This window comes from Delphinapterus leucas, chromosome 17 (assembly GCF_059928025.1).
Source record: "Delphinapterus leucas isolate spDelLeu-1000000601 "Yukka" chromosome 17, BTC_Dleu_Yukka2, whole genome shotgun sequence".
NCBI lineage: Eukaryota > Metazoa > Chordata > Mammalia > Artiodactyla > Monodontidae > Delphinapterus > Delphinapterus leucas.
Window position 1 is genome coordinate 47,514,232 of NC_143145.1, and position 144,179 is coordinate 47,658,410.

General features: G+C 38.3%; 2 protein-coding genes and 2 long non-coding RNA genes across 19 annotated transcripts; 2 read left to right on the forward strand and 2 right to left on the reverse strand.

Annotated features, from left to right (window-relative positions):
* Window positions 1–10,411: 10,411 nt before the first annotated feature.
* On the reverse strand, window positions 10,412–56,803 carry LOC111180441 (receptor-interacting serine/threonine-protein kinase 2). 10 transcript variants are annotated; one of them, XR_016388229.1, is made up of 12 exons: window positions 56,232–56,803; window positions 51,371–51,524; window positions 48,592–48,747; window positions 40,599–40,756; window positions 39,467–39,516; window positions 38,475–38,636; window positions 33,777–33,862; window positions 30,268–30,351; window positions 29,062–29,155; window positions 27,359–27,514; window positions 25,287–26,561; window positions 10,412–24,438 (listed from the first exon to the last, which is right to left on the reverse strand). XR_016388229.1 is itself a non-coding variant. In XM_089898538.1 (12 exons), the coding sequence occupies exons 1-11, from the start codon at window positions 56,402–56,404 to the stop codon at window positions 26,224–26,226; spliced, it is 1,611 nt and encodes a 536-aa protein (XP_089754664.1). In that variant the 5' UTR covers window positions 56,405–56,803; the 3' UTR covers window positions 10,412–25,749; window positions 26,185–26,223. The 10 variants fall into 10 exon arrangements, 7 of the variants coding, with proteins under 7 accessions (XP_089754664.1, XP_089754667.1, XP_089754668.1 ...); XR_016388227.1 differs by having other exon boundaries at window positions 10,412–17,109; window positions 24,221–26,561; XR_016388228.1 differs by having other exon boundaries at window positions 10,412–23,795; window positions 24,221–26,561.
* On the forward strand, window positions 56,474–88,748 carry LOC149746954 (uncharacterized). Of its 5 annotated transcripts, none has more exons than XR_016388244.1 (9): window positions 56,474–58,562; window positions 60,869–61,034; window positions 65,552–66,423; window positions 83,513–83,800; window positions 84,583–84,753; window positions 85,030–85,933; window positions 86,180–86,272; window positions 87,259–87,354; window positions 88,516–88,748. It is a non-coding gene; the product is annotated as an uncharacterized LOC149746954 (long non-coding RNA). The 5 variants fall into 5 exon arrangements; XR_016388243.1 differs by having other exon boundaries at window positions 56,865–58,562; window positions 60,869–65,257; XR_016388242.1 differs by having other exon boundaries at window positions 56,865–58,562; window positions 60,869–66,423.
* A 13,343-nt stretch (window positions 88,749–102,091) lies between these two features.
* Window positions 102,092–106,261, reverse strand: LOC149746955 (uncharacterized). Of its 3 annotated transcripts, XM_089898552.1 has the most exons (3): window positions 104,963–106,261; window positions 104,705–104,751; window positions 102,092–103,769 (listed from the first exon to the last, which is right to left on the reverse strand). In XM_089898552.1, exon 1 carries the CDS (start codon window positions 105,773–105,775, stop codon window positions 105,203–105,205), a length of 573 nt encoding a protein of 190 aa, XP_089754678.1. In that variant the 5' UTR covers window positions 105,776–106,261; the 3' UTR covers window positions 102,092–103,769; window positions 104,705–104,751; window positions 104,963–105,202. The 3 variants fall into 3 exon arrangements, with proteins under 3 accessions (XP_089754678.1, XP_089754676.1, XP_089754677.1); XM_089898550.1 differs by having other exon boundaries at window positions 102,092–104,751; XM_089898551.1 differs by having other exon boundaries at window positions 104,705–106,261.
* Window positions 105,083–116,286, forward strand: LOC149746956 (uncharacterized). The gene is made up of 3 exons (XR_016388248.1): window positions 105,083–105,910; window positions 107,675–107,756; window positions 116,018–116,286. It is a non-coding gene; the product is annotated as an uncharacterized LOC149746956 (long non-coding RNA).
* The last annotated feature ends 27,893 nt before the right edge of the window (window positions 116,287–144,179 follow it).

The following is a 144,179-nucleotide window of genomic DNA, read 5'->3' on the forward strand; positions in this document are numbered from 1 at the left end:
TACATTGCATAATGGAATATCATACAGTGGTTTAAAATAATGATGTAAATTTATAAGTACTGATATAAAAATGTTTAAGAAGTAAGTTTCAGAACAGGATACGTAAGCGGTTTATGGAAAAACAAAATCTGGAAATCTAATACTAGACTGTGAATTGTGGTTATTTTGGTGGGGGTTAGTGATCATGTGTACTTTCACTTTGTATACTGTATATAACTGTAATTTTTAATTTTTATGTTATTACTTTAGAAAACAGAGGGGGAAAAAAAGAAATCTGGCTGTAATGGAAAGAGGAAGGAGAAAGAGAGAGGTAGATGGAAAGAGGTAGATTAAAAAAATATGAGAAAGTCCTGAGCCGGTTTAATTACTACTGAAAGGAGCCTGAAGAGGTGAGTGGTTGGAGTGGCATGAGAGGAAAAACAGCACTCCAACAAGCTGGAGGAGAAATGGAGAAACAAAAAAATTAGTCTTAGAAGGAGGAAGTGCCTCTGTTAGCATAATAAGAGAGTAAGAAGACAAAAAAAAAAAAAAAAAAGAGAACAAAAATTGTGGTTTCCATTCAACAAAGAATTGTGTGGTTCTTACCTAGTAGCATAGAGGATCATTTAATGATATCCTCTATTATTTGATATTTTTATGTTTCACACTTTTTGTTGTTTTAGGCCAGCATTTCTCAAAGTATGACAATGAGACTCCCTGTGACCCTTTCAGGGGGTCAGACATATTTTCATTATAATTCTAAGATGTTATTGCATTTCTTACTCTCACAGAGGAGATTTCCAGAAGCTACATGATATGTGATTTTGCAACTGATTGAATACATATATGGGAACCCAGCACTCTTCTATTTATCTTCTTTAAACATTAAAACATTTGCAAAAATGTAAAACAATGTCGCTCTTCTCATCAATTATTTTTCATTTTGGAAAATATAATTATTTTTCATTAAGAAGTAATGGGCATATTATTGTTATTTTAAAATGATTTTATTCCTCAGTTTTAATTTCCACTATAGCAAATACTATGGATAGTTATAATGCCATATAAGCAAAAGGTCTTTGACTCCTCAATAATTTTTAGACAATGCCTCAGTGAACGTCATTGTGGCTTAATCTTCACACACCTATGATTATTACCTTAGAGTGATTCTTGGATGTTGAATTACTGGGTCAAAAAATGCGCAAAAGCCTAAGGAGACAGGATTAAGTGTAATGTGTTATTCTGGATGAGATCATGGAGCAGTAAATGGACATTAGGTAAAAACTAAAGGAATCTGAATCAACTGTAGACTTTAGTTAATAATAATATATCAATGTAGGTTCATTAATTGTAACAAATGTATCATACTAATATCAGATGTTAATAATAGGGAAAACTGAGTACAGGATATTTGGGATTCTATGTACTATTTTCTCATATTTTCTAGAAATCATAAACTATAGTAAAAAATAAAGCCTATTTTTTAAAATGGAGTATATTAGGGCCATAGGGCTGGCACTAACACATTGCCAAAAACTTGGTGGTTTAGGAACAAAACAGAAATTTATTCTTTCATAGGTCTAGAGCCCAGAAGTCCAAAATTATATTGTCCACAAGACCACATTTCCTCCAAAGGCTATTGGGGAGAATCCTTCTTTGCTTCTCCCAGGTTTTGGTGGCTCCTGGCATCCTTGGCTTATGCGTACATCACTCCAGTTTCTGCTTCTGTCTTCATATAGCCTTCTCCTCTTCCATCTGTGTCTTCTCTTACCTTTTATAAGGACACCTTGTCATTGGATTTAGGGCCCATCGAGTCAATCTAGGATGGCCTTATCTCAACTTTCTTAATTTAATGACATCTTCAAAGATCTTTTTTCCAAAAAAGGTCACTTGAACAGATTCCAGGGGTTAGGTCTTCAACATATCTTTTTTTTTAAGTCCACCATTTGGCAAAATTCATGAAGCAATAATAATAATAAAAAAGAGCATTCTAGTCAAAAGCTGGGGAATAATGCAAAAATAATAATTTTGGTTTTAAAAGGTACAGTCTGGGTCCTTCTTTCTGAATGTACTTTGCCAGCTGGGCTCTTTGCCTCTGAAGACCACTCTGAAATTGTGATCACACAGTGTGTGATATGCATGTAAAAGATCTAGGAAGGGTGAGTGGGCTGTCAGGGATTAAAAAGACTAAAGAGACTTGTGCATGCGTCTGTCTTGTTTCCTGATGTACCTATATGCTAAGTCCTTGAACAGTGACTGGCACACAGAGGATTTCAGTAAATTTTGTTTAATGACTCAATGATGTGTCTGCCACCCTTTGGCATATATATCCCTACATTTATCTATCTATCTATCTATCTATCATCATCATCATTTTTTACTGTCCTGTATGTTTGTATTTTCCTCTACAACTAGAATATAGGTAACTTGAGAACACAGGTCCACACTGTAATTCTTTCTAGGCTGCATAGTCCCAACACATAAATTTCTACACAAGGGGCCCAATAAAGATGAATTAATTCTGATACCACCAATGACTGATTTATCTGTGAGTCTTGCTCATAGTTGGTATTCCCCCTTTTGGTTGGGATGACATTTATTTTAGTGTAAAATAATACAATGTTGGGTTACTTTATAGCAGCTGCTCAAATGTGTCATCAAGGATTTTGCAAATGAAAGAAGAAGAATCTATTTAGTAACAGAAAGGGTTCAAGAGCTGATTAAGTAGGTCAGGTGGTTCTGCTGTTTGATTCAGCAGAATTCTTCCTAGAATCTGCAAATTAATATCTGGGTGACCTAGGGAAAATCACTTACACCTCCATAACCTCTCCTAATCTCAGTTTCCTCATCTATATTGTAGGGATAATCGTAGTACTACGTTCCTGGTGTTTTCAAAATTAACGATATTTGCTGAAACATTTGATAATGTAAGCTTTGTACAGAGTAAGCAGTCAAAAAAAATTAGCTGCTATGTTATTCTTAACCATTCCAGTTGAAAAGACCATCTCTCTGCTAATTATCTCTCTCACATTTAAATCTCTGGTCTGGTGCTCTTTCATGCTTTCTAGACAACGGCTTACTTGATATCTCCAAGTGGCTGTCCAAAGTCTTCTCAAATTTATTATATCTGAAACAGATCTCTTTATTCCATTCCCCCAAACCAAGCATTAACCAAAACCAAATCAAATCAAAACAAAATTTCTTCCTATTCTCTTTCCTATCTACTAAACTACTTAGGTTCAAAACCTAGTAGTAATCCTTAATTCTTCCCTTCCCTCATATATAATCCATCACTAAATTGTATTGGTTCTAACTCTAAAATGCATATTGAATCTATTCATCTCTCTGTCTAAACTGTCCCACTCTAGTCAAGGCTTTCTGAGGGGAGTCTCACTCTTGCCTCTCCCCTCCTCCACAATCCACTCTTCACCGAGCCATCAGTGGGCATAAATTTTTCCTTAAAACTCTTCAGCCGTTTTCCATCATGTTTAGAATAAAATTAAACTCCTAAATACACTTCACGTTCTGGACTGTATTTATCCTCCGACTATCTCATACCACCCTTCTCCATATTGCCCCCAGCTCTTCTTTTTGCCTGGAAAGCTCTTCCTCCACTCATCAGCATGGCTGGCTCATTCTCCTCCATAGTATTTCATTGTGAAGTGCCACTTGCTAAGAGATGTGTTTCCTACCACCCTGAGCAAATTAATTTTTTCCACCTCACACTCAAATTCTTTCCCACGAGACCTTGTTCATTTAATTTTTCACTCTGTTTGTAATCTGTAATTGTCTTTTGTTTGTTTGTTTGTTTACTAGATCATTGTTTCACTCAGCCAGGAAAAAGTAATTTTTTTGAGGTAAGGTCTTCCTCAAAATGACATTATTTGTACATCGTGAAATAAGTAGCCCAGTTTCCTTGCTTTCAAAAATGTCTAATTTTGTTTAATTAGTGTCAGGACAAATACAGATATTTTTAAAAGGCTTAATTCTCCCTGTTGAAGATATTTTCCTCCCCTCATTTTTTTTTTTTGACTCAGAACATTTACTTTAGAAAACAGTATTGTAAACATTTTCTCGTCTCTTTCAAATGTACATAAATCCTTTTGGAGACTAAATAGGCCTTTGGTAACTATATAACCCAGAAATGTTTTTCTGAAGACCAGGGGGGCCATCTCTTAGAAATGTAATCATCAAAGAAGACTGTGCCCCATTTCTTAGTTTCTGTGAAAGGGTCAGCGCATAACTTGGGGGAGGGGGGACACAGGGCTCCAAGTTGCAAAACTATCTTGTATCATAAGATATGAAAAGTTTATTGTTCCTTTGGAAATTAGCTAACACAGCTAACAGAGAATTAGCTAACACAGAAGTTCACCCCAATTTGACCAGGTGAGTCTAGGATGAAACATGTATGACAAACAGTGCTGGCAAGTTCTCTTACTTGAGAACTAGTTATTGTTTATCTTGAGGAGGTACATGAATAGGCTGTATCTGCTTGGCTACATAGAAGGGTAACATTTATTTTTATCTTTTAGAGAGCTGACTGTGATGCCTATCACATTGTAATTTAATGCTTATTCAATAACTAAACTTTTATTTCTCTATTTCCTTTGTGGAAGAGAACTTCTGGGCAGGGAAAATATTTTGTTTTTAATTGTATTTTCCCAACATCAGTAGTAAATATACTTCAAGTTTAAAGAAAAATTTAATTGTTAAGTGCTTAATAAAGTAATATCACTATGGCAAATAAAATTTCTAGTTAACTGATTTTTTAAAATTCTAATTGTCTTTAGTGGTCATACAATACACTCAGGGCAATTTTCAGTGTTCCAACCAATTTTCTTTCTTTTTGCATTCTTTGATGGAAAATGCCTGTGAAGGTCTAGCTCCTTGATTTCATTTGTGAATCATTAAAATAAACAAAAATGATTCATAATATCATTAGCAAAAGTTGCTTTTGAATTAATGACAAAATAAGCCTTCTAAGGTAGTTCTCTTTAAAGAGCATATTTACTAGTAAATAGATTAATACAGATATAGCTGACATTCTCCACATTTGCTTTCATCACAGAAATATGTTAGACAGTTGGTTTTCTTCATTTAACCCAGTGTAATTCTCTTTACACAATAACTGTGGCAAGAATGATAATATGACTTCTAATGGAGAAAAGAGAAGTAATCTAAAAGAAGTTTCATGTTGATCAATGCTCAGGAAATAGCATACTTCAGATAGACATTACTTTAGGAATAAAGTAACTGGGTTATCTCATAGTACTTTGAAATACCTTGTAGGGAGGAAGGAAAAACTTTTCCTCGATCTTCTTAGGGTCCCTGGCTGGGTCTGAACATTAAACTGACAAGACAGTTTAACAGGAGAAAAGTATATAAATTCTACTAACTTTTTACATATACATGTGAACCTTCACAAGAGAATGAGGAAGTGAGCAAAACAGGGAGGTTTCATACCTTTTAGACAAAAAATAAATTTGTGAAGAAGTGACAATACAAAGGGGTTTGGGTTAGGGGTAGTAAATGATGAAGAGAGATAAGGGTTAGTTTAACAATATGTGTTTGTACAGATTTCTTGGCCCTAAATTCCCTGTCTCTGGTGAGAAGCTCTTCCTTCCTCCTGATACAGAGAGGGTACATTTCACATGGGAGTTTTATGACCTGTTTTAGCAAAGAAGGGTGAGGAGGCCTTCAGAGTGACCTTCTGCTGTTTTCTCAAACTCCTTCAGCTTAAGATATTTTATATGCCAAGATGCTATATTTTAGAGTAATGTGTCCTGTACCCCATCAGCCTAAATACAGAAGGCTTTGAAGTCTCCATCTCCTGCAGGTTCAGAATCACAAACCTGGTTTTTTCCTCCAAGTACAATATTTCTGGAGGGGAAAATACTCCCTGGAATTATGCTGTCAAAGACTGAGAAGAACCTGTAATAGAGGACATTTCTTCCCTGGCAATTCTATTTACTCCTAAAACTGTTATCGATATGAAAGATGAAACATTTCTTTCTTCAAAAAGCCTTTGCCCCAATAAGCTTGTGTATCAGGAGTGAATTTGTCTATTACACTTAGGAACAAGATACATCTATTTATGTTTCTAAATTAATTAAACTGACTCAGGCCCTTACCTGATAGGGTTGGTGGGAATTCTGAATCTTACTCTTTCTTCAGGATCCTAAAATTTATGCCCAACCTGGCAGGCAGAATAGGGAGAATGCTCATGCTCCAAAGACCATACCTTTAACCCATGGTACTCACTGTCCTTCCACTTGCTCTTTCTGCTATATGCTGGTGCTATTGGGTACTGGTCCTGCCTGACCTGGGCAAGCCCAACTATCCATTGCTATCCACTCTCCTGCCTCAAACCCCCATCCTGGTTCCTCTGGAGTACTGTGCTTGCAAGGGTCCAGTCTTTTCAACCCAAGAAAACTTCCCAAACCACCATCTACCCTCAGAGCATCAGGAAAGCTGCTGCTCAATTAGAGCTGCTTTAGGACTTTCATAGGCTTCTCCATACATAAAAACTATTTTAAAATGTATATTTTACAACTGCTTGTATTAGTTTTTGTTATAGTCATTTTTTTCCTCCTAATTTTAAAAGAAATTAAATTTAAAACATTTTCATGGGCCTTAGGCTCTGAGCCTTTTGCGCTTAACAGATAAGTGGGCCAGGCTCCCAGGACTAGTTTCCACCTTCCTCCCTTAGGGTAGATTCAGCTCCATTGCTCATAATAAGCCTAAAATTCTAAACTGTTAATGCACTTCTGGGAATAGAAGAAATTTAGAATTTTGAGTCATTTAACCTTTGTAGGGGGCCTGGGTGAAATATCTCTCCTTTGTTTGTGATAAGGCTATCCCCTCAATAATACAGAAAATTTTTCAACCTTTTATTCCCCTTACCCCTTTAAACTTTGTGCCATTCTACTAAGGGGCAGAGGTGGAAACAAGGGTGGTGGTCATCCTGCCAGTTAGAGCCTTTCTTAGTGAGTGCATCCTTTTTTTCAACACTTTGAGTGTTGTAAACTACTTGGAGAATGCCTCAGAAACAAATATGAGGGAGGGAGGGTAAGGTGAGAGAGCTCAGTGATCTTAGTGAGGGGAAGAGACTTCAAACAGGAAATGAAAAGTACTTGCAGCTATTCTGTTCATAAGTTCCCTCAGGATTTCTGAATATCTGCAAAAAGGAATCAACCAAAGGTGATGGAAGTTGGAACTTTGGACTGGTTATCTACCATAACAAACTACCTAGGTCAGTAGTTGAATAAGAAGTGGTACAGGGCTTCCCTGGTGGCGCAGTGGTTGAGAGTCCGCCTGCCGATGCAGGGGACACGGGTTCGTGCCCTGGTCCGGGAAGATCCCACATGCCGCGGAGTGGCTGGGCGCGTGAGCCATGGCCACTGAGCCTGCGCGTCCGGAGCCTGTGCTCCTCAACGGGAGAGGCCACAGCAGTGAGAGGCCCGTGTACCGCAAAAAAAATAAAATAAAAATAAGTGGTACAGTTTTCATGAATGAACAGTTTCTGGATTATTATTTTGAGGATCCTAGTTTAAAAAGTTTCTAGCTGTTTCTATTTCATAGTAAATTCTAGTTTTAAAGATATATCCACTCAACTCTCTCTACGAGTATTATTTATACTTATTTTAAAATTGTCTTCTGTTTAGCCTTTAATTTTTTTTAGATAAATTAAACTTGGGGATTCTTTATACAGTTGGTATCCTTAAATTGTGAGATTTTGGTGGCCATAATGTCTTGCACCTAGATTTTATAAGCAGGGCCTGAGCAATACCATATTGTTTCTATGAAAGGAGAGGAGACATGTCTCTTTTAATATTTTAATGTACTCCTTGCCAATAAAAAAAAAGTGTGCTTACATTGAAATACACATTTATTTATTTAGTTTTGGCTGCTTTGGGTCTTCATTGCTGTGCACGGGCTTTCTCTAGTTGCGGCGAGTGGGGGCTACTCTTCTTTGCAGTGTGCAGGCTTCTCACTGCGGTGGCTTCTCTTGTTGCGGAGCACGGGCTCTAGCTGTGCGGGCTTCAGTAGTTGTGGTGATCTTGGAGAGGCAGCAATAAGTGGTGGCATGAAGTGACATCTTAGTTCCCTGCCCAGGAACTGAACCTGGATAGCCTGGATGAAAACCAGGAATCCTAGCCACCACACCCCCTGGCTTTTGCCCCCAGTGAAAAATGCATTACTCACGGAGGCAAAGCTGTAGAAACAGGTACAAAGTTTATTATTAGAGACATAGCACAACAACAAGTGGGAGAGCACACAAAGAAACTGTTTGTTTAGTTAAGATAGAAGCAAGGCAGAGATGCACACCCAGAGAGAAAGTGTGTGGGCATCCTCCCTAATGAGGAGGAGTGCAGCAAACAGGCAGTTAAGTCATTTATATAGGACAGTTCTTCCCGGTCTTTGTTTACCTTTGGCCAATTATCTGGTTTCTTTTTCCACACCTGACCTACCTTAGGACCCTCCCCAACATGTGTGCGCAACATTTTTCCAAGATGGATTACAACCCAGAGGCGTATGGGATGGCCTTAGCATCACATATTACGGGGTGGTGCCCCCTCCTTTTTGGCCCCCAAGGAACCTTTCTGCACATGTGCAGTGTTTCCCTTGCCCCAAGGATGGGAAATGTATGACCTCTTGATCTTTGAACAGCGTTTACCCCCTCTCTGTCCCTGCCATAAAAGTGTCCAATGTCCGGTTATCTACCCTATTCCTGTTGTTGTTTCTTATATCGAAGTGCAAATCTCGAAATATAGACAGGAGTCTGGTCATAAATATGTAGTCTGGAGCCCGTTTGTCTCTTTCTTCAGGAAATGTAAACAGGGAGCTGGTAATGAATGTCCAGCCTGGAGCTCATCTTCTTCTCACCCCAGGAGGTGTGAACAGGAGGCCAGTTGTAAATGCCTAGCCTGGAGCCCATCTGTCTCTTGCCTCAGCGGCACGCAGGCTCAGTAGTTGTGGCTTGTGGGCTCTAGAGCACAGGCTCAGTAGTTGTGGCGCATGGGCTTAGTTGCTCCGTGGCATGTGGGATCTTCCTGGACCAGGGCTTGAACCCGTGTCCCCTCCATTGGCAGGTGGATTCTTAACCACTGCACCACCAGGGAAGTCCCTAAATACACATTTTAGATTGAAAAAACAAGCCAATACTTTTTAAAAACTGACCTGGACATAGAAATTATTTTGATTAAACTTGTAGATTTCATATTCTTTATGATAAATAATATGTAAACACTAAAAGTATTTCAATTATGTTCATTAGTGACTATATGAATGGGTGTACCTAAATAGTGATGATTAATTGAGCTTTGTCAAATTAATGGGAGGAAGCCTGTGGCATTTTCCAGACTTTGGCCCAGAATCACTCAACATTTTAGTTAGTAAAATGAAAAGTTGATGGATAAAATTACCAAGAGCAACTTTGTGAAATTTGTGGATGAAAAGCTGGGAGATTCCAGATTTAGGAATCAAAACTATATTGAATGACTGGAACTAGGGATGAAGTTAGAAAAATTAATTTAAGAGAGATAAAGGCAAATTGTTATATATGGGCCTAAAAACCCAAATAGAAATAAGGCAAAATAGCATAGATATAAAAAGACAAAGGATTTTTAGGTAATAGTTAAATATCAATTCAGCAATGAAATGTGACTGCTAAAAATAGGTTTTTAGTATATTAGCTATAAGGGAAGAGATATCCCAACCGTGCCGGTAAGACCTAACTAGATTAGGAGCACTGTGTGCAGTTATGGGTACCATACTTTAAGAGGAATAGAGATCATGCCTCTTCTTAAATAGCCATTGAAGGAAAGAGGGATTATGTTGAAGCAGGAAAAAAAAAAAGTCATCAGGAACAGAAGTTGCTTGAAAACATATAAAGGGCTGTCATATGGAAGAGAGATTAGATTTATTCCATAATCTTAAATAACAAAATTCAACTGAGTAAATTTTAAAGATCTAATTGGTTTTATTAAATGATTCATAAGCCAGGCAGCATCTCATCTAGTGACTAGAGAGGGGCTCCAAGGGGCTACAGAAAGGGAAAGGTTTTTAAAGGTAGGACAAGGAAGTCATAAACAAACAAACAAAAGGATTGTTTTGGGTGAGGTCATTTTCCTTTTGGGAACAAAAAGGGTCTATGTGGCAGATTACCTCACTGGTGCTGACCAGATAATTCCATATTGACCAGTTAAGATTACATTCCTAGAGAAGGCTGAAACTGCAATTAGTTTAGGTATTAAGCCCCAGTTTGTTGATGTGAGCCTGGGTCAAGTGGCTCCATTTTGGGCCTGTGGTTTTCTTTTTAACAATACTGTTCCAAGGTTTGGACCAATAGATACATACAACAGGGAAATAGATTTTTTAAATCAGTGTAAATGTTGGTGTCATCGAAAAAAAAATTAATCAACAGTCAATCTAAGAAAGAAATGGATAACTTTATTCTAGTCAAGCTGAAGATTATAACCTGGGAGACAGTCTTTCAGAAAGCTCTGAGGATTGTTCTGTCCATTAGAGGTGAAAGCACAGTTATATAAGCTTTTGAGACAATAAAGTAACATACTGACAGTTTACATAGGCCAACAAGGCAAATAGTGGCTCATCATGACCCCTTACAGGATTGAGAAAGGAATGTTATCTTCTAAGGAGTTACCTTGCTGGCCCCAGGAAGATATTGCTTGTTTTTGGCAAGCAGGCATTCCTGTGTCTTCTAAGGAGATCTAGTTAATGTATAATGCAGGTGTACAATGCACACTGCAGAGGAGGGAGTAGTGGCTTAAAAAAGGCAGAGAGAGAATTTTATGTCAAAATTTTCTTGTCCTGCCTTAACAACAATTTTATTTCATATAGGAAAGAACTATCTGATAGAATGGTCTGGAGATGAAATACATTGCCTCGATAGGTAATAAGGTCCCCCATCATCAATGAAAGTTTTTATTCATGATACATCTTAACATCTTCACTGTAGAGGAATTTGAGGAATATCTGAGGCATAATTTTTCCTTTCAACCTTAGAAAATCGTTAATTCTGACACCAAACTTAAAATGATTAAGGACAAAATTTGTAACAAGAGTAGAGGCACTGTAGAATAATTTTTCAGGAAAAGGATTAGAAGGGAAGAACAGATCAAGTAAAGGAATTTTATTTTTAAGGAAAATCCGGGTTTTGGGAAAAAAAAAAAAGGTCCAGTGGAGAGTGAGAGAAATGGCAGGAGGTAGTGTGGGAAGTAGGCTCTATGAAAGATGGGAAGTGCAATTTTAGAGAAGAAACACATTTCTGAAACCAATGAGTTGCTTGTGAGAATGGATAAACATGGAAATTTTCTGATTCTCCTGTTCTCCCAATTGGTCCTAATTTTTCTTCATAAATTAGGAAATTAAGTATTTGACTGAGGAGGCTGAGGGTGGGCAGAGGATTAATGACAAAGGAGGGAAATATAAACCACCTCTTACTGCTTGGTACTGCTGATTCAACACCCTAATCTTTCATAATTATGCCAATTTCTTTAGTATAACTTTCAGCATAATTTAGTCTTGCATTTTGTGTTGTCCCACATCAGCTCTGCTTTTCTGCTGTCATAATTTGTTTGTCCCTTCTGAAGTTCTTCCTTAAAGGGCTGAGTTGTAGATTCTAATCCACTGATCTGATTATCATGTTTAACGTGAAGTGATCTTTCCAAAATGCAAAATATAACTAAAATTGTTTTAGGAATTCAAGTTGGATGAAAAAGAAAGTAAAAATTTTAAGTTAAACCTCAGTTCTGAGATTACATTCTGAAGACAAGTGTGGCAATCAGACATAAGGAAAACAGATCTGTGATCCAAAGAGAAATTAGTTTATGCACAATTCTATCCTGTTTCTTTTTAAAAATTTCTTTTTATTGAAGTATAGTTGATCTACAATATTGTGTTACTTTCAGGTTTACAGCAAAGTGATTCAGATATATATATATATATTTATATATAAATATATATATACGTTTTTGATTATTTTCCATTATAGGTTATTACAAGATATTGAATATAGTTCCCTGTGCTATACAGTAAATCCTTGTTGTTTATTTTATATATGGTATTGTGTGTCTGTTAATCCCATACTCCTAATTTATCTCTCCTCCGCTTCCCCTTTGGTAACCATAAATTTGTTTTCTATGCCTGTGAGTCTGTTTCTGTTTTGTAAATAAGCTCATTTGCATTATTTTTTAGATTCCACTTATAAGTGATATCATATACTATTATTTATCTTCTTCTGTCTGGTTTACTTCACTTAGTATGATAATCTCTAGGTCCATCCATGTTGCTGCAAATGGCATTATTTCATTCTTTTTATAAGTAATATTTCACCATATATATGCCACATCTTCTTTATCCACTCATCTGTTGATGGACACTTAAGTTGTTTCCATGTCTTGGCTATTGTAAATAGTGCTGCTATGAACATTGGGGTGCATGTATCTTTTTGATTTAGAGTTCTTGTCTTTTCCAGATATATGCCCAGGAGTGGGATTGCTGGATCATATGTAACTCTATTTTTAGTTTTTTAAGGAACCTCCATACTGTTTTCCATAGTGGCTACACCAATTTACATTCCCACCAACAGTGTAGGAGGGTTCTCTTTTTTTCCACATCCCCTCCAGCATTTATTATTTGTAGACTTTTTGATGATGGCCATTCTGACCTGTGTGAGGTGGTACCTCATTGTAGTCTTGATTTGCATTTCTTTAGTAATTAGTGATGTTGTGCTTCTTTTCATGTGCCTGATGGACCTCTGTACATCTTCTTTGGCGAAATGTCTATTTAGGTCTTCTGCCCCTGTTTTGATTGGGTTGTTTGTTTTTTTATTGAGTCGTATGAGCTGTTTGCATATATTGGAAATTAAGCCCTTGTCGGTCACACAATTTGCAAATATTTTCTCCCAATCCATAGGCTTTCTCTTCGTTTTGTTTATGGTTTCCTTTGCTGTGCAAAAGCTTGTAAGTTTGATTAGGTCCCATTTGTTTCTTTTTGCTTTTATTTCTTTTGCTTTGGGAGACTGACCTAAGAAAATATTGCTACAATTTATGTCAGAGAATGTTTTGCCTATGTTCTCTTCTAGTAGTTTTACAGTGTCATGTCTTATATTTAAGTCTTTAAGCCATTTTGAGTTTATTTTTGTATATGGTTTGAGGGAGTGCTCTTACTTCATTGATTTGCATGTGGCTGTCCAGCTTTCCCAACACCACTTGCTGCAGAGACTGTCTTTTCTTCATTGTGTATTCCTGCCTCCTTTGTCAAATATTAACTGACTGTAGGCGTGTGTGTTTATTTCTGGGCTCTCTATTCTGTTCCATTGACCCATATGTCTGTTTTTGTGCCAACACCATGCTGTTTTGATTACTGTAGTTTTGTAGTATTGTTTGAAGTGTGGAAAGGTTATGCTTTCAGCTTTGTTCTTTTTCCTCAAAATTACTTTTGCAATTCTGGGTTTTTTGTGGTTCCATATAAGTTCTAGTATAATTTGTTCTAGTTCTGTGAAAAATATCATGGGTAATTTGATAGGGATCACATTAAATCTGTATATTGCTTTGGGTAGTATGGCCATTTAAACTATATTAATTCTTCCAATCCAAGAACATGGTATATCTTTCCATTTGCTTGAATCATCTTTAATTTCCTTTATCAATGTTTTGTAGTTCTCAGTGTATAAGCCTTTCACCTCCTTGGTTAGGTTTATTCTTAGGTATTTTATTTTTTGATGAATTGTTGAGATTTTCCCCTTTCCTATAGATTCTTGCTTTTTTCTATTTAGAGAAGACCATTCAATATTTCCTTTAGGATAGGTATAGTATTGCTTTATTCTTTGAGTTTTTGCCTCTCTGAGAAACTCTTTATGTCTCCTTCTATCCTAAATGATAATCTTGCTGGATAGAGCTTGCTGGTATTCTAGGTTGCAGATTTTTCCCTTTCAAGACTTTGAATATATTTTGCCACTTCCTTCTGGCCCACCAAGTTTCTGTAGAGAAATCAGCTGATAACCTTATGGGGGCTCCCTTGTAACTGACTCTTTGTTTTTCCCTTGCTGCTTTCAGAATCCTCTTTTTCATCTTTAACTTTTGACATTTTAATTATGATATGTCTTAGAGTAGGTCTGTTTGGGTTCATCTTGTTTGGGACCCTCTGTGCTTTCTGTATCTGAATATCTGTTTCCTTTTTTAGGTTTGAGAAGTTTTCAGCCATAATTTCTTCAAATACAGTTTCGATCCTCTTTTCTCTCTGTTCTCCTTCTGGAATTCCTATCATGTATAGATTGACATGCTTTACTTATCCCATGGATCTCATATGTTGCTTTCATTTTTAAAATGTCTTTCTGCCTGCTGTTCTGATTGGGTGATTTCCCTTATCCTATCTTCCAGATCACTTACTCATTCTTCTGCATTATCTAGTTTGCTATTTATTGCCTTCAGCTCAGTTTTCATCTCAGCAATTTAGTTGTTTAATTTTGATTAACTCCTCTTTAAAGTTTCTAATTCCTTGTTACAGTGATCTGCATTTCTATTGATAGTCTTTCTTAATTCCTTCAGCATTTTTATTACCTCCTATTTGAACTTGGGATCTGGTAGACTGGAGAGGTCTATTTCACGGTTCTTTCAGAGTACTTCTCTTGTTCCTTTAATTGGGTGTAGTTCCTCTGCTTTTTCATTTTACTTATATTGCTCTGACTCTATGAATTTAAGAGAAACAGTTATCTACTGTGGTCTTGAAGGGCTGTTTTTATGTGGGAGCAACCTCTGTAGACTGTATGAGTCCAATATTTTGGTGTGAGGGCTGTTTTTAGTGTGGATGCTTGCCACATCTTTCCTCAGGGTGTGCTGGCCCTTGTCCCCTTGATAGAGGGTGTGACTGGTGTCATGGTGACAAGTGCCTGCAATGGATGTTGCGCAGGGCCTCCTCTTTTCTTTGTGGTTGTCACAAACCTGTTGGGGGCAGTGTCTGCTCCCCAGTTGTTGGAGTAGAAGCCTCCAGATACAGTTCTAGGCTATGGTGTGATGTAGACAGGACTGGAGGGCTCCCTCTGGGAAAGGAGCTGCTGTGTGTTCTCTCCAGGAGCTGTTTGCTAGTAAGTGTGACACTGTGAGGCCACCTGCCACCTGGTGTGCATGCCAACAAAGATCATTGCTGGCACTGTCGTCCATGGCCACCTCCACTGGGGGAGTGTCAGTAATTGGCTTGGAGGTTCTTTAGGCAGGTATGTGCACTCACAGAGCCACTGGCATGAAAACCTGCAGAAGCAGGTCCCTGTGCCCACTGTGGGAGTGCCAGTAATCAGCTCAGATTTCAGCCTGCCTCCATGTGTTCACACCCACAAAGTTGGCAAAACCTGCTGTGACTGGCACCCTGCTTCACTGTGAGCAAGCTAATGAGGCTGCTATGGTGAACCCACGCCCCACCCCTCCCTTCCTATGTTGACAATGGGGCTCCTATAGCAGACCTATGCTCTGTCTTGTGCACAACCCAGGTTGCAGCTGGGCCACACTCCAGGCCCTTAGGCTGTTTCTGTGCAGCCAAACTGAGTGCCCTCCCTGGGTCTGTCTGAAGCCTGAATATCAGCATTGAGTAGCTGTGCACGTCAGCAGGCGTGCCTCTGAGGCAGGGAAGTGTGGCAATGTGTCATGGACTGTCTGTGCTGGTCTCTCTTTATCTTGCGGGGCTGTAAGCCAGCTTCTGCACTCTCCTCCTGAGCTTCTGAAGCTCCCTATCTGTCCTACCAGACTTCCCAGCCAGTGAAGGAAGTTCCCAGGGTGAGGGAATCTTTCTTCTTTCACAGTTCCCTCCCAGGTCTCATCCTGATTCCTCTTCCTCTCCCTTTTTCCTTCATTCTGCCTGGTTATGTGGCAGTCTTACTTGTAGCTTAGGTTGTATGAGATTTTCTGCAAGCTTTCAGTAGGTATTCTGCGAGAATTGTTCCACATGTAGATGTATTTTTGATGTATTTGTGGGAGGAGGCAAGTTCCATATCACTCTACTCTGCCATCTTGATCCCCTCCTCTATGTGTTTCTTAAAACAAACTATAGCATGCATAATGGTTTGGAGAGTTTGTTAAAACAGATTCCTGGACTCACCACCAGAGATTGATTCAAAAGGTCTGGTAGGGGCCATGAGTTTGCATTTCTAACAAGCTCCAGGTGATGCTAATGCAGCTGCTCTGTGGACTACTCATCTGGGTAGCATTGCCTTAACATACAGTGCAGAGAATGCATTAGCATTAGCTATTACTATCTAGTTAAAAAGTAGATAATTACAAAAGTTTAGGCCCCTTCTTAGAGTGATTGAATCTTAGTCATTTTCTTATTAATTCTACTGTTCGCATTCATGTATACCACCTATAATTTAGTACTTCATATTGTCTTTTTATTTGAATATTATAAAATGAAAATTTTATATATTATAAGTAGAAAACCAGTGCCACTTGTTATATGTAATTTTCAAATGAAATATTATTTTAAAAATTATAAAAATTCCTACTATTTTTCCTGAAGCCTAGTCTTTTTCTTAACAATAAAGGATGATAGCACAACTGTAACATTCTGCTTTACTTAACTAGATGACTCAATAAAGAATTACAAAGAACTTCCTTTGTGACTCAAATGTTAATTTAGTGCTGTTTGTCTGGATACTACCTAAAACAATCCCATCTACTACCAGCTGTATTCACATTACATCCTGGGAAATGTGATTTCAAGGAAACATCTTCCTCCTCCCTTCTCCAGCTTTCATTCCAATGAACAATTCATTAAAGAGATATTTAGAAACTGTCTACGCCAGGCCCTGTTCTATACTGACAGGTCATACTCAGAATACCTTGTGGCACCTTCCCCTAAACATCACTGTATCAATTACTGGTATAATGAACATTAGTTGCTGAGACTGTAACAGTTCTACTAATGGCTGAGAGCTCATCGTAGATTCATCTTGATCCTTGTCATCATCTTCTTCATTGTACATTGTTATTTGTGCAGAAAAATTTGCAGAGCTGCAATGATGGATGACTGCATCTGTGCCTCCCTAAGTTATGGAAGAAAGTGGCTGGTATGCACGGAGCCATAAGCATACAGACTGGAAATCTTGAGTTTTTAGATCTATGCAGAAAATGAAAAAATAAGGGCAAAGTTCACTGTATCTATCCAGATACCACATCATCAAATGATAAAAGTCTATTTGAAACCATCAAGATTCAAAATTCTTAAAAAATTGTATACAGAAATGGGTAAAGCCTCCAAAAGATTTTTCCTCCCATTTCCCAAATTAAATCTTTATCCAAACACTTAAAAAAATAAGATATAATAAAAGATAACTCACAAGCTTAGTTTCCAACTTTCCCTAGTAATTTCCATATTTCTCAAAGACACAGTAATGAGGCACCACAGGTCCAGCTCCAAAATGGAGATTAAAATACTTATTTTAATAAAATATTTAATTGCCTCAATGCCATCTAGTCATTTTACTCATTTTTTTCTTTTTTCAAACTGTGGGTCATACTGTATATCCCAACTTGAAAACTTGTACTTTCAAATTTATCTTGTATCACACTTTTTGCTGACACTGCTAATAAACATTTTCAGAAAGGGGCTATTATTACTTGTAAGTTTTCACATTAGTGACATAACACACTAAACAAAAAAAGAACTCACACTGTATATTATTGGTGTGAAAGAGTTAAGAAAATGAAAAGAGCATCCCTGATAATATTATGTGGCAATTACAATGAATGAGTTAAGCTTATATGTGATCTGGAAGGCTGCACATGATGTACTATTAAGCGCAAAAATCAGGTTGCAGTATGATGTGTTATAAGGATGATAATATTAAGAAAAGATCCACCCCCAAATGGGCATATATTTATTTATTTTTTAACCTTAATTTTTTAAAATTGAAGTATAGTTGATTTACGATTTTTTGTTCATTTCTGCTGCACAGCAAAGTGACTCAGTCATACATATATATATATATATATATTCTCTTTTTTAAATATTCTTTTCCATTATGGTTTATCATAGGATATGTTTTTTTCTTTTTAACATCTTTATTGGAGTATAATTGTTTTACAGTGGTGTGTTAGTTTCTGCTTTATAACAAAGTGAATCATCTATATATACAATTATCCGGATTTCTCCTCCCACTTGCATCTCCTTCCCACTCTCTCTATCCCACCCTTCTAGGTGGACACAAAGCACCGAGCTGATCTCCCTCTGCCATGTGGCTGCTTCTCACTACCTATTTATTTTACATTTCTGAGTATATATAAGTCTATGCCACTCTCTCACTTTGTCCCAGCTTACCCTTCACCCTCCTGTGTTCTCAAGTCCATTCTCTACATCTGTCTCTTTATTCCTGTCTTTCCCTAGGTTTTTTAGAACCCCCCCCCGTTTTTTTTAAATTTCATATATATGTGTTAGCATATGGTATTTGTTTTTCACTTTCTGATTTACTTCACTCTGTATGACAGTCTCTAGGTCCACCCACCACACTGCAAATAACTCAATTTCGTTTCTTTTTATGGCTGAGTAATATTCCATTGTATATATGTGCCACATCTTCTTTATCCATTCAACTGTTGATGGACACTTAGATTGCTTCCATGTCCTGGCTATTGTATATAGTGATGCAATAAACATTGTGGTACATGACTCTTTTTGAATTATGGTTTTCTCAGGGCTTAGAACCAGTAGTGGGATTGCTGGGTCATATGGTAGTTCTATTTTTAGTTTTTAAAGGAACCTCCATACTATTCTCCATCATGGCTGTATGAATATACATTTCCACCAACAGTACAAGAGGGTTCCCATTTCTCCACACCCTCTCCAGCAGTTACGGTTTGTAGATTTTTTGATGATGGCCATTCTGATTGGTGTGAGGTGATACCTCATTATAGTTTTGATTTGCATGTCTCTAATGATTAGTGATGTTGAGCATCCTTTCATGTGTTTGTTGGCAATCTGTATATCTTCTTTGGAGAAATGTCTATTCAGGTCTTCTGACTATTTTGGGATTGGGTTGTTTGTTTTTTTGATATTGAGCTGCATGAGCTGCGTGTATATTTTGGAGATTAACCCTTTGTCAGTTGCTTCGTTTGCAAATATTTTTTCCCATTCTAAGGGTTGCCTTTTTGTCTTGTTTATGGTTTTATTTGCTGTGCTAAACCTTTCAAGTTTCATTAGGTTCCGTTTATTTTTGTTTTTATTTCCATTACTCTAGGACGTGGGTCAAAAAGGATCTTGCTGTGATTTATGTCATAGAGTGTTCTGCCTATGTTTTCCTCTAAGAGTTTTTTAGTGTCTGGCCTTACATTTACATCTTTATTCCATTTTGAGTTTATATTTATGTATGGTGTTAGGAAGTGTTCTAATTTCATTCTTTTACATGTAGCTGTTCAGTTTTCCCAGCACCACTTACTGAAGAGGCTGTCTTTTCTCCATTGTATATTCTTGCCTCCTTAATCAAAGATAAGGTGACCATATGTGTGTGGGTTTATCTCTGGGCTTTCTATCCTGTTCCATTGATCTTTCTGTTTTTGTGCCAGTACCATATTGTCTTGATTACTGTAGCTTTGTAATATAGTCTGAAGTCAGGGAGTCTGATTCCTCCAGCTCCATTTTTCTTTCTCAAGATTGCTTTGGCTGTTCGGGATCTTTAGTGTTTCCATACAAATTGTGAATTTTTTTGTTCTGTTTCTGTGAAAAATGCCATTGGTAGTTTGATAGTGATTGCACTGAATCGGTAGATTGCTTTAGGTAGTATAGTCATTTTCACAATGTTGGTTCCTCCAATCCAAGAACATGGTATATCTCTGCATCTGTCTGTATCTTTAATTTCTTTCATCAGTGTATTATAGTTTTCTGCATGCAGGTCTTTTGTCTCCCTAGGTAGGTTTATTCCTAGGTATTTTTTTTATTGTTGTTGTTGCAATGGTAAAAGGGAGTGTTTCATTAATTCCTCTTTGAGATTTTTCACTATTAGTGAATAGGAATGCAAGAGATTTCTGTGCATTAATTTTGTATCCTGCTACTTTATCAAATTCAGTGATTAGCTCTAGTAGTTTTCTGGTAGCATCTTTAGGATTCTCTATGTATAGTATCATGTCATCTGCAAACAGTGACAGTTTTACTTCTTCTTTTCCGATTTGGATTCCTTTTATCTCTTTTTCTTCTCTGATTGCTGTGGCTAAAACTTCCAAAACTATGTGGAATAATAGTGTTGAGAGTGGGCCACCTTGTCTTGCTCCTGATCATATAGGAAATGGTTTCAGTTTTTCACCAGTGAGAACAATGCTGGCTGTGGGTTTGTCATATATGGCCTTTATTATATTAAGGTGGATTCCCTCTATGCATACATTCTGGAGGGTTTTTATCATAAACGGGTGTCAAATTTTGTTGAAAACTTTTTCTGCATTGATTGATATCATCATATGGTTTTTATCCTTCAGTTTGTTAACATGCTGTATGACATAGATTGATTTGCATATATTGAAGATTCCTTGCTTTTCTGGGATAAACCCCACTTGATCATGGTTTATGATCCCTGTAATGTGCTGTTGGATTCTGTTTGCTAGTATTAGGTTGAGGATTTTTGCATCTATGTTCATCAGTTATATTGGCCTGTAGTTTTCTTCTGATGTGACATGTTTGTCTGGTTTTGGTATCAGGCTGATGCTGGCCTTGTAGAATGAGTTTGGGACTGTTCCTCTCTCTGCTATATTTTGGAAGAGTTTGAGAAGGATACATGCTAGCTCTTCTGTAAATCTTTGATAGAATTTGCCTGTGAATCCATCTGGTCCTGGGCTTTTGCATGTTGGAAGATTTTTAATCACAGTCTCAATTTTAGTGCTTGTGATTGCTCTGTTTATATTTCCTATTTCTTCCTGGCTTAGTCTCAGAAGGTTGTGCTTTTCTAAGAATTTGTCCATTTCTTCCAGGCTGCCCATTTTATTGGCAGGTAGTTGCCTGTAGTAATCTCTCACGATTATTTGTATTTCTGCAGTGTCAGTTGTCACTTCTCCTTTTTCATTTCTAATTCTATTGAATTGAGTATTCTCCCTGAGTCTGGCTAATGGTTTATCAATTTTGTTTTTCTTCTCAAAGAACCAGCTTTTAGTTTTCATGGTCTCTGCTATCGCTTCCTACATTTCCTATTCATTTATTTATTTATTGGGTTCCTCTTTCTCTACTTGCTTTAAGTGTAAGGTTAGGTTGTTTATTTTAGATTTTTCGTGTTTCTTGAGGTAGGATTGTATTGCTATAAACTCCCCTCTTAGAACTGCTTTGGCTGCATACCATAGATTTTGGGTCACCATGTGTTCATTATCATTTGTTTCTAGGTATTTTTTGATTTCCTCTTTGATTTCTTCAGTGACCTCTTGGTTATTTAGTAGTGTATTGTTTTGCCTCCATGTGTTTGTATTTTTTTTTTTTTTTTTGGCGGTACACGGGTCTCTCACTGCTGTGGCCTTTCCCGCTGCGGAGCACAGGCTCCGGACGCACAGGCCCAGCGGCCATGGATCACTGGCGCAGCCGCTCCGTGGCACGTGGGATCCTCCCGGGCTGGGGCACGAACCCGCATCCCCTGCATCAGCAAGCGGACTCCCAACCACTGCGCCACCAGGGAAGCCCATTTGTATTTTTTACAGATTTTCTCCTGTAGTTGATATCTAGTCTCATAGCATTGTGGTCGGAAAAGATACTTGATATGAGTTCAATTTTCTTATATTTACCAAGGCTTGATTTGTGACCTAAGATATGATCTATCCTGGAGAATGTTCCATGAGCACTTGAGAAGAAAGTGTATTCTGTTGTTTATGGATAGAATGTCCTATAAAAGTCAATTAAGTCCATCTTGTTTAATGTATCATTTAAAGCTTGTGTTTCCTTATTTATTTTCATTTTGGATGATCTATTGGTGCAAGTGGGGTGTTAAAGTCCCCTACTCCGATTGTGTTTCTGTCGATTTCCCCTTTTATGGTTAGCATTTGCCTTATGTATTGAGGTGCTCCTATGTTGGGTGCATAAATATTCACAATTGTTATATCTTCTTCTTGGGTTGATCCCTTTTTCATTATGTAGGGTCCTTCTTTGTCTCTTGTGATACTCTATTTTGAAGCCTATTTTGCCTGATGTGAGAATTGCTACTCCAGCTTTCTTTTATTTCCATTTGCATGGAATACCTTTTTCCATCTCCTCACGTTCACTCTGTATATGTCCCTAGGTCTGAAGTGGGTCTCTTGTAGATAGCCTATATACGGGTCTTCTTTTTGTATACATTCAGCCAGTCTATGTCTTTTGGTGGGAGCATTTAATTCATTTATATTTAAGGTAGTTATTGATATGTATATTCCTATAACCATTTTCTTAATTGTCTTGGGTTTGTTATTGTAGGTCTTTTCCTTCTCTTGCGTTTACTGCCTAGAGAAGTTCCTTTAGCATTTGTTGTAAAGCTGGTTCGGTGGTGCTGAATTCTCTTAGCTTTTGCTTCTCTGTAAAGGTGTTAATATCTCTGTTGAATCTGAATGAGATCCTTGCTGGGTAATCTTGGTTGTAGGTTTTTCCCTTTCATCACTTTAATTATGTCCTGCTACTCCCTTCAAGCTTGCAGAGATTCTGCTGAAAAATAAGCTGTTAACCTTATGGGGATTCTCTTGTATGTTATTTGTTGGTTTTCCCTTGCTGCTTTTAATATTTGTCCTTTGTATTTAATTTTTGACAGTTTGATTATTATGTGTCTTGGAGTGTTTCTCCTTGGATTTATCCTGTATGGGACTCACTGTGCATTCTGGACTTAAGATTGACTATTTCCTTTCCCACATTAGGGAAGTTTTCAACTATAATCTCTTCAAATAATTTCTAAATCCCTTTTTTTAATCTCTTTTTCTTCTTCTGGGATCCCTATAATTCGAATGTTAGTGCATCTAATGTTGTCCCGGAGGTCTCTGAGACTGTCCTCAATTCTTTTTATTCTTTTTTCTTTATTCTGCTCTGCAGTAGTTATTTCCACTATTTTATCTTCCAGGTCACTTATCTGTTCTCCTGCCTCAGTTATTCTGCTATTGATTCCTTCTAGAGAATTGTTAATTTTATTTTTGTTCATCAGTGTTTGTCTGCTCTTTAGTTCTTCTAGGTCCTTGTTAAATGTTTCTTGTATTTTTTCCATTCTATTTCCAAGATTTTGGATCACCTTTACTATCATTACTCTGAATTCTTTTTTCAGTAGGCTGCCTGTTTCCTCTTCAGTTGTTTGGTGTGGTGTGTTTTTACCTTGCTCCTTCTTCTGCTGTTTATTTCTCTGTCTTCTTATTTTGCTTAACTTACTGTGTTTGGGGTCTCCTTTTCACAGGCTGCAGGTTCATAGTTCTCGTTGCTTCTGTTTCTTCTCCCAGTAGCTAAGGTTGGTTCAGTGGGTTGTGTAGGCTTCCTGCTGGAGGGGACTAGTGCCTGTGTTCTGGTGGATGAGACTGGATCTTTGGTGGGCAGGACTGCATCCGGAGGTGTGTTTTGGGGTGTCTGTGAACTATGATTTTAGGCAGCCTCTCTACTAATGGGTGGGCTTGTGTTCTTGTCTTGGTAGTTGTTTGGTATAGGGTGTGCACCACTGTAGCTTGCTGGTTGTTGAGTGGAGCTGGGTCTTAGCATTGCGATGGAGATCTCTGTGAGAGCTTTTGCCATTTGATATGACGCGGGGCTGGGAGGCCTCTGGTGGGCCAATGTCCTGAACTCAGCTCTCCCACCTCAGAGGCTCAGGCCTGACACCTGGGCAGAGACCAAGACCCTGTCAGCCACTTGACTCAGAAGAAAAGGGAGAACAAAAAATAAATAAATAAAATAAAATAAAATAATTAGAAAAAAATTTTTTAAGAAAAAAGTAATAAAAAAGGGGGACAACCAAACCAAAAAACAAATCCACCAATGATAAAAGCTCTAAAAACTATTCAAAAAAAACTAAAACAAAAAAAACCCCCCAAAAATGGACAGACAGAACCCTAGGACAAATGGTAAAAGTAAAGGTATACAGACAAAAATCACACAAAGAAGCATACACATACACACTCACAAAAAGAGAAAAAGGAAAAAAAAATATATATATATAAAAAGGAAGAGAGCAACCAAGTCAATAAACAAATCTACCAATGATAATAAGCTCTAACTACTAACCTAAAATAAACATAAAACCAGAAACAAATTAGATGCAGAAAGCAAACACCACCTCTACAGTTGCTCCCAAAGTCCACCGTCTCAATTTTGGGATGATTTGTTGTCTGTTGAGGTATTCCACAGATGCAGGGTACATCAAGTTGATTGTGGAGATTTAATCCACTGCTCCTGAGGCTGCTGGGACAGATTTCCCTTTCTCTTCTTTGCACAGCTCCTGAGGTTCAGCTTTGGATTTGGCCCCACCTCTGCGTGTAGGTCACCTGAGGGCGTCTGTTCCCCGCCCAGACAGGGAGGGGTTAAAGGAGCAGCTGATTAGGGGGCTGTGGCTCACTCAGGCCAGGAGGGAGGGATGGGTACGGAAAGCGGGGCGAGCCTGACTGGCAGAGGCTGGTGTGATGTTGCAACAGCCTGAGGCGTGCCGTGTGTTCTCCCGGGGAATTTGTCCCTGGATCATGGGACCCTGTCAGTGGCGGGCTGCATAGGCTCCAGGAGGGGAGGTGTGGATAGTGACCTGTGCTTGCACACAGGCTTCTTGGTGGCTGCAGCAGCAACCTTAGTGTCTCATGGCTGCCTTTGGTGTCCGCACTGGTAGCCATGGTTCGCGCCTGTCTCTGGAGCTCGTTTAGACGGTGCTCTGAATCCTCTCTCCTTGCGCACCCTGAAACAATGGTCTCTTGCCTCTTAGGCAGGTCCAGACATTTTCCCAGACTCCCTCCCAGATAGTTGTGGATCGCTAGCCCCCTTCAGGCTGTGCTCACACAAGCAACCCCAGTCCTCTCCCTGGGATCTGACCTCCGAAGCCTGAGCCTCAGCTCCCAGCCCCCACCCGCCCTGGCAGGTGAGCAGACAAGCATCTCTGGCTGGTGAGTGCTGGTAGGCACTGATCCTCTGTGTGGGAATATCTCCACTTTGCCCTCTACACTCCCGCTGCTGTGCTCTCTTCCATGGCCCTGAAGCTTCCCCACTGCCCACCCCCCATCTCCACCAGTGAAGGAGCTTCCTAGTGTGTGGAAACGTTTCCTCCTTCTCAGCTCCCTCCCGGAGGGGCAGGTCCTGTCCCTATTCTTTTGTCTCTGTTTTTCCTTTTTCCCTACCCAGGTACGTGGGGAGTTTCTTGCCTTTTGGGAAGTCTGAGGTCTTCCGCCAGTGTTCAGTAGGTGTTCTGCAGGAGTTGTTCCACATGTAGATGTATTTTTTTTTTTTTGCTTTTTTTTTGCAGTACACGGGCCTCTCACTGTTGTGGCCTCTCCCGTTGCAGAGCACAGGCTCCGGACGCACAGGCTCAGCGGCCATGGCTCATGGGCCCAGCCACTCCGCGGCATGTGAGATCTTCCCAGACCGGGGCACAAACCCATGTCCCCTGCATCGGCAGGCAGACTCTCAACCACTGCGCCACCAGGGAAGTCCTGTAGATGTATTTTTGATGTATTTGTGGGGAGGAAGGTGATCTCCATGTCTTACTCCTCCGCCATCTTGAAAGTCCCCCCCGGGCATATACTTTAAGTATGAGCAGGAAGAAAGGGATAGAACGATACACATCATGCTGTTAACTTTGGTTGTTACCTTGATTGTTACTTGAGGCTAGGAATAGAAGTAGAAACACATGTTGAAGGATTAATTTTTTCTTTATACACTTTGTATTGTTTATCTTTGAAACAATTTTCTAAAGAACTCAATAAATAACATTTAAAAGTTTCTTTGATTTAAGTCTTCAGAAAGTCAAGCATCTTAAACAAGTAATAAATAATCCACAAAGTATATGTGAAAATGGGACACTGTTTTGTACAATAAAAATGTAATTATTACATTGAAAAAATAGTTTCAATTAACCAAAGAGACAAAAAGAATTGAACTATGCAGCAAAAATCAAACTTTCTACTGTATTAATTTAAAAAATACTATAATGTCATGGAAGGAGACTAATATTTATCTGAAGAAGAAACTTCATTAAAGTTTCTAATATTCATATGAATCTCATAAAAACAACATTATCAAGGCAAAAGAAATATAAAATACCCTTTTATGCACTGACTTTTCTTCTTGAAAAAGAGTTACTTATAGGTTTTTATTGTGAAATAAATTTAAAGATGGAGATTGAGAAACCACAAGTATTTCTGGGTAAGGTTGAAGACCCATTTGCTTGTTATCTTTCAATTTTTGTACTATAACTTTGGCAAATTCTTCTCCTTGGATGTCACTAGTATCCAATAATTGTCTGACTTTTGAGGTCCTTGTAGGTTTGGTACTAATGAGTTCATAGTCCTCCTTCATGATCAAATCCCTGGACAGGAGGGCATCTAGAGATTGGTTAAGGCAGGCTTCAGTCATTTGGTTCACAATATCTTCCCTTTTACTCTGGATCCACTGTTGGGTTATACCAGGCTGAAATTGCTCTGTAGAAAAGCAAGGGATGACAAGTAAGAAGGTGGGGACAGATATATAGCTATGAGTAAAATTAGATGAAAAACAAAATAATAAGGCATAAAACCTAATTTTGCTGTGATTGTTCTCATATGGAACACCAGTATTTTGAGGGATGCTATTTATTTTCAGGAAACATTCAGATATTTGGGTTATCTCTTCCCTTTCCCTCCAAGAAAAAGCACTGCATTTATTTATTTATTTTTTTTTTTTGCAGTACGCAGGCCTCTCACTGTTGTGGCCTCTCCCCTTGCAGAGCACAGGACACGCAGGCTCAGCGGCCATGGCTCATGGGCCCAGCCACTCTGCGGCATGTGGGATCTTCCTGGACCGGGGCACAAACCTGTGTCCTCTGCATTGGCAGGCGGACTCTCAACCACTGCGCCACCAGGGAAGCCCAAAGCACTGCATTTTTATACACTGTAATTCATGGGGGCAAATGTCACTTTTTCTCAGATTTTTTTAAAAAACATAAAGAATACCTGCATATTTGATAAATAAACAAAAATATATTTACCTTTAGTAACATATTGTCACACCTCCTCTTAGCAATCCCTCCCTAGATAGATGTTCATGGAATACTATTTTGGCCTATTATTACATATCAACACTCATGTCTTTGGGGATTGGAAGTGCTTTCCTACTTATGGTATGTATATATCATACTGAAGAAATAGAGACAAATAAAACATTGTATAGCAAATCTACTGAACATATGGTTGTGAGATAAATGGCATCATTTACAAAGTGTCTCATAGTACATATTTACCTGAATTTCCTTCCGCTGAGAGTGGATTTATTATTGCTAAAGAGCATGGAGCAGACCTGTGATCATAGAATGTTGCTCTTTGAGCCACAGAAATGTTACTGTCAAAACTGTGATTTACTGGACATTGACGCATCACAGAAAAGTCTTGAGTTTTTCCTATAAAACACAACATCTTCATTAGGGGTAGAATATTCCTTAGCTATTTCTATTAGCTAAAATATGAACATCCAGGTGATAGGATAGTATTCAGTGTCTCTTAATTTTTCACTGCATAAGCTGGTTCATAAACCTAATTCCACAAGTAAAAAAGGTTAATGCTTAATGTTTTTACCATATTTCCGTCTGTCCTATGTAAATTATAAATCATAGAATTTTACTTCTTCATGTGGTACCATATTTTTTCTTCTGTGTCATCTTCCTCCTTCTGCACTTCAAATGTGTCCTCTAAATTACATATGATGTGTCTTTCTACACTCTCCTTTGGTAAACTTATTCAACCTCAGGGCCTCAATTGTCACCTCCCTTCCCAAATCCATGTAATTAAATTTTCTGTCTTCAGTGAACCCTACATTTTCAACAGCTCAAATTAAAAAAAAAAAAAAATTAAAAACTTAATTATTCATCTTAACTTTAAAACCTGTTTCAACTCCTATTTCTGTTAATAGCACCAATGTTCTTCCAGCTAAACTTGTTCAGCTTTATCTTTTTTTCTCTCTTCCTTCCTGCAAGTGAAAAGTGTGTCCTCTGTAACATCTCTCACACTATTCTCTCCTTCACACTCTGGAGCAGGTATCATAATCTCTCACCTGTAGTACAATAATAGACCAATAGTCTCCTAACTGGTCTCCCCACCTTGAATCTCCTTTTCCCTTCCAAAATATCCTACATATTCCAGCCAGGATAAATATTCCTAAAGCAAAAAATTTTATCATGTCACACCCTTGCTCAAAAATTTGCAGTAATTGTTCCCTACCCAAGCAAAAGAGCCTGAATGGCTTACCCTAGTATTAGAATTCATCATGATATGACTCCACCCTCCTGATCTTTCATTCACCCTCTTCACCAGCTAAACCCAACTACTCACTGTTCTCTGTTTTCTTGCTTCTTTGCCTCTATGCTGTTCCTTTTGCCTGGAATGCCCATCCTTTATAACTATAGGTCCGACCTTCAGCCAGAAATAATTTCTTCATGATGATAACATGGTGTAGTAGTGACATGAAAGTATTTATCAAAAAGACCTGGCTTCGAATCTTGGATTTGCCAGCTACTAACTATGTGATCCAGAAGTCTTGATCTTAAGAATCTGTAAAATGAGGAATATCTCCCTCACAAGGTTGTTGTGACAGTGCTTTGTAAAAAATGTTACTCTTCCACTATACTACCATAGTTCTACATCCCTATATCTTTTATAATACATTGCTCTTTGTCTAATATTATGGTGACTTAGAAACATTTCTCCTCTTTCTTACAAGAGATTTTTAAAAATATCTTTCTGTAGTGTCTAACATAATGCTTTTAATACTTAAATATATTTGTTTAACATCCCACTACTATTTTCACATCTCTAGACTGTCACTTTTAAAAAACGAGTTATAAACGCAAATGAAAGACATGTTCCATACAAACCATGACTGCTTGCAAGAATATGATCTTGAAAGAAAATTGAAAACTTGCAAGTAATACTGACTGAAAAATTTACGTACTAGATAAAAAATCATTGTCTTGAGGAGCTGACAGGGTCCTTGAGGTTCCAGGAGAAACACTAGTTTTATGGAGCTGAGAGGATCCACACGATTCCTAAAATAAATAGAAGATAAATGATTTAGGTTAAAGAAAAATCATTTTAAAAGTTATACAGCTTTAATTTCTAAACAGTTCCTGCTTTTGGCTTATTATAAATAAAGAATCAAAACTAATACAAATTACACTTTACAAAATTAAACACATATGTGAAGTAACAAAACTGTGAACTTGATTTCTTTATCAGGTCAATTGGATGGGTGGGGCAATAGTTAAATATATTAGAAATCATTATTTTTTCAATATTTTGTACATAATCTCAGAGACTCTGTCCAGCTCATGAGAAATTTGAGATCTGCAGCTCTGATTACCTACTGATTTAGAGCACATGCCTATTCTCAATGCCTCAGGTTCCTTCAACATGGAGAAGTGGGAATCCATGGAAAAAGTAATACAGAAGTTGGATCCAATCCTAGCTCTGTCATGGAATTACTACCTAAGCATCGACAAGGCATTTAAATCATTTGGCTCTCAGGTTCTTTTTCTGTGTATTTATCTAAAAATGAGCATGTATGGGCTCAAAGGTCCAATGATGAGATAGTGAATATAAAGGTGATTCAAAGACTACATAGTGTGTTTTAAGATTCATTTTGAAGGTATTATTACTTTTCTGAATCTGTAAAGAGAACATATCTTATATATTCTTAAAAGTAATCATTAATATGAAATAATTCTGAATGAATGCTACTAAAGAAATCCTTCTTTTTGGATAGCCACACAAATGGCATTTTCTTTTTATTAATCATTGTAAGAGGTTAAGAACAAGGCAGGTATTATAGCTCTTTTACATTTGAATAAGAAGGTATAATAAGAAATACAGTGGCAGAACTGTACCAATGATTTGTCTATGTACTACCCTGGAACACCATCCATTACATAAAACAAGGACAGGGACAGAAGTCAATGCCCAAGAAAGAAAGGACTGTGATTTGATGAAATGAACAATGAACTAAGAATCAGAAGAGCTGGATTTCAAATTGGAGATTCGCATTCTAAAATCCTAAAACCTCCCTGGACTTTAGCTTCCCATCTATAAAAGAGTGAGATAGACTAAATGATTGCTCATATTCTTCTCACATTTTGAGTTTAATCAACGTAATTATTTTTACCTCCTGTGGACCATAATTTACAGGTATGTTCAGAGATAACTCCATTTTCTTCTTGTCACATAAGTGAACGGAACTTGAAGCACTCTGTAATAAGAATGAATATATGTACTTGAATTAGAGATAATTAGAAAATTATATGAGTAAAATAAAATCTACTTAACATACTTTATATGTTTATCTTTATATGTTTATACAAAATCAATAGAAAGAAAATCTCAATCAGTTGAGAATATAATATCTAACTTAAAGGTAGAGATAGTGTAGAATAGGGGAAATAATTTTAGAGACACAGGCTTTGAATCCTGCCTCATATTAACTGGTTACCTTGAGCAAATTCATCCTTTAAAATGGAATAATATCTACATGCAGGATCATTCTAGAGATTGAGATAATGAATATAAAGTATCTGGTTCAAACTAGGTACTTAATATATTTCAATTTGTGTGTGTATCTATCTATCCATAATTATTAAGCATTTACTATAATTTAGGCACCATGATTCTAAGTACTATCATTATTTTCATTTTATAGATAAGAAATGGAGGGCTGGACTAAGTAAAGGAGGCAGAGTGCCCTAATGGAACGATGGGGGCCAATGAGATCTGGTTTAGATCCCAGGATACCTGTTTGACTTTGGGCATGAGACATAAACTTAGTTTACTTATCTGTAAACTGGAGACGAGAATACCTATTTTGCAGGATTACTGTAAGAAGGATTAGAAGTAATATATGCAGAGTCCCTAAGATTACTTTGTAAGCATTCAATAAATGGTAGCTATTAAACAGATGATTTATTTAAACACTATGCCTTTGTACTAAAATTGTTTAGTGATTCACTCCTGTCTCTTTTTTTTTTTTTTTTTTTTGCAGTACGCAGGCCTCTCACTGTTGTGGCCTCTCCCGTTGCGGAGCACAGGCTCCAGACGCGCAGGCTCAGTGGTCATGGCTCACGGGCCTAGCCGCTCCGCAGCATGTGGGATCTTCCCGGACCGGGGCACGAACCCGTGTCTCCTGCACCGGCAGGTGGACTCTCAACCACTGTGCCACCAGGGAAGCCCTCACTCCTGTCTCTTTAAGCCAGACTTGGATTAGCTGCCATCACTATTGAGTGATTTAAAAACAAAACCATGGGTCTGCTTTTCTTCCCCAAACCAACATAATGTCAAATGCTCTACAGAACTTTAGAAATTGGTGGGATCCACACCCAGCCCTTCATTATTCATACTTAACAACTGTCTGCTCCATAACATGTCTAAGAAGTTTTAGGAGAAAAAAAACTGCTATTCATCTATGTATATAATCTATGGGGCATAGTACTTTACACACAGCAGTCCAGTGAACATTTGTTAAATACATTTTTATATGAACCTTTAAAATTCATCTTTGGATCCATTTCTGTTATGTAAATTTCTTCTGTTCTTTTAAATTTATTAAAATATTTATTGTTATACAGTATCATTAATTACTAACATCACTTTTCATAACCGATCAGTTAATGATAATTCAAATTATTTATGAATTGGGGCTTCCCTGGTGGCGCAGTGGTTGAGAGTCCGCCTGCCGATGCAGGGGACACGGGTTCGTGCCCCAATCCGGGAGGATCCCACGTGCTGCGGAGAGGCTGGGCCCGTGAGCCATGGCCGCTGAGCCTGCGTGTCCGGAGCCTGTACTCTGAAACGGGAGAGGCCACAACAGTGAGAGGCCCGCATACCGCAAAAAAAAAAAAAAAAAAAAAAAAAAAATTTATGAACTAGTGAGTCAGTCCCTAGAAAGAAGTAAAATGACATATCAAAGAAAAACTTTTTTTGATTCAGTTTTTATTGCTCAAGACATAAGAGATACTATCTGTGAAAACATGAATTATAGGAGCCAGTTCAAAGAACTGAAAAAAATGTAGGAAACTCAAACAAAACAAGTCACCCTAAATTGTGATCTTTGTTTTCAGAAATTTCTTTATGAAAAATCTTATTATCTTAATAAATTTGTATTCTACCCTTGCCCTGACATTAGTTAGCTGTGTAGAGTGTTATGTGACTTACTTCCCTATACCTCAGTTATCTCATCTATAAAATGGAGATGATATTCTTTCCCTAACAGTTTTACAGAATTAATACAAGGATTTTAAAAAAAAAGAAAAAAATAACAACTCTGAGTGAAAACAGTACAGCAATTTAAAAACAGTGACCAAAGAAAGTAATGCTATTTAAATGATACTCAAGTATTTAAAAATATACACTAAATTACTTTATTTAAGAAGCAAAAATTTCTCCCCCAAATTAACAGTTTTAAATATAGATCCTAGTATTTAAGTTGGTTGGGGACAAAAAAGGAACTGAATTGGTTCTCTTCCAGTTCAGTTTCTTAGAACCAAGAAAACAGACCCTTCTATCCACCTTTGCTTGGCAGAAGAGGAGAAAGTTGTGAAGAGAGAAAAGGGAACTGAAAAGACAAGGCAAAAATAAATGTTAACAGAAGTTTGTATCTACTAAGAAGCAGAGAGATTGGAATGTTCTGGAAAAGACTACCTACTCAGAAGCAGAGAAGTCAATGAAAACTTATCAAAAGATTAAAGCACAGCTCCTCCTTAGTTCCTTAAAAAACTCAGGTACTAATACTGCCACCATCAATTTTAAGTTTGGTTAAGGGCAGTTGTTTCCTTTATGCACTTCCCTTTTAAACCAAAGATTATGTTAACAGATCCAGCAAACTGCAAGAGGCAAGCAATGTCATTTAGTGATAAATCAATTGTAGATTATGCCTGTTCACAACCTAAGACATTGGCTAATAAATGATGGTTTTTATTACCATACCTCAAATGCAACTTAATGAAACCCAGAAAGTGTTAAACTAGGCTAACTTTGTCCCTAAAGGATTGTAGTTGCTTTCTAAACAATTTCTGATAGCAGCAAGAAAACCTTGCAGTAATGGGTCCCTTCAATTGTTTTTCTGATCTACAAGAGCAGAATGAGTAAATAAGACAACTGTTCTAGGTAATTCATAACAACTGCTACTTTGGTCTATGCAACATGCAATGTTTGAGTGGGAAAACAAAAAGATACAAACAAGCCATAGAAAATACACATTTGGGCCTCAATTATTAATAAAAATTCTACAGCTTAACTTGGCAATAAAGTGCAATAACCCAGACATCTTTTACTCTTTATATATCAAAACTTTAGAGAAATAAACATAGAATTAAAACAACAACAACAACTGTAGTAATTTAGGGCATTAACTGTATACAACTGGCACACATTACACATTTTAAATTTACATTTGCTATATGAGAGGTCTGAAAATCCCTTTGAAATCTGGAGGAGGCTGTTTAAATGAAATGGAAAAGTTCTTTGGTGACAGATTCAAGGCAGCATTCATACTCTCTGCTAACTACTGCCCCAGTACTGTAGCTTGTATCTGTGGAAGGTATGTAGAAAAAAACTAAATTAAACTAAACTAAAACTCTCCATGATTTAACATCCTAATTTCCAGTATTACATTTAACAATTTACCTTTGTTTTCTTTAGTTGAATAACAGCTTCAAGAAAAGTTATCTCTTCAAATGTTCGCAGAACTGGTTCAAGTTCTATTAAACATTCTAAATAAGAAAAATAAAATGAGTTCAGGTTGCTTATAACCATTAAAATGAAAAACATAAATGCTAATATTTAACTGATAAGGCCCTAAGTAAATTTTTCCCCAAACTGATGACATTCAACTGTCTTAAGAGCATTTAGTACAGTCATAAAGATAGGCATATCTAAAGATAGATCAATAGAACATAATTGAGAGTCTAAAGCCCTTACAAGTATGGGCAATTGTTTTTTGACAAAGTCGCTAAGGCAATTCAATGAGGAAAGGATAGTCTTTTCGACAAATGGTACTAGGGCAGTTGGATATCCACACAAAAACAGAAAAATTTAGATTCTTACCTCACAACATACATAGAATTAACTTGAAATGGACTATGCACCTAAACGTAAATATAGGTGAAAATCTTCATGACCCTGAGTTAGGCAAATAATTCCTAGATATGGCATCAGAAACAGGATCCATAAAAAATTTTTGATAATAGGACTTCAAAAAAATTGAAACCTTTGGCATTTAAAAAGATGCTATTAAGAAAAACAAAAAGACAAGCCCCAGACTAGGAGAACACTTTTACCTATCACGTACCTTTTAAAGAGCTTGTATCTAGAATATAAAAAGAACTCTAACAACTTAAGACAAACAACCCAATTTAAAAATGGGTGAAAGATTGAATTTCACCAAAGGAGACACACAAATAGCTAAAAAGCACATGAAAATATGCTTAAACACCATTAGTCACTAGGAAACGCAAATTAACAGTAAAATGAGGCATCACTCCATACCCACTAAAATAGGTAAAATTAAACAGACAGAAAATAACAAGTATTGACAATGATGTAGAGAAACAGAAAACCTCACACACTGCTGGTGGGAATGTATCATGATGCAGCCACTGTGGAAAACAGCTTCGCACTTTCTTAAAAATGAAAGATAAATTTACCATACAACCAAGCAATTCCACTCAGGTAGTTACCTGAGAGAAAAGAAAACATACATGTTCACACACAGACTTGCACATGAACAGGCATAGCAGCATGATTCATAATAGCCAATGAGTAGAAACAATCATAATTACCACTATTACTACAATAATATATGGACCTGTTGCTTAAGGGAGAGGCCAGGGCTCTAGATACAAAACTGAGCATCACTAACATATAGGTGGTATAAAAGCCATGATCTGGTCTGGATCATCTTACCATACAACCAAGCAATTCCACTCAGGTAGTTACCTGAGAGAAAAGAAAACATACATGTTCACACACAGACTTGCACATGAACAGGCATAGCAGCATGATTCATAATAGCCAATGAGTAGAAACAATCATAATTACCACTATTACTACAATAATATATGGACCTGTTGCTTAAGGGAGAGGCCAGGGCTCTAGATACAAAACTGAGCATCACTAACATATAGGTGGTATAAAAGCCATGATCTGGTCTGGATCATCTAGGGGGAAAGTACAGATGGCAAACAGTAAAGGACCCATATTAGAGCTCTGAGGCATTCCAACAGTTAGAAATTGAGCAGAGGAAGAAAAAAAGAGATAGAGGAAGAGAGGATAATAGGGAGTATGGTCTCTTGTGTCTTGGAAGCTATCAGAGGGAAAGTTTCAAGGAGGGAAGAGTCAGCCATATCTAATCTGCTGCGAGGCCAAGTAAGATAAGCAGTATTTTCCAAAATTGCCATCCTTGGTAACTTGAACAAATGCAGCTTTAGTGGAGATATGAAAACAGAAGACTGATGTAAGTTTGTTAAAAATTGAATTAGAGGTGAAGAAGTAGAGACAATAAGTATGGACAATTCCTACAGGGTGTTTAGATCTAAATGGGAGTAGAAAAATGAGGTGGTAGCTGAAGGATGATATGGGGTCAAGAATTCTTTTCCTATGTAAAGATAGGATATAATAATAGCATAGATCTGTATGACAGATGAACGATCCAGTAGACAGGCAGAGATTGGCAATGCAAGAGCAGAGAGAGAATATAAACAACAGAATGCTGGAGAGAGTAAGGGAATGGCATCCAGACCACAAGTAATACTGTTTACAATTGTATAAGAACACTTTTTTCCCACTGTAAAAGAGATAAAGCAGGAAAGACAGGTCAAGTACAACTAAGTTTATAGATCTGGTAGTGGAACTATGAGGGAGTTCTCTCTCATGGTTTCTACTTTCTCAATGCTCAAAAGAAATACAGAACATAGAGTGTAGGAGGTTTAAGAAGGGAAGATAAGGTACAATATGCATTACCCCTGTCTTCTCTTCCTAAGTTCAGAATCTATTAAGAAAAGCCACACAATAATGATAGATGATGATCAAAACATCACCTTTATTACTCATAAAGCTAATTGGAATATGTCCCTTTTTAGATCTGTAGCATATGGGCTTAGTAACACTTTGTCCCTTCAGTTGACAGTTTTACTCACTCAGCTACAGGCCTCACCTGCTTCCATATGGGGAAGCACAAAATGTGTGCATCCTTTAGACAAGCTTACTTCTAAAAGGAGGAGAAAACTGAGAAGGGACTAGATAAGTACGCTTCCTTTTTCTCTAAAACTAACAAATGAGGAGGAGGAGTGCTGAGGGGCAGATAGGACTAGAAATGTTCCTCCCATGCTTTCCTTCTTAGGGATTGAAATGGAATTTCATCTTCACTTTGGAAACATGAAGTATGGAACTTACGCATCTCCTACAGTAGTACAAGATGATCATCTAAGTCTGTAATTCGCAAACTTTTGGGTCTCAGAACTCGCCAAAATTATTAAGAGCTTTTGTATATGTTGGTCATATCTGTTGATATTTACTACATTAGATTAAAACAGAAAATTTAATACATCAGAGTATATGAAAACACATTCCATTATCCATTGGAGCAATGATATCATCATAATTTAGTCTCTGGAAAGATTTTTCCAGAGGATGAGAGTAAAAAGGGAAAATAATACCTTAATATTTATTATTTTGAAAAGTTTTGATTTTGTGAACCCCTTATAAAAGTCTCAGGAACCAACCCCACCTCCAGAGGTCCCTGCACCACAACTTAAGAACAGGTGATATATGAGAATGGAATAGTAGATGTATTTGAGAAACATAACAGAATTGCTAAGTAGAGTTTAGTGCCTAGTTTTAGCCATTAATTTAAAGAGAAACCAATGAATTCCATTTCTGGCCAAGATGAAGAAACAAGGACCAATTCACCCTCCTGCCTTAAACAACCATTAGCCAGATAAAATGCATGAAACAGTGGTTTTCAAGACACTAGATATCAGGCAACAAAGGACAGTGATCTCTAAGTGATAGGAAACAACTGAGGTCAGCCTTATGACAGCCTGACTACCCAAGCTTACTGCCTTGGGAGAGTTTCCAGCTATACTACAGGGTAGGGAAGTAAGGCGGGGCCCAGAGGAAGCTCAGAGTTGAAGAGACAGGGCTGGGAGTTAGGGTAGACGGAGGCAGATAGAGTTTATAGGACAGAGCACCAAAGAGGAGAAGTACACAGACAGAGAACTCCAGAGATCCGCAGAGCGCTCCTCTCAAATATTCAGCAGCACTGATCAATGCAGGATGTAGAAGTAAGTAAACCAAAAGCCATTGTTCTCCAATGAACAATAGGGAAAAACCAGGAAGTTTGTAGAGAAGTACTGCCTAATGGCATGATCTTCAGAAGAGCTAGAGTCTTTAGGGAATGGAGAAGAAATTACAGTTTGGAAGTGGCACTGGGGACAAAGGAGATATGTATTGGGATGGCCAAAAAGTTCGTACAGGTTTTTGTAAGATCTTATAGAAGAAGCCAAACAAACTTTTTGGCCAAGCCAATACATACATACATATATATACATATACACACACACACACACACACACACACACACACACACACCCTATTACATGGTTCTGGGAGATAAGAGATAAGATGTTAATCCATTATTATAGCAACTTTTGACTTTTTTTAAATACAATGCTGATGAGCACTAGACATAAGTTTTGAATGGAAAATATATTTGGTTTTTTTTTTTAGTTGGAAAGAAGATTCCCAGTCTACAGCTTGTCTTTTCATTTTCTATAGCATCTTCTGAAGTGTAAAATTTTTCAATTTTTTTGAAGTTCAATTATCAAAGAATTTTTTTAATAGGTCTTGTTTCTGATGTCATATATAAGAGCTCTTTGCTTAACCCAAGATCATGAAGATTTTCTTCTATGTTTACATTTAGGTGATGATTCATTCTACTTCTGAAATAAATCTTAATTCTATCTGATTTTTCGATCTCCAGGATTGGTCTGGAAATTCTACTCTTGCCCTTCTCCAATCAAGTTTATACATAGCAGTGAGTGATATCTCCTAAACTTAAATTTAATCATGTTATTTCCCCGAAAAACTCACTTTAATGGCTTTCCATTGTACTTGGAATAAATTTCTAACCTTTTTATGATGATAGTCAACAGCCTCTCCTTACCACTTCAATCTCATCTCATAAAATAAAAACAACTTTGAATTAGAAGAAAAAAAACTTTGAGCTTGTCAGCTAACTTTCGTAGTTGTTCAAGGAATATTTTATTTACAGTGTATTTGTTATTTTTGTAATTCAAAAGGCCCAGATTAAAACTGTACACTAACTTAAGAAAGACGGTCTTTCATCTGGATTTTGTGCCCATCCACTTTCTATTAGAGAGATCATAAGTGCTCGATGAGGTATATCAAATGGCAAACTTTCTTCATTAGTGTCAGGTCGATGTCCTTGTGACACACTATACATAATCTGCAAAGGATTGGTGACTTCTGTCAAAACAAATATGTTTCATTCATTAGAAATATATTATGATTTAATATATTAAATACATTCTAAAGCCAACCAAATGAACATGAGGGAATCTTAAAATCTTAGGAATAATTCATTACTTCCCTTTCTGTCAAAGGAATATTTAGATCCCAGCTATTGCCAGGCTTGCTGCCTCTCGTGGGAGGAGTTTATATCTTCACCTCTTTAATTCTGGGCTTGGCCATGTGATTTGATTTGGCCAATGGAGTATGAAGAGAGCAGAGTAAAACAGAGCTCAGCAGAGCTGAGCAGAACCTAGCAGAGCCAAGAAGGGCCACAGCAACTAATAACCCAATGTGAATGAAAAATAAATGTTTAGTTTGTAAACTACTGAGATTCTGAGGTTGTTACACAGCAAACTGACCTAAATGAACCTCAAAATAAAGAAAGAGACAATATTATCAGAAAATTTTTAAAGTATTCTTCAGTATTTGCTGGTCTTTAGAAGAAGCACTAGTTAAATTTTCATACAAACAATTTTATAGCTGGAATGAATCTTAGAAATAAGAATTCAAAATTCTTTAAAAAAAATGAGGACTTAAGAGATTTAGTGGCTTATAATAGAGTTAATTACTATCAGAACAAGAAGAATCTACACATTTTTCTGATCCTTAATCCAGTACTTTCCAACATACAGTGGATTCACAATGACAAATTGTTGTTTTTCTAGTGTGTTTTCCACAAAATGACTGTTAGGCAGATTTAAAATAAGTGATCTTTATTCAGATAGTTCTGAGTATGACTTACCAATATGATGTCACCTAGAATAAGGAAGTCAAAGTACACTTACCTTCAAAAGGCTGCTTTCTAGATAAGACTTCCCATGTGATAACTGCATAGCTGTTTAAGATAAAAATATACATATAGTACTTTATAAACTATTCATAATAAACTAAAATGGTACTGATTTTAAAAGCTGACTGTGAGATACCATTTTTTAAAGTAATAATGTAGTGAAATGCTGCTTAAAGAATCACTGTATAGAACCAAGATGATGAATATTCATATACAGTTTTGTTTTGAAAGGGAATTAATTCAATTTGAAAAATTAGGAAATTACTGTAATAAGAACTTGAAGTTATAGGCAAGGATAACTTGTGGATGATTCTTTCACACCTAGATAAGCTATGCCCTTTAATTACATGATTCCATTATTCACACAAAATAAAGAGCAATAAAAAAGGCTGTCTCGTGTAGCCCTATTCTATTGACTCTTTTTCTGGTGTAAGTACTGTCTCTTTTGGTAGTGTTAAATGTTAATTGCACTGTTTCCCTCCCCCTATCAAGGTCACATATGATAAAAACCCTTGAATATTATAAATTGATAGGACAACAAGATATGCTTTAATAATTTTTAAGGATGTAAAAGTAGCTTAAGGCGAGGCATCAGGACTTCCCTGGTGGCGCAGTGGTTAAGACTCCATGCTCCCAATGCAGAGGGTCCGAGTTTGATCCCTGGTCAGAGAACCAGATCCCACATGCATTCTTCAACTAAGGAGCCTGCATGCTGCAACCCAGGAGCCCATGTGCCACAACTAAGGAGCCCACCGCCGCAACCAAATAAATAAGTAAATAAATATTAAAAAAAAAAAAGCAAGGCATCTTTATTTTCATATTTTTAATTTTTAATTTTTTTTTTTTTTGGCTGCACCACACAGCTTGTGGGATCTCAGTTCCCTGACCAGGGACTGAACCTGGGCCACGGCAGTAAAAACCGGAATCTTAACCACTAGGCCACCAGGGAATTCCCAAAGCAAGGCATCTTTAATATGAAAAACATTAACCACTGTCTCTAATTTATTTTCACCACACTTATGAGAGAAGCATAAAAATCATACTTTTAAAATGTAGCTTCAAAATTCGGATTGATTAATCTTGTTTTTTAGACAAGGTTAACTCTGAGCAAAAGTAACATGCTGTACCTGTATATATCATGCTTGATAGTAGCCCTTGATTTTTGTCCAGGTTCATAGTTTTCAGGTGGCATATAGATAATTGTCCCTCCTTCTGGTGCAGATTTACTACTTCGTGATTGTGAGAGGGACATCATGCGCCATTTTGATAAGCCAAAATCTGCAATCTGGAAGGGAAAAGAGCAATTGAATTTTGAAATTTTCTCTTTAAAAAAATTCAAGAATTGTTTTTGTTTATATTTATTATATTTAGACATGAGACCAGAGTAAATGCTATATATATTAATATTTTATTTCTGTAATAGTCTATTAGTTTCTTACCAAATTGGATTCCATAGTGCTGAACCCAACAACTCTAAAAGCAATATAAACTGACTTGAAGTTCAGCAAAATATTACAAATTTTAAAAGAGACTAAGTTTTGAAAAACAGTAGTATTTTTGCCTTTTATTCTGAATGAGTATATACACTTCACTTTTTGTGACAAGTAGCTTTATATCATGTGCTTTCAAAATTTACCTATACCTCACAAAACTGCTAAACTAGTCATATCTAATACGATTGTCACTGGGTATTGTTTACAACTCAGGTTTATATGTTCTTATTTATAATGTGCTAAAAATAGTATCTTTAAATTTTGAAATAAGTAAAATTCCAATATAGTATAACTCATTATTATATGATTTATGCCTACCACTAAAAGAATATCTGTTGACAATAGTATAGTTAGCATATAAAACATATTTATGTCCATGACAAGGAGTGCCTAAGGCATTATCAGTGACAAACATTCTGTACTTTTGATATGTCCTTTACAGTTTTACTTCACTTGTAAATTTTGTGCAGATACTATCAATACACAATATCTTATAACTAAGTATCTAAAACGTTCCAATGTTTTTTTTTTAAAAGGGAGACAAAAATGTAAGAACAGAAACAATATTTAGTGAACAAAACAGTATAGGAAAACTCTGAAGACATTTAATTTAAATCACTTAGACCTTCACACGGCACAATTTAGGAGTCAACACAGTGGAATGAGCTCTATCCAGCACACCATCTGTGGTTCAATCATTTAACTCTTAAAATGTTCACTAGCTTTAAGAGAAGAAATAATTTATTTAGTGTTTAGATGAATTTGAGATTAAAAAAAATTATGGCCCCACTCCAAAAAGGGAGGGGGTAGCCTATATGAATCTTTCATACATTATCATAATCAAAGGGTAAGTCTAAGAAAAAAAATTAGAAAAGACCAAGAGGAAACATGGTGCCACTACATGAAGATAAGCTGGACTGATTTCTAAAGGCAATATAATATGTGTTCTGGAACATGGGTTCTAGAGCCTTGATTACTTAGATTTACATTCCATTTCTACCCCTTAATTAGCTGTACAACCTTGGACAAGTTTTCTAATTTCTCTGTGCCTCAGACTACCCATCTTTAAACTGGGGATAATAACATAACACAGGGTTGTACTGAGGATGTTAAACTAGTTATTCTAAGTGAAGCACTCAGAAGAGTATCTGACACATAGTAAATGACCCCTGTGTGTTAGTATTATTAATGTTTTGTACATGGGAATAAGCCTCTAAAGATTGCTCTTATTCATACAATACTAATAAGCACAGTACATAGTTTCAGGGCCTTTAATACACTTTGAGGTGGTATTAAGACTCTGGGGAACCGTATATCCTACTTACTTCTACTTGCCACTACAAACTCTTATTCCTCCCACTCATTCTCTAAAAGCAAAAACAGTCCTCCAGCTGCACATCTGCTAGGATAATAAGCATTACTATGAGAAGCAAAGTTTATTTCTCTGCCACAGTGAGAAATGTTAAAAAAAAAAAAACTGGGATGTGGTCCATCTTATACCTGACCCACAAATTGCAAACTACTGGGCTAAATACTGGTTTGAATACAGTGCTGGAGATAATGTATTCTGAGCTTGCTTCCTTATGTGCTCCTTTTACTTCACCTAAGGTCTTCATCTATGTTTTTAAATCTCACGTAGAAAACTTAATCAGAATTCCCTTTATCAGCTAATTTAGTTTGGCTTTCACATGGAACCATATTTGTCCCCCTTCTCTATTACAAACACCATATACCAAAGACACGATTCATTAAATCTGGATCTTCCAGGGAAGAAAAAAAAGTGAAGAATATGATGAGAGGAATACAAGTTCCATGATTTCTTGAGGGTCCTGGTATCATTCAGCAATGAAGACAGAGAATAGGAACTTTTCTATTCTATACAAGATCTTAACATGCATTTCAAAGGTAAAGGTTCTTTTTAGCTAAAAAAGATGATAAAAGCAACAAGAATTTACTGTATTAGCACAGGAAACTATATTTAGTATCTCAAAATAACCTATAAAGGAAAATAATCTGAAAAATATATAAAACTGAATCACTTTGCTGTACACCTGAAACTAACATAATATTGTAAATCAACTATACTTCAATTTAAGAAAAGATTAAAAAACTAGAGGAAATTAAAACACACTATTCATAAAAATCATCCATAATCTTATTACCCTACCAGAATAGCTATTTTCATTTATATAATACTATCCATGTCTGTAAATTTATAAAGTTATCAGTAAGAAGCTATGAGGAATAACTTTAAGTATTCTTAGAAGTTCCACACATGATGGACAGAATAGTTGAGAAATCAAACATGGTACATATAAACATTTATTTCAAATAAGCCTACCACAGGTTCATTTGTATTTAAGGTGCACTAATTGATACTGACCAGCAGATAAACAAATTGAATGTATTCTTTTTAAAGTAGAAAAGTCCTGGTTGATCTTAATTGGTAGTATATGTTTTTCTTTTAGATACTATGTCTCTGGTTAGCATTCCAGTATAAAAATTTACTTCAAAAAACTGTAGCAAGGTGTGTTTCCATTTAATTTCATTAAGTATTTTAAAAGATTTTTTGCACTTCATTTAAAGGCCCTTCCAAGAAGATAGGTAGATCAGGTAACTGTTACTTTTTCATGAGTCACTGATAAACTTTGACTTTTAAGGGACATTTATAAAATAAAAAGTAGAGACACACAGGATGCATATAAAAGAGTGTCATAATTTATAAGAATAGTATTAGAAAGGTCACAGTTTTGTATGTGCTAAAGCTAATAAAAGTTAAAAAAAACATACAAAGCCAAACTATTTTAAATTCTATTTATTTCAGAGAAAGACCATGGGTACCCTACTGATCAATGAAAAAGAGAAAGTAGGGTTCATCATCACCTATTACTTTGCTTCTGTTTTCTGTATCAAGAATAGTTTCTGGACTGAGATGAAGAAAATAAAGTCCAAGGAGGTTGAAAAGTTTATAAAGTACAAATCTCAGGTCATTTTACATATATTTCAGGTTTAGTTAGAATACTCGCAAATACCTCCATGGTGATGGAGAGGTATTACAGGATACGAGAAAAGCAAATGTCATTCTGATTTTTAAAAAGGGAAAATAATATTGATTTTGCAAATCTATATATTGGCAGAGACTATCCTTAATCCCAGGTCTAAAAATTTAATGAAAGGGTTACTTTATGAGTAATTGATAAAAGAGCCAGAAAGAACTAATGAAAAATTATATTAGCCCAGTGATCAATTTCAGACCTCATGTGACATATCCCAAGTACTTGGGATGTCTAGCACAACACTGTTGCTCCACAAATACTTAATAAAGGAATGACAGACTTCATTTCCTTTTTTGTCAGTAGTACTACTGTCAAAGAGTAAACGTTAAAACAGTTTGTATATTATAAAACATTCTGAGGTACTTTAATAATATCCTTGACTATTAAATTATCAGGCCTATTGGGTATATATAGAAGATCTGGAATTCATTCATTTGTTCATTCAACAACTACTTATTGAATGCTTCTATACGGCATATGCTAAGCAGGCGGCAGTGAATAAAACAGACTAAATTTTAGTCTTTGTGAAGCTTATTATATTATAATTGGGGAAGATGGTCAATAAACATTAATAAAAAATGTTTTGTAAGATGGTGAAAAATACTATGGAGAAGCATTAATCAAGGTATGAGGATACAGAGGAACTAGGCAGGTTGTCAGGGAAAGCCACTCTGATAATGAGGAAGAAAAGGAAAGGGAGTAAGTCATGAGTATGTAACAAGGAAGAATAAATCTGACTCCATATTGTAGCTTTAACCTTCCTATTCTATTGCTTTTGCTACAAGTTAAGAATGTTGCCTATAGCCTGAAATATACAAGACAGCCCATTCTCAAGGCTCTGACCTTTAAGGGTATAACACTTTTCTATTCATACAGAGATAAAAAGTTACAGAACAGACAATTACATTTGTCTTGTTGGAGGTTTGCAGGAACATCAAGATCTGACCTGCATGGACTGCTGCAAGAACAAAGGATTCCAAGAAATTTGCACCAACCAACCACACCCTCTCCCCTTTTAGTCTGAATTCTAGCTGGGGTAAGGTGGTTCTTTGGGACACGAGTCCACCATCTTCTTGGTCTACTGGCTTTCTGAATAAAGTTGCTATTCCTTGCCCCAACACCTCGTCTGTTGATTTACTGGCCCTGTCCTGCAGTGAGCAGTATGAACTTGGACTTGGTAACAAGGACACCTGGGAAAGCAGTCAAGCAAGGACTTTTGTAATATTCTAATGGAAAAAAATGGAGAAATATGGGCTGTATAACAGCTCTTTTAGGAGTATTCCAAACAAAATGAATGCTTATTCTCCAAAAGCCCTAATTAATAAAAGGATTGATATTGACCTGAAAGGAGGTTTTCAGACCATGTTGTGTAGCTCTGATTTGAGCTCTGTACTGCTTAATAGTTAATCATGATTTGAAGATACAAAAAAGCAGCTAATTAAATTTGAAGATGACACTAAGCTGAAGGACAAAGTTAAAAATCCTTGGACTACAGAAAAAACATTCAAAAAGGTCTTAAGAGCTGAAGTTATCACCCAAATCTAACAAGATAAACTTTGATGATGTCCAGAAAATATTCTGTAAAGTACATGACAAGGAGACATGACTTAAGTAACAATACATTAAAAAAAAAAAGAAAGAAAACCTCTCAGTGTTTTTTGTTGACACTGAGCCCAATTTGAATGTTGTTATAGGACTGCCCCCCAAAAGACGAATTAGTAAGGAACTATGAATACGAAGTAAAGTATTTAAGGACGATTCTACATTTATCACACCACATCAAGGGTGTAACTGAGCAGGACCCTATGAGGCCTTCCTGGGACAGACCTCCCCCCACATATCTACTGCTTTAGCTCCTCTCTAAAGTACCTAGATAATAGTATCTGATGCATATTTCCTGAGTTTTTCAGATGCTAAAACCACCAACAAATGGAAGAAATTAACTACTCGATGATCATGGGCATGTAATCCCCAGACCTTCTAGCACCTAAGGATTGACCACCATCAACCAATCAGAGAATTTGTGCAAGAGCTGACCACATACCCAAGGTGTGCCCCTTCCTCACCTTGCCTTTAAAAATGCTTTGCTGAAACCCTTTGGGTAGTTAGGGTTTTTTCAGCATGAGCTACCTCTTCTCCTTGCTTGGCCCTGCAATAAACCTTTCTCTGCTCCAAACTCTGACATTTTGGTTTGTTTGACCTCACTAATGTGTTGGCCACACAAACTTGTGTTAGGTAATATGGGTATTTTGATTAGTTTTGAGGATAGAAATTTAAGAGAGATTTAAACACAGATGCATCTAGATAGCACCTGGGATTAAAACCTATGTAATAAGGAAATTGGCTGAATAAACTAAAGATGTGTATAAGGGAAAAGTGTATGTGAGAAGTAAGGGGATTAGAGCTAACTTCAAATCTCAGAAGGACTGTCAGGTGGAAATAAAATTGGACTTTGAACTCACTTTATCACTAGGACCGATGAGTGGAAGCAACAGAGAAGGAGTTTTGACTGATCGTATAAAAAAATGTCAGTCATTCAGTTACAGATCTTAAACACTCTCTTGTCACAGGGTAACTGCCTTGGGAGATGAGGGATTGTTGTAGTGAGGATTCAGAGGACCAGCTGATTAGGGGACTAGAATAAGTCACTTCTACCTGTATGGTTCTATAACTGATGTAACAGATTTGTCTCTTTTTTTTAAGTAGTATTGAGGCAGCAGCTTGCTTCTCTCTTCCTTTTCCTTCCATTTTATTCTAGGCAGAGGGAGTGCCTTCAATAAAGGTTTATTTTTTCACTTAACTTTTCTCACACTTTTTATATTTATTTTTCTATTGTTCCAACTTCCTTATTACTTATTTGAACATTTTTGGATACTTATAATAATCTTCAATTATGTACATTATTTGAAGTGTAGCAAAATACTATGTAAAAATAAAGTGAGTTACATTTAGGATTAATTTCTCAGCAACTACTTTTTATTTGCTGTCATCAGTTACATATAGGGTAACTGAAATCACTACTCCTCTGGTGCCTTTAGGCATCTAAATCTTATGTTTTATGCAAAAAATTAATTCAAAACAGATCACAGATTTAAATGTAAAACATAAATCTATGGAACTTTTAGAAGATAACATACAAGTAAATCTGCAATACCTTTGGCTTCGTGAAGAGTGCTTAGACATGCCAGCAAAAGCATGATAATAAAAGAAATAAATTATAACTTTTGCTCTGTGAAAGACCCTGCTAAAAGGATGAAAAGAACAAACTTTGGATTGGCAGAAAATTTTTGCAAACTGCATATCTGATTAAGGACTTATATCTAAAAACTATACAGAACTCTTAAAACCCAATAGTATAAAAGCAAAGAATCCAAGTAGAAAATGGTCTTAAGATATGAAGACATGTTTCACTGAAAAGGATATAGAGATGGCAAATAAATAAATAACAATATTCAACATTATAGGAAAATGAAAATTAAGACCATGGTGCTATATCACTATACATCTATTAGAATGCTAGAATAAAAAACTATGATAATACCAAATGCTGGTGAGGGTGCAGAAAAGCTGGGTCTTTCATACATTGCCGGTGGAATATACAACAGTACAGCCACTGTGGAAAGTAGCTAGGTAGTTTCTTAAAAAGCTAAGCATATGCTTACCATATGACCAAGCAGTTACACTCTTGGGCATTCATCTAGGAGGAATGAAAACTTATGTTTGTTCAAAAAGTTGCACAGGACTGTTCCTAGGAGCTTTATTGTAATTGACAAAGACTAAAAATAACCAAAATATCTCTCAATAGCTGAATGGTTAAACAACTTTTGTACACACATACCATGGAATACTATTCACCAATGAAAATGAAACCAACTGTTGACACAGGCAACAACTTAAATGGATCTCAAAGGCATTATGCTAAGTGAACAAAGCAGTCTCACAATATCACACACTGTATGACTCCATTCATATAGTATTCTCGAAATGACAAAATTATAGCGATGGAAGACAGGTTAGTGGTTGACAGTAGTTAGGTATGATGGAGGGGAGAAGGTATGACTATAAAGGGGTAGCGTAAGTGATATCTTTCTTGTGATAGAGTAGTGCTATATCTTGATTGCTGTGGTGGTTACACAAATTTACACATGATAAAGTGATACAGAACTATATACATGCATTGTACCAATGCCAAATTCCTGGTCTTGAAATAGTACTATAATTATATGTGATGTAACCACTGGCAGAAACTGGGTGAAGGGTACATGGGACTCCTTTGTATTATCTTTGCAACCATCTATGAATCTATAATAATTTCAAAATAAAAAGTTAACAAAGGTATAATCGACAATTTAAATTAAGAACAGAATGACTGTATTTTGAACCATAATTTTACCAATGTCTGTAGTCTAGGAATAACTAACTCACTGCAGCAGGAAGAAGTGGCACTGAATTAGGGGCTATGGAAAAGGCAGAGATATTAAATTGGTAAGATAGAAGAAATAACTAAAAAGTCTTTAAAACTATTAAACACAAGGATGCAGATAAGCTTTTTTTTTAAAAAAAGTAACTACCTTAACGTGAAATTCATTATCCAATAAGATATTCTGAGTCTTCAGGTCATGATGAAGTAGAGGAGGATTCATATTGTGCAGGTAATTTACACCTAGTGCAATTTCATGCAGAATACGAAATCTTAATGGCCAAGGAACATCAGGATATTCATTTTTCTTCATATATATGGAAAGAAACAAAACTAAAATTAGTGGCCAAATTTATTTCCACTTAGAAAATGAAATATTCCATGAGGAAATATAGTATTAAACTAAATATCTGGTATAACTAAATTCAGGGCAAAAAATACTCATTTTGTTATATTATCAATTTGACGTTATTTAACATCCTTGTATCTTACTTTCCTCAATTTTTAGAGAAAATAATGACTTTACAGTACTGATATTTCCTTTTAGTTTATACTGGTAATGCAACTACATGGTATGGGGTCTTTCTTCAGTTGAGACAGTTTTAAATTAGTTTTTATCTGTATAATACCCAGACATAGATTTATACTCATACCCATCTTCCCATTCTATGGCTTCTTATCAAATAACTTGTGCCCATGAATGTGTACACACACACACACACACAATTTGTTTCTATTCAAAATTTATATTTTAAATTTCCTATTAATATAAAACCATACTTGATTACGATGATAACCACTGCATCAATTAAAATTATGACCATAATATATTTACTTACTAAGCATTAATACTTCATATTTTTAAATCATATATTTACTTGCATTTCAGCTTGAAAAATTAGCATTTGGGAGTTTTGCTTTTGTGAAGGAGACAAAAATCATCTTCATTTCTAAGTATATATAACATAGAAACATTAAAAATGTAATGTTTTCTATTTCCTGGTACTTACAAGTGACAGTCATCTGAACTTTCTTAAATGTTTTCTGAACATAAAAGTTAATACAGCTTCCCAGGAGAATGAACATACTCAGAAAAATTAGACAATTTGGGAAAATCCAACAATGAATCATCAGGGACCATGCCACTGGGTACATTTTACTAAATAATATGAAAAAGTATGCTTCTACTGAGCTCAAAACTGTTCTTAAGAATTCTTTTTCTGCAAATGGGTCAGCTTATAGTTCATTGATTAACTAACTTGGCAGGGGAGTGGCTCAAAATACTTGTCTTTACATAGTATTTTGATTTTTTTCAACAATCTTTTGTGAGGTTGGGGGAACGTGCTTCAAGATAAATCCTGACCTAATAATACAGGACACCAAAAGAAACACAAAACACAAATGTTCAACATTACTTCCTCTTGTATACACAGATTCCCATCCCCTTGAGTAACTGGATCTTTTAATCTTTGAAAAGGTAACTTTTTCTGAAAATTATATAGTTTAAAGAAGTAACAAGGCCTCTCTGCAGTATAGTGCTATATGGAAGCTTTTGATCATGGAGAGGAAGGTAGATGAGTGCTCACTATGTATTTTATGATTCCTTCCAGGAGTCAGCAATCCCCCTGTAGGAGGCTCTAGAATTTCTAATGGGCTCCAAATTTGGGTACCAGAGCATCTACTGTGGTGCTGGGGTATGGGAAGACAACATTAGAATTTATGCTTATACTCATGTAACAAAAGGAAACTGTGTTTAATTAGTATTTGTATCTTACTTGCTCTGTTGGTTACACAAATCTTATGCACTGACACTAGTTATTTTACTCTGCCCTTGTTTCAGATGGTCCTGTCACAAACAGAATGTGTTGTATCCTGAAATAAAGAGGAAGTCACTCCATGAGTGGTGACAGTGGCACCCATTCTCTCTTGTTTCCTTATAGAACACTGTGATGTATCAGAATTTAGGAGTGTTCAGTGACTAGATTTGACAGATTATGTTACTACTCAGTTTTAACTAAAGCACCCCTCACAAAAGAGACCGAGTTCTTCAAAAATATTTCTTGACAGAAACTGCAGGCTAGAGATAATCTTAGTAATATGAGATCAAGCAAACAACAATAGATGGATACACATATTTTGAGAATGAGGACACCCCCCACAACCGGGCCATATTTGTTTACTGATGGGATTCACAATTAAAGCCAGATAACTGATACCTTGAGAAAAAGGTACATGGCTCATGCCATTGTCTATTATTGGAAAAGCTCATGTATTTGATACTCAGATTTATTTGGTCTATTAATTCAGAACTTTATGAACTGGTATTATTAACATTTAATTTGAACCCTACATTGTCTTTAACATAAAATGAAATCTGGCTTAAACTAACAATAAATTGTATGGTGTGCAGAGTTTATCTTTTCTCTCTCCTGTTCCTCTCTTACATATATATACATGTGGATATTAGAATTCAGTGTAAACCTCAGGAACAGTAACCTAAGCAAAATAATCTAGGTCACTTAGAATGCAGGGTCTGACTCCACAGTAGTTTTCTTTTTTTTTTTTTTTTTTTTGCGGTACCCGGGCCTTTCACTGTTGCGGCCTCTCCCGTTGCGGAGCACAGGCTCCGGACGCGCAGGCTCAGCGGCCATGGCTCACGGGCCCAGCCGCTCCGTGGCATGTGGGATCCTCCCGGACCGGGGCACGAACCCATGTCCCGGGCATCCGCAGGCGGACTCTCAACCACTGCGCCACCAGGGAAGCCCCACAGTATTTTTAACAACACAAAAGAAGCCATAAATGGTGAAGTTTTTCATTATTCTTATTTTGATTCATCTATATATCCCCAAATAATCTGATCATTTGTAAAACGAAAGTACTATATAGGTTGAATAACAGAATTATAACGACTGAAAATGTATAATACTTACCCTATGTAGGAGTTCATTTAATGACCCATTTGGCATGTATTCAGTAACTATTCCCAAAAATTCAGGCTCATTGCAAATTCCCAAAATTGGAAGAATGTAACTAAATCTAGCTTTGTGTAAAATTTCAGCTTCTCTTAAGACATCATTTCTTTCACTAAAGAAAGAAAATGTATAATTATTTCAAAGTAAGGAAAAATACACAATTATCAAGCCCATAAATATTAATTAATCCTGGATGTTTTCATTCATTAGCTTTTGACCTCATGTAAATTATGCAGCTTCTCTTAGTTTCTTCGTGTTTAAAGTTGGGATAATATCTACCCTATATATTCCATAGGTCTGTTTAGAGACCAAAATACCTGTATAAGCCACTGACAGAAAAAAGTGCTACATACAGATCATTATTGTACTCTTCTCAGGAAAGGGAAAGAATACCATGTTTAAGTTTATAAAGTCTATATTAGACTGATAGGTGCTTGAACTAATTACATTAAGTTTATGTTGTATTAAAATGATCAAATTTGATTAGGCTATTATATTAAATTTTATGGTTGCATACCATGTAAAAATTTTCTAAATATCCTGAATATTAAAACACTTAAATGTTGTAGATTTTAATGACTAGATGATAATAGTTGCATAAGGGTCAATAATGCTTAGAAATTATATACTGGAACACAGGAAAAGGACACTGAGAACAGGTAAATGCTTATAATGGATCCCTGGGCTAACTCTGGATCCCAGGTTCATTTGATTTTTCATTCATAAAACAAATAAATATTGAACATTTATTATGAATAAAGAACTGTGCTCAGCATTATGGAGACTAGTAAGTTTAAGAAAACCAAAAAAAAAAACACATAGTCTGTGACCTCAAACTGTCCAGAAATCTTTTTAAGAAAAATAAGTACTCACTGTGGTCTTGATTTACACTTCTCCAATGATTAGTGATGTTGAGCACCTTTTCATATACCTATTGGTCATTTGTATGTCTTTGGATGTGTTAATTATATTGATATTGGTAATTATTCCATGATGATGTATATGTATAGCAAATAATCATGTTTTGCACTTTAAATATATATGATTATATTTGTCAATTATTCCTCAATAAAGTTAAAAAATAAGAAAAGCAAATTAAAAAAAGAAAACCAAATACTTAAAATATAAGGCAGAATATGATAAGCGCCATCAAAAACAAGTAAATAAGCAAGCAAATAAATAAATAAATAAATATAGGGAGCTCAGAGAACTAGTAAATCTGGGCTAAGGGAGTTGCTACAGCCTTCAGAGAGAGATGTCAACAGTACTTTAAGGATGGATAGAATTTCAACCACTGGAAAAAGGGCATCCAAGATATGTGGTCCCTCTCCAAGATGGAAGAGATTTTGCCTTTCTTTTTCATCTGTGTATCCCCAGGATCTGGAACAGTACCTGGCACACAGAATTTGTCTAATAGATGTGTATCAAATGAACTCAAGGAAGTTAAAGTACAGGCTATATCTGGAAAATGACAAATTGTTTAATATGAATCAGGATGTGTAACAGCGTGTGTAAAGGGAGTGAAGGTGAATAGGGTAGGGTAGGGCCTCATCTCAGAGCCTGAAAGCCAGGTGAGAGCATTTACACTTTATTTGGTAGTCACTGAGTTGTGACTACAGGTTATTGAGCACAGGAGTGACAAGAGTGGAACAAACTTTTAGGATGATTAACTTGGCAGCAAGGTGTAGGATCAGCAGAAGGAGGTAGAGTTTGAAAGCCAGGTATTAGAAGATTATAATACTAGTTAAGATGTGAAGCAATGAGAGTCTGAAACTATAAAGGTTGCATTGTAAATAGAAAGAAAAACACTAGCTGAATAGAATACCCAGGCTCTGGTGGCTGACTGATTGACCCTGATTGACTAAGGGAGGTATATACATATATATATGTGTATATGTGTGTGTATGTATGTGTGTGTGTACGTATGTGTGTGTGTACATATATATGAAGGGAACTGGATTTGTCACCACTTTTTTCCATGGATGATTTGGTATTGGTAGCAGCAGTAATAGAAAGAGAACTGTCTCTAGGAGAAGCTTATTAGGTAAACAATGATGATTAGCTGGTGCTTAAACCACCCAAGCTCTGGATGAATGGCTGCTGAAATAAGAAAAGCAACAGACATTCCAGACCAGACTACGAAGCCTCCTTTAAAAACAAACAATAAGCAAAATAAAGCAAAAAAATCTTAGTCATCTATATTTTGAAGAGGTAGTATACTTACATGTTTCAAAATTCAAGAATTACAAGAATGCATAAAGAGTTTCTCTTCTTCTCCCTGCTCTTCAGCCACTTAATATCCCAACTGTGAGGCAACCAATTATACCAGTTTGTGAGACCTGCTTTAATTAAATTTATATTTCCTAAGCTGAAACAGGTCTGTATTTGCCTCATGAAATGTAGGTCAACAAGACAGTTATTGAGTAGCACCTTTGCCGGGAAGGCTCCTGGATACTCTGAGAAAGAATTATAGAGAGGGCATGCTAGGGGATATCTTAGTGACACTTAATATACTAATTCCCCCTCCCATTAAGAGTATGATGCATTCTTCCTTCTCTTGTGATCCTATGATGTGTTGGCCACTTTACTACAGTTGGTTTCATTATCCCTACTTTATATATGAGAGCATGAAGGCTCACATAAATTAATAATTTCTACTGGTCATGCCAACAATAAGTGGCAGATTTGGAGTCAGATTTGAATTGCAATTGTGGGACTCTAAAGCCTTTGTTTTTTCCACTCACTGCTTAATCAGAGAAGGAAAATTCTTGAAGTCAGATTTCAGGAAGAATAAGTGGGAAAACAGAAAAAGCCAAAACAGTTTAAAAATAGGTTTTTGTATTAAAAAAATTAAAATGTAAAACAGCTTTTATAGACATATTACCAAAATTACCCGTAACAAATTTCAGTTACAATACAGTTACACTATTTACAAAAGGTATTAGAACAAGCTATCACACTCATCTACGCATAAGGAGTTGGGAGATTGTTGGGGAAGGTCCACTCGTTGGGCAGAAGTGAGGTTACAGAGAATAATTCACCAATCACTAAAATAAGAACATGTTACAGCACATAAACTTATTTTTCTTTTGTGATCTCAAAGAACAATGCAAACATTATCCACACCAGAGCCCAAGAAGTACATGTATCTGTTATTCCCACTTCATAAGTGAGGACATAAGACACCCTGTGAGTCAACTGCATAGCCCAGTCCTATGCTCAGACTACATAAATACTGCTAATGTTAACATTCTAGGAAACAAGTGGAAGAAAAAATGTGATGCAGTAATGCCAGAGTGTTGCACTGTTCCTTATGGCGTCTTTGACGGCAGAATTAATTTCCTACCCGATTTAGTGAAGAATTTTAGATGATGAAATTGTTAATGAGCACGAAAGGGAACTCCCTTCATTTCTTGGCCCCAAATGGCACAAAACTTAGATAAATTAAAATCTTGAGAAGCAGCATCCAAAATGGGAGGATCAATCCCCTTTAAAATACCTAAGGAGTCCATTAGTGCTAGATTTCCATATATTTTAATAGTTGATTCTAAAATACATCTACCCTCTCTAATCAACCACCACCCTTCAAAGTTGACTAGATACACATAATTTCCCAGTAATTGCTCCACAGAATTCAAGACCCTCGGTAAATATACCCCGTATATCAGTAAATCAGGATTATGGTACACAAAAAGCGGGAACAATTTCTAGAGGTGTCTCAAAGTTACTGTGAGATCTAGCCCATCCAAGCCTGATCGCAAGAGAACAAGTAAAAGCCACAGGCAGATGAAAGTCAATACCATTAGCAGGGCTGAAGCTGAGGAATTTATCTGCTGTTGGATACTGACAGCCTCTGGCTAATCAGGCATCTAGCATGATGTATTTTCACTTTAGATAGAGGGGGAGGAGAGGAGAATGTTGCAATCATGGATGTTAACTCACTAAGAATTGAATGCAGGGCCTAGTTAAATTCCTATTGGAAGGAAAATACACAAGGCTAGTGACTAGACTCACTGATTAATATATATGGTTGAAAGGTTTTTCTGGAAACAGGAACTAATCTAGCCTTCCCTTGAAATCTGGACATTGCACTAAACTTGTTCCAGGATGGGAGAGACATTCAAAAGTTTTGGTCGTTTAACAGCTTTCTGATTTCAGTTTATTGTTAGCAAAAATAATACAAGTTTCCTCTAGAGACAGGCTTCCTTCCCTGCGACGGTAAGAGGAGAAACTAAATTGAGTTTGATATCTAAACTTTCATGCCTACATGTGTAAACCAAAAACAACAAAAAGCCCAAACCAAAACGTCCCAGACTCTACAGCAGTGCTGTTCAATAAAAATATAATGTGAACCACATATACAATTTGAAATTTTCTAATAGCCACTTAAAAAGAAAAAGTAATAGCCACCTGTGGCTAAGAGCCTACCTATTGGGCACTGCAGCCCTAGAATTCGACTTCAAAAAAAAAAAAAAAAAAGGGAAGAACAAAGCAAACAGAACCCAATTTCAATAAAGAGGACGTTTAGAGTTGGGCTGTGATCGCTGATTTTTGGTGTCTGGAGAAAGGAGGCCCAGGAGTAAGAAAAAAAGGAGAGGGCAGTGAAAAGAAGCGTGATTGCTGCATCTCCAGAGAAGCCTGTTCTCCCCACCATGTTAGCCCAAGCGTTGAACGGCTGCCTAGAGGTGACGAGGTGTGCGGCCGATCCCAAGTGGTCACCGTCGCTTGGGCTTCAGAGCCCGCTTGCCGGGGCTTAGAGCCAGTGGGGTGGGGAACGCAGATTTCGGGGCTCCGCGGTGGAGCCGCCAGGGCGCCCTACCTGTCGAGCAGCGGGGTGTGAATGTGCAGGTGTTTCACGGCCACCTGAACGCGCCAGTCTGCGTGGCGGGCAGAAGACACGGTGCCGGACGCGCCGCGGCTCAGGTAGCGCAAGTCGGCGAGCTTGTGGTACGGGATGGTGAGCAGGGCGCTGCAGATGGCCTCCTCGTTCATGGTAGCGGGTGGCGCGGGCACTCAGGCAGCCGGTCGATTCCGGAAGTGCCCGCCGCTGCCGCGGCTCCACCCCCTGCGCGAGCCGGGTCGGCAGGCCCTACAGCCTGCCGGACATTAGGTCACGAGGCCGTCCATTCTCCGCGCAGCCCACGCCAAGCCGCTGCTTATCCGGAGCCGGAGCGGACTCTTCTCTTCTAGAGACTGGTCAACTCTGCGGCGGCGGGGCGCACAGGGGAGGAGCTTCCTCTCTCCGACCTGGCCCTCCCAGGCGCTGCCAGCCACCCGAGCCCGCCTTTCGGAGCTCCTCCCTCCTCAGACTTCTCAGGCGACGTCAGCGGCGGATGCCGAGGCGGGGATGAGGGCCACTGGCCCGCGATCCTCCCAGCAAGGCTCCGGCTTCGGCCTCAGGCCCGAGATCTCCGCCTTGTGGCGACCAGACGACGTGTGCCACACCGGCGGGGCTCGGGCGGGGGCTTGGGAGTAGGGAAGTGAGCCAGGGGCGCTCAATTTGTCTTCTCTCCACCCAACCCAGTAGGTTGGAAAGGTTTTCTTTTGGGGAAATTGCCTCTCCGCAGCTTCACACCCAGTCAGCGAACCCTCCCACCCAGGAGGAATGTCCTCTGGTCCCATCGGCGCGTCTTCCGGGAGTCCCCAAACACCAGATAGAGGTAGCGTGGTGGGTGTGGCAGCTGCCGTTTCCTGACTCCAAGCCTGCGCGGAGAGCCCTTTGAGGACTTGCGGTGGTGACTTACTAGGGCTCCGCACTTCTCAGCCCGGTGAGTCAGGTAGGGGTGTAGGTTCACTTGCTTATCTGGACTCCAATCTAACCTCACTTCCAACTACTTCAGTCGTGTGGGGGTGGCTGATAAGCCCTGTCAGAGTTTAATCCTGTCTAAACCTTCAGATGTTTAGTTCCTGTTGAGTGCTTCTCTACTAGGGACGTATTTTTCTCTTTTTTTTTTTTTTTTTTTTCTCTCCTGACATGCATAATTACAGACAGAGATTGAAAAGTAACCTTGAGAGAGTCCCTCCCTTGATTCCAGGTAAGCCTGCAAACATTACTTTCTTATAGATCTGGGAAGAATGCTGTGTTTAATGTCAACCAAAAAAGACTGCAAAGATCTTTTTACCTTAAACAAACACTTTTCTACACCAGAAATGACTATTTTGCAAAGTGTGGTGCAAATATTATACACAATACCAAGTCCATGCTAGGCATTTAATGAATTCTAAAGCAAAAGTAATAGGGAATGCCTGACTTCAGTCAGGGATTTCTGCCTACAGAAAATCAGTGCATCCTGTATTTTTGTATTGCCTGAAATGAGAGTAGCAGTGTTACATTTTACAATAAATGGAAGCTGTAATGAAAGAGTATGTTTTAAAATTTGATAATTTAAAATAAAATACTTAGCTTTAAAGATATGGTCTGATAATCTGTGGTTCATTCCTTAATAAGCTTTTTGCTACAAAAAGTGCTCAGAAAACTTTTCCCATTCATTCATTCATCCAGTCAGTTTACAAACAGAATTCTAGAGAAGGAGAACAAACATTAAGAAGGGAGGAAATGATCAAAATAATAATTCAAGAATTTTTTCCAGGACCAAAAGACAAAGATCTTCATAGTTAAAGGACCCACCAGCTACCACAGTGAATGAAAAAGGACCTATGTTAAAGCACACCATTAAAAAGATCAGAACACTAAGAATAAAGAGAAGATTCTAAAAGTTTTCAGAGGGAAGCCGCAGGAATAAATGGATGGGAATTAGAATGGCATTGGGTTTCTCAACAATAACACTTTTATGCTAAAACACTACAGTGAAATTTCAGGTTTTGTAAGACAATAATTTCCAACCTAGAATCCTATGGTCAAACTATCCATCAAGTGTAAGAATAGAATAAAAACGTTTTAACATATACAAGGATGAAAACATTTATTTTCCATCCATCTATCCACCTTTTTTTTTTTTAAGGGAAAGTTACTAGAGGATGTGCTCCAACAAAACATGGGAGCAAGACAAGAAAGAGAAAGACATGGGATCCAGAAAAAAGGACCAGGAGAATGTGAAGGGAAATGCCAGGGTGAAAGATATGTGGCAGAATTAGAGAGCAATCGTTTTCACCGGAGAAGGAAGATGGCAGACTCCAAGAAGAAAGACTGGTTAGTGTAATTGAATTTATTTAGATTACTAATTTTGAGTATTTGGGTAGTTATATTGACAGATGTTTGATAGATCTAATGAAATACATGATAAAATTCGAGAGAGAACTTAAAAAGTATAAGCAAGTAAAAAAAGGAAGCAGTTATTAATTCCATGAAAACTAAAAATTAGACAAGAATGGAAACAGCGTTTCTCCAACTGTTGTGTGGTGAAAATTCTAGGACTTTTTAGAGCTTCTGAAATACTCGTGTATTATAAACCTCGAAGGAGAGAACATGCAGCATACAGCACTCTGAAATTTATGTATATTTTTAATCACATTACTTTAAAATTTTTAAAAATTAGTATTCACATGGTTCAAAATTTAAAAGTGTAACAGACAGATAATTCAATAGAAAATTAGGCAAAACACCTAGATACTTCACACAAGGGTATATCTAAATAGCAAAGAGTAAATGAATGTGAAAAGGTGCTCGACATCATCAGTCATTAGAGAGCTGCAAGTTAAAACCACAGTGCAATATCACTACACAAATACAAGAATAACTAAAATTAAAAGGACAGAATATAGCAAGTGTGGGTGAGGTTTTGTAACAATTGGAACTCTTGTACATTGCTGGTGGGAGTGTCAATTGGTACAATCAATTTTGCAAACTGTATGGCAGTACTATTAAAATTGCAGATATGCGGATCCTCAGCAATTCCTTGCCTAGGTATATGGACATGCATATGCATATATTAGAAAGTTCATAGTAGTGCTATTTATAATAGCTTCAAACTGGAAATTACCCAAATATCCATAAATACTAGAATGGATAAGTGATTCGTGGCCCATTTACACAGTGGAATACTAAACAGCAATGATATTGAGCAGTGTAGAATATGATGAATTGCACAAATGCAATACTGGATGAAAAAGCTAGACACAGAAGAGTATACATTTTATGAGTCAATTCCTATTAAGTACAAAAATAAGCAAAACTAGCCTATGCTTTTAGAAATCAGAATAATGTCTACTCTTGTAGAGTGGTCATAGTGACTAGAAGGGACATGATGAGGCCTCTGGGGTGATAGAAATGTTCTGTTTCTTGATCTAGGACCTAGACTCTTGGTGCCAGTTACATGGGTATGTTCAGTTATGAAAATTCTTTGAGGTTACACAATGTGCACTTTTCTGTATATATATATATGTTATACTTCAATAAAAGGTTAATAGGTTTAAATACAAAATAAATAATATATGTGGGTGTATATTATGTCTCTTACTTTTATTTAATTAGTATTACAGTATATACTGTTCACCTTGCTTGTCTTTCACTTAGTAATCTATTTCAGATATCTTTCCGTACAAATGCATAAAAAGCTTTCTCAACTTTTTTTTTTTTTTAAATGACGGATATGCCATAATTTACCCCTCATTGGTGGACACTTAGCTGGTTTCCACATATTTACTATTACAAATTATGCTGCAATAAGTAATCATTACATATGTCATTTCATACATGTGCAAGTGTATCCATATATATGTCCTAGAAGTTGAACTGCTGGACAAAAGAGTTATGTTCATTTGTAATTTTGGTTTGTATTGTTGAATTGACCTTCACTGAGGTTGTTCCAGTTTTCTTTTTCTGGAGACAAATGAGAGTGCTGTTTCTCCACACACCTTCTTTCATTTCTTTTCGAGATAGATAGTATAATGTTGATCTGCTGATTCCTGTATTTTCAGTGCTTCTAAACTCATTTAAACGCTAAGATTCTTTTTATTGCAGACCTTCTAAATATCTGGCTTCAATTTGTTTATCACAACCTCAAACCTTTAGCTTTCATGATAGTTTCACCATTATACAGCTTCAAAATATGTATTCTTAGTGATATGTACATTGTTTAATTAATGCTCATAATGAATGGCTAATGACAGAAAACCTAAAGAATACTAATGCTAAACCACATCAACTGAATGAGAAACAAAGAACATGAGAATAATTATGCAAATTAGGCTAAAAAACAAGCCTCACACCTATATGTTGAATTCATCTATTCAAAATTCTGTAGAGTCATATTAAGTCATATTTTCCATTTACTGAGAATAAAGGTTATTTATATCTGCATGTGCTATTTTAGGGACATGGTAGCTTGAAATGGCATGCTTGAAATCTCTCATAGTCTGTTTTTTTGTTTTGCTTGTTTTTTTAACTTCAATGCCTTTTATTCCTGTAAGTTCTTATTTATTTTTCTAATTTTATTTTTTAAATTAATTTTTATTGGAGTATAGTTGCTTTACAATGTGTTAATTTCTACTGTACAGCAAAGTGAATCAGCTATATATATACATATAATGTCCATGGACAGAGGAATGGATAAAGAAGATGTGGTATATATATAAAATGGAATATTCTTCAGCCATAAAAAGGAATGAAATTGGGTCATTTGTAGAGACGTGGATGGAGCCAGAGACTATCATAAAGAGTGAAGTAAGTCGGAAGGAGAAAAACAAATATCATATATTAACGTTTATACGTGGAATCTAGAAAAATGGTATAGATGATCTTATTTGCAAAGAAGAAATAGAGACACAGATGTAGAGAACAAACATATGGACACCAAGGGAGGAAGTGGGGGGGTGGGATGAATTGGGAGATTGGGATTGACATATATACACTATTGATACTATGTATAAAATAGGTAACTAATGAGAACCTACTGTATATAGCTCAAGGAACTCTACTCAATGCTCTGTGGTGACCTAAATGGGAAGGAAATCCAAAAAAAGAGGGGATATATCTCATAGTCTTTAAAATTAGAAACAAGACAGAAAAGTTGAAAAATAAACCACTTAAAAAAGTACAAATGCAAGAATTAAAAACATCTCATATTCTAATTTTTTCTATTTTTTGGTCTAAAAGCATCTGGTACCCATTGGGGGAAAATGGGTGAAGGATATGTGGGACTGCTCTGTATTATTTTTACAACTTCCTGTGAGTCTATTATTATCTCCAAATAAAAAGTTTTAAACAGTTGTACCTGGGTGTATTAGTTTCCAGGGACTGCCATAACAAAGAACCACAAGAATTATAAAAAGGTATGTAAAGGAGAAGTAAGGCTTCCTGATTCTTCAGATATCCAGTTCACCTCCCCTAAGACAACAAATAAATTTAACAAATATTATGTGCCATAATGCTAGGTGCTGGAAATACAGGGATAACAAAAGACACATGGTCTCTGTCCTTAAAATGCTTTTAGTGTTCTAAGGGAGATAGAACCTAAGCGTACAATTACAGTAGAGTGTGATAAATGTTCTGGTAGGGAAGTCCAGGGCACACTCAGAAATTAGGGGAAAGAAGCCTGCATGGTAATTTAATGAAGAGAGGTAAGGCAAACTGCCCAAAGTCATAGAGTTTTTAAACTACAGAGACATGATTCCTGCACAAATCTATTTGAATTAAAGCTCATATTCTTTCTGGGAACTGCTTGTTGTATCACTAGGGTTTTACATTTTCAGTTTCACTTTATATGATGTCTCAGGAGAGGAATTTAGTAGCAAGAGGGAATTTCCCAGCTACAAAAAGACGGTGATGGACAAAAATTTATTATTAATGGACATTTCATGGGAAATTCCATTTTCTTTTGACATTTTACTTGGCAGATTTCCAAGAGTGTGGAAAGATGTGTTACCAGTAGCTCAGTCTGCATTTAAAAATTTTAGCTCCTGAATTAAGCAGGATGTTTTGCTTTTTCAAATGTCTTCAGAACTCAAAATCATTTTCTCCAGCTGTCACTCCTACCTTGTAGCAAAATATACTAAGATATATTTTTTAGGCAATACACACACACACACACACAGAGACAAAGACACACTTTTTTTTTTTTTTCTGCTTTAGGCAGTGGCTATATGAAAGAGATTATAAGTTCAGTACCCTTTTTAGTATCCTTTTTTGGGCAAGCATAGACAAAGTTGTAGAAGAAGGCAGAGCTTTTCTTATTGTAGTAGCCAATATAGTCTAGTTCAGGAGTCCCCAACCCCCGGGCCGCAGACTGGTACCGGTGCACAGGCCTGTTAGGACCTGGGCCGCGCAGCAGGAGGTGAGCGGCTGGCAAGCGAGCGGAGCTTCATCTGCTGCTCCCCACCGCTCCCCATTGCTCGCCATCCCCCCCACCCAGTCCGGGGAAAAATTGTGTTTCACAAAACCGGTCCCTGGTGCCAAAAAGGTTGCGGACCACTGGTCTAGGTCATAACACCGCCGGCTCGTGCAATTTGGAATCGGAAACATGACTGAAGCAGGGATCCAATGTCAGCAGCTGAACAGGTTGCCAGAGAGAACTCTAAGGTTTATTGGGAACTAAGGAACACTCAGGAAGCTTCTTTGACTTAATTTTTATAATTGTAAAAAGGAATAGAAATGTCTGCCCTGCCAGGGAAACCTTGTTGCACAACTCCTGCCAAGGACACTGTTCACACTGGGGAGGTGCCATTCACGTGGAATACGTTATGAATGGGCCCCCTAGAGTTGTGCGATGTGGAGGCCCTATAGCCTACCTGTCTCCCAGGATTGTTCTGAGAGACTCAAGTTATACAATGAATATAAAAGAACTTTATAAGTTATAAACCTGTCAATCTATGTAAATAATATTAATAGTTATTTTCCTGGCCAGCTCTGCCCTTCAAGCAAAACATTCTTACCTAGTTTAAGAAAGAGAAAAGCAGCCCTTATTAGCTGGGAGCTGGCCTGGTACTCCCAGTGAATCTGTGGCATTCTCCTGTTCAATATAAACACTTGCATAGAACACCAACCTCAGACAGGACTATTTTGTCACTGTAGTGGAGCAAGAAAAAATAAGACCACTTCATTATCATGTTTGAACAGACAGAGGTAAAAACATTGTTCAAACCACAAAAATGAGCAAACATTGCCCTTTCCCGGCTAATAATAAGTGCCTGCTTCTTCTTTACCAATTATAGCTTTATCTCAGTTTCATTATTCTCACTGTCTAGATATAAATTATTGAGATACCTGATCAGAGAATCACTCCTGCTTCCAGACAGCATCCAATGCAGGGAAGATACCCGTTTTCCTTGAATGCTCCTCAGAATCACCTACAAGAAGTCCAAATCCTGTAATAAATTATTTCTAACATCCTCTTACTGAGATGTCCTGATTCCTCATGGTACACATAACTCCTGCTTGCAATGAGTCAGTAAACCCAGATTTATAGAACTGCAGATGTGTCCCTGGTGGTCTTTGGATAGAGGACACTGGCAGATTCATAGAGCAGTTATTACCCAGCCTGGAGCCCTCACTGTCTGCATTTCAGTTAAAGAACTGGCTCCTCTAACTTCTCTAGGGACTTAGCTATGGTGTAGGTTCTTTTTCATAGCCCAGAACTCCTGAGGAAGAGATTCTGGTTGGCCATAATATCCCCCTTCAAGTCCTTTGTGGATTATGGGGATATGGACATGAGGTACTGAATTTCTAAAACAGCAACAACAACAACAATATCGACAACAGCAATAATAACTAAGACTTATAGGTTAAGAATCCGCCTGAGAATGCAGGGGGCACGGGTTCAAGCCCTGGTGCGGGAAGATCCCATATGCTGTGGAGCAACTAAGCTCGTGCACTACAACTACTGAGCCAGCTCTCTAGAGCCTGCAAGCCACAACTACTGAGCCAGCGTGCCACAACTACTGCAGCCCACGTGCCTAGAGCCTGTGCTCCACAGCAAAGAGAAGCCACCGCAATGAGAAGCCCACACACCACAACAAAGTGTAGCTGCCTCTCGCTGCAACTAGAGAAAGACCGCGCACAGCAACGAAGACACAATGCAGCCAATAAATAAATTAATTAATGAATTTAAAAAAACAAACAACAACCTAACACTTATATAATGCTTGCTACGTGTCAGGGACTCTTCTAAGCAATTTCCATAGAGTCACTCACTTAGGACACCAACACTGTGCAATAGATGCTCTTATGACTCTAACTTCGCAGATGTAGAAACTGAGGCACAGAGATGTTAATTACTTGTGTAAGGTCCCACAGCTATTCAGAGGCATAGCCAGCAATTGAACAAAGGAAATTATGTTGCTGTATTCTGAATCAGTTCAGCTGTTCTCATGAAGTAATAGAGTACTGAGAGATGGAGTGTGAATGATTTGGCACCACTCAACACACTTTTATATGAAGAGTTATTTTATACGTGAGCAAGGATATCTTTTAAAGGAGTTCAGTCTAGCAATCTTAAAGTGTTGATGTGTCTCTTTAATAATAGTGTCTGTTAGGAATCATTTAAACTTTATGGGACTAACTCCATTGGCTATAATTTGCTTTTTCTTTTACATATGAACATTTTAATTCAGCATTTATTGACTTGTCTATGATGTGAATGGCTCTTTGGTATGTAGTATGGGACACAAGCTCTACATTGCTATCTACAGAATAAATAAGCTCTACACTGCTATCTACAAAAGTGATGACTAAAGTCTTTATATACATCATGATGATTTAAGTCTTTATATACATCATTTTTGTCGTTTAGAAATCTTCCTTATTATAATAACAACTTGGAATTGGAATATAATTGGCAATAACTGATTTGATTCTAGAAGAAAAATATGGGGCTTTGGCACCCAATGGAGTTAAAAGTCTCCTTCTTCATTAATCTATGTGCATGACCTCTTCGGTATTTTGTAATCTCAGTGAGTCTCATTTTTTTCATCTATTAAATAGTGAAAATAATACTTTTCTTAAGGGTGTTAGGAGAATTAAATAGGATAATGTGCATAAGATTATACCCAATAAGTATTAGTTTTCTTTCTCAAAGTAAAATATTTGGGCCTTGCTAATTTTAGTCTAAGTGAGAATTATCAACTTTATGATTGTCAAAGCTGGGTTATGAATTAGTGAAAAATGACTTAAAAACTGTGTAGCCATGCTGTTGTTTCAAATGTGATCTCTATGCAGACATGGGCCATATCTGTTTTGTTCAACAGTGCCTAGGACAATGAAAGTGACAATAATCCACCTACTATCACCTTAGGCTGTGGAAGGATGTTATGGCCAGTAGAAGACTGCAATTCTTGGGTGAAAAGCATGCAGAATTCTCTAGTGTGCTCATTTCAAGTTTTTGTTTTTTCAAAGTTACACGTTCATGTTTAAAAATCATTATAGTTCACAAAGGTAAATAGTAATAATAATATTATGACAAAAGTACAGGATTTTAAAAAATCTTTGCAGCCAATATTCTGATAACTCTCTGAATCTAAACTTTATCTCTAAACTCTTAGACTGTAGTCTAAGTAGCAGTATTATTTCTTTCACCTACTTAGAAAATTAAAATATTATTAAAGAAACCATGTACAACTGAATATGTTGGATGGAAGATATTTGATTTCAAGCATAATTAGGTATTAACTTAAGTTTATTCCTTTTAGTAGATTTAGTGAAAACTTAGTCATCTGATTGAATGAATATATCAATCTTCTTTAAAAACTTATTATGAAATAAATAGATGAAAGAAGTATTAAAATTGAAATACTAACTTCTCACACATAAAAATGTTTTACATTCTACCAAATACAATATCATTAAGACAAGCTTGTGTTGTAATTATTATCTCTATTGAGATATGATGGGGCTAATAAATGATATTATAAAGACAGGAAGATTCCAAAGAGAAAGGGAAGAAAAAAGATGAGCTACTATGTTACCAAGCCTACAAGTCAGGTAAGATACTTCTCTTCCCCTAGGAAGGAGTACTGGCCTGATGAAGGAAGGGGAATGGATGGTACAGCGAGAGCGTGGGTACGTTATTCCAGTGAAAGAACTCCTCCTGGGAGAAAATACCTGGAATGAGGGGATGGTGGTAAGTGTTCTCCCCAACAATTCCCATTTTAAAGATGGGAAAACTAAGTCTAAGAGTAGATTGACTAGCTTCAAGTGTTACAAGTAAAAGGTGATAGAACTGGGAGTAAACCAGATGGTTTATTTCAGCTTTATCAGAGGGCCCTTATTAATGAGGTACATGATATAGTATCCTAGAATCACAGTAGAACCAGGACCTATACATGTAAAAGTCAGAGCCGAATATCATAAATTTGCAGCTTTCTTTATATTTGCTTTGTGATGAGGTAATGAACTTATTAGAATAAAAGCATTGTATATATTTTTATTTAGTGAGTACTCAAATGGTGCATACATCTGAATTAAATGACTGAAATATCTGTTATTAAGAAGCTATCATTGGAAACATAGCAGAGTGTACATATGTTTATGCACACAAATATTTAACAGAAACACAGTACAGAGGTTCAATTATATTCATGCTGAAGTATGGAGGTTACCAGAGAGTTTTAGTGAATGAGGAATTTAATCACTATTATTTTGTAGAGTGTAAATGATTGAGAAAAACTTACAGAAAGAGGTGATCTGAAGGTCAGTTCAAAGGAGAGAATGATTTTCAGCTGTTTCCAGAGAGTTTTTGTTACATTTTAGAGAGGGCTACAAGATCCAAGAATGAGCACCATGTCCCACCAGGCCAACTGGTGGGTGGGTATGTTGCAAAGAAGCAATAGCATGGTGAATGAAGTCTGTACCTCATTACACTCTGGGCAATAAAATGTTTTAAGAGTCAGGTTCCATAATATGAGTTTGTAACATCTTATCTATAATTTGTGGGTAGATGGGCAAAGGCTTGGCCTTAATCACACGTATAAAAACACGTTACCAAGATTATGTTTGGTTTTAACCCCAGTCTCTATTTTTGTACCTGCATTGCTTATCCTTACTGAAACTTGCTTTCCTCATCCGTAAGGGAAGTACTTTATGAGCTGTGACATACTAATTAATTTTAGTTTTGAATCATGGCTCTTCTTTAAGGTTTTCTTTGGTCTAGTTTAGTGTCATTTGAGGGTGAGCACTGCACAAGGCACATATAGAAAAACACAGGGTATTTCCTGCCTTCCAGGAGTTTTCAGAAAAGAGAGAACAGTTTTTAGAGGCGTAGCACTTATTCCACTCTTGGATGTTTCCCTACTAACACGGTTTCTAAAATTACTCATCTGTGTGGAGCTCAATAAATATTTCTCCACTAACTAACATAAGACAGGCAGATCAAATAATTAGATGTAACACTTTGATTCATACAATATAGCGTGTTATCTTACACATGAAAATTGCAAAAAAATGTTCAAAGAGTAACCAAACTGTCTTTTAGGATCTAGCTGTGTCAGTCAGTTTTGGTTTATTATCTCTCTCCTCTGCCTGCTGTATCTTGTATTTATTTATGTCATCTTCATGTATAACTTCTAAACTATAAGAGCTAGCCACTATGGCTTTGAATGTAATGAAGTCACAGTATGATGAAGGAATTGTTTTCTAATGCAACTCTCCCTAAACCTCAAAACATTAGAATAATTATGTAGTCCTCCATTTGTCTCAGTTACTGCTCAGAGCGCTAACGCAGCAGGTTGTGTGCCTGGGCAGTATGGGGTACTTGCTTTCACTGCTGAGTTTTCTAACACTACAAATAAAACATAGATTATTCAGAAAGTACAAAGGTTCAACATCTTCCCACAAAATCGTTGATGAAGTTATTTCATTAATTAGCTCTTAAAAACAAAACAACTGATAACAACAGGATACCTATTGATTTATGAGGTAAACAATTTCCTTTGAAAAGATAAATATTGATGCCAATACACTGGTGATGAAGTGGAGCCTAGGGGATGAGGGGCTCCTCATGTGGGGATGAGGCCAGCTAGCAGGCGTTGTCTGAGTCAGGACCTTGAGCTGGGTCAGGAGGTATAGACCTTATAACTCTCTTATTGATCATTGATCCTGGGGGTGAATGGCAACATCCTGTGAGATTTCTGAGTCAGTTCTGAAGTAGGTTCTCGTTCGAGTTGGGCAAACATGTAAGAGCAGTATATAATTGCTTGGGCACCAGCCCAACCTGGAGTTGATGCTTAGGATGAGGTAGGTAGACAGAGACTAAAGGATCAATTTTTTAAACCAATGAGAAAATTGCTGAAGTTGCTCTACTCAGGCCAGGCGTTGCGGGGTGCAGAGTACAACTGAGGAGTGGTTTATCCTTAATTCTTAAGTGTGCTAAAAGTAGATGTGTAGTTTTATTATATGGTATTTTGGGTCAGTAATGATAGTCGTACATACATGTCTGCTTCTATATATTACTTATACATTATATATATTACATATGTGTATCTATATATGACATTAGTTCATACATGTACATTGTATAAAATTTAGAAGAATCAAAAGGGGTATAGTGAAAAGTTAGTCTCTACCCCTTTCTATGCCTCCCAGCCACCAATTTCCCTCCTGGAAGGTGAATTACAATTGCCAGTCTCTCACTTCCTCCTTTCATGCTCTTTGTTCTAGCCGATTAATCTCCCCAAGCCCAAGGGCTCCTGCTCAGAAATTTTCCAGCTTCTGCATTTTCCTGTCTGGTTAAATTTAACTTTATTTACCTATCTTTCAAAGCCTCAATGTTTTATTTATTCTTCTTTAATTTCTTTTGTCCAGTTCTCCTAACAAGCTCCCTATGTCTCATTCCTACATGTACTTGTTCTCACTTCTCATTCATGATCTTCTCTCTTCTCTAGTCTATCTGAAATTTGTGCTTCTTTGAGACTGAAGTCAGACCCTATTTCTTCTGACTGCTCCACCCATCCCCATTGATTTCCTTCTTCTCTGAACTCCTAGGCATCTACAAAGTGGGTTATGCTTCAGTATCCCAAAATGATGCCAAAATATGTTAAATAAAATATTAAGTTGCATTATTTGGCTGGAACTATATAAATCCAAAGAGGCAAAGAGGTTAGCTCAAAGCTATCAGCTGTTACAATTATCTTTGGTTAATGAAAAAAATTAACATACAGAATTTTTCAAAATATGGTTCTTGCGGGGAAAGAGAAAAAGGAGTACTTGCTGGGGAGAAGTTGCAAACCACTAACTGTACACACATCTAGTACCTAACTATGTAGTCAACTGGTTGAGAGCATGACCTTTGAAGTCAGGCACACCTAGTTTTGACACTCTCTGATCTTTTGGAGCCTTGGTTTCTCAACAAGGAAATGAGTTAGCAGGTAAAGCACTCAGCACAACGCCTACTGTATGGTAAATGTCCAATAAATGTTATGTGTTATTGTTGTTAAATCTTATTTGCTATTTTGTAAGGTTTGTCTCCTGTGTTGGCCAGAATAGTTGACCCTCTTCCCCCTCCAAATGTCCACATCCTAATCACCAGAGCCTCTGAATGTTACCTTACATGGCAAAAGGGACTCTGCCGATGTGACTAAATCAAAGATATTAAAATAGGGAACTTATTCTGGATTATCAGGTAGACCCAGTGTAATCACAAGGATCCTTTATAGATGGAAGACGAAGGCAGAAGATTCAGGGAAGAAGAATCAGTGTCAGAGTTAGAGTGATTTGATGTGAGAAGGAGTCAACCTGCTGTTGCAGGCTTTGAAGATGGAAGAAGAGCCAAGGAATACTGGCATCTAAAAAGAAGCTGGAAAACATAAAGGGATTGTCTCCCAGAGCCAGCAGAAGGGCTTTTAGCCCAGTAAGGTCTGGTTCAGATTTATGAGCCCTAGAATTGTAAGATAATAAGTGTGTGTTGTTTTAAGCCACTAAGGTAGTGGTAATTACTAAAGCATCAATAGGAAATGAGTGCACCTCCCCAGCTGAAGACCAATTTCGTAAAGCTCATAGTGTCCAGAGTAGTGCGGGATGGGAACATAAATGCAAAAATTGGGTCTACTGAGGGTTCCAGCAGAGAGGCATAGCAACTTGTAAATTGCCCTTTATAGTGAAGAAGAGGAAATCAGAGTTAGCTACAAGCCAGGTCTCTTTCTAAATGTGGATTTCCATTACAATATAAATTGAAAATACTGGGGAAATTCCCTATCTCACTGCCCGGGAAAGATGCCAACAGGCCATAAATTCACCTATACTCCAGTCAGGTTTTCCCCCTAAGTGTCCTTGCCTCCCTTACTTACTGCTAATTTACAAGATCAGTAATAATCACTATCATGCACTGGGTGCACAGTCTGTGTCAGGCATTGTGCTAAAGGTTTGTACACATGATCATATTTAATCCTCACAAAATTCCCATGGTGGTAAAAAGAAATGTAGTACCTTGTTTTGCAAAGTTCAGGTCATGAGTCTCAGTGGAAGTTGAAATCAGTTTGGTGAGGATTGACCAGTAATTTTAAACAAAAAAATACAGTAGAAAAATACCAGTGTACTGCATAAAATGAATAAGTATATTTTCATAAAATTTGGTTTCAATTATACATATAACAAAGACTCTCAAGTTACAGGTGAGTCTTAATTGATAAAATATATATGTATTGGGTTGTGTTGTAGAACATATTTCTTTTTTTGTTTTCTTGCGGTACGCGGGCCTCTCACAGTTGTGGCCTCTCCTGTTGCGGAGCACAGGCTCCGGACGCCCAGGCTCAGCGGCCAATGGCTCACGGGCCTAGCCGGCTCCGCGGCATGTCGGATCTTCCCGGACCAGGGCACGAACCCGTGTGCCCTGTATCGGCAGGCAGACTCTCAACCACTGCGCCACCAGGGAAGCCCTGTAGAACATATTTCTTATAGTGGGTTACATTAAAAAAATTTTAAACCCACCAGTAAAGTGGTTAAGAGTACAGGCTCTGGCAAAAAGGTTACCTTGGTTTAATCCTAGTTCTTTGTCTTACCAGCTCTGTGATCTTGAGTGGGTTACTTGTTCTCTCACACAGTTACTTTGTCTCCTTGGGTCTCATCTCAAAGGGTCTTTTTGAGGATTAAATGGATGAATCTAAGTAAAGCAGTTTGAACGGTGCTTTAGTAGCAAACACTCAGTTACTGTTACTTTCCCAATGTTACCTGGTTAGCAAGTGGCAGAACTGGGCAGATTCCTGTTCTGTCTGATAAAGTTTAGTCTTGAGTTTGAAATCAAAGGTAATTTCAAGCTGACTTAGGTGTCCCGTCAAAACAAACAAAGAACAAAATAAGTCTGCCTTTACAATAATTTACCAGCAAATTAAAACGATGGGAACCCTCATCTTCTCAGGAAGTTGGCCTATGTTGGCAGAGTCTTGTCTCTGAGAGAGTACAGGTTTCCTGTCTTGTTCTGCTCTGAGTTACAGGAGAAGAATATGTGGAAGGCACTAGGTTGTTTGACACATAGAACAAAGTGGTGACTCACATAAAACTTTACCGTAGGATCACCATATAAATGTTTACATCTAAAAGGAATCAGGCAAAGGAGGAAATCATGCAAGAATCTGGAGGGAGGCCTTCAGCTAAAAGTTTGTGAGATGACTGCTTTTGTTATTGGTTGTATTTGTCTTTTGTTTTTTTCTGCTCTGTTTCCTCCCTCTGCTCCAGCAGGCAGCTGAGGCATTTTATCAATTTCTTAAAAAATCTTCTGATGCTACCTGGTGTTACGTGCTTTGAGTGTTGGTTGAAATATATAGCCAGGCTATACTGCTTTCACAGGCTCTGAAAATTTAAGAATTTAAGAAGCTAATGAGTTTCTTAAGTTATGCGTAAGCCTTAGTTGCTGAAAATTATTCTGGGCCTTTAAACTGCTGATTTTTATATTCAGCCAAAAGCCAATTTAAAAATGAATTCCATACTACCTCCAATTTGCTTGATTGTAGAGTAATTTTATATCTAGTTAAGGTTTTGTTGGAATATGTATTTCTAGATTATACGGTTTGGAAAGTGTGTGAATCCAGCCTCTCTACCAGGATGTGGCAGGGAGTTAGCAGTGTTTTGAACCATCAGGGAAAGGAAGTAGATATATTCAGCACACTGCCCCATCTCAACACATTCACTTTCTCATCTTAGTAGTGGTAATCTTTCATTTGTTATTTTGGATTGAACGTTGTTTGTAGCATATGGCCCTAATGCCTTAGAGCCCTAAGTAGAAGGGAAAGTAGTGCTAATAATTCTCTGTCGGAGACGTACCCCTTCTTCCCCCACTTCTTTGTTCTTGAAGTTTATGATTTCTCTTTTATTATTTATTTATACTTTTTAAAAGAGCAGTTTGAGGTTCACAGCAAAATTGTGAGGAAGGTACAGGAATTTCCCTTATACTCACTGCCCCTGCACATGCATAGCCTCCCCTATTCTCAGCATCCCCCGACCAGAGTGGTTCATTTATTACACCTGTTTAACATACACTACCACATCATAATCAATCAGAGTCCATAGTTTACATCTGTTTACATTACATAGTCTACATTGCAGTTAATTCTTGGTATTACACATCTCACACCAGTCAGAATGGCCATCATCAAAAAATCTAGAAACAATAAATGCTGGAGAGGGTGTGGAGAAAAGGGAACACTCTTGCACTGCTGGTGGGAATGTGAATTGGTACAGCCACTGTGGAGAACAGTATGGAGGTTCCTTAACAAACTACGAATAGAACTACCATATGACCCAGCAATCCCACTCCTGGGCATACACCCTGAGAAAACCATAATTCAAAAAGAGTCATGTACCAAAATGTTCATTGCACCTCTATTTACAATAGCCAGGAGATGGAAACAACCTAAGTGTCCATCATCGGATGAATGGATAAAGAAGATGTGTCACATATATACAGTGGAATATTACTCAGCCATAAAAAGAAATGAAATTGAGCTATTTGTAATGAGGTGGATGGACCTAGAGTCTGTCATACAGAGTGAAGTAAGTCAGAAAGAGAAAGACATATACTGTATGCTAACACATATATATGGAATTTAAGAAAAATCATGTCATGAAGAACCTAGGGGTAAGACAGGAATAAAGACACAGACCTACTAGAGAATGAACTTGAGGATATGGGGAGGGGGAAGGGTAAGCCATGACAAAGTGAGTGGCATGGACATATATACACTACCAAACGTAAAATAGATAGCTAGTGGGAAGCAATCGCATAGCACAGGGAGATAAGCTCGGCGCTTTGTGACCACCTAGAGGTGTGGGATAGGGAAGGTGGGAGGGAGGGAGACGCAAGAGGGAAGAGATATGGGAACATATGTATATGTATAACTGATTCACTTTGGTATAAAGTAGAAACTAACACACCATTGTAAAACAATTAAACTGCAATAAAGATGTAAAAAAAAAAGAACACTTGAACAATTGTTTTTTTTGTTTTGGTTTTTGATATTTTAGTTTAAATTTTATTTCCTGCCCCCAAACATCCATTAAGCCCCCAGGAGAAGGAAAAGCGGATGTGACTAGAAAGTGAGAGAACTTTCTTGAGAACAATGGCCATGGCAAGCTTAGACACTTTTGGTGAAATCTCTCTGTGAAGTACTGGCAGAGGAATAAAATTCAAACTGACGCAGAAGTATTGCTTTTTTTTTTTTCTTTTACATCTATATTGCAGTATAATTGCTTTACAATGCTGTGTTAGTTTCTCCTTTATAACCAAGTGAATAAGTTATACATATACATATGTTCCCATATCTCTTCCCTCTTGCGTCTCCGTCCCTCCCACCCTCCCTATCCCACCCCTCGAGGTGGTCACAAAGCACCGAGCTGATCTCCCTGTGCTATGCGGCTGCTTCCCACTAGCTATCTATTTTACGTTTGGTAGTGTATATGTCCATGCCTCTCTCTCGCTTTGTCACAGCTTACCCTTCCCCCTCCCCATATCCTCAAGTTCATTCTCTAGTAGGTCTCTGTCTTTATTCCTGTCTTACCCCCAGGTTCTTCATGACATTATTTTTTCTTAAATTCCATATATATGTGTTAGCATACGGTATTTCTCTTTCTCTTTCTGACTTACTTCACTCTGTATGACAGACTCTACGTCTATGCACCTCATTACAAATAGCTGAATTTCATTTCTTTTTATGGCTGAATAATATTCCATTGTATATATGTGCCACATATTCTTTATCCATTCATCCGATAATGGACACTTAGGTTGTTTCCATCTCCGTGCTATTGTAAATAGAGCTGCAGTGAACATTTTGGTACATGACTCTTTTTGAATTATGGTTTTTCCAGGGTATATGCCCACTACTGGGATTCCTGGGTCATATGGTAGATCTATTCGTCGTTTTTTAAGGAACCTCCATACTGTTCTCCATAGTGGCTGTACCAATTCACATTCCCACCAGCAGTGCAAGAGTGTTCCCTTTTCTCCACACCCTCTCCAGCATTTATTGTTTCTAGATTTTTTGATGATGGCCTTTCTGACTGGTGTGAGATGATATCTCATTGTAGTTTTGATTTGCATTACCCTAGTGATTAATGATGTTGAGCATTGTTTCATGTGTTTGTTGGCAGTCTGTATATCTTCTCTGGAGAATTGTCTATTTAGGTCTTTTGCCCATTTTTGGTTTTCGTTGTTTTTTTTTTCTCATTGAGCTGCATGACCTTCTTATAAATTTTGGACATTAATCCCTTGTCACTGGCTTCATTTGCAAACATTTTCTCCCATTCTGAGGGTTGTCTTTTGGTCTTGTTTATGGTTTCCTTTGCTGTGCGAAAGCTTTGAAGTTTCATTAGGTCCCATTTGTTTATTTTTGTTTTTATTTCCGTTTCTCTAGGAGGTGGGTCAAAAAGTATCTTGCTGTGATTTATGTCATAGAGTGCCCTGCCTATGATTTCCTCTAAGAGTTTGATAGTGTCTGCCCTTACATTTAGGTCTTTAATCCATTTTGAGCTTATTTTTGTGTATGGTGTTAGGGAGTGATCTAATCTCATACTTTGACATGTACCTGTCCAGTTTTCCCAGCACAATTTGTTGAAGCGGCTGTCCTTTCTCCACTGTACATTCCTGCCTACTTTATCAAAGATAAGGTGACCATATGTGTGTGGGTTCATCTCTGGGCTATCCTGTTCCACTCATCTATCTTTCTGTTTTTGTGCCAGTACCATACTGTCTTGATTACTGTAGCTTTGTAGTAGAGTCTGAACTCAGGTAGCCTGATTCCTCCAGCTCCGTGTTTCGTTCTCAAGATAGCTTTGGCTATTTGGGGTCTTTTGTGTTTCCATACAAATTGTGAAATTTTTACTTCTAGCTCTGTGAAAAATGCCAGTGATAGTTTGATAGGGATTGCATTGAACCTGTAGATTGCTTTGGGTAGTAGAGTCATTTTCACAATGTTGATTCTTCCAATCCAAGAACATGGTATATCTCTCCATCTATTTGTATCATCTGTAATTTCTTACATCAGTGTCTTATAATTTTCTTCATATAGGTCTTTTGCCTCCTTAGGTAGGTTTATTCGTAGATATTTTATTCTTTTTGTTGCAATGGTAAATGGGAGTGTTTTCTTCATTTCACTTTCAGATTTTTCATCATTAGTGTATAGGAATGCAAGAGATTTCTGTGCATTAACTTTGTATCCTGCAACTTTACCAAATTCATTGATTACTTCTAGTAGTTTTCTGGTAGCATCTTTAGGATTCTCTATGTATAGTATCATGTCATCTGCAAACAGTGACAGCTTTACTTCTTCTTTTCCGATTTGGATTCCTTTTCTTCTCTGATTGCTGTGGCTAAAACTTCCAAAATTATATTGAATAAGAGTGGTGGGAGTGGGCAACCTTGTCTTTTTCCTGATCTTAGTGGAAATTCTTTCAGTTTTTCACCATTGAGGATGGTGTTGGCTGTGGGTTTGTCATATATGGCCTTTATTATGTTGAGGAAAGTTCCCTCTATGCCTATTTTTTGCAGGGTTTTTATCATAAATGGGTGTTGAATTTTGTCGAAAGCTTTCTCTGCATCTATTGAGATGACCATATGGTTTTTCTCCTTCAATCTGTTAATATGGTGTATCACATTGATTGATTTGCGTATATTGAAGAATCCTTGCATTCCTGGAATAAACCCCACTTGATCATGGTGTATGATCCTTTGAATGTGCTCTTGGATTCTGTTTGCTAGTATTTTGTTCAGGATTTTTGCATCTATGTTCATCAGTTATATTGGCCTGTAGTTTCCTTTCTTTGTGACATCCTTGTCTGGTTTTGGTATCAGGGTGATGGTGGCCTCGTAGAATGAGTTTGGGAGTGTTCCTCCCTCTGCTATATTTTGGAAGGGTTTGAGAAGGATAGCTGTTAGCTCTTCTCTAAACGTTTGATAGAATTCGCCTGTGAAGCCATCTGGTCCTGGGTTTTTGATTGTTGGAAGATTTTTAAGCACAGTTTCAATTTCAGTGCTTGTGATTGTTCTGTTCATATTTTCCGTTTTTTCCTGATTCAGTCTTGGCACCTTGTGCATTTCTAAGAATTTGTCCACTTCTTCCATGTTGTCCATTTTATTGGCATAGAGTTGCTTGTAGTAATCTCTCATGATCTTTTGTATTTCTGCAGTGTCAGTTGTTACTTCTCCTTTTTCATTTCCGATTCTATTGATTTGACTCTTCTCCCTTTTTTTCTTGATGAATCTGGCTAATGGTTTATCAATTTTGTTTAACTTCTCAAAGAACCAGCTTTCAGTTTTATTGATCTTTGCTATCGTTTCCTTCATTTCTTTTTCATTTATTTCTGATCTGATCTTTATGATTTCTGTCCTTCTGCTAACTTTGGGCTTTTTTTCTTCTTCTTTCTCTAATTGCTTTAGATGCAAGTTTAGGTTGTTTATTCGAGATGTTTCCTGTTTCTTAAGGTAGGATTGTATTGCTATAAACTTCCCTCTTAGAAGCGCTTTTGCTGCATCCCATAAGTTTTGGGTCATCGTGTCTCCATTGTCATTTGTTTCTAGGTATTTTTTGATTTCCTCTTTGACTTCTTCAGTGATCACTTCGTTATTAAGTAGTGTATTGTTTAGCCTCCACGTGATTGTAGTTTTTACAGATCTTTTCCTGTAATTGATGTCTAGTCTCATAGCGTTTTGGTCGGAAAAGATACTTGATACAATTTCAATTTCCTTAAATTTACCAAGGCTTGATTTGTGACCCAAGATACGATCTATCCTGGAGAATATTCCACGAGCACTTGAGAAAAATGTGTATTCTGTCGTTTTTGGATTGAATGTGCTATAAATATCAATTAAGTCCATCTTGTTTAATGTATCATTTAAAGCTTTTGTTTCCTTATTTATTTTCATTTTGGATGATCTGTCCATTGGTGAAAGTGGGGTGTTAAAGTCCCCTACTATGAATGTGTTACTGTCGATTTCTCCTTTTATGGCTATTAGTATTTGCCTTGTGTATTGAGGTGCTCCTATGTTGGGTGCATAAATATTTACAATTGTTATATCTTCTTCTTGGATCGATCCCTTGATCATTATGTAGTGTCCTTCTTTGTCTCTTCTAATAGTCTTTATTTTAAAGTCCATTTTGACTGATATGAGAATTGCTACTCCATCTTTCTTTTGGTTTCCATTTGCATGGAATATCTTTTTCCATCCCCTTACTTTTAGTCTGTATGTGTCTCTAGGTCTGAAGCGGGTCTCTTGTAGACAGCATCTATATGGGTCTTGTTTTTGTATCCATTCAGCCAATCTGTGTCTTTTGGTGGGAGCATTTAGTGTATTTACATTTAAGGTAATTTTCTATATGTATGTTTCTATTCCCATTTTCTTAATTGTTTTGGGTTCGTTATTGTAGGTCTTTTCCTTCTGTTGGGTTTCTTGCCTAGAGAAGTTCCTTTAGCCTTTGTTGTAAAGCTGGTTTGGTGGTGCTGAACTCTCTCAGCTTTGGCTTGTCTCTAAAGCTTTTAATTGCTCCATCAAATCTGAATGAGATCCTTGCTGGGTAGAGTAATCTTGGTTGTAGGTTCTTCTCCTTCATCACTTTAAATATGTCCTGCCAGTCCCTTCTGGCTTGCAGAGTTTCTGCTGAAAGATCAGCTTTTAACCTTATGGGGATTCCCTTGTGTGTTATTTGTTGTTTTTCCCTTGCTGCTTTTAATATGTTTTCTTTCAATTTAATTTTTGACAGTTTCATTAATATGTGTCTTGGCGTATTTCTCCTTGGATTTATCCTGTATGAGACTCTGTGCTTCCTGGAGTTGATTAACTATTTCCTTTCCCATATTAGGGAAGTTTTCAACTATCATCTCTTCAAATATTTTCTCAGTCCCTTTGTTTTTCTCTTCTTCTGGAACCCCTATAATTTGAACGTTGGTGCATCTAATGTTGTCCCAGATGTCTCTGAGACTGTCCTCAGTTCTTTTCATTCTTTTTTCTTTATTCTGCTCTGCAGTAGTTATTTCCACTATTTTGTCTTCCAGGTCACTTATCCGTTCTTCTGCCTGTTATTCTGCTATTAATCCCATCTAGAGTATTTTTAATTTTGTTTCTTGTATTGTTCATCGTTGTTGTTTGTTTCATCTTTAGTTCTTTTAGGTCCTTGTTAAATGTTTCTTGCATTTTGTCTATTGTATTTCCAAGATATTGGATCCTCTTTACTATCATTATTCTGAATTCTCTTTCAGGTAGACTGCCTATTTCCTCTTCATTTGTTAGGTCTGGTGTGTTTTTATCTTGCTCCTTCATCTGATGTGTGTTTTTCTGTCTTCTCATTTTGCTTATCTTACTGTGTTTTGGGTCTCCTTTTTGCAGGCTGCACGTTCGTAGTTCCCTTTGTTTTTGGTGTCTGTCCCCAGTGGCTAAAGTTGTTTCCGTGGGTTGTGTAGGCTTCCAGGTGGAGGGCAGTAGTGCCTGTGTTCTGGTGGATGAGGCTGGATCTTGTCTTTCTGGTGGGCAGGTCCACGTCTGTTGGTGTGTTTTGGGGTGTCTGTGGACTTATTATGATTTTCGGCAGCCTCTCTGCTAATGGGTGGGGTTGTGTTCCTGTCTTGCTAGTTGTTTGCCATAGGCTGTCCAGCACTGTAGCTTGCTGGTCGTTGAGTGATTCTGCGTGCTGTTGTTGAGATGGAGATCTCTGGGAGATTTTCGCCATATGATATCATGTGGAGCTGGGAGGTCTCTTGTGGACCAGTGTCCTGCAGTTCGACTCTCCCACCTCAGAGGCACAGCACTGCCTCCTGGCTGCAGCACCAAGAGCCTTTCATCCACACGTCCAGGTACGTGGGGACTTTCTTCCCTTTTGGGAGGTCTGAGGTCTTCTGCCAGCGTTCAGTAGGTGTTATGTAGGAGTTGTTCCACATGTAGATGTATTTCTGGTGTATCTCCGGGCGCCGGGCGCAGGTGGCCGTTTGTGGGCTGCTCTGGGCTCCCGGCTCCCGGCGGCGGGGAGCGGCGAAGGAACCAGGAGGGCTGGCGGCCGGTCTGGGAATGTGGCGGCCGCGCAAGAACGGCGCATGGCCCTCACTCACCGCTCCAGTGCAGCCGTGACACGGGCCCACGCCCACCACCCTCGGGTTCCGCCACAGCCGCTGGACACGCCGCGGACCCGCACGGCTAAGCGGAGCTGGGCTCAGGCGTCAGCCCTCCCGCTCCAACTAACTCCCCAGAAGTATTGCTTGGTGTGCATTTCCAGGCTCTGCCTTCTTTCTCATCTCTTGGTGGCAGGTTGAGGAAGAGGAGAAAAGGTTAAAAGTTTTTCATAAACCGGCAGAATAAGCTTATAACATCCTCTCACTATCTCTGCATAGGTTCTAGTCTCTGGAGCACTACATAAGCTTTGCCCGAAGTAATGAACAGTTAAAAGTCAACTGTAGTACTTCACCAAACAACTTAAAAATGCTTGCGCACTGTAAAGGATTACGTTGCAGAGAGCACACATGGACCCAGAGCAACTTTTGCCAAAAGAGAATATTGTGCTAAATGTACAGCCATAGCTCTTTTCCATATGAAGAAACAGTCAGAAGGATAAAAGAGCTGGGTCAAAATCACACAAGTAAGTAGGACAGAATCTGGTCTGTCTGTCGTAAGGGTTGTGTTCTTTAACCAGCAGGCTAGCTCTTCTCAAATCTGATTCATGCATAGAATAACTAAACACCTCTGTTTGCCTTGAATATTCCCTGTTTATACGTAGGGCTGCTGCGGTTTCTCATATTGCCCACTTTGACTCCCAAAAGCAACCGAGAATACACAATAATTTGGTCATTCTATCCATGGACCACTGTGGTGGGACTGCCCAGGAAGCTTATTAAAAGTGCAGCTTCCTGAGCCCTACTCCACATCTAGATAAGTTTTCTTGGGGTTGGCTCAAGAATCCAGGTACAAGTCTTTTTAAGTGCTTTTGTGGAACCCCCCAGGTGAGTCTCTCGCTCTCGTAGTTAATAAACCATTTATTCTGCCTCCCCCAGATGCCCAGCCAGGTCCTATTAAGGTAGAAGTTCCCCCACCACATCAGAGGGATGCTCCCAGCCAAGTAATCTCTGGAGCCTTGGAGAATCTGAATGGTCTCATGCTGGCCCACCTGCCATGACAAAGCTCCTCCAGAGCATTCCCCTTCACATTTTACATTCTACCATTCCCAAAGGCAATCTGCTCCAAATGGGGCCTGACTTCGTGTGTCCTAACGTGCACCCGCTGATTCAAGCAGTTTAGGAATAGAAGGTGCTGTGGTTTTCAACCAGGGTGGCCCAACCTCTAAAATGGTAGTCGAAGCAGTCTCTACCTCCCGGGCACATCGCCTCTGCAACAGCCCCAGTGAACGAATGTCCCACCTTTGCTTTTTCGAGGTCGGCAACAGGGAGTCCCCTCCTAAAGAAGGTTGTCTCTCATTGCCACACTATCAAAGCCTGCCGCAAATGTTCCTTCCCGTAGGCTTGATCAGGCTAAGGGCAGAGTTGTCTCTTTCCTTCTCTGAGTCGGACCAAATCGTCTTAGAAACACCTCTTCACACTGTTGACCATGTTTTTCATGGGAGCTGCTGCTGAGTCTTTCTCTCATCCTTTCATGGTGGAGAGAAAGAGGATTCTAATGAGTTTTACTTCTAGGGGAGAGGGGAGTGTAATGATTATGTTGTCATTTTCTATTATGTCCTTGTGTCATGAATTTGTTTTCAATTTCATGTTAAAATGGGCCCACCATTTCCACTTTGTGAGGTCATTCAGCACCCTCCTTTTGGTCCTTTAACATCTCTCTCGGTATCACTTGGAAATATTTGAAATGGCATGAGCTTGTCCTCACATTCCTATTAGCTGTAAATCTGGAGCCCCGACATGAACCTAACCATTGTGCAGAACACCTCTCCACTACCTGTGTAACACTGGGTAGGCCCCGTAGCCTCTTGGTTTTTTTAAGTCCTCAGTTGTAAAAATGTGACGGTGCTATGGATTTATATTTGGGGCAAGACAAGGTCGAGAAGAGTGTGTCTTTTCCTTTATTCTTCCAAACTGGAATGTCTTCCCTCTCTTCCGCATGGGTCCAAATCTCACTTGTCCTTCAGGCCGACTGCCAAGGAGACTTCCCTGATTCCCCAGGCCACACAAATCTCTGCCTCTTAGGGTCAGTGCCATACAACCTAGCTGTCTCTTACGTTAATCTTGTCTCTCAAGCCAAACTCAGAATATGGGTGTCTCTTGCCCTCCCGTGGCCCCTGCGGCTGTGCCAGCCCACCGGCACGCCCCACGTGGGGTGTCTACTAGGCTGGGGCGTGGGTGGGGAGGCCCAGGGGTGAGGGGCGAGGCAGAGTACCTTTGCCTCTACCCTGTTCTCCTCCACAAAACTGCCCCTCCTCCTCAAGCCTGCCCCTCAAGTCAAAGGTTCCATATATGACGTCACTGGGTAGTGATGCCCTCACAGGCGTTCTCAGGGTTTCCATGGCAGCATAACTGTGCAAACGGGCTGCGCTCAGAGAAACTTCTCTATCCGTTCTCCACCAGATACCAATCTTTTTGGCTGTCTGTGTGAGAATGTGTGACCGGGTAGTGTATGTGTACTCTAACCTGTGCTCTGTTCCCTGGGTGGGCAGTGCAGCAGGTACACCCAGACAGGGCAACTCTACAGGAGGTGTGATATACACACAACCTCACCCGGCTGGCACATGTTCCTGTGGGGGTTGCCAACTACGTACAGCTGAGCACTTTCCCCCCAAATGTAAGTAATACCAGTGACCTGGGACGCCTTCAGGGACGCACAGTTCTCACTGCTGAGGACAAGTGAAAGCTCATCCCTGGACAAGTGTGCAGGACGGTTCTGAGCTTTATAAATGTAGCCTTACCCTTTGGGCTACAGGATGCTTCCATTCAGACCCTTTCCTGATTGGCCTCTTAACAAAAGACAAGCGCATTTTTGTTGGCAAGTTGCAAATGGAGCGGTTTGAGGAACAGGGCCACTCTTGAACCGCACCTTCAAACCCAGGCACCACTGTGCTATCATGTAGACATCTATATCGGTCCCCTCAGACACATCCCTTACTGAGTTGCTGAGTACTAGGGGAGAGGGTGTTGCCATATTGATGGGAAGACCGTAAGAACGAAGGGGGGGCGGTGATGAAGTGCTAATGAGACTGGAGGGCTGAGGAGATGGTGTCCCAGGAGGCTGGGTTGATGTGAGCCTAGACTTGGTACCCAGAACCCGGTTCTGAGTCTCCTGATCACTCTGCCTCAGTATTTGGCCTTGTTCTAATCGACATAAAAGTATTAGACAGCTAGAGTTCAGTGTGGTTGAAATAGGCAGTATAAATGGGGCCCAAGAGGGGTTGCCAAGGTGGGCGGGGTTCTTAACCAATTTATATTAGATTATTTTTTTCCAAAACTTGAAAGACATTTCCATGAAAGCCTCAGAAGTGACAGACTGCAAGAAATGTTTTCTCTGTTGTGGAAGGGAGAGATGGAGAGGATCATGATTGCAATTACTTTCGGGTTCTACTGTTTCCCCTGGGAATGGTGAAGAGACTTCCTCATGTGCTGCAGCCCTAGGCTCTAGGGATTGCTTTTGCAGCCAGTGTCCCTTCTCTAGGGACTCATAGAGATGATGCGCCAAGGCTGTGTTTTGGACGTCAAGTAGATTAAAAGGTCTTCAGCCAGAAACTGGGAGAGACATGAGAGAGGGAAATTCTGGCAGGAGACTGTGCACAGCAGAAGTGACTGATCAGTTCTGATTTTCTTTGCAGCAGCAGTGGCTCCCGCTTCTCATCCTACACCTGGTCACTACCATGTCCTGTACCGCGGGTGTGGAGAAACGCAGTTGGGCTGGCATGGGGAGACATACTGCCTGGTTGGTGGCTACCGGCTCTACGGGGATGTTCCTTTGGCCACGCCAGCTAAGGTAGAAGCAGAGAAGCCAGTCCCCAGACGTGCTCCGAAGAGAAAGCACTCTCTGGAATGGTCGGACGAAGACCTGGGTTGCCCCAGACCCAAAATCCGGCGATTGGAGCTTTCAAGCAGCACAGGAATACAAGGTGCTTTGATTGTCAAGCAGGGTGGCCCAACCTCTGGGCACATCGCCTCTGCAAGAGCCACAGTAAACGAATGTCCCATATTTGCTTTTTCAAGGTGGCAGCAGGGAGTCCCCTCCTAAAGAAGGTTCTCTCTCATTGCCACACTATCCAAGGTTGCCACACATGTTCCTTCCTGTGGGCCTCATCAGGCTAAGGGCAGAGCTGTCTCTTTGCTTCTCTGAGTCGCACCATATGGTCTTAGTGACACCTCTTCACCCTGTTGACCATGTTTTTCACGGGGGCTGCTGCTGAGACTTTATCTCATCCTTTCATGGTGGAGAGAGAGAGGATTCTAATGAATTTTACTTCCAGGGGAGAGGGGAGTGTTATGATTATGTTGTCATTTTCTATTATGTCCTTTTGTCATGAATTTATTTTCAATTTCATGTTAAAATGGGCCCACCATCCCCACTTTGTGAGGTCATTCAGCACCCTCATTTTGCACCTTCAACATCTCTCTCAGTATCACTTGGAAATGTTTGAAATGGCATGAGCTTGTCCTCACATTCCTATCAGCTGTAAATCCGGAGCCCCACCATGAAACTAACCATTGAGCAGAACACCTCTCCACTACCTGTGTAACACTGGGTAGGCCCCTTAACCCCTTGGTCTTTTTAAGTCCATAGTTATAAAACTGTGAAGGTGCTATGAATTTATATTTGGGGCAGGACAAGGTAGAAAAGAGTGTGTCTTTGCTTTTGTTCTTCCAAACTGGAATGTCTTCCCTCTCTTCCCCATGGAAGATGCTCCTTTGGCCTCGCCAGCCAAGGTGGAAGCAGAGAAGCCAGTCCCCAGACGTGCTCCGAAGAGAAAGCACTCTCTGGAAATGCCGGACGAAGACCTGGGTTGCTCCAGACCCAAAATCCGGCAATTGTAGCATGGTGGCAGGAGGCGGACCCCACAGAATCTTGCAGGTGAGTCATCCTGAAGAGAAGGCAATGGTTTAAATGCCTAAGGCAGCGAATGCCTCTTCCTGCACTGACACCCCCCGCCCCCCACTGCCCACTGCCACAGATTAGAACCTGCATCGTTTTGTCTGAGCCTTCCCCAGCCAGGAGCCTCCTTCTATACTAAATGGCCATAAGCCAGGAGCCTCAGAAACTGAGGTTTGTAATGAGAGTCTGCCCTGAACATCCCAGGGCTGAAGCTGGCCTGGAAGAAACCCTGACGTTCCTCTGCTTAATCCTCAGGGGCCCCTTTGTGAGCTGAAGAAAGAAAAGTCTAGAAAAAACGGATACCTGGGAGGGGAAGATGGCGGAAGAGTAAGACGCGGAGATCACCTTCCTCCCCACAGATACACCAGAAATACATCTACACGTGGAACAACTCCTACAGAACACCTACTGAACGCTGGCAGAAGACCTCAGACCTCCCAAAAGGCAAGAAACTCCCCACATACCTGGGTAGGGCCAAAGAAGAAAAGAAAAAACAGAGACAAAAGAATAGGGACGGGACCTGCACCAGTGGGAGGGAGCTGTGAAGGAGGAAAGGATTCCACACACTAGGAAGCCCCTTCGCGGGAGGAGAGTGCGCGTGGCGGAGGGGGGAAGCTTAGGAGCCGCGGAGGAGAGCACAGCCACAGGGGTGCGGAGGGAAAGCGGAGAGATTCCCGCACAGAGGATAGGTGCCAACTGGCGCTCACCAGCCCGAGAGGTTTGTCTGCTCAGCCGCGGGGGTGGGCGGGGCTGCAAGCTGAGGATCGGGCTTTAGTCTGAGCGCAGGGAGAGGACTGGGGTTGGTGGCGTGAACATAGCCTGAAGGGGTTAGTGCACCACGGCTAGCCGGGAGGGAGTCCGGGAAAAGATCTGGAGCTGCCGAAGAGGCAAGAGACATTTTCTTCCCTCTTCGTTTCCTACTGCGCGAGGAGAGGGGATTAAGAGCGCTGCTTAAAGGAGCTCCAGAGACGGGCGCGAGTCGTGGCTAAAAGCGCGGACCCCAGAGACGGGCATGAGACGCTAAGGCTGCTGCTGCCGCCACCAAGAAGGCTGTGTGCGAGCACAGGTCACTATCCACACCCCGCTTCCGCGGAGCCTGTGCAGCCCGCCACTGCCAGGTTCCCGGGATCCAGGGACAACTTCCCCGGGAGAACGCACGGTGAGCCTCAGGCTGGTGCAAAGTCACGCCGGCCCGTGGCGCCGCAGGCTCGCCCCGCACTCCGTGCCCCTCCCTCCCCCCGGCCTGAGTGAGCCAGAGCCCCCGAATCAGCGGCTCCTTTAACCCCGTCTTGTCTGAGTGAAAAACAGACGCCCTCCAGCGACCTACACGCAGAGGCGGGGCCTAATCCAAAGCTGAGCCCCTGGGAGCTGTGCAAAGAACAGAAAGGGAAATCTCTCCCAGCAGCCTCAGAAGCAGCGGATTAAAGCTCCACAATCAACTTGATGTACCCTGCATCTGTGGAATACATGAATAGACAACGAATCATCCCAAATTGAGGTGGACTTTGAGAGCAAGATTTATCATTTTTTCCCCTTTACCTCTTTTTCTCAGTGTGTATGTGTACGCTTCTCTGTGAGATTTTGCCTGTATAGCTTTGCTTCCACCATTTGTCCTAGGGTTCTGTTTTTTTTTTAATTTTTTTCTTAATAATTATTTTTATTTTAATAACTTTTATATTACTTTATCTTTTTCTTTCTTTCGTTCTTTCTTTCGTTCTTTCTTTCGTTCTTTCTTTCTTTCTTTCCTTCCTTCCTTCCTTCTTTCCTTCCCTCATTGAGACAAAGAATCATCCCAAATTGAGGAGGTGGACTCTGAAAGCAAGATTTATGATTTTTTCCCCCTATTCCTCTTTTTGTGAGTTTGTAAGTGTATGCTTCTGTATGAGATTTTGTCTGTATAGCTTTGCTTCCACCATTTATCCAAAGGTTCTATCCGTTCGTTTTTTTTTCTTAATAAGTAATTTTTAATTTAATAACTTTATTATATTTCACTTTATTTTATTTTACTTTATCTTTTCTTTCTTTCTTTTTTCCTTCCTTCCTTCCTCCCTTCCTTCCTTCCTTCCTCCCACCGTCCCTCACTCCCTCCGCCCTTTCTTTCTTTCTTTCCTTCTTTCCTTCTTTTCTTCTTTCTTCCTTCCTTCCTTCCTTAAATTAAATTCAATATAGATATTTAAATTTAAGGTAAATCTAAATTATAATTTGAAATTATATGTGGAGTTTTATTTCCTAAAGAATATTTTGGAAATTTCAACTCCTATTTTAACTTATATTTTCAGAGAAGGTATTTGGTCCAAATGAAGAATATCTTCAATTATCGTTCTTCTATTGCAAGCAAAAAAAGATTTATACTTCTTTTCATGAAATATGGTTGTTTGACAACAGAAGGATAAATATTTTATATTTTTAGAAACAACAGTCAGGCTACTGATATTCTTAATGAGTTTTAATAAATCTGAATGCTTCTTATCATCTACTCTTTAGCTGGTACCTGAGGAGTTGTATACCTCCGGGAAGATATGTGCTCCAGACCCGTAAATATGCAGTTCACAGAGCCCACCACCAGAGGACAATAATGAAGTAAAATCTTGAAACCATGTAGTGAAAATAGTGGGAGTTTAAATAAAAGCAACATTTCACAGTATGCTTTTCTGACCAACGTTATATCTAATAACCTAATGGATTATATGTACATGGATTCTGAAAAGTCAGCAGCACACTTCGCTGGTCAATTTCTATGATAAGGGGAACGGAATTTGAGTGTAGAAAAACAGTATACTTACATCTTAAAATTCCACCCCTACAGAATCTACTCACTATTGAAAACTGGTAAGAATAATAGCTTTCTGTGTCTCAGTGACCAGTTAACATTTTCAAGAGTAGAATTTATCTTCCTATGATGCTCAAATACACAGGAAAAATGCATATCTAGGACAATGGATAAACTCTATATGACATGAGAAAAGAGTTATTCAAATGGAAAGAGTATAAGATCTACAAGGCACAGTTTTATATGCATTAGTGTGGATATATACATAAAGAAGCTCTAAGAAACATAAAAATCACTTCCAGGAAGTAATTTTAGGTAGAAGAGAATTAACATGGATGAGGAAGAAAAGAGAGTTGGTTTTAAAATAGTTTCATTTACTTGTTTTTTTGTTTGTTTATTTATTTGGTCTTTGGAATATAAGAAAACAGTGGCTTTCAGATCAGTATCCCAGTGGAACAAAGGGACCGAGGTCTATCCTGGAGCCCGGCCATTGTTTGACTATCTTGTAATAATCCTGGTGAAATACAACCAAATCATTTGAACTATAAGCATCCTCTCTGACAATAAACTTAAGACACCAACATTATATATTAAAGAAAGTAAAGAGAGAATACTGTTTTCTTTAGAGAGAAAATACAGATCCTGGCCCAAATCAATAATGTCAGCAAACCTCATGGGTATAGAATATTCTGCCGCCTATCATTTAGAACATGCCTCTAGAAGAGGGAAACTGGGCGATAATTTCCCCAGATTTTATATTTAATTCAAATATTTTAGATAAGAGGCATCTCTAGTAAAACACTGTATTATTGATTCTTTCCAATATGATAGCTCACAGGAGTTCCTCTTTCCTTCTCAAATACATATGGGGAAATGGAGGTGGGTGGGGGTTAGAGGAAGTATCTAAATAGAGCATAATAATCAACAGTTTGTTTTTTAAAAATAGAAATTTCTATTCAAATTGTTTCCAGAGACAGAAACACACAGAGACAATTCCATGTGACAAGAGTGAAAGAGACCAGAGTGATGCAGCTGCAAATCAAAAAACTGCCAACACCAGTGATTGATGGCCACCACCAGAATCTGGTTAAGACAAAGAAGGATCCTCCCCTTGAGGCGTCAGAAAGAACATGGTCCTCTCAACACTTCGAGTTTGAACTTCTGGCCTCTAGAGCTGTGATAAAATAAATTTCTGTTCTTTTAAGCTAACAAGTTTGTGGTATCTTGTTATGGTAGCCCTAGAGATGACAGTATTTGATTCCTGAGCTGGCAACTGTATGTTGATTATGTAATGACTATTCCAAGATAATCAACAGACACAAAGATAAAGGCAAAACTGAGACTAAGCCCAGTTCTTTTTATTCCCAGAATAATAAATGATTTTTTAATTAATTTAGATCTCTTTGTCTAACCCCTCTGCTTTTCAGAAGAGTATGTGGGACCAATCAAGTATTAATATGTTATACTTTCATTTTAATTCATCTCAAATTATTTCTAATTCCCCTTACGAGTTCTTACTTGACCCATGAATTATTTAGGAATATATTCTTTAATTTCCATTTGTGATTTTCAACAAATTTCTTTCTGTTAACGATTTCTTATTGCATTCTGTTGTCATCTGAGAGCACTCTTCGTATGGTTTATATCCTTTAAAATGTACTGAAATTTGTTTTATGCTCTAGCATATAGTATATCCATGTGCATTTGAAAACAATGTATATTCTGATGCTGTTGGGTGGAATGTTTTATAGATGGCTGTTAGGTCTACTTGATTGATAATGCTGTTCAAGGTTTTTATTTTCTTGTTCATTTTCTGTCTGTTCTGCTATTGAAAGAAGGGTTTTAAAGTATACGACTATTATTGTAGAACTCTCTGTCTCTCTTTTCTGTTGTGTTGATTTTGCTTCATTGTATTTTGAAGTCCTGTTGTTACGTGCATATAGGTTTATAATTATTATGCATTCTAGATGGAATAATCATTTTATCATTTTAAAATGTCTTTGTCTCTGGTAAAAATTTTCGTCTTAAAATGTAATTTTTTTCTGATATTTTCTTAGCCACTCCGGTTTTGTTGTTGTTGTTTTGTTTTGTTTTTACTGTTATGGTATATCTATTCCAACCCTTTTACACTACACCTATATATTTTCTTTTTTTTTTTTTTAACATCTTTATTGGGGTATAATTGCTTTACAAAGGTGTTTTAGTTTCCGCTTTATAACAAAGTGAATCAGTTACACACATACATATGTTCCCATATCTCTTCCCGCTTGCGTCTCCCTCCCTCCCACCCTCCCTATCCCACCCCTCCAGGCGGTCACAAAGCACCGAGCTGATATCTCTGTGCTATGTGGCTGCTTCCACTAGTTACCTACCTTACGTTTGTTAGTGTATATATGTCTATGCCTCTCTCGCGCTTTGTCACAGCTTAACCTTCCCCCTCCCCATATCCTCAAGTTCGTTCTCTAGTAGGTCTCTGTCTTTACTCCTGTCTTACCCCCAGGTTCTTCATGACATTTTTTTTCTTAAATTCCATATATATGTGTTAGCATGCGGTATTTGTCTTTCTCTTTCTGACTTACTTCACTCTGTATGACAGACTCTAGGTCTATCCACCTCATTACAAATAGCTCAATTTCATTTCTTTTTATGGCTGAGTAATATTCCATTGTATATATGTGCCACATCTTCTTTATTCATTCATCCGATGATGGACACTTAGGTTGTTTCCATCTCCTGGCTATTGTAAATAGAGGTGCAATGAACATTTTGGTACATGACTCTTTTTGAATTATGGTTTTCTCTGGGTGTATACCCATGAGTGGGATTGCTGGGTCATATGGTAGTTCTATTTGTAGTTTTTTAAGGAATCTCCATACTGTTCTCCACAGTGGCTGTACCAATTCACATTCCCACCTGCAGTGCAAGAGTGTTCCCTTTTCTCCACACCCTCTCCAGCATTTATTGTTTCTAGATTTTTTGATGATGGCCATTCTGCCTGGTGTGAGATGTGTAATACCAAGAATTAACTGCAATGTAGACTATGTAATGTAAACAGATGTAAACTATGGACTCTGAATGATTATGATGTGTTAGTGTATGTTAAACAGGTGTAATAAATAAACCACTCTGGTCGGGGGATGCTGATAATAGGGGAGCCTATGCATGTGCAGGGGCAGTGAGTATAAGGGAAATTCCTGTAACTTCCCCATAACTTTGCTGTGAACCTCAAACTGCTCTTTTAAAAAGTATAAATAAATACTAAAAGAGAAATCATATCCTTCAAGAACAACGAAGTGGGGGAAGAAGGGGTACGTCTCCGTCAGAGAATTATTAGCACTTCCTTCCCTTCTACTTAGGGCTCTAAGGCATTAGGGCCATATGCTACAAACAACATTCAAACCAAAATAACAAATGAAAGATTACCACTACTAAGATGAGAAAATGGATCTGTTGAGATGCGGCAGGGTGCTGAATATATCTACTTCCTTCCCCTGATGGTTCAAAACACTGCTAACTCCCTGCCACATCCTGGTAGAGAGGCTGGATTCACACACTTTCCAAACCGTAAAATCTAGAAATACATATTCCAACAAAACCTTAACTAGATAAAAAATTACTCTACAATCAAGCAAATTGGAGGTAGTATGGAATTCATTTTAAATTGGCTTTTGGCTGAATATAAAAATCAGCAGTTTAAAGGCCCAGAATAATTTTCAGCAACTAAGGCTTACGCATAACTTAAGAAACTCATTAGCTTCTTAAATTCTTAAATTTTCAGAGCCTGTGAAAGCAGTATAGCCTGGCTATATATTTCAACCAACACTCAAAGCACGTAACACCAGGTAGCATCAGAAGATTTTCTAAGAAATTGATAAAATGCCTCAACTGCCTGCTGGAGCAGAGGGAGGAAACAGAGCAGAAAAAAACAAAAGACAAATACAACCAATAACAAAAGCAGTCATCTCACAAACTTTTAGCTGAAGGCCTCCCTCCAGACTCTTGCATGATTTCCTCCTTTGCCTGATTCCTTTTAGATGTAAACATTTATATGGTGATCCTACGGTAAAGTTTTATGTGAGTCACCACTTTGTTCTATATGTCAAACAACCTAGTGCCTTCCACATCTTCTTCTCCTGTAACTCAGAGCAGAACAAGACAGGAAACCTGTACTCTCTCAGAGACAAGACTCTGCCAACATAGGCCAACTTCCTGAGAAGATGAGGGTTCCCATCTTTTTAATTTGCTGGTAAATTATTGTAAAGGCAGACTTATTTTGTTCTTTGTTTGTTTTGACGGGACACCTAAGTCAGCTTGAAATTACCTTTGATTTCAAACTCAAGACTAAACTTTATCAGACAGAACAGGAATCTGCCCAGTTCTGCCACTTGCTAACCAGGTAACATTGGGAAAGTAACAGTAACTGAGTGTTTGCTACTAAAGCACCGTTCAAACTGCTTTACTTAGATTCATCCATTTAATCCTCAAAAAGACCCTTTGAGGGGAGACCCAAGGAGACAAAGTAACTGTGTGAGAGAACAAGTAACCCACTCAAGATCACAGAGCTGGTAAGACAAAGAACTAGGATTAAACCAAGGTAACCTTTTTGCCAGAGCCTGTACTCTTAACCACTTTACTGGTGGGTTTAAAATTTTTTTAATGTAACCCACTATAAGAAATATGTTCTACAGGGCTTCCCTGGTGGCGCAGTGGTTGAGAGTCTGCCTGCCGATGCAGGGCACACGGGTTCGTGCCCTGGTCCGGGAAGATCCGACATGCCGCGGAGCCGGCTAGGCCCGTGAGCCATGGCCGCTGAGCCTGCGCGTCCGGAGCCTGTGCTCCGCAACGGGAGAGGCCACAACTGTGAGAGGCCCGTGTACCGCAAGAAAAAAAAAAAAAACAATAACACATAACATTTATTGGACATTTACCATACAGTAGGCATTGTGCTGAGTGCTTTACCTGCTAACTCATTTCCTTGTTGAGAAACCAAGGCTCCAAAAGATCAGAGAGTGTCAAAACTAGGTGTGCCTGACTTCAAAGGTCATGCTCTCAACCACTTGACTACATAGTTAGGTACTAGATGTGTGTACAGTTAGTGGTTTGCAACTTCTCCCCAGCAAGTACTCCTTTTTCTCTTTCCCCACAAGAACCATATTTTGAAAAATTCTGTATGTTAACTTTTTTCATTAATCAAAGATAATTGTAACAGCTGATAGCTTTGAGCTAACCTCTTTGCCTCTTTGGATTTATATAGTTCCAGCCAAATAATGCAGCTTAATATTTTATTTAACATATTTTGGCATCATTTTGGGATACTGAAGCATAACCCACTTTGTAGATGCCTAGGAGTTCAGAGAAGAAGGAAATCAATGGGGATGGGTGGAGCAGTCAGAAGAAATAGGGTCTGACTTCAGTCTCAAAGAAGCACAAATTTCACATAGACTAGAGAAGAGAGAAGATCATGAATGAGAAGTGAGAACAAGTACATGTAGGAATGAGACATAGGGAGCTTGTTAGGAGAACTGGACAAAAGAAATTAAAGAAGAATAAATAAAACATTGAGGCTTTGAAAGATAGGTAAATAAGGTTAAATTTAACCAGACAGGAAAATGCAGAAGCTGGAAAATTTCTGAGCAGGAGCCCTTGGGCTTGGGGAGATTAATCGGCTAGAACAAAGAGCATGAAAGGAGGAAGTGAGAGACTGGCAATTGTAATTCACCTTCCAGGAGGGAAATTGGTGGCTGGGAGGCATAGAAAGGGGTAGAGACTAACTTTTCACTATACCCCTTTTGATTCTTCTAAATTTTATACAATGTACATGTATGAACTAATGTCATATATAGATACACATATGTAATATATATAATGTATAAGTAACATATAGAAGCAGACATGTATGTACGACTATCATTACTGACCCAAAATACCATATAATAAAACTACACATCTACTTTTAGCACACTTAAGAATTAAGGATAAACCACTCCTCAGTTGTACTCTGCACCCTGCAACGCCTGGCCTGAGTAGAGCAACTTCAGCAATTTTCTCATTGGTTTAAAAAATTGATCCTTTAGTCTCTGTCTACCTACCTCATCCTAAGCATCAACTCCAGGCTGGGCTGGTGCCCAAGCAATTATATACTGCTCTTACATGTTTGCCCAACTCGAACGAGAACCTACTTCAGAACTGACTCAGAAATCTCACAGGATGTTGCCATTCACCCCCAGGATCAATGATCAATAAGAGAGTTATAAGGTCTATACCTCCTGACCCAGCTCAAGGTCCTGACTCAGACAATGCCTGCTAGCTGGCCTCATCCCCACATGAGGAGCCCCTCATCCCCTAGGCTCCACTTCATCACCAGTGTATTGGCATCAATATTTATCTTTTCAAAGGAAATTGTTTACCTCATAAATCAATAGGTATCCTGTTGTTATCAGTTGTTTTGTTTTTAAGAGCTAATTAATGAAATAACTTCATCAACGATTTTGTGGGAAGATGTTGAACCTTTGTACTTTCTGAATAATCTGTTTTATTTGTAGTGTGAGAAAGCTCAGCAGTGAAAGCAAGTACCCCATACTGCCCAGGCACACAACCTGCTGCGTTAGCGCTCTGAGCAGTAACTGAGACAAATGGACGACTACAGAATTATTCTAATGTTTTGAGGTTTAGGGAGAGTTGCACTAGAAAACAATTCCTTCATCATACTGTGACTTCATTACATTCAAAGGCATAGTGGCTAGCTCTTATAGTTTAGAAGTTATACATGAAGATGACATAAATAAATACAAGATACAGCAGGCAGAGGAGAGAGATAATAAACCAAAACTGACTGACACAGCTAGATCCTAAAAGCCAGCTTGGTTACTCTTTGAACATGTTGCCAATTTTCATCTGTAAGATAACATGCTATATTGTATGAATGAAAGTGTTACATCTAATTATTTGATCTGCCTGTCTTATGTTAGTTACTGGAGAAATATTTATTGAGCTCCACACAGATGAGTAATTTTAGAAACCATGTTAGTAGGGAAACATCCAAGAGTGGAATAATTGCTAAGCCTCTAAAAACTGTTCTCTCTTTTCTTAAAACTCCTGGAAGGCAGGAAATACCCTGTGTTTTTCTATATGTGCCTTGTGCAGTGCTCACCCTCAAATGACACTAAACTAGACCAAAGAAAACCTTAAAGAAGAGCCATGATTCAAAACTAAAATTAATTAGTATGTCACAGCTCATAAAGTACTTCCCTTACGGATGAGGAAAGCAAGTTTCAGTAAGGATAAGCAATGCAGGTACGAAAATAGAGACTGGGGTTAAAACCAAACATGATCTTGTTAACGTGTTTTTATATGTGTGATTAAGGCCAAGCCTTTGCCCATCTACCCACAAATTATAGGTAAGATGTTACAAACTCATATTATGGAACCTGACTCTTAAAACATTTTATTGCCCAGAGTGTAGTGAGGTACACACTTCATTCAGCATGCTATTGCTTCTTTGCAACATACACACCCACCAGTTGTCCTGGTGGGACGTGGTTCTCATTCTTGGATTTTGTAGCCCTCTCTAAAATGTACCAAAAACTCTCTGGAAACAACTAAAAATGATTCTCTCCTTTGAACTGACCTTCAGATCACCTCTTTCTGTAAGTTTTTCTCAATCATTTACACTCTACAAAATAATAGTGATTAAATTCCTCGTTCACTAACTCTCTGGTAACTTCCATACTTCAGCATGAATATAATTGAACCTTTTTACTGTGTTTCTGTTAAATATTTGCGTGCATAAACATATGTACACTCTGCTACGTCTCCAATGATAGCTTCTTAATAACTGAGATATTTCAGGCATTTAATTCAGATGTATGCACCATTTGAGTACTCACTAAATAAAAATATATACAATGCTTTTATTCTAATAAGTTCATTACCTCATCACAAAGCAAATATAAAGAAAGCTGCAAATTTATGATATTCGGCTCTAACTTTTACATGTATAGGTCCTGGTTTTACTGTGATTCTAGGATACTATATCGTGTACCTCATTAATAAGAGCCCTCTGATAAACCTGAAATAAACCATCTGGTTTACTCCCAGTTCTATCACCTTTTACTTGTAATACTTGAAGCTAGTCAATCTACTCTTAGACTTAGTTTTCCCATCTTTAAAATGGGAATTGTTGGGGAGAACACTTACCACCATCCCCTCATTCCACGTATTTTCTTCCAGGAGGAGTTCTTTCACTGGAATAACGTACCCAGGCTTTCGCTGTACCATCCACTCCCCTTCCTTCATCAGGCCAGTACTCCTTCCTAGGGGAAGAGAAGTAACTTACCTGACTTGTAGGTTTGGTAACATAGTAGCTTATCTTTTTTCTTCCCTTTCTTTTTGGAATCTTCCTGTCTTTATAATATCATTTATTAGCCCCATCATATCTCAATAGAGATAATAATTACAACACAAGCTTGTCTTAATGATATTGTATTTGGTAGAATGTAAAACATTTTTATGTGTGAGAAGTTAGTATTTCAATTTTAATACTTCTTTCATCTATTTATTTCATAATAAGTTTTTAAAGAAGATTGATATATTCATTCAATCAGATGACTAAGTTTTCACTAAATCTACTAAAAGGAATAAACTTAATACCTAATTATGCTTGAAATCAAATATCTTCCATCCAACATATTCAGTTGTACATGGTTTCTTTAATAATACTTTAATTTTCTAAATAGGTGAAAGAATATATTACTTCTACTTAGACTACAGTCTAAGAGTTTAGAGATACAGTTTAGACTCAGAGAGTTATCAGAATATTGGCTGCAAAGATTTTTTAAAATCCTGTACTTTTGTCATAATATTATTATTACTATTTACCTTTGTGAACTATAATGATTTTTAAACATGAACGTGTAACTTTGAAAACACAAAAACTTGAAATGAGCACACTAGAGAATTCTGCATGCTTTTCACCCAAGAATTGCAGTCTTCTACTGACCATAACATCCTTCCACAGTCTAAGGTGATAGTAGGTGTATTATTATCACTTTCATTGTCCTAGGCACTGTTGAACAAAACAGATACGGTCCATGTCTGCATAGAGATCACATTTGAAACAACAGCATGGCTACACAGTTTTTAAGTCATTTTTCACTATTCATAACCCAGCCTTGACAATCATAAAGTTGATAATTCTCACTTAGACTAAAATTGGCAAGGCCCACATATTTTACTTTGAGAAAGAAAACTAATACTTATTGGGTATAATCTTATGCACATTATCCTATTTAATTCTCCTAACACCCTTAAGAAAAGTATTATTTTCACTATTTAATAGTTGAAGGAAATGAGACTCACTGAGATTACAAAATACCAAAGAGGTCATGCACATAGATTAATGAAGAAGGAGACTTTTAACTCTATTGGGGGCCGAAGCCCCATATTTTTCTGCTAGAATCAGATCAGTTAATGCCAATTATATTCCAATTCCAAGTTGTTATTATAATAAGGAAGATTTCTAAACGATAAAAATGATGTATATAAAGACTTAAATCATCATGATGTATATAAAGACTTTAGTCATCACTTTTGTAGACAGCAGTGTAGAGCTTATTTATTCTGTAGATAGCAATGTAGAGCTTTTGTCCCATACTACACACCAAAGAGCCATTCTCATCATAGACAGTCAATAAATGCCGAATTAAAATGTTCATATGTAAAAGAAAAAGCAAATTATAGCCAATGGAGTTAGTTCCATAAAGTTTAAATTATTCCTAACAGGCACTATTATTAAAGAGACACATCAACACTTTAAGATTGCTAGACTGAACTCCTTTAAAAGATATCCTTGCTCACGTATAAAATAACTCTTCATATAAAAGTGTGTTGAGTGGTGCCAAATCATTCACACTCCATCTCTCAGTACTGTATTACTTCATGAGAACAGCTGAACTGATTCAGAATACAGCAACATAATTTCCTTTGTTCAATTGCTGGCTATGCCTCTGAATAGCTGTGTGACCTTACACAACTAATTAACATCTCTGTGCCTCAGTTTCTACATCTGCGAAGTTAGAGTCATAAGAGCATCTATTGCACAGTGTTGGTGTCCTAAGTGAGTGACTCTATGGAAATTGCTTAGAAGAGTCCCTGACACGTAGCAAGCATTATATAAGTGTTAGGTTGTTTTTTTAAAAAATTAATAAATTTATTTATTTATTGGCTGCATTGTGTCTTCGTTGCTGTGCGCAGTCTTTCTCTAGTTGCGGCGAGCAGGCACTACTCTTTGTTGTGGTGTGTGGGCTTCTCATTGCGGTGGCTTCTCTTTGCTGTGGAGCACAGGTACTAGGCACGTGGGCTGCAGTAGTTGTGGCACGTGGGCTCAGTAGTTGTGGCTTGCAGGCTCTAGAGAGCTGGCTCAGTAGTTGTAGTGCACGAGCTTAGTTGCTCCACAGCATATGGGATCTTCCCGCACCAGGGCTTGAACCCGTGCCCCCTGCATTCGCAGGCGGATTCTTAACCTATAAGTCTTAGTTATTATTGCTGTTGTCGATATTGTTGTTGTTGTTGCTGTTTTAGAAATTCAGTACCTCATGTCCATATCCCCATAATCCACAAAGGACTTGAAGGGGGATATTATGGCCAACCAGAATCTCTTCCTCAGGAGTTCTGGGCTATGAAAAAGAACCTACACCATAGCTAAGTCCCTAGAGAAGTTAGAGGAGCCAGTTCTTTAACTGAAATGCAGACAGTGAGGGCTCCAGGCTGGGTAATAACTGCTCTATGAATCTGCCAGTGTCCTCTATCCAAAGACCACCAGGGACACATCTGCAGTTCTATAAATCTGGGTTTACTGACTCATTGCAAGCAGGAGTTATGTGTACCATGAAGAATCAGGACATCTCAGTAAGAGGATGTTAGAAATAATTTATCATAGGATTTGGACTTCTTGTAGGTGATTCTGAGGAGCATTCAAGGAAACGGGTATCTTCCCTGCATTGGATGCTGTCTGGAAGCAGGAGTGATTCTCTGATCAGGTATCTTAATTTATATCTAGACAGTGAGAATCATGAAATTGAGATAAAGCTATAATTGGTAAAGAAGAAGCAGGCACTTATTATTAGCCAGGAAAGGGCAATGTTTGCTCATTTTTGTGGTTTGAACAATATTTTTACCTCTGTCTGTTCAAACATGATAATGAAGTGGTCTTATTTTTTCTTGCTCCACTACAGTGACAAAATAGTCCTGTCTGACGTTGATGTTCTATGAAAGTGTTTATATTGAACAGGAGAATGCCACAGATTCATTGGGAGTGCCAGGCCAGCTCCCAGCTAATAAGAGCTGCTTTTCTCTTTCTTAAACTAGATAAGAATGTTTTGCTTGAAGGGCAGAGCTGGCCAGGAAAATATTATTATTATTATTTACATAGATTGACAGGTTTATAACTTATAAAGTTCTTTTATATTCACTGTATAACTTGTCTCTCAGAACAATCCTGGGAGACAGGTAGGCTATAGGGCCTCCACATCGCACAACTCTAGGGGGCCCATTCATAACGTATTCCACGTGAATGGCACCTCCCCAGTGTGAACAGTGTCCTTGGCAGGAGTTGTGCAACAAGGTTTCCCTGGCAGGGCAGACATTTCTATTCCTTTTTACAATTATAAAAATTAAGTCAAAGAAGCTTCCTGAGTGTTCCTTAGTTCCCAATAAACCTTACAGTTCTCTCTGGCAACCTGTTCAGCTGCTGACATTGGACCCCTGCTTCAGTCATGTTTCCGATTCCAAATTGCACCAGCCGGCGCTGTTATGACCTAGACCAGTGGTCCCCAACCTTTTTGGCACCAGGGACCGGTTTTGTGAAACACAATTTTTCCCCGGACTGGGTGGGGGGATGGCGAGCGATGGGGAGCGATGGGGAGCAGCAGATGAAGCTCCGCTCGCTTGCCAGCCGCTCACCTCCTGCTGTGCGGCCTAGTTCCTAACAGGCTGCACACCTGTACCAGTCTGTGGCCCGGGGGTTGGGGACTCCTGACCTACACTATACTGGCTACTACAATAAGAAAAGCTCTGCCTTCTTCTACAACTTGGTCTATACTTGCCCAAAAAAGGATACTAAAAAGGGTACTGAACTTATAATCTCTTTCATATAGCCACTGCCTAAAGCAGAAAAAAAAAAAAAAAAAGTGTGGCTTTGTCTGTGTGTGTGTGTGTGTGTGTATTGCCTAAAAAATATATCTTAGTATATTTTGCTTACAAGCTAGGAGTGACAGCTGGAGAAAATGATTTTGAGTTCTGAAGACATTTGAAAAAGCAAAATATCTTGCTTAATTCAGGAGCTAAAATTTTTAAATGCAGACTGAGCTACTGGTAACATACCTTTCCACACTCTTGGAAACCTGCCAATTAAAATGTCAAAAGAAAATGGAATTTCCCATGAAATGTCCATTAATAATAAATTTTTGTCCATCACTGTCTTTTTGTAGCTGGGAAATTCCCTCTTGCTACTAAATTCCTCTCCTGAGACATCATATAAAGTGAAACTGAAAATGTAAAACCCTAGTGACACAGCAAGCAGTTCCCAGAAAGAATATGAGCTTTAATTCAAATAGATTTGTGCAGGAATCATGTCTCTGTAGTTTAAAAACTCTATGACTTTGGGCAGTTTGCCTTACCTCTCTTCATTAAATTACCATGCAGGCTTCTTTCTCCTAATTTCTGAGTGTGCCCTGGACTTCCCTACCAGAACATTTATCACACTCTACTGTAATTGTATGCTTAGGTTCTATCTCCCTTAGAACACTAAAAGCATTTTAAGGACAGAGACCATGTGTCTTTTGTTATCCCTGTATTTCCAGCACCTAGCATTATGGCACATAATATTTGTTAAATTTATTTGCTGTCTTAGGGGAGGTGAACTGGAGATCTGAAGAATCAGGAAGCCTTACTTCTCCTTTACATACCTTTTTATAATTCTTGTGGTTCTTTGTTATGGCAGTCCCTGGAAACGAATACACCCAGGTACAACTTTTTAAAACTTTTTATTTGGAGATAATAATAGACTCACAGGAAGTTGTAAAAATAATACAGACTGGTCCCACATATCCTTCACCCATTTTCCCCCAATGGTTACCAGATGCTTTTAGACCAAAAAATAGAAAAAATTAGAATATGAGATGTTTTTAATTCTTGCATTTGTACTTTTTTAAGGGGTTTATTTTTCAACTTTTCTGTCTTGTTTCTAATTTTAAAGACTATGAGATATATCCCCTCTTTTTTTGGATTTCCTTCCCATTTAGGTCACCACAGAGCATTGAGTAGAGTTCCTTGAGCTATATACAGTAGGTTCTCATTAGTTACCTATTTTATACATAGTAGCAATAGTGTATATCTGTCAATCCCAATCTCCCAATTCATCCCACCCACCCCCCCACTTCCTGCCTTGGTGTTCATACGTTTGTTCTCTACGTCTGTGTCTCTATTTCTGCTTTGCAAATAAGATCATCTATACAATTTTTCTAGATTCCACATATAAACGTTAGTATATGATATTTGTTTTTCTCTTTCCGACTTACTTCACTCTTTATGATAGTCTCTGGTTCCATCCACGTCTCTACAAATGACCCAATTTCATTCCTTTTTATGGCTGAATAATATTCCATTGCATATATATACCACATCTTCTTTATCCATTCCTCTGTCGATGGACATTATATGTATACATATAGCTGATTCACTTTGCTGTACAGCAGAAATTAACACAACATTGTAAAGCAACTATACTCCAATAAAAATTAATTTTTTAAAAAATTAGAAAAATAAATAAATATAAAGAACTTACAGGAATAAAAGGCATTGAAGTTAAAAAAACAAGCAAAACAAAAAAACAGACTACGAGAGGTTTCAAGCATGCCATTTCAAGCTACCATGTCCCTAAAATAGCACATGCAGATATAAATAACCTTTATTCTCAGTAAATGGAAAATATGACTTAATATGATTCTACAGAATTTTGAATAGATGAATTCAACATATAGGTGTGAGGCTTGTTTTTAAGCCTAATTTGCATAATTATTCTCATGTTTTTTGTTTCTCATTTAGTTGATGTAGTTTAGCATTAGTATTATTTAGGTTTTCTGTCATTAGCCATTCATTATGGGCATTAATTAAACAATGTACATATCACTAAGAATACATAGTTTTAGCTCTATAATGGTGAAACTATCATGAAAGCTAAAGGTTTGATGTTGTGATAAGCAAATTGAAGCCAGATATTTAGAAGGTCTGCAATAAAAAGAATCTTAGCATTTAAATGACTTTAAAAGCACTGAAATACAGGAATCAGCAGATCAACATTATACTATCTATCTCGAAAAGAAATGCAAGAAGGTGTGTGGAGAAACAGCACTCTCATTTGTCTGCAGAAAAAGAAAACTGGAACAACCTCAGTGAAGGTCAATTCAACAATACAAACCAAAATTACAAACGAACATAACTCTTTTGTCCAGCAGTTCAGCTTCTAATATGGATACACTTGCACATGTATGAAATGACATATATGATTACTTATTGCAGCATAATTTGTAATAGTAAATATGTGGAAACAAGCTAAGTGTCCACCAATGAGGGGTAAATTATGGCATATCCATCATTAAAAAAAAAAAAGATGAGAAAGCTTTATATGCATTTGTATGGAAAGATATCCGAAATAGATTACTAAGTGAAAGACAAGCAAGGTGAACAGGTATATACTGTAATACTAATTAAATAAAAGTAAGAGACATAATATACACCCACATATATTATTTATTTTGTATTTAAACCTATTAACCTTTTATTGAAGTATAACATATATATACACAGAAAAGTGCACATTGTGTAGCCTCAAAGAATTTTCATAACTGAACATACCCATGTAACTGGCACCAAGAGTCTAGGTCCTAGATCAAGAAACAGAACATTTCTATCACCCCAGAGGCCTCATCCTGTCCCTTCTACTCACTATGACCACTCTACAAGAGCAGACATTATCCTGATTTCTAAAAGCATAGGCTAGTTTTGCTTACTTTTGTACTTAATAGGAATTGACTCATAAAATGTATACTCTTCTGTGTCTGGCTTTTTCATCCAGTATTGTATTTGTGCAATTCATCATATTGTACACTGCTCAATATCATTGCTGTTTAGTATTCCACTGTGTAAATGGGCCACAAATCATTTACTCATTCTACTATGTATGGATATTTGGGTAATTTCCAGTTTGAAGCTATTATAAATAGCACTACTATGAACTTTCTAATATATGCATATGCATGTCCATATACCTAGGCAAGGAATTGCTAAGGATCCTCATAACTGAAATTTTAATAGTACTGCCATACAGTTTGCAAAATTGATTGTACCAATTGACACTCCCACCAGCAATGTACAAGAGCTCCAATTGTTACAAAACCTCACCCACACTTGCTATATTCTGTCCTTTTAATTTTAGTTATTCTTGTATTTGTGTAGTGATATTGCACTGTGGTTTTAACTTGTAGTTCTCTAATGACTGATGAGGTCGAGCACCTTTTCACATTCATGTACTATTTGCTATTTAGATATACCCTTGTGTGAAGTATCTAGGTCTTTTGCCTAATTTTCTATTGAATTATCTGTCTGTTACACTTTTAAATTTTGAACCATGTGAATACTAATTTTTAAAAATTTTAAAGTAATGTAATTAAAAATATACATAAATTTCAGAGTGCTCTATGCTGCATGTTCTCTCCTTCGAGGTTTATAATACACGAGTATTTCAGAAGCTCTAAAAAGTCTTAGAATTTTCACCACACAACAGTTGGAGAAACGCTGTTTCCATTCTTGCCTAATTTTTAGTTTTCATGGAATTAATAATTGCTTCCGTTTTTTACTTGCTTATATTTTTTAAGTTCTCTCTCGAATTTTATCACGTATTTCATTAGATCTATCAAACATCTATCAATATAACTACCCAAATACTCAAAATTAGTAATCTAAATAAATTCAATTACACTAACCAGTCTTTCTTCTTGGAGTCTGCCATCTTCCTTCTCCGGTGAAAACGATTGCTCTCTAATTCTGCCACATATCTTTCACCCTGGCATTTCCTTTCACATTCTCCTGGTCCTTTTTTCTGGATCCCATGTCTTTCTCTTTCTTGTCTTGCTCTCATGTTTTGTTGGAGCACAACGTCTAGTAACTTGCCCTAAAAAAAAAGAAAAAAAAAAAAGGTGGATGGATGGATGGAAAATAAATGTTTTCATCCTTGTATATGTGAAAATGTTTTTATTCTACTCTTACACTTGATGGATAGTTTGACTACAGGATTCTAGGTTGGAAGTTATTGTCTTACAAAACTTGAAATTTCACTGTAGTGTTTTAGCATAAAAGTTATTGTTGAGAAACCCAATGCCATTCTAATTCCCATCCGTTTATTCCTGCTTCTTCCCTCTAAAAACTTTTAAAATCCTCTCTACTCTTCGTGTTCTGATCTTTTTAATGGCGTGCTTTAACATAGGTCCTTCTTCATTCACTGTGGGTAGGTGGTGGGTCCTCTAAATATGAAGATCTTTGTCTTTTGGTCCTGGAAGAAATTCTTGAATTATTATTTTGATCATTTCCTCCCTTCTTAATTTTTGTTCTCTTTCTCTAGAATTCTTAGTTTGTAAACTGACTGGATGAATGAATGAATGGGAAAAGTTTTCTGAGCACTTTTTGTAGCAAAAAGCTTATTAAGGAATGAACCACAGATTATCAGACCATATCTTTAGAGCTAAGTATTTTATTTTAAATTATCAAATTTTAAAACACACTCTTTCATTACAGCTTCCATTTATTGTAAAATGTAACACTGCTACTCTCATTTCAGGCAATACAAAAATACAGGAAGCACTGATTTTCTGTAGGCAGAAATCCCTGATTGAAGTCAGGCATTCCCTATTACTTTTGCTTTAGAATTCATTAAATGCCTAGCATGGACTTGGTATTGTGTATAATATTTGCACCACACTTTGCAAAATAATCATTTCTGGTGTAGAAAAGTGTTTGTTTAAGGTAAAAAGATCTTTGCAGTCTTTTTTGATTGGCATTAAACACCGCATTCTTCCCAGATCTATAAGAAAGTAATGTTTGCAGGCTTACCTGGAATCAAGGGAGGGACTCTCTCAAGGTTACTTTTCAATCTCTGTCTGTAATTATGGACGTCAGGAGAGAAAAAAAAAGTCAGAAAAATAGGTCCCTAGAAGAGAAGCACCCAACAGGAACTAAACATCTGAACGTTTAGACAAGATTAAACTCTGACAGGGCTTATCAGCCACCCCCACACGACTAAAGTAGTTGGAAGTGAGGTTAGATTGGAGTCCAGATAAGCAAGTGAATCTACACCCCTACCTGACTCACCGGGCTGAGAAGTGCGGAGCCCTAGTAAGTCACCACTGCACGTCCTCAAAGGGCTTTCCGCGCAGGCTTGGAGTCAGGAAACGGCAGCTGCCACACCCACCCCACTACCTCTATCTGGTGTTTGGTGACTCCCGAAGACGCGCCGATGGGACCAGAGGCGATTCCTCCTGGGTGGGAGGGTCCGCTGACTGGGTGTGGAGCTGCGAAGAGGAAATTTCCCCAAAAGAAAACCTTTCCAACCTACTGGGTTGGGTGGAGAGAAGACAAATTGAGCGCCCCTGCCTCACTTCCCCACTCCCAAGCCCCCGCCCGAGCCCCGCCGGTGTGGCACACGTCATCTGGGCGCCACAAGGCAGAGATCTCGGGCCTCAGGCCGAGGCCGGAGCCTTGCTGGGAGGATCGCGGGGCAGTGGCCCTCATCCCCGCCTCGGCATCCGCCGCTGACGTCGCCTGAGAAGTCTGGGGATGGTGGAGCTCCGACAGGCGGGCTCCGGTGGCAGGCAGCAACTGGGAGGGCCAGGTCGGAGAGAGGAAGCTTCTCCGCTGTGCGCCCCGCCGCCGCAGAGTTGACCAGTCTCTAGAAGAGAAGAGTCCGCTCCGGCTCCGGATAAGCAGCGGCTTGGCGTGGGCTGCGCGGAGAATGGACGGCCTCGTGACCTCATGTCCGGCAGGCTGTAGGGCCTGCCGACGCGGCTCGCGCAGGGGGTGGAGCCGGGGGAGCGGCGGGCACTTCCGGAATCGACCGGCTGCCTGAGTGCCCGTGCCACCCGCTACCATGAACGAGGAGGCCATCTGCAGCGTCCTGCTCACCATCCCGTACCACAAGCTCGCCGACTTGCGCTACCTGAGCCGCGGCGCGTCCGGCACCGTGTCTTCGGCCCGCCACGCAGACTGGCGCGTTCAGGTGGCCGTGAAACACCTGCACATTCACACCCCGCTGCTCGACAGGTAGGGCGCCCTGGCGGCTCCACCGCGGAGCCCCGAAATCTGCGTTCCCCACCCCACTGGCTCTAATCCCGGGCAAGCGGGCTTTGAAGCCCAAGCGACGGTGACCCTTTAGGATCGGCCGCACACCTCGTCACCTCTAGGCAGCCGTTCAACGCTTGGGCTAACATGGTGGGGAGAGCAGGCTTCTCTGGAGATGCAGCAATCACGCTTCTTTTCACTGCCCTCTCCTTTGTTTCTTACTCCTGGGCCTCCTTTCTCCAGACACCAAAAATCAGCGATCACAGCCCAACTCTAAACGTCCTCTTTATTGAAATTGGGTTCTGTTTGCTTTGTTTTTCCCTTTTTTTTTTTGAAGTCGAATTCTAGGGCTGCACTTCCCAATAGGTAGGCTCTTAGCCACAGGTGGCTATTACTTTTTTTTTTAAAGTGGCTATTAGAAAATTTCAAATTGTATATGTGGTTCACATTATATTTTTATTGAACAGCACTGCTGTAGAGTCTGGGACGTTTTGGTTTGGGCTTTTTGTTGTTTTTGGTTTACACATGTAGGCATGAAAGTTTAGATATGAAACTCAATTTAGTTTCTCCTCTTACCGTCACAGGGAAGGAAGCCTGTCTCTAGAGGAAACTTGTATTATCTTTGCTAACAATAAACGGAAATCAGAAAGCTGTTAAACGACCAAAACTTTTGAATGTCTCTCCCATCCTGGAACAAGTTTAGTGCAATGTCCAGATTTCAAGGGAAGGCTAGATTAGTTCCTGTTTCCAGAAAAACCTTTCAACCATATATATTAATCAGTGAGTCTAGTCACTAGCCTTGTGTATTTTCCTTCCAATAGGAATTTAACTAGGCCCTGCATTCAATTCTTAGTGAGTTAACATCCATGATTACAACATTCTCCTCTCCTCCCCCTCTACCTAAAGTGAAAATACATCATGCTAGATGCCTGATTAGCCAGAGGCCGTCAGTATCCAACAGCAGATAAATTCCTCAGCTTCAGCCCTGCTAATGGTATTGACTTTCATCTGCCTGTGGCTTTTACTTGCTCTCTTGCGATCAGGCTTGGATGGGCTAGATCTCACAGTAAGTTTGAGACACCTCTAGAAATTGTTCCCGCTTTTTGTGTACCATAATCCTGATTTAGTGATATACAGGGTTTATTTACCCTGGGTCTTGAATTCTGTGGAGCAATTACTGGGAAATTATGTGTATCTAGTCAACTTTGAAGGGTGGTGGTTGATTAGAGAGGGTAGATGTATTTTAGAATCAACTATTAAAATATATGGAAATCTAGCACTGATGGATTCCTTAGGTATTTTAAAGGAGATTGATCCTCCCATTTTGGATGCTGCTTCTCAAGATTTTAATTTATCTAAGTTTTGTGCCATTTGGGACCAAGAAATGAAGGGAGCTCCCTTTCGTGCTCATTAACAATTTCATAATCTAAAATTCTTCACTACATCGGGTAGGAAATTAATTCTGCCGTCAAAGAAGCCATAAGGAACAGTGCCACACTCTGGCATTACTGCATCACATTTTTCTCCCACTTGTTTCCTAGAATGTTAACATTAGCGGTATTTATGTAGTCTGAGCATAGGACTGGGCTATGCAGTTGACTCACAGGGTGTCCTATGTCCTCACTTATGAAGTGGGAATAACAGATACATGTACTTCTTGGGCTCTGGTGTGGATAATGTTTGCATTGTTCTTTGAGATCACAAAAGAAAAATAAGTTTATGTGCTGTAACATGTTCTTATTTTAGTGATTGGTGAATTATTCTCTGTAACCTGACTTCTGCCCATGAGAGGACCTTCCCCAACAATCTCCCAACGCCTTATGAGTAGGTGAGTCTGATAGGTTGTTCAAATACCTTGTGTAAACAGTGTAACTGTTTTGTAACTGAAATTTGCTATGGGTAATTTAGGTAATATGTCTATAAAAGCTGTTTTACATTTTAATTTTTTTAATATAAAAACCTATTTTTAAACTGTTTTGGCTTTCTCTGTTTTCCCATTCATTCTTCGTGAAATCTGACTTCAAGAATTTTCCTTCTCTGATTAAGCAGTGAGTGGAAAAAACAAAGGCTTTAGAGTCCCACAATTGCAATTCAAATCTGACTCCAAATCTGCCACTTCTTGTTGGCATGACCATTAGAAACTATTAATTTATGTGAGGCTTAGTGTTCTCATATATAAAGTAGGGATAATGAAACCAACTGTAGTAAAGTGGCCAACACATAATAGGATCACAAGAGAAGGAAGAATGCATCATACTCTTAATGGGAGGAGGAATTAGTATATTAAGTATCACTAAGATATCCCCTAGCATGCCCTCTCTATAATTCTTTCTCAGAGTATCCAGGAACCTTCCCGGCAAAGGTGCTACTCAATAACTGTCTTGTTGACCTACATTTCATGAGGCAAATACAGACCTGTTTCAGCTTAGGAAATATAAATTTAATTAAAACAGGTCTCACAAACTGGTATAATTGGGTGCCTCACAGTTGGGATATTAAGTGGCTGAAGAGCAGGGAGAAGAAGAGAAACTCTTTATGCATTCTTGTAATTCTTGAATTTTGAAACATATAAGTATATTACCTATTCAAAACATAGATGACTAAGATTTTTTTGGTTTATTTTGCTTATTGTTTGCTTATTGTTCAGAGCAAACTCTAAATTTTCAGCTTTCTTCCAGTAAAACCAACTGGAACACTTCACACATAATGGAGAATAACCACCATTTTCAGGTCTGGGATTCAGTGAATTGCTAGGGGTACTAAGGACAACTTTGTTTTAATACTTTTTACACCCAAATCCCTTCTATCGTGATGAGGCATAAGTGGCCTTTTACCTTTCAATTTAGTGCTTACCCTTATTAAATTTACCAGTCAATTGGCTAATATTTAGAGAAAGAGCCTCTGCTCTATGTATTACCAGAGTTGCCACCAGACCCTTGCTCAAAACTCACCAATCCCTCCTTTGAACAGGAACTAACATATATCTTTAAGTCACAGGGTCTGGACACAAAGGAAGTTATAGGTAGAGAAAAACAAAAACTGGTTAGAATCAGCTGAAACCAAAATGGCTACGAATCTGACCTCCAGCAGACCCTGAGTCTCATTTTATGCTGATTTTACTATATAGTATACTATATGACACACCTACAGGTGACTATGACCGGATGTCACAAAGCAAAAAAGGACAGAAAAGGGATGGTACCCCATTTCCAGGGAAGCCCTGCTTCTTTCCCAGAAAACCAATGCACGTGCCTCACCGTCATTAGTCTCACTCCTACCCTCATCGTCCTTATTCCTTAAAAGCAAATCCCTCTCACCATTAAGGTGAGAAGTTGATTCGTGAACTAAGTTTCTACTTCTCCATTCTCTGACCATTGAATAAAGCTGCTTCAATCTCAGCCTCGGTTTTATTTTGGCTGCATGAACTCAAAGGGAGAAAGAACCTTCCCCACTGAGGCAGAGGGCCTCAGCAGGGCTAGGGAGCAAGCAGGGGTCCATAAGACTTAATTTCGTAAAGTATACATAACAGTGCTTTGGGAAAATTCCTTTAAAATAGTCAAGTAATGACATGAATGTTCACAGAATGCATAAAGCTTGAAGGTATTCCTTTCATAGAATCTTTTCAAGAAGTAATACTTATTCTGATAATACTACTGTTACTAAAAAATATTTTTGAACCATTTGTTTGGAGATGTCTTTAGACTCAATTTACAATCTCATGTTTGCACAGTTATAGCTAATATAGACGAGTAAATAAGAGATGATAAGTCCACCATAGTTTAGAGTAGGAAAAACTCATTTCAATAGAGATTGACTAAGGAATGACAGGGCATCTGCTCCACACAGAGCAATCAGCTCACTGCTTTAAGGGAATATTTTAAAAATAATTTGTTCATTATAAAACTATATAACAGAATATGTGCATCCATGAATGATTTTCTTTTCAGAATTATCTAGGTAAGCAATATAATAATACTATGATTGCTAAAATATTCTTAAATTAGCCATTTAGTGTGCCTTTAGACTCAGTTTACAAGTAATGTGAAAGACTTAATCTCATTTTTGTTTGGTTATCGTTAATGCAGGACACTAAATGAAAAGATAAATCCTAATAGAATTCAGAGCTAAGAGATAGCATTTCAATAGACATTGGCCAAGAAATTATCTATGAAAGAAGTAAGATTTAAATTAGACCTTGAATACAAGTACCATTTGGAGATGTGTAGAGAGATAAAGATAGCACTCTATGCGGAAACAACTGTGTAAACAAAGGCATCAATACTGGACAACTCAGATTCTGCTCATGAGAGAGTAAATAGATGTAAGTGAAAACAAATATGTAAGGGAAGACTGAGGAACAAAATTAGGGTAAGAGTTTGTACGAAATTGTGGAGAGCTGTGGGCATATATGAGCTTTGATTAGCATGATGCCACTGGTAGCCATACACCACATTCAAAAACCATTTTTATTATTTTGCTATAAGGCTTTCCATTAGCAGTTTGATGGGATTCATTGTTTGGTAATACTTCAGTCTGTATGCTGCTTTCATTACCTAGTATAAGCAAGATTCCTATTAAAGATTTTTTATTTCCTATAACATTTCTATTTTAATTTGTTAGATATTTATAGTTTAAAATATTTGATGAAGACTCTATGACCTTTGGAAGATCAGAATAGGAGAGGTATGAAAAACAAATGACTCCATTCATTAAAATGTGAAAAAGTAGCTTATTTTCCCAAGAGTGGTGCATGAAAGGCCACTGTGTAGATTACATAATCTTGCAAAGAAAACAACAAGCCTGTTTTTCACCAAAGCGGATCTGTTGGAGTTTTCTTCTAGTTCCTACTTCATTCTTTAATTCACAGTTGTACGACTTCTTTATTCTCCTTGTTTTACATTGTTTACTATTTCTTCCTGTCTTGACTCTTATTCCACTAACTTGTCCTAAAGCCTCAAAATCTCCCACCTACACCGTTATGTTAGTCACCACGGCAATGCTTAGGGCAGGTTATAATATATAGGCAGATACTGCCTTTATCTGGCATGTTCCCTTTGTGAGTACTTTTCAAACATCTTTCAGTGTTTGGTACTTTCTTCATTCCTGATCATTCAGTATGCCCATGACCTCAAGTGAAATCACTGTAACACTTTTACTAAGTATTATGAGAGATTGGACATGATAATATTATGGAACTCTCTAAAGGAAATAACAAATCTGAACTAGAAATCATTATGCAAGGCTTCCTAGTGGAGAAGAAACCTAAGGTTAGCCAAAGTGATAATCAGGAGCTACCCAGGCAAAATGTTGAGGTAAATAACTGCTGTCAGAAAGCATGGAATAAGCAAGTGTTCAGAGGAGAAAGAGCTGACGGTTTTGAGGGAACTGCAGATGACTTGGCAGAGATGGCACATGGGCAGTGAATCTGAGATGGGCGTGAGGAATGAGGCTGACAGGGTAATCAAAGCCTGGGTTGTGAAAGGACATGGATGCCATAGGATAGATGATGTTTTTCATCCTGAAGGTAAAAAGATGCTACCGACAAATTTTAAGGAGGAATATTACATGAAAACATACAAAGTTTTAGGAAGATTTTTCTAGCTTCAATGTAGAGAATGTGTTAGGAGTGCTCAAGACAGGAGATAAGGAGTTCCACTCAGAAGATATTTTAATATTCTGAATGAGAGATGATAGAACCCTGAAGTGGAAATATGGTAGAAGGAATGGAGTGAAAGGGAATACTCTAGTGATGTTATGCGGGTAAAATCAACAGGATTTTGTGCTTAATTGAATGTGAGGAGTGAGTGAAAATAAAATTTAATCTCTGAGAATTAAAAAGTATAATATATGTAATGTTTTCTTCAAGCTAGTATTCAGAAATATTAGTTTTGATTTAAATTGTTTATACCATAGTGTTCTATCCATTATAGGGATAGAATTTTGTGTAATTATAAAATTGACTTCCACCTAGTCTGTATTTGTTTCTAGTACATTTTTAAAGATTCTTCATTATGTGTCTAGTTTGATGAATTCCTATGATAATGTCTATTAACTGTCTTTATCCAGGTATTACTAGACTGGCAATGGCTTCTATTTTTGTAGCTTGAGAGTCTCTCTCTCTCTCTTTCTCCCCTCACCTTCTTCTTTCCCTCTCTCTCTCTCTGTCCCTCTCTCTCTGTCTCTGTCTCTCTCTAATTACTTTCATTACTTTCATTTCATCTCTTCTCATTGCTTTCTTATTTCCAGGTGGTAGTGAGTGGGATTTAATCCTAATTGGATCCAAGCTGAGGCCAGATCCTTTCTTTCACAAATTATGGGCCCCGTTTCATACCAATTCACTTTGGTGGGTGTGTATGTGTGTGTGGAGTGGTGGTATTTTTGAGCCCCTTGTATGGTGGGCTACATAAATACAGTAATAAAAATTTTTTTAAATAGAATTTTTATGAAGAAATAAGAGCAATTCATATCCTATAAGAAGCCTATAAATAACGTTTTCTTTCTCCTTCAGTCTTTGCCAGACTGGCTAAGCTGCCATGACTTAAACGAAGGGTCTGCAAAATGATCTGAGACAGCAGAAATAAGCCTGTTTCTTATATGAGACACAGGATTTATTAGATCCACTTTAGAGATTCTGTGAAAAGTTTTAATTTTAAATGGATTTTTAAATGTCCTCCCCCTTTTCTTCTTTTAAAATCAATATTTTCTGCCTCGTGTCTGTATTTTTTAAGTGTTAACCCTCAAATTGAATATACCCTGTGCTTGGCAAATGAATATTAAATGATTTTTCCTGGAAAATGTGTTTGCTCTTTAAATTTGACAGTCATTGCTTATATGGTAAATGTTGTCAGTGCCAAGAACTACCTGGCATGGCTGCCAGCTACAGGTCCATTATTTTCATTGCCTTTAACCTATAATAAATATTTACTGCTTTCCATAGAAAGAGACTGCGTAGCTAAGCAGGATGAAAAGTAAGTTTATTCTTCTGAACCTTAGTTTCTGCTTTCACATCTAAAAGATAACATGAAACGCTTCCTCTGTGTACTACTGTCTTTACAAAACTGTTTCTTACCACTTATTTTGTGAAATGCTCACATCAGCCAAATCATGTCTATTTGAAATGACAGTTTGAATTTATGACTAAGTGAGACCCAAATTCTGCTTCATCGTGGAGTTATCTACATTTTTTGTTTTGTCATTGGGAGAAGGTTCTGAATTTTAATAGAATTTTTTGAGGACTGTATGCCTTTAAGTATAAAATCACCAGGATTTGCTCCGGGAATTTGGAGAAGAACTAAGCCTACAGGTAAAAATCAAGAGATCCTAATTGGGAAGAGGCAGAATTCAAAGGCTAGGAGGATGCTTTGATCTTTTAGATATGCAGGCTGGCAATGGGGACCCACTGAAGACGATTAAACTGAGGCATGGCATATAAATGTCATTGTGAAATGATTACTCTGATGATATGTGGAGACTGAAATGGTAGAGTCAGGAAAAGTGGGGTTTAATATAAACAAATACAGTAATTGAAAGAAATACAGCAATATTGTACATCAGGAATATCATAATAGTGTATGTGTGTAAGTACCTAGGCTCATGAATTTTTATTGTGAGAATTTTTATAATAATAAATATTTGGAAAGAGCTTAAATTGTCAAAAATCAGGGATTGGTAAAATAAATATGCTACTCTCCACTCTAATGAAGCCACTGAATTTGATTTCTAAAAAGCATATTTAGTACACAATGTTCACGGTACATGGTTGACATAAAATAATGTTCATGACACATTAAGTGAAAAATTGAATATCTATATGACAGGTTCATATTATATGCAAATAAACACATCTAGATGGAAACACTAAAATGTTATCTCTAAATGATCAAGTTATAGTTGATTTTATTTTCTCCTTTTATTGGTATTTAGATTTATTTTCTCAATTTTTATAACAAGTGAGCACTGTATGCATGATTTCTGCACTTGTCCACATGCTGAAATATTATAATGCAGCACTATGGATGTGGTCATGAAATTTGAGAGAAGGGCACAGTTTTGGAAGTCAGTGTTAGATTGAACTGGAATTTGATGACATTGAGTTCATCTAGAATTCTAATAAATTTCGTGTGATTGACCAATGTCACCACCAATGAAGCTCTACAATGTAGTCATTTCTCAAATATTAACTTTATGTGTATCACAACCTTACTTCATGGGAGAGAAAATGTGTGAACAAAGAAAACAGCCTTACGGTCAAGGAACTTTTGTATGGTAATGTCTTATAGTATAGTCTCTAACTACATAGGATAATTATATCGGGCAAGGATAATCTACCACTAGCAAACCTTTGAAGTTTTCAGCTACAAAGAAATTACGTCTCTTTCCAAATAAAAGTTTAAACTCCCTTATATTCTAACAAAATATTTTCAGTTAAAATAGACAATGAATTAAGTGAAAATGTATGGCATCAGCCAAACATCATGTATGCTTACTATAAAACAATTTTTTTTCAGTCACAGACAAAATACACCAACCAGTGCATTATGATTTACTTCATTCAAAACATATTTTCATTATCTATCTTGTGCAAGGCACTGTGCTAAGCCCTGCAGAGCATACAAAACTTATGAAATATAGTATGATCTCAAGGAGGTAATAGTCAGATGAAATGACATAAGTATTGATAGCCAGAAAGCAAGGTAAATATAACAAGGTAACTATAACAACAATAAGAATCATACAGACAACTAGTTTAACTGAATAAGAAACAGAACTCTTTAAGTTTTAGATTTTCATAAGAAGCTGAGAACAATGCAATAGGTATTGCGTACCCTGCCACTTCAGAGGGTGGCAGTAGATGCAAGACTTTCCAAGAAACTATGAGAGCTGTTATGCCATCATTAACCCACCATGTTCCTATAGACAAAAGTAACCCGCTTTACTGAATGGAAAGTTTTCAGCTCAAAGGGAGGTTGTATAGAGGAGGATTTTGAGAAACTGAAAGAAGTGAATTATGTTCTCAATTATTAAGTATGTAACTGGCAACAGATAGCTAGCAAGAAAATCTGATAGATCAGCTCCTCCGCAGTCCTAGGTCTTGAGTGAGTAGCAGTAAGAATCTACACACATAATTTTAATTGTCATAAGAAAATATTAATTTCTAATTTTGACTATGGAGTATATACTCAACAGTCCCAAAATCAAGTGATTGCTGATGGTTTCAAAATACTGCTTCATATAGTAGATACAAAGTTTACACCTACATGGATCATATAACTAAGTCCTTAAGAGTTTAAGTCATATGATACGTGATGGCATAAACTATATATATACACACACACACACACACACACACACACACATATATATATATTAAGATTGAGAACAATGATTCTGTGATATGAAGAGTTAGATGATTTTTTTCAGAACAAGCTTTGTTCTCACAGGTTATACCTATTTTATAATCACAAGATTATAAAAGAAAATTTTATAAGAAATCACAAGGATTTGAGGAGCAATCTATTTTGAGTAGAATGGGGTAAAATTCTGCCATTGTGCATTTCAAATCCGGGAAAGGGAAGCTGAATTATTATATGTAAAACTACATATTTTTGAGACAAATAGCTCACTATTTGGATAAAATAAAGCAAAATCCATACCTCATTCTTTGTAGCTTCCAAATTGCTCAAATGGCTAAAATACTTAAATACAAAAATAATCCATAAAAATAGCATAAGAAATCTTCCTAGGGTTTAATTTTTTGAAAGTACTCTAAGAATGGGGAAGACCTGAGTACAGTAATAACTTCAGACAACATAAAAGATAAATTTGAAAATATAAACATTTTCAAGAGTTTTTAGGGGACACACACTCCAAGTCAAATACATAGAAAAAGTTGTTCTATATCCCTCATAGATACACAGTTCCTGAGGTGGCTCCTAATGATCCTTATCCTCGTGTATTATCCTTCTCTTAAATGTGGTCTGGATCTGGTGACAGTTTCCAACAAATAGAAAAAGCAAAAATGATGGATGTTACGTTCATGATTAAATAATAAAGGACTGTATCTTCCTTTCTCTGGCTTCGACACCTTAGACTGCTGCCATGTCATGAGGACATTCAGGGAGCCAGTGGAGAGCCCTATGTGACAAAGAAACAAGACCTGACAGCAACAACATGAGCAATCTTGGAAGGGGACTCTCCCCCAGTTGAGCTTTGAGATGACTGTAGGCCCTGCCAATATTTTGATGGCACCCTGCCTGAGAGCCGGAGCCTGAGGCTTTGACACTCCCAGCTAACTTGCACCTGTTTTCCTATATCTGTTTCCATAGAAACTGTGAGATAATAAATGTCTGTTGTTCTAAGCTGCTAAAGTTTTTGGACTATTTCTTACACAGGAATACATAATTAATAAACCTCTTAATTCTTTTTTTTTAACGTCTTTATTGGAGTATAATTGCTTTACAATGGTGTGTTAGTTTCTGTTTTTTAACAAAGTGAGTCAGTTATACATATACATATGTTCCCATATCTCTTCCTTCTGGCATCGCCCTCCCTCCCACCCTCCCTATACCCCGCCTCTAGGTGGTCACAGAGCACCGAGCTGATCTCCCTGTGCTATGCGGCTGCTTCCCACTACCTATTTTACGTTTGGTAGTGTATATATGTCCATGCCACTCTCTCACTTTGTCACAGCTTACCCTTCCCCTCCCCATATCCTCAAGTCCATTCTCTAGTAGGTCTGTGTCTTTATTCCCGTCTGGCCCCTAGGTTCTTCATGACCTTTTTTTTTTTTCTTAGACTCCATATATATGTGTTACCATATGGTATTTGTTTTTCTCTTTCTGACTTACTTCACTCTGTGTGACAGACTCTAGGTCCATCCATCTCACTACAAATAACTCAGTTTCGTTTCTTTTTATGGCTGAGTAATATTCCATTGTATATATGCGCCACATCTTCTTTATGCATTCATCTGCTGATGGACACATAGGTTGCTTCCATGTCCTGGCTATTGTAAATAGAGCTGCAATGAACATTTTGGTCCATGACTCTTTGAATTATGGTTTTCTCAAGGTATATGCCCAGTAGTGGGATTGCTGTGTCATATGGTAGTTCTATTTGTAGTTTTTTAAGGAACCTCCATACTGTTCTCCATAGTGGCTGTATCAATTTACATTCCCACCAACAGTGCAAGTGGGTTCCCTTTTCTCCACACCGACTCCAGCATTGTTTGTAGATTCTGACCAGTGTGAGATGATATCTCATTGTAGTTTTGACTTGCATTTCTCTAATGATTAATGATGTTGAGCATTCTTTCATGTGTTTGTTGGCAGTCTGTATATCTTCTTTGGAGAAATGTCTATTTAGGTTTTCTGCCCATTTTTGGATTGGGTTGTCTGTTTTTTTGTTATTGAGCTGCATGAGCTGCTTGTAAGTTTTGGAAATTAATCCTTTGTCAGTTGCTTCATTTGCAAATATTTTCTCCCATTCTGAGGGTTGTCTTTTGTTCTTGTTTATGGTTTCCTTTGCTGTGCAAAAGCTTTGAAGTTTCATTCGGTCCCATCTGTTTATTTTTGTTTTTATTTCCATTTCTCTAGGAGGTGGCTCAAAAGGGATCTTGCTGTGATTTATGTCATAGAGTGTTGTGCCTATGTTTTCCTCTAAGAGTTTGATAGTGTCTGGCCTTACATTTAGGTCTTTAATCTATTTTGAGCTGATTTCTGTGTATGGTGTTAGGGAGTGATCTAATCTCATACTTTGACATGTACCTGTCCAGTTTTCCCAGCACCACTTATTGAAGAGGCTCTCCTTTCTGCACTGTACATTCCTGCCTCCTTTATCAAAGATAAGGTGACCATATGTGCGTGGGTTTATCTCTGGGCTTTCTATCTTGTTCCATTGATCTATCTTTCTGTTTTTGTGCCAGTACCATACTGTCTTGATTACTGTAGCTTTGTAGTATAGTCTGAAGTCAGGGAGCCTGATTCCTCCAGCTCCGTTTTTCATTCTCAAGATTGCTTTGGCTATTCGGGGTCTTTTGTGTTTCCATACAAATTGTGAAATGTTTTGTTCTAGTTCTGTGAAAAATGCCAGTGGTAGTTTGATAGGGATTGCATTGAATCTGTAGATTGCTTTGGGTAGTAGAGTCATTTTCACAATGTTGATTCTTCCAATCCAAGAACATGGTATATCAGATGGAGACCTGTTTGTATCATCTTTAATTTCTTTCATCAGTGTCTTATAATTTTCCGCATACAGGTCTTTTGTCTCCTTAGGTAGGTTTATACCTAGATATTTTATTCTTTTTGTTGCAATGGTAAATGGGAGTGTTTTCTTGATTTCACTTTCAGATTTTTCATCATTAGTGTATAGGAATGCCAGAGATTTCTGTGCATTAATTTTTTATCCTGCTACTGTACCGTAGCTCTAGTAGTTTTCTGGTAGCATCCTTAGCATTCTCTATGTATAGTCATCTGCAAACAGTGACAGCTTTACTTCTTCTTTTCCGATTTGGATTCCTTTTATTTCTTTTTCTTCTCTGATTGCTGTGGCTAAAACTTCCAAAACTATGTTGAATAAGAGTGGTGAAAGTGGGCACCTTTGTCTTGTTCCTGATCTTAGTGGAAATGGTTTCAGTTTTTCACCATTGAGCACACTGTTGGCTGTGGGTTTGTCATAAATGGCCTTCATTATGTTGAGGAATGTTCCCTCTATGCCTACTTCCTGCAGGGCTTTTGTCATAAATGGGTGTTGAATTTTGTCGAAAGCTTTCTCTGCATCGATTTAATTCTTAAAATATAAGACATTAGAAATAATTATTCACACATCCTGTTGACAAAGAATGAAGGTCAATGATGCCCATTCTTGATAAAGTGTGGGAAAAGAGACTTTGCTTACTGTTTATAATGTATAAATTCTGTGATTTTTAATGTGTCTATGGTTTTAAATGTTTATACCCATTCACCCAGCAATTTATTTGAAAGAGTATGTATGAAAGTACCCAAACTATGTGTCCATCAATAGATGACTGATTATATTAGTCATGAGTCACACATGCGATGGAATATTTTGTGAAGAATAAGATACATCTAAATGCTAATGTCTAAATTTGCCAAGGAAATGATGCTGTTACCTTTGCTTTATTTTCTATTTCATTTTGCTCCGTTTTCTAAAGATTCTTCCCCCTTACCCTAACATTGTTTTCAGCAATGTTTATTCTAACTTGTAACAGGTTAGTTTCGAGACTAAGTTGTTTACTTTGGAACCAGATTATCTGAGTTCAAATCTCTTCTCTGCCCCTTCTTTTGTGACCTTGGACAGGTTACTCCGTGGCTTCTTCATCTGTTAGTAGTAACTGTTTCGTAGGTATATTGTGAAAATTAAATGAGTCAATATAAGTCAAGACTTACAATAGTATTTGGAACATAGTACAAACTGCATAAGTGTTGATTCTTTTCTAAGTTGTAGTTTTGTCTAGGTTAGATATTTCCTAAAAAATAATTTCAGAATGTTTTAGGGGATAGATGAGCAGCAGGCACATTCAAGGATGTGGTCTTAGAATAGTCTCATCAGGTCTGCTCTTGGTACATCTCTTATTGGTGTCCTCTGGGTTCAATGTTTTTCTCCTTCTTGGTTACCAGGAAACCTGTGGATTGAGTTAAACCCCCTACTTTAGAAGATTTACATGAGATGCTTTGGATATTAAAAATTATTATTTTCACTGGTACTGGCAAAATATGCTACTACTTTCACTTTTTAAAAAAAGAAACAGAGTGTCCTTTGACCCACAGATGACCTCATTCCATTTCCAGATGAAACCACCATTACCAAAATGCTGGTATCCAGGCACCACCCTTAGTCTGGAGACCAACTCGGAAATGCCCATGGAATTTTACAGCATTAAGGATGGAATGGACTAAGACTAAAGTACAAGGGGAACATTGCTGATGGGGCAACTGCTTCTGTGCACAGGAGTGGGAAATTTTTCACAGGATGTATCGCATGTAAGATAAGATATTAAGAAAGTGTCTGGTAGCCATAGAGAAACTGGAAAGAAAGACTGGACCTCAGTCAAACTTAAATATTAGAAACGACTCATATGTAAAAAAGAAAAGTGCTATTAATACTACAATTTGTAGATGATAATTATGAAAATGGTATAGAAGATTGTTCAAATTGCAGAGGTTGATGGTGGAAAGCCAGCCAAAGGAAGAGGAAGGCCTAAATCAAAGCAGTGGCAAGGAATGGAGCTGGATTTCAGAAACTCATCTGATGTGAATAAGAGGCTATATAAATGAGATGAGGGTGTGGTTATAGATATATATGAATGTGGAGAGTTTTACTATAAATGTAAAGAAAGGAATTTATTTAATTTGTATTAGATACCTGTGAAAACACCTGTCAATCATGGTTCCATCTACTTATAATACAACTTTGACTGTGCACGATAAGTGTATGGATGACAAAATGCAGGTTAATCTTCATTATCTAGTCTGGAATCATTTTAGAATAAGTTTTCTAGCCTAATCTTTAAAAAAATAATACATAATGTATATCTATTTCAATATTAAGATGGATCTATATTGCTAGCACATTTATATCAGCCCAGATGAAACACTATTAAATTTCTTTTATGTAATGTTAAAGGTAAGTTAAGCATTTCTAATTTTATGGCATGTTTGTGTAATTTCCCCTTGCCCCCAAGTTCCACAGGGGTGGTGTGAATGAGGTCAGATGAATGCCTGCCCATGCAGTAGCTTTAGTGCAGGAGAGGAACTCTGAGCTGACCGAACCTGACTATATTTGAATGGGCAGAAAGAATGCTGCCCTTTGCTCTGGAGGAAGACGTTCTCTTTAACCTATTGCAGAATAACCTAAGCATGCCTGGTTTTGCTCCAGCAGGAGACACTATTTCTCTCTATCAAGGTATACCAAAATCCTTGAAATTACAGTTTGTTAACAAAGGACAGTTAATTACAACACAGGTTTGGACTGCTAGGGTCCACTTATACACTGAGTTTTTTCAATAATAAATAACATAATACTACATGATCCACACTTGGGAGAATCCACAGTTGTAGAATTACAGATACAGAGAGCAGACTGTAAGTTGGCTGACTATAACTTATATGCAGATTTTCAACTGCTAGGGGGTTAGGGCCCCAACCCTTGTGTTATTCAAGGGTTGACAGTATTTGTTTGCAAAACATGCAGAAATGTGAGCCACCCATGGAGAGTTGTCTCCAACAGACAGTGTAAAGCAAAAGCACAATATCACAGTTGGTAACCATAAGTTTGTCTTCTATGTCTGTGAGTCTATTTGTGTTTTGTAAATACTTTAATTTGTATCATTTTTTTAGATTCCACATATATAAATGATATATGATATTTGTCTTTCTACATCTGGCTTACTTCACTTAGTATGATAATCTCTAGGAACTATATATCAGAATAACCTATAATGGAAAAGAATCTGAAAAAGAATATATATACATATACATACACACATATATATATATATATACACACACACAATATATCACTTTGCTGTACACCTGTAACACAACATTGTAAATCAACTATACTTCAATTTTAAAACAGCACAGTATCACACTGCCAATTTCACAAGTGTTGTTCTAGTCCTGTAACATTAAATCCCCAGTGATGACAGCAATCACCTAGTGATGACAGTTTGATTCGGATCAATATTGTGAATAACAAAACAGTATTCTAAGTTGGCGATCTCTAGTGGACATTATTTATTTAGATCATATTGCCCCAAAAGTTTTATTTAGTTACTATATTTAATATAAGAGAATTCAATAAAAGTCAATTTATAAAAATAATTCAGAAAATTATTTTCAACTGATATCTATGCAAATATGGCTTAGCATGAGATGCATGATTCCTGCAAATTAAAAATAAACTATCAAATAAAATATGGCACTGATATATAGGAAAATTTATACTTCCCAAATCATTTGAAGGAGCAAGGGAAAATATACTATTCAAATTATATGGATTTACCTGGATATATCTAGAAATGCTTGGCTTATTTTACCATTCTATCTTGGTATGATTACATACAATTTCTGAGCACCTTTCTGTGATAAGTTCTTAAAACATATATCTACCATCTTCCTTTCACAAAACACAAATAATACTTGCAAAATATTTCATTTAAAAAACTAATTTACTTAAGACACCAGGTTTATGCCATTCTGTGGCCTGGTTAAAATATGTCCAAATCAAGAAAGTTACATTTAGACATTTCTTACTTTTCATTTCTTCCAACATGCTATAATAAAAAAAATTCAAATAGAAAATCGAAAGAAATGTACAATGAAAACCTGTGTACCTTTCACTGGAACTAGTATCCTCTTTTTTTCAGAACAATTTGAAAGGCCACAGCCATCAGAGAAGAAAAAGAAATAAAAGGAATCCAAATTGGAAAAGAACAAGTAAAACTGTCAGTGTTTGTAGATGACATGATACTATACATAAAGAATCCTAAAGATGCTACCAGAAAACTAGTAGAGCTAATGATTGTATTTGGTAACATAGCAAGATACAAAATTAATGCCCAGAAAGCTCTTCCATTTCTATAAAGTAATGATGACAAATCTGAAAGAGAAATTAAGGAAACACTCCCAATTACCACTGCAACAAAAAGAATAAAATACCTAGGAATAAACTTACATAAGGAGACAAAAGACCTGTATGCAGAAAACTATAAGACAATGATGAAAGAAATCACAGGCGATACAAACAGATGGCGAGATATACCATGTTCTTGGATTGGAAGAATCAACATTGTGAAAATCAACATTGTGGGTAGTAGTATACTACCCAAATTAATCTACAGCTTCAGTGCAATCCCTATCACACTACCAATGGCATTTTTCACAGAACTAGAACAAATAATTGCAAAATTTGTATGGAAACACAAAAGACCCCAAATAGCCAAAACAATCTCGAGGAAAACAAAACAGAGCAGGATGAATCAGGCTCACAGACACTAGACTGTACTACAAAGCTACAGTAATCAAGAGAGTATGGTACTGTCACAAAAACAGACATATAAATCAATGGAACAGGATAGAAAGCCCAAAAATAAACCCATGCGCATATGGTCACCTTATTTTTGATAAAGGAGGCAAGAATAAACAATGGAGGAAAAACAGTCTCTTCAATAAGTGGTGCTGGGAAAACTGGACAGCTACGTGTAAAAGAATGAAATTAGAAATCTCCCTAACGGCATAGACAAAGAGAAACTCAAAATGGATGAAAGACCTAAATGTAAGGCCAGACACTATAAAACTCTTAGAGGAAAACAAAGGCAGAACATTCTATGACATAAATCACAGCAAACTCCTTTTTGACCCACCTCCTAGAGAAATGGAAATAAAAACAAAAATAAACAAATAGCACGTAATGAAACTAAAAAGCTTTTCCACAGCAAATGAAACCCTAAACAAGATGACAAGACAACCCACAGAATGGGAGAAAATATTTGCAAACGAAGCAACTGACAAAGTATTAATATCCAAAACATACAAGTATCTCATGCAGCTGAATATCAAAAAAAAAAAAAAAAAAACCAACCACTCCCAAAATGGGCAGAAGATCTAAACGGATATTTCTCCAAAGAAGATATACAGATTGTCAACAAACACATGAAAATATGCTCGACATCAGTAATCATTAGAAAACAAATCAAAACTACAATGAGGTATTACCTCATACTGGTCATCATCAAAAAATCTACAAACAGGGCTTCCCTGATGGCGCAGTGGTTAAGAGTCTGCCTGCCGATGCAGGGGACACGGGTTCGTGCCTCGGTCCGGGAAGATCCCACATGCCGTGGAGCGGCTGGGCCCATGAGCCGTGGCTGCTGAGCCTGCGTGTCCGGAGCCTGTGCTCCGCAACAGGAGAGGCCACAACAGTGAGAGGACAGCTAATCAATGAATTTGGTAAAGTAGCAGTATACAAAATTAATGCACAGAAATCTCTGGCATTCCTATACACTAATGATGAAAAATCTGAAAGTGAAATCAAGAAAACGCTCCCATTTACCATTGCAACAAAAAGAATAAAATATCTAGGAATAAACCTACCTAAGGAGCCAAAAGACCTGTATGCAGAAAATTATAAGACACTGATGAAAGAAATTAAAGATGATAACAAATAGATGGAGAGATATACCATGTTCTTGGATTGGAAGAATCAACATTGTGAAAATGACTCCACTACCCAAAGCAATCTACGGATTCAATGCAGTCCCTATCAAACTACCACTGGCATTTTTCACAGAACTAGTACAAAAAATTTCACAATTTGTATGGAAACACAAAAGATGCTGAAGAGCCGAAGCAATCTTGAGAACGAAAAACGAAGCTGGAGGAATCAGGCTCCCTGACTTCAGACTATACTACAAAGCTACAGTAATCAAGACAGTATGGTACTGGCACAAAAACAGAAAGATAGATCAATGGAACAAGATAGAAAGCCCAGAGATAAACTCACGCACATATAGTCACCTTATCTTTGATAAAGGAGGCAGGAATGTACAGTGGAGAAAGGACAGCCTCTTCAATAAGTGGTGCTGGGAAAACTGGACAGGTACATGTCAAAGTATGAGACTAGATCACTCCCTAACAGCATACACAAAAATAAGCTCAAAATGGATTAAAGTCGTAAACCTAAAGCCAGAAACTATCAAACTCTTAGATGAAAACATAAGCAGAACACTCTGACATAAATCACAGCAAGATCCTTTCTGACCCACCTCCTAGAGAAATAGAAATAAAAACAAAAATAAACAAATGGGACCTAATGAAACTTCAAAGCTTTCGCACAGCAAAGAAAACCATGAACAAGACCAAAAGACAACCCTCAGAATGGGAGGAAATATTTGCAAATGAAGCAACTGACAAAGGATTAATCTCCAAAATTTACAAGCAGCTCATGCAGCTCAATAACAAAAAAAACAAACAACCCAATCCAAAAATGGGCAGAAGACCTAAATAGACATTTCTCCAAAGCAGATATACAGACTGCCAACAAACACATGAAAGAATACTCAACATCAATAATCATTAGAGAAATCCAGATCAAAACTACAGTGAGATATCATCTCACACCAGTCAGAATGGCCATCATCAAAAATTCTAGAAACAATAAATGCTGGAGAGGGTGTGAAGAAAAGGGAACGCTCTTGCACTGCTGGTGGGAATGTGAATTGGTACAGCCACTATGGATAACAGTATGGAGGTTCCTTAAAAAACTACAAATAGAACTACCATATGACCCAGCAATCCCACTACTGGGCATATACCCTGAGAACACCATAATTCAAAAAGAGTCATGGACCAAAATGTTCATTGCAGCTCTATATACAATAGCCTGGAGATGGAAACAACCTACGTGTCTATCATTGGATGAATGGATAAAGAAGATGTGGCACATATATACAATGGAATGTTACTCAGCCATAAAAAGAAACGAAATTGAGCTATTTGTAATGAGGTGGATAGACCCAGATTCTGTCATACAGAGTGTAAGTCAGAAAGAGAAAGACAAATACCGTATGCTAACACACACACACACACACACACACACACACACACACACACACATATATATGGAAATTAAGGGGAAAAAATGTCATGAAGAGCCTAGGGGTAAGACAGGAATAAAGACACAGACCTACTAGAGAATGGACTTGAGGATATGGGGATCAGGAAGGGTAAGCTGTGACAAAGCGAGAGAGAGGCATGGATATATATACACTACCAAATGTAAAGTAGATAGCTAGTGGCAAGCAGCCGCGTAGCACAGGGAGATCAGCTAGGTGCTTTGTTACCGCCTGGAGGGGTGGGATAGGGAGGGTGGTAGGGAGGGAGATGCAAGAGGGAAGAGATATGGGAACATATGTATATGTATAACTGATTCACTTTGTTATAAAGCGGAAACTAACACACCACTGTAAAGCAATTACACCCCAATAAAGATGTTTTTAAAAAAAAGAAGTTTTAAAAATTAAAATAATCTTTCTTCAGTCTGTGTACAGAAAGGAAACTCTGGCTCTCAGTGTGCAGTCAGTCTATACAGGGAAGATTCTATTCTTCTTCTGTATTAAGTAATCAAACAGTTTAATAACATTTATTAGTCTTTAGTCAGGACTAAACTCCACAACTGACCTCCTTCCCCTGGTGCAACCACAGGCGGCGGCTGAGCTGTTAATGCAGTCCTGGTCTCACGTGCACCTCATAGACCTGCCATGCCTGGAATTTTCTCAATATAGCTAGAAATTGTGTTTTGCAGAATTTTAAAAACAGAAAGACCCCAGCTTTTAATTATATAGGCAACTATACTTATACCAGCATCTGTATTTTATATGAAATTTCTTAAATTATTATTACAATAACAGTTTAAATAATGAAGACTATAAAGCTAGATCTATGGAAATGCTATATGAACCAATCCAGGCTCGAACCAAAGTGGAACTCAAGTGTCAAAATAAATCCCACTAATTTGATTCATTCATTTATTCATCAAACACAGACTGAGCAACATCTTTTTGCAACTATTCTAGGCATTGTGGGGGACCTATAAAGCGTACATCATCACATCCCATGGCAAAATGTAAAAAGTGCTTCTGGGAGGCATAAAGACACTTCCTTCCCTGCTGCCCCTGAGAAGCCCCTTACAAAGATTCTGATGACCTGGGAAACAGAGGTGAGGTCGTAGCTTCCTCCAGACTCTAACAAGCCTGTGCCAGAGCAGGCATTATGACACCTTTGACCCAAAGATGGACGTCAACATGGATATACGGCTGGAGGGGAAAGCTGAGCTTACCTCAGGACAGACAGGACCTCTGCATGTAGAGCCAGTCCCTCAGCTCTTCGGCCCTGACCTCCCCTGGAATCCCAGAAGCTGAGAGAAATGAGACACCTCAGAGAAGCCATTATGAGAAGAGAGGAGAATAGAAAGGCAAGAAAGAAGCCCTACCAATAAAATTAATCTTTCCTCAGCCTAAATCAAGACAGGATGATCTGCCTCTCAAGAGCTCATTCCATCCAAGAAGCAGGGAGAAGATGAAACACAAACTAACTCTGAGCTAAAAGAAAGAGGAGTAATGCTCTCTGAGGGGTGGGAGAAGAGGAAGGAGTAACAAAAGGAGCCCACATTCCAGAAAATCCTGGTTTGAACTGTGGGAAGAAATAACACATCGGAGGGAAAAACAGAACAGCCCAAGCTGCCAATGAGTGGCCAAGAGATTAAACAGCCTGACGAACTGATGACAAGTAGATTTCCAATTACAGCAGTGATATAATTGAGCACACAGGATCACTCATCCCCAAAGACTAGAAAAGACTCAACTCAGTCTGAAGGCAAGATTTTACTTTAGAACTCACAAGTTGCTCTTGTAAAAGATACTGCCCCAGCGTTTCTTCTCCAGCCAGATCAGATATGTGCCCCACAGATAGCCAGGAGGTGAAACGAGTGTCAGCAAGTACTGATGAGTGGCTTGAAAATCCAGCTTTTAGAACCTCTAAGTACAGAAGTCTCACTCTCAAGAGAGGGAGATTAAAAGAAATTGGGAGTGAAAGGACTCACCAGTTGTCTGTTTGGGTTGGGAATAGAAAGACACTGAAGAGCTGGAAGAGCAGAGAGAAGCCAGGAGCACAAGTCCCAATGTTGGGCAGAATTATCATTGGCAATGGAAGGCAAGGCTGTGAAACACCGTGAGTCATAGTCTTAAAGTTAGAAGAGCCAAATACACCCCACAACCCAAAATCTGCATTGCTCAGCTAGACCCAGCAAACAGACCCATGATCATCTTGTCTAGAAAAGCATATGATAGCACTCCCTGTGGGACATAATCCCTTTACTGATACTAGCTTTGACCCAATTCCATCCTCCCTTGGGTTTCCAGTAAAATCTTCTGAAACTGTAATTTTCAAAAAGTGAAAAACATGACTCTCATCCAAATATCAAATGAACATGTGTCAAAGATGTTATCCAACTTGTTAATTAATGAGGGAAACGTTAAGATGGTAAAGCTCCTTCAAAGAGCATTTTCAGGATCTAGATTTTCATAAGCATGTGGAACAACATTAGAACAAGATCACGATGTTAAATACAAAACTGGCTAATGACCTAGAGAGCAATAAGCCATAACCTTTGGGGTTATCTATTATACTGAACAGAAATTATTTGCCAAATCTACATGTTAACATGTGACTTCACTGAGTCTGGAAATTTTAATGAAAAATAATGGTTGGGATGAACAAAGCATATTCTCCTGCCTAAATACCCCTCGGGTGGAGCTGCTAAACTATGCCCCTAGATGATGTTAAAAGGACATATAGTACCTATCGTTCTGTCTTACTTCCAAGTTTTAAATAAGTTTTCTTAACTCCTTGGTGCTTTATTTTATAATAGAGGGTGGGCAAATCTCATTAACCACAGAAGCTAGAGAACCTCCCCTCCTCAAATTTTTAAAAACTGGACTGTCCATAGAAAATGTTGACCTTGGCCTTGACTGACTGGCAAGAGGAATGGTGTATGAGGAAAGAGAAGAAATTCCTGATTTGAAAGGTCACTCAGATGGCAATGGGAAACAACTAACCCCGGCTAATCTTAGCCACCTGCCAGCCTACCAGACCTTACTGACTATGACACTCTTAAGTCTGGAATTCAGAAGGGGAAGTTGTTCACCTTCCTCTGTGCTGATCAACCACCTGAGTATAGTTCCCTCAGGATGGAACCACTGCAGTTAGAAATCCAAGGGCATCCTCTGCAGAAGCAGCACTTCTCAGGTGGGTGAGGTACAGATTACCCTTTGAGTGTGGTACAAAAAGCAACTTCAAGCATCCCTCAAAGAGACCAAGTGTTTAAATCAGTTGGTGTGGATCTCCAGACGTCTGTCCAAGAAGATGCTCTTGGTGCACCCAACTCCACATAGGACCAGGAGTAATTAACTATCTCACCTAGAACCTCTCCCAGAGAAAAGAACCCAGTATCTTTCGGTGAATATTGACCAAAACAAAACACTTCCCTCCTCGAATCTTGGCTTTCATACCCTTTTTTGCATATGATTTTTTTTAAAGTATTTTCTGTTAGGACAAACAAAGGGTCAGTAAAAGACATTTCACACAAAGACACAGAGTTGTACCCTAGGAACAAGATTGAGACAGGCGTGAAAGTAAGTGGCCAGGTATACAGAAGAGATTGGTGGTTCAAATGAATTTTGCCAAAGGATTTGCCTGGCATCTATTAGCTCTTATACTGGCTTGGAGTGGTGGTAATATGAAAGGTACCTTGTTACTTCCTAAAAGTAAGAATCAAAACCACAATGAGGGACTTCCCTGGTGGTCCAGTGGTTAAGACTCCACGAGGGTTCAATCCCTTGTCAGAGAACGAAGATCCCACATGCCGCATGGCAAGACCAAAAAAAAAAAAAGAAAAGAGAAGGAACCAAAACCACAATGAGATACCACTTCATATCCACTAGGATGGCTGTAATCCAAAAAAAACAGAAAGTAACAAGCATGATGAGGATGTGGAGAAAATGGAACCCTCATACATTGCTGGCGGGCATATAAAATGGTGCAGTGGCTGAGGAAAAAAAGGCAGTTTCTCAAAAAGTTAAACGTAGAATTACCATAGCAGTTCTACTCCTAGGTATATGCCCCCAAAAGTTGAAAACAGGTACTCAAACAAATACTTGTACACATATGTTCGCAGCAGCACCATTCACAATAGCTAAACAACAGAAACAAACCAAATATCTATCAACCAATAAATGGATAGACAAATTGTGACATATACATACAATGGAATGCAACGGTATTCAGCCATAAAAAGGAATGAAGTATTGATACATGCTACAATGTTGATGAACTTCAAAAATATTATGCCAAGTGAAAGAAGTCAGTCACAAAAGGTCATCTGTATGATTCCATTTATAAGAAATATCCAGAAAAGGTAAATCCATAGGGATGGAGAGCAGAACCATAGTTGCCAGGGACTAAGGGGAGAAAGGAATGCGGAGTAACTACTTCATGGATATGGGATATTTCATTTGGAGGCAAGGAAACTGTTTTGGAACTAGATAAAAGTGTTGTTTGTACAACACTGTGAATGTCCTTAATGACACATAATTGTACACTTGAAAACGATTGATTTTATGTTATTTGAATTTCACCGCAGTTTAAAAAGAGAGAGGAAATATCAACAATTATAAAAATAGCGTAGATTTCAAACAGAAAAGAGCAAGTTTATACAATGGCCTTCAAAACGTAAAAATACCCAGAGTAGGGTTTCCCTGGTGGTGCAGTGGTTAAGAATCTGTCTGCCAATGCAGGAGACACCGGTTTGATCCCCGGTCCGGAAGATCCCACATGCCGCAAAGCAACTAAGCCTGTGTGCCACAGCTACTGAGCCTGCGCTCTAGATCCCGTGAGCCACAACTACTGAGCCCACGTGCCACAACTACTGAAGCCTGTGTGCCTAGAGCCTGTGCTCCGCAACAAGAGAATCCACCACAATGAGAAGCCTGTGCACTGCAACGAAGACCCAGCAAAGCCAAAAATAAATAAATTAAAATAAATTTTTTTAAAAAAAGAAAATACCCAGAGTAAACTAGAGTTTGGACAGAAGAGGGAGCAAGAAACACACATTTACATGAAAGAAAAGTTCTGAAAATACAATGATTTTTTTTTTCCCAGGATCATGTCACTACTCTCCTCCTTGGATGAATTGTTGTATCTTCTAAAAATCGAATTTAAAAATAAATAAACTCTTCAATACTGAGAAAGAAATAGTGAACACTCATAGAATTTACAGCTTGAAGGGTTGGCCTGAGAGGTCATTCAGTCCAGCTGCCCTTATTATACAAACGGGAAAGCAAGAGAGACTCAGAGAGACTGCCTAAATGCCTTTCCCAAGGTCGCACAGCAGAGCTGGCGCTAGCAGCAGCCCACGGTTGGTTGGAGACCATGCTTTCCAAGATAGAGGCTCCAATTATGTTCTCTGTGGTTTTATTTTTTTCTCTTGAATCACATATCAAAAATGCTTCCAGGCCTATAGCAAGTCAGTGTCAGCCACCCACTCCTCAGCTTGCCAGTATTCACATCCAAGGACAATCAGGTTAAAATTAACATCGCTAGAGCAGCCTTACGTGGAAAAGGCCCAAACACGCAGCCTAGCGTGTGTAAGATGTCAGCAGAGTACGCCAGCGCACTCTGGCCTTATTCCCAGGGAGGGGATGGGGGATTAAGAGACTGTATGTATGTGCAGCCTACCTGTCAACTAGGGTCAACACATCCTTTGAGAGTCCGTCCAAAGGGCTTGAACTCCTCTCTCAGATCCTGTCATCCAGATCATTCCTTCCAGCCCTTGCCTTCTGCACTAGAGGGCTGATTAAGCAATTTTCCCAAACAATGACCATTCTCTCCCAAGCCCAGCTGTCTAAATAACGTGGCTGGGGTTTTTTTCCCAACTGCATATATGTCCTGGGACTTCTTTTGAACTTGCTGGTGCATTCCCTTCCTCCCCTCCCTACACCAGTTACCAGAATGGGTCACTTCTTTATGGGGCCTCCACAAAAAGCAGAGTCTGCAGTAAACAGATATTTTGACTCAAGGTTATAATGCAGATAAGGAACAGTCACAGCCAAAGCATAACTTGAAAGTTTCCTACCCCAAGAGGGCTACCACAAACTGGATACCAGCGCCTCAAACACTGCTATTTAATTTTGCTAAAAGGGGCCATTTGTCTTCATTAAATTTTCAAACTTTTAGCTCCTGAAAAGAGCTAAATTTTCTTATTAAATGTGGATTTATGTCAGTGCCACGAGGAGCACCTAATCCAGCATAATGTCGTGCCAGAAAGGCCTCTCTCCCCTAATTATTTAATTTCGAATAAAAGTGGGATTTTATTTTGGGATTAAGAGTGGGCTCTGGAATTAGAATATTCATGTTCAGATTTTGGCATCACTTATATCTATGTGGTCTTAGGCACCATACATAACCTCCTATGACCTCAGTTTGCTCATCTATAAAATGACATAACAATGAGCACCTACCTCTTAAAGCCACTTTGAGAAAATAAAAAGTTTATAATGCCCTGCCACCCTCCTAGGCTTATTGTGAGTCCTAAACAAGATCACAGATTTAAGGTCCCTTGTAAACTGCACAGCACTGTACAAATGTCCCAGATTCTTCTTCAGGTCACCCCCACCTTCAGATGTGCCACACTCGGGACATTGGTAATGCAGTGTTCCAGTCAGGGGCACACAACATTCTACAATTACTTCCAAGGCTGAGTAATGACATATTGGAAAGCAGCTGTCAAGAGCAGTGGCAATCTCCACATTGCCAAATAGAAAAAAAAAAAAAAAAGAAAGAAAGAAATTAACAGAATCGGCTTTATTTTAAAGAGACACACTGGAATCGGCAACTAAGAAATAAAATAATGAGAAAAATTCCACCGAATTAAAAACTATGTCTGAAACAATGTCAGGGCAGAGAAGATGAGAAACAGGCAAACTGAAGAAAAGTGGTCCATGCTCTGGAGTGCTGTGATTCAAGCTGCAACAGTCACAGCTGGGTAGCAACAGAGTCAAAATCAAAAACCAGGGAACAGACAAGACGGAGTGCTTCCCTGAGGACAGAGAACTGTTGAAAGGAAAAGCCCATACGTTACAACTATAAAATACTGGGAAAGAAATAAAGCCAAAGGCCAGCAAGTGCGGCAGTAAACCCAAGCTCAGAAAAACAGAAAGATATCAAAGGTCTCACTGCTGAAGCCAACCTGATGGTGAGCAGGGAAGCTGAGAGCACTTCACCAAGTGGCTAAACCCCATGTGGAAATTTCAAAACTGAAATGGGAAAAATCCAAAACACAGCTAGGAAAATGTGTTACCACAGAGGCAAAAGAGAAAAACATATGTGCAAAATGCTTCAATGTGCTTCTCAGTAGCTCACCTCACAAATACAAATACCAGGCTTGGATAAAGCACTTGGCTTTTTGCTGGTCCAGCAACTCGATTCTACTGTAGACTAAAAGCAAACAGCAGAGGAAAATTTAACTTGAATTTATAATCCATATGCCATGTGCACCATAGTTTACCAATGGACTAGAAACTGAAAGAAGGGTTAAGTCCAAAGGAAAGTGAAATCTTTCTTGTCCAACTGAAGAAACATAAAGTGCTCAAAAGAAATGTATATTTCAAAAATGATTTTCAGCATCTGAGCAAAGGACTGTGCTAAGTGCTACACAGGACTGGAGATGAAAGCAACATAGTCCTTCCCCCTGCCCCGCCTCACCCCCAAACAGCTAGTAATCCAGTTGAGAAGGAAAATCCCACTAGACAAGACAGAATGTAGAATGGAACACAGCGAGTGAGACAAACCAGACTTAGGTAGCTATAGAGCAGGTTTCTGCTCAGTGAAAATCATGAAAAAAGAGACTCACATGACAATTTTCTTCCCTTGTTTAAGTGGGCGGAGGAAGTGAATAAATCAGCTTGAAAGCATTGGTTGATACTTTCCTCTGCCTCCCAACTACCCCTCCCCCAAACACAGCATCATCAAGTCCTGCCCCTTCCACATCCAGACTGTACCTCGAGTCCTTCTTCCCTCAATCCCTGTTGCTCCTACCCTTGTTCAGGCCACTGTACTCTCTTGCCCGGACCACCCAGATTAACAGCTTATTCCCATTCTCTTTCCCTTATTATCAGTCTTCTACCCAGCATCCAGAGTAAGGCTTTTAAATGTAAACTAGAGCAAAACCCTTCCATGGCTGCCAAGACTACAATGAAATATCAACTCCTTCAAGACCCTGTATCTTCCAGCCTCTGACCACTCCTTCAGGTTCATTTCCTCACTCACTCCAGCTTCACTGACTGCTCAGTTCTCTGAATGCCCCACACTCTTTGCCACCAAAATACTTTAGCATATGCTGTTCGCTGTCTGTGATGCTGTTCCCTTCCACTCTTCCCATAAGTCTTATTTGCCTGGAAGTCTCAATTTAAAAGTCACTCCCTCAGACAAGTCTTTCTGAGCCCCCACCATAAACTAGGTCTCAGAGCACCATGTACTTTTCTTTATCATAGTTGGTAATTATGTATTTATTCTGTGTCTGACTCCTCACAATACTAAAAAGCGAGGAAATTTTCTTCTTGTTCCCCATTATACACCCAGGTCCTAGAATAGTTTGTGGCACCCAGCAGGGGATCAGAAAATATTTGCTGAATGAATATACACGCTCAGCACTAACATGATGTACAAAAGTAGAAATTATGTCCTCTTTATTCAAAGTGATTCCAATCTAATATACGCAAAACAAATGGAAGCAGAAAAAAATAGAAGAAAATCACATGTAGATCAGATTATATGGAAAGTGCCATAGAGGTGCATAGGCAGTCCATGTATCTTTTTTTTTTTTTACGGTGCGCGGGCCTCTCACTATTGTGGCCTCTCCCGTTGCGGAGCACAGGCTCTGGACACGCAGGCTCAGCAGCCATGGCTCATGGGCCCAGCCGCCCCACAGCATGTGGGATCTTCCCGGACCGGGGCACAAACCCGTGTCCCCTGCATCGGCAGGCGGACTCTCAACCACTGCACCACCAGGGAAGCCCCCATGTATCTTATAAAACAGAAAACACTAAATAAAGAAAAGGTATTCTTTTAGGTCATTTCTATCTTCAGGGAAATCCCCATGGAGTCATTGGTAACCACAATTTTCTACAAAGGTAGAACCAAAAATAAAGAAAAACAAAAAGCAAAATAAAACCCACCTACCTGTCCATAAGCAGAGACCAAAGGATCTCGGCTTACTAACCCAGGATTGCAACAAACGGATAGCCAACTGTGCCAGCAGCACTGAAGCTGTGCTGGCCACCAGTGCCGGTCCCAAATTTGCACCACCTGAGCAGTACAGAAATTAGAAGAAGAAAGGAACGCCAAAATTGGTTCCACTTGGAGACATAGCATTGGAAAGCATCACACCCACACTTACAACAAGGAACAAGCTAGACAAACGGCAAATTAACAATTTTTCATGAACTCATCAGAAAGCGGAGGTCACGGAGCCAATAACCAACCCAGAATCTGAGGAAAAACAGGCATCCACAGGAAGAAACAGGACCCAGGCCTTTGCCTGGCTGGGACAAACACCTCTGGACACCATATAAGCCATTAGGAAGAATTGAGCTAGAAATGGTTAACAAATTGCTGAAGGCCAATCGTAGGCTTGCTAAGGGCTGCAGTAATAGGAAAAGCTGGGTGAACAGTATGTGGGAACTTCCTGTACTATCTTTGCAACTCTTCTGTTAAGTTTAAAATTATTTAAAAACAAAAACTGATGGGGGACTCATGAACACTACTGAGCGTGGACAGAGGCAAACAGAAAAAAACATCTCATGGGAGGTCTCCCATCCCAGGCATGCATGGTACTCTGAAAAGAATATCCATGTAGATGACCTCACTCACCAAACTATGAAAAAAAAAAACAGGAATTCTAATGACTCAGCCCACAGAAACAACAACTAGAAGTTCTTCACCCCTGAAAAACTACAGATAGATTTATTTTGCATTCCTAGAAATTATAATAAAGGTTCACATCACATTAATGGAAATAAATTCAGAAGGGAGGTATGGGATGCATGGAGCAATGGGACGCAAAAAATCAGAACACCCGTTGGTAAATTTAAGTAAGAACTGACTATAAAAATAATGAGGATGGGGGCAAGGGGTATATGAGAACTCTCAATACTTTCCACTCAATGTGCCATGAATCCAAAACGGCTCTAAAAAATAGTGTACTTTTTTAAAAAATACATAAATGATAACTTTTTTGTACTGAAAAACAAAACGTAATTAAAATACTAGATAAAAATGGCACAGAAGATGGAAAAGCCTCTCACAGCAGACCATGGGAGGAATATTTAAACGAAGTTAAAGCATTCTAAAAATACTAATCTTCTTCAGGAGGAAGACAGAAATATTAATTTACTATAGACTTTGTTAAAAAATATATGATTAAGTACTTCCGTTTAAAACTCAGGTTCAAGATGGCAACACACACACTGAATCTACAGATACAAAAAGAACAACTTCCTCTGAAAAAATCTAAAAACTGACCAACTTCTATAAATGGGGCCAAGGAGAAGGCCCACAGGCAGCACTTGGGAAGGGCTGGGACTCAGTTTCGGCATAAACGCCACCCCTACTCTTCCCCCCCGCCCCAGTCAGGAGGGAACTCAACAGCCAGAGTGTCTCCGAGGAGCAAAGGATCTGAACCCCACACCAGGCACCCCAACTTCCAAGACCTGCACCTGAGAGGTGAGCCCCCAAAACATGTAGCTTTGAAAACCAAGGGGCTCTTATGCCCGAGACCCACAAGGCTGTAGCGACATGAGAAACAGCTTTTCCGGGCCTGGCGCTGGGACTCATCTGCTCCAGGGCCCCGTGCGGAGCAGCCGCTGGACGCCCAGACTGTGGTCGGGAGGCTCGTCTGCTTATCCTGCAGCTTCGGCCCGAGTTCAGGCCTCTGATTTGACACACATCTGGGGCCTTATGGGAGTGCTCTCTGCCTGGGAGACTGGCAGCGCTGTCTCCAGACCCTTTCTCCTCCCAGGAGCTTGAGGGGCAGGGCTGAAAGTTTCCATCCTCTGTTCACACAGCTGCCTCCACTGGCAGCCAGCCCCCATCCTTAGGAGTTTTTCAAAAGCAACCTCATTAACATAACAAAAGACACCTTTATTGCTCTCTTCGGAGAAAATTCCAAGGATTTTAGGAGCTCTGTGCCAGGAATGGGACAATGACCAAATATCTATTTCTTATTATAAAGCACATTATCACACTTCATAATTACCATTACCACAAACAACATAAATTAAATGTTCTTAAGTCTTCATGGTCAAATTTTTAAAGCTGTTCTGAATTGCAGATCATTTGTAAATGAATTTCTTTTACATTAAGAGGGTATTGACATTTCCTGAAAGGAAATTGACATTTCCTGAGAGGGTATTGACATTTAAATTAAGAGGGTATTGACATTTCCTGGAAAATGTTTTCAAACATTTATCTGTATGTGTCCTAGTTGCATTCAATGTGCTAACAGAAATACCCTACATGAATTCTGTTTCCAAAGTTAATTTGGCAAACATCTGCTACAAGAAAATGGTCCAGCTGGTTTTTGACATGTAGTGACAATAAATAAGTGCTCCTTTTCACATATTGCATGGTGTTTGCTGCAGTTTTCTATTAAAGGGATGTGGTTTTTAAAAGAGAAAAAAGACCACTTAATTTCATGGCCACCCAAGGCACATGGAAACATATGTGACTCATGTGTCTAAATGCCAGACCACTCTTCATAGGTTCAAATGGGGTCACATTGCCAGTAATATCTCATATGTTACTGATTCATGTCTCTTATAATTTAACATCACTTACCACATGCCTTACATGTATTAATCTTTTCAACAACCCTATATAGTAAGTACTATCTCTATTTGCAGAGAAATAGTCCACAATTATTAGTTAAGTGGTAGAGCATCTGACACCAAAGTCCATGTTCCTACTGTCCACACACTCTCCACACCAGTGGTTTCTCCACCACCAGGTTTCATACCCAGTGGACAAGGCCTTCTCTGTGCAAACGTGCATGAGGGCACCTTGTCATGCCTCTGAAGCCCATTGTCAGTCCCCTCCCATCAGACAGAGTGGCACATTTGTGCCCACCCTGCAAGCTCTCAGGCACAGAAGAACCATCCAGAAGTGCAGAGGATGCCTCTCTCACCCAATCCAGTGTCCCTCTTTTATATCCAAACAGCAGTTTACCATAGTATGTCTCAGAGCATCTTCTGAAACACTTTCATCTCTGCCTCAGATCCCTCTCTCCCTATGCCGGACCAGAGGACTAAATCTAAGACAGACACTGCAATTCCCCTTCCCAAGGAGCAAAGGTTTTTATCCAAAACCCAATAGCAACCTGATCAGTGCACACTGAGCTGGGTTAAGAGGCAGGCAAGCGCTGAGTTATCATAGGAAATGGAACCAGACAGAAAACGCTGTATTCATCGAAACTCCTTCCATGAAGAATGTGACATGTGGTTGAGAGGAATATGTTAAAAAGTCACTTGGAGATGGTAAGATCCCACAAGGGTGTGTAAAGGTGGTAGTTAAATGCCTGGTAAGAAGGGGTGGTGGTGGGGCGTCTGGTTAGCCTCTGAGTTTGACTTGTTGGGGGAGGTGAACAAGTTTGGGGCTAGACGGGAAGTGTTCTTGTCAAGGGCTAAGAGCTGAGGGGGGTGGGTCTGCCTCTCCCACAAGGAGCACTTAACCTTTCCCCAGCTGAACAGGAATTTGAAGAGGCACCATACTGAGAGCCTGAGAATGCCATACAAGCCTGCCCTATAGTTTCCAGCAGTAGGTATGGCCTGGGCTGCTGCTATGATTCCTGCCTTCCATATAACTATTTCTAGAAATGTTTACCTTTCTTACATTTAACTCATTGTGTACTTTCAATATTTATAGCACCTGCTTTAAATAGAGCCCTAGGCTATTGTGAGAACACAAGAAAAACATTAGCATCTGGGAAGCTTCAAGTGAAGGAACAAAACTGTTACATACAAAACACTTAAACAACATAAGTGCTTAACTTAAGTAACATTAAATAACTTAAATAACACTAGCGAGCACTTAGTATATCTGACACTGTGCTGAGTGCTTTATATGCACTATCTCTTTTAATGTGTGTGTGTGCGTGCACGCGCTCACTTACGCACACACACACACATAGAATACCTTGAGGTAGGTACTAGTATTATCTCCATCTTACAGGTGAGAAACCTAAGACTAAGAGATATTAAATAATTTACCCAAGGTCCTCCAGCTAACAAAGAGCAGAGCCACTAGAAGTCAGTATGTGAAGGAGATCCACCAAAAGGTGTGGGCAGAACTCAATGGAAGGGATAAGAAGAGAAGAGCTGTTGAAGAGGGTCAGAGAGTGACAGAAAGCCACGAAGACAAGACATGCAGTGGAAACAACTTGAGTAAGAGTGCAGATGTCAGAATAAAACTCCAGAATCCAAACTACAACCTGCAAGACAAATCCAGCCCACCATCTGTTTTTGTGCAGCTTAGTTTTGCAAATTAAGAATAGCTTTTGCCTTTTTAAGTGGTGAGAGCAGAGGGAGGATCAAAACAAGAATAATATTTGTGGGGCTTCCCTGGTGGCGCAGTGGTTGAGAGTCCGCCTGCCGATGCGGGGGACACGGGTTCGTGCCCCGGTCCGGGAAGATCCCACATGCCGCGGAGCAACTAAGCCCGTGCACCACAGCTACTGAGCCTGTGCTCTAGAGCCTGTGCTCCGCAATAAAGAGAAGGCACTGCCAAGAGAAGCCCGCGCACGGCAGCGAAGAGTAGCCCCCGCTCACCGCAACTAAAAGAAAGCCCGTGCACAGCAACGAGGACCCAACACGGACAAAAATAAAATAAGTAAATAAATTAATTTACATTAAACAAAAAAAAAAGAGTAAGGGCAAAATAAGAACTTTCAGAAAAATGCTGAGAGTTTAATAGCCACAGGATCTCATGAAAACAATAAAGAGTAAATTTTAGTAAGAATAAAACTGAAGAGGAATGAAAGTATAGAATTAAGAAACAGCAATAAGCAGAAAAATTACAAAATGACACATGAATATAACAATAATATGTCATTTGTGTGTTAAAAAAAGGAACAAATAACACACTTGCAACAATAACCAGATGAGGTGGTATTGATTAATATGTGGCTAAAATGTGTTAAGATCCATGTTATATTCAGGAAGGGGACAGAAATAGTGAATAACTTTATACCTGGTTAGAGAAGGAGACAATTAAATATATATGCTTTTAAATTAATTATTAGGGGCTTCCCTGGTGGAGCGGTGGTTGAGAGTCCACCTGCCGATGCAGGGGACACGGGTTCGTGCCCCGGTCCGGGAAGATCCCACATGCCGCGGAGCGGCTGGGCCCGTGAGCCACGGCCGCTGAGTCTGCGAGTCCGGAGCCTGTGCTCCGCAACGGGAGAGGCCACAACAGTGAGAGGCCCATGTACCGCAAAAAAAAAAAAAAAAAAATTAGTACTAAAATTAGAAAAAGGCCATAGTTTATAAAACAACAAAGAGGGAAAAAAGAAAATATTTACAAAACATATATCTATCCATTAAATAACTTTGATTTAAAATATATAAACATTTACCACAATAATAAACAAACAACACAATTTTTTAAATGGGTAAAATATTTCAACAGATATTTCACCAAAGAAGAAATGTGAGTGGCAGATAATCGCCTGAAAATATGCTTAAAATAATTTTACTCATTCAGAAAATTTCCATTGAAACCACAATGAGATACCACTACACAGCTTCTAAAATAGCTTAAAAAAACAAACACACAAAGGAAAAACAAGTGATACAAAGAGTTTACAAAGATGAAGTGCCACTGGAACACATACATTTCTGGTGGAAATGCAAAATGTAACACTTTGGGAAAGAGTTTGGCTGTTTCTTCTAAAGAGAGACATAGGGAATTCCCTGGAGTTCCAGTGGTTAGGACTTTGCGCTTTCACTGCCAAGGGCGTGGGTTCAAACCCTGGTCGGGGAACTAAGACCCCACAAACCAAGCAGTGCAGCCATAAATAAAGAAATAACAAATAAATAAATAAATAAAAGTTAAACATATGATCCAGCAATCCAAGCCCTGGGTATTTACCAAAGAAAACTGAAAACACAGGTCCGCACAAATGTTTAGAGCAGATTTCTTCATAGTAGCCAAAATCTAGAATGAAGCCAAACATCCATCAACAGGTAAATATATAGATAAATAACACATGGCACATCCATCCGATAAGATTCTCAGCAATGAGACAGAGTTAAACGAGCAATAAGTAGAACCAAACTACTGATATATGCAACAATATGGATCAACCTCAAAAACACTATTGAAGGTGAGAGAAGCCAGATACAAAAATCTAAGTACTATGTGATTCTATTTGTATGACATTTTATAGAAGGCAAAACTACTGTATAGGGGTTGAAATCAGATAAGCGGTTTCCAGGAGCTGGGGCTGAAGGAGTCAATCAGCGTTGCCTGGTTTTGAACTTTATATGAATGGAATAATATAGTATATCTTTTTTCAGGTCTGGCTCCTTTTGGTCAGCAGTACATTTGTGATCTTCATCCATATTCTTGTACAGAGATATCATTTGTTCATTCTCATTTTTATAGTATTCTATGCATAACTATGCCATGATTTACTTATCAGATTGACTGCTGGTGTCACACTCACATTTTAAAATTACAACATAATAGCCTAATTGGCTAAAGTTCTCTTTTAGTTAGATTCTTAAAATTCTTAGTTTTAAATTCTTATTTAAGTCTTAGTTAAGCTCTACAAAATCTAAATGGGATTTTCCTTACCAAGTCACCTCTTAAGCAGATATTAAAACTCAGTATATATATCCATACCATGCATTGATTTTTTACTGAAAAATCCCCTTGATCATTTGGTCAGTTTGGGTTTACCCCCAAATATTATCACATCTGATTTGCCAGTACCTACCCACTCCTAGATTTTCCCCCATCAGTGGAATTTCTTTCTTCTTCATGGATTTTCTAATTTAGAGCTGGAGATACTATCACCCTTCCCATTTATGACAGTCAATAATTTCAGAATATTTGTCTCTTAGATTATGGTAGTCTTGGCCTTCTCCCCAAACATCATCAAGATACTCTCTGAAGGAAAAGAAAGAGGAGCGTTGGCTGTCAGTTCACACACAGTTTAGATGATAAGGGATTCTGCCCCAAACAATGACCATAATTAACTAGGGTAGCTGAGATAGAAGGCAAAACCTGTGAGTACATGACCTTCAATTACTGTAGTAGATGGAGCCACAGGTATATGAGTTAATTTTAAATGAAGAGGTTCTGGCAGGAGTGTGTTTCTGAGTCTCAGAAACCTGCACACATCAAGGTAACCAGGATAGGTTTAAACTTGGTTGAGCATTGAGTTTTTGCATTTTATTGTTGCAGTGAAAATCATGTCATGAATACTCCATTTATTTCTCTGCATAAGGATGTTCCTAATTAATCTGTTATTCAAAAGCCACCAGTATTATATTAGTAACTGCAATATTTCATGACGCTGACTAAAGCCCAGAAGCAGGTTCCTGTGGCCCAATTAAGTTTTTTAAAACCTTTTACTCAGCGGGATGCTGCCTCCCTGGATCTTTGAATGAAAGGAGATGAATGAAGCTGCAATGCAGGTGATTATAGTGAAAGTGATGAAGAATTTATTAGAAAGACAAGCATCACAGGCTGTACAGTATACGAGGCACAAAACTGCTAAAAGTAATGACAGAGTAGAGTTTAGGCAAGTAATGGGCAGTAGTGCTACAAAAGGAGAGCATGGAGATATATTATTTAGTAATAAAGTTCTCATAAAAATTGAAATATGAGGTGGAAAGATTAACACGGTCATACGAGTCATCTTTAATGTTCATAGCCAAGTCCTGGCTTTTAGAAAGAGTAAACTGAATTTATGCTTGTGACAACATGTAAGTCAAAATGCTTATTTGTACATTTCATGCAAATGACTGCAGACCTTTGGTTTGCAGTTACCAAAGTAATGTTTAGTAGCATTTAAATTTATTACATTAACATTGGATCAGGAGCTGTATTTCTACCTGCCAAATGACTAACATTTGTAGGTCATATCATCAATACATAGGCTGTAGTTCACAGACCCCTGCACTGCTAGTCCCAAATCTATGAACAAAAGATTTCACATTTTGTTTTTCCACCTTAAACTGAATATAGATGTGTTCTCGTTTACTCCATCATAATATTCTAATATTATTGACACAAACCTTTCGGTCTTCTGGTGTGTTTGCTTCCACGAAGGGGATGCATAGTGCTCTATTTAAGAGCAAGGGCTTTTGATGGAAGTAGACCTAAGTGAAAACCCTAATAGCCAATTACCAGCTGGGTGACCTTCGTTCAATGACTTGATAACTCTGGTCTCATTTTTCTCATCTATAATAGGGACATAATAATACCAGTCTCATGGAATTATTACAATAATTCAATAAAGTATATAAAAATGTATCTAGCCTATGGTAACTAACTCAATTATTATCATCATAATTATCATTATCAATACATTCTGGGAGTTTCCATAATAGAAAGTGGCATCAAAATTCTTGAAGGAGAGGCAAAACATACCTTATTCTTCACATATTCTCATCTCAGCTTCATTTCTAAAGTTAAAGTTCTGAAGGTTAACTTGTGTCTAATGAGGTATGTAAGTAAATTGACAGCCATTTGGATTTAACACAAATGTTTTATAAAAATGCTTGTCTTTTACGATTTCTTAGAAGTGGGTATAAAATTGGGGCTGTAGAATAAAACTAATCTGAATTTTGAGAAAACATAAATATTTACAAAACATTTTATTCTGAATTTGAAACCTTTCCTATTTCATGTCAATCACGTAAAGAATGGGAATAAGATTTCCATTTTAAACACAGTAGTAACAGAGGCCTTAATAAGAAAATGGCATCTGAGTAAAGGCCTGATAAAAGTGAATATATAAGCCATATGAAACTCAGAGGAGAGATTTCAGGTAAAGGGAATACCAGTGCAAACACCCTAAAATGCAAACAGAGGCATAGCAAAGGAGGGTGTGGTCAGTGGAAGTAGTTCACCATGGTTGTAGTCAATAAGTTGTGCACTGTATACAGAACATCTTAAATCAATAATAAGACTGATTAAATGTTTATTATCTTCATGAACTGACAAGTGTAAACAATATCAGTGATAAAATACTCCTCCCTAAAAAAAAATAGTCTATTGATCTAAGATCTAAACAACTGCTGTGGTTTCTATCGAGCTCAATGGCCTGCTGCCACTGGCCCATCTTTGGAAACATACCAAGAAGGAACAGCACGGGACAAGTGTGTCTGGATCAGATTGAATGGGAACAGGAGCTGTAGATGGGTGGGTCAATGATCAATAGCGTGCCTAGAATATGTACGGCTTTGTAAGCTCTGTTTGGACTTGAGCTTTTAGTCTACAAGATGGAAAGCCATTGGATGGGTTAGAGTAGAGCGTTTTTAAGATATTACTCATATGGGCTTCCCTGGTGGCGCAGTGGCTGAGAGTCCGCCTGCCAATGCAGGGGACACGGGTTC

Bases quoted from the DNA above. Each gene is read 5' to 3' on its own strand.
- LOC111180441 (XM_089898538.1), bottom strand. From the start codon at position 56,404: ATGAACGAGGAGGCCATCTGCAGCGCCCTGCTCACCATCCCGTACCAC. The intron at 38,637-39,466 runs GTAAGTGTACTT...TTGTTTTGACAG, and splicing joins TAGAAAGCAGCCTTTTGAAG to AAGTCACCAATCCTTTGCAG. The intron at 26,562-27,358 runs GTAAATATGTAC...GCTTTTCTACAG, and splicing joins CTCAGCGGAAGGAAATTCAG to AGCAATTTCAGCCTGGTATA.
- LOC149746955 (XM_089898552.1), bottom strand. From the start codon at position 105,775: ATGGTGAGCAGGACGCTGCAGATGGCCTCCTCGTTCATGGTAGCGGGT.